At 41.9% G+C, this 138291-nt stretch overlaps 2 protein-coding genes across 4 annotated transcripts; one reads left to right on the top strand and one right to left on the bottom strand.

Annotated features, from left to right (window-relative positions):
- Nucleotides 1–21129: 21129 nt before the first annotated feature.
- Nucleotides 21130–53313, bottom strand: CCNK (cyclin K). 2 transcript variants are annotated; one of them, XM_063439747.1, is made up of 11 exons: nt 53213–53313; nt 52262–52502; nt 48273–48354; nt 45357–45506; nt 41200–41305; nt 41057–41114; nt 35672–35841; nt 26511–26746; nt 24685–24718; nt 22482–22550; nt 21130–22376 (listed from the first exon to the last, which is right to left on the bottom strand). In XM_063439747.1, the coding sequence occupies exons 2-11, from the start codon at nt 52456–52458 to the stop codon at nt 21784–21786; spliced, it is 1695 nt and encodes a 564-aa protein (XP_063295817.1). In that variant the 5' UTR covers nt 52459–52502; nt 53213–53313; the 3' UTR covers nt 21130–21783. The 2 variants fall into 2 exon arrangements, with proteins under 2 accessions (XP_063295817.1, XP_063295818.1); XM_063439748.1 differs by having other exon boundaries at nt 45375–45506.
- A 259-nt stretch (nt 53314–53572) lies between these two features.
- SETD3 (SET domain containing 3, actin N3(tau)-histidine methyltransferase) lies at nt 53573–108182 on the top strand. 2 transcript variants are annotated; one of them, XM_063439411.1, is made up of 14 exons: nt 53573–53667; nt 68192–68324; nt 68584–68698; nt 71496–71588; nt 73759–73907; nt 75410–75482; nt 76225–76481; nt 93519–93577; nt 94086–94200; nt 96994–97068; nt 100030–100196; nt 103840–103925; nt 104564–104724; nt 106923–108182. In XM_063439411.1, exons 3-14 carry the CDS (start codon nt 68596–68598, stop codon nt 107382–107384), a joined length of 1800 nt encoding a protein of 599 aa, XP_063295481.1. In that variant the 5' UTR covers nt 53573–53667; nt 68192–68324; nt 68584–68595; the 3' UTR covers nt 107385–108182. The 2 variants fall into 2 exon arrangements, with proteins under 2 accessions (XP_063295481.1, XP_063295482.1); XM_063439412.1 differs by lacking the exon at nt 68192–68324.
- Nucleotides 108183–138291: the final 30109 nt, after the last annotated feature.

Genomic DNA, 138291 nt, shown 5'->3' with positions numbered 1-138291 from the left:
CAGATGTTGTGGACTACATATCCCATAAAGCTGTTATCGACATAATCCTGGCATACCATTAGGGCAGACATAGTCCGCAACATCTGGACTGCCGAAGGTTGCCCACACCTGGGCTAGAGTGACAGAATACCTTTAAGCCAATAGAAAGGCCAAGGTATCGGACTGCTGTAGAAATCGTTTCTTATAACTTTTGAATCTGTATTGATATGAAGTCCAATTTAAACAAATTTTAACCTGAGACCTCTAGCATGCTTGGAATTATAGTGCAATAGCAGCAAAATGTGACTTGTAGTTTCACCCTGTTCTAAAATTTACCTCAGAGTAGGGAATCATTTGACGTAGAAAAAGAAAGAAAAGAGAAAAAAAAACATTAAAGCAGTTTAATTTGTTAATTAGTGATATGTCATGAGTTGACCGTTGACTTGCAATATTTAGACCACAATAACCAAATTAGGGAAACTCGTTCATCGCTCATTTTGCAGTTTGGCTTTTTGTTCCAGCTTACTTTTCAAGTTTTTGAATAACATAACCATCAAAGTGGCTTTGATTTAAGCAATAATTGGGTTTATTCACTAAAATAAGATTTGCACAGAATTAACTAGAGGATTTAAAATTTTAGGCCAAAAATTGCAAAAATTCTCCAGCCCACTTAATTTTGTCAACCATTTGCTTTCCCCTTGTCAATTCTTACCAAACTCGGGTTACGTAAATAAAAATATATAACCGGATTGTTGTGCTTCTTGAATGTTTTGAGTTTTTGGACAGAATATTATACACTGGATTATATTATAATTTGAAGACTTCTTGTAAGCAATTGTCTCCTTCAGGACAGATACAAAATGGCTGATTTAGGCGTTGATTTAATATTTTTGGATACGCTTTTCAAATAATTTAATATTTTTGGACAAACTTTTAATTTATATTTCCCAAAAATATTGGAATATAAAATCTATATAGAAAGAAAATATAAATGTTTTCAAATACTTTCCAAAATAATTTTTAAACGGTGTATCCAAAAATCTTAAAATCTGGACCTTAATTTGCTTTTTATGCAAGAACTTGCATACTCAGATTCCTGGACTAGTAGTTTGTACATAGGTAACAGACCTCTTTCGGTATAGTATATCACATTTAGCCAGTATAAAAAAAAAAACATGTGAGAAGACTCAGTGTGAGAAGCATAAGAAGCATGGAAACTTACTAATAGCAAACTAGTGCTAATACAATTCACGCCTGTGCGTTGTAAAATATATGTTTTGCTATAAATATATATTTCCACAGAACCTGGCGGAACATTGATGAATTAAAATTAATAGATTTTACAATTTTCTCTTTGCACTTCCTCATTGTTGGCACACAGATCAGGAAGTGCAGTAATACAATGAAGGAAGTTAAAAGTGCACCTGAGAATGTCTTCCCCCAGCTTGCTGAAAAATATTAATTAAATTAAACTTATTAGGGTAATTTACTTAGCTCAAAATTGCACTTGAATTCGTGACTGGACATGTTTCAATTTGTTTATTCATTAAAGGACCACTATAGTGCCAGGAAAACATACTCGTTTTCCTGGCATTATAGTGCACGGAGGGTGCCCCCACCCTCAGGGTCCCCCTCCCGCCGGGCTGGATGGAGAGGAAGGGGTTAAACACTTACCTTTCTCCAGCGCCAGGCTCCCTCGGTGCTGGAGACTCTACTCCTCCTTTCCCCGTCATCGGCTGAATGCGCATGCGCGGCAAGAGCCACGCGCATTTAGCCAGTCCATAGGAAAGCATTCTCAATGCTTTCCTTTGGGTGCTGGCGTCTTCTCACAGTGAGAAGCGCGGAAGCGCCTCTAGCAGCTGTCAATGAGACAGTCACTAGAGGCTGGATTAACCCTAAAGTAAACATAGTATGTTTACAGCAGAAAGGGTTAATCCTAGATGGACCTGGCACCCAGACCACTTCATTAAGCTGAAGTGGTCTGGATGCCTATAGTGGTCCTTGAAAGGTAACATGGAAAAAAAATCCTGAGACTTTTTCCAACTGCACTAAATTAGATGTCTGCAGGAAAAAAACATGGGAAAACATGAAATTCCTTATAAAATATAGAATTCAGCTAAACTAAACAAGTTTTTCCTCACCTTTTTGCACCTTTTTTCAACTTATTAAAAAAGTTGAGTTTTGTAATTGGTGAATAATACAGTATGTTACATTCTTCCCGATTTTGTATAAAAATGTTTACACACACAGGTTTGTATTTCAAAATCCTCCTTTCCTGTATAGGTATCTTGGCAATAGTTCCCAACTAACACATGTCTTCTGAAATGGCTGTCTGTTATCCAGAAGCCAAGTTTTTCATTGATTGTACAGATGGAGAATGGATATATATTTTGTAATAATGTTGTAATAGAATATGCAGAACCTGAGAAACTATTTTTTTTTTCCTTTCACCCATTATGTTCAAGGATAAAAGAAAATTTGTATATATTTATTTCAATATGAGGGATGACTTAGACGGGCATTAATTTACCCATGAAAACTTCTTTTTATTTTTAAAAAGGACTTTGTAGTTGCTGACACACATCATTAGCAGATAGTTACATATCAAAGATTTCCTTGTGAAAAGCACACACTGTATAAAGAGGCACAATCTGTGGCATTGGTTAGTTAGAGACAAAGATCAGCCTGTTTCTATGGAATTCACTTTGTTGCCAACTCTGATATCTGATCTTGTGAAACGGTGAGACTGGAAAAGAACACAGTATGCGATGCCCACAACTTCCTCTGTTATAAAAGCTATTGTTTACTTGTATAAAATTTAAATAAATATACTCTTCTACAATAAATGACTACTGTTTTATTACAAAAAAACAAATAACTATCGTTATCGTCATCGATCTCTGTACGTCTTAAAGACAAAACTATTTCACCGCGATGTGTCGCTTTCTACAGTCAACAAGGAGATTTGGTTTTGGAGTTTTTAAATTTTGGTTTAACGCCAACATTACTGGCATAGTGTAGCGCTGGCATTTCATTTAGTTAGAATTAACTGTCGTATCTATTTCTTTGCCCTAACAAAACGATTCAATTGCTGTTTTTATGCTGTATACTTTTTCTTCTGTTTTGTACGGTTTAAGTAGTAGGAATTTTTTTACAGTTTTGGTGTTTTCTTTCTAAAAAGTTTTGAGTGTTAAAACAAGCACAAAAACAACTTGGGTTAATGAATTGATTTTAGTTACAAATCGTGCTCCTACAGTCTCACTGCTCAGTTCTTTGCCATTTACTTATTAGTTTAATTGATTTGCTTATACAGCCCTAGCCACGTCTCCCATGGCTGAGACTCACACAGCTACCCTACCAACATCCTAAAGAACTTATAATATTTAAACTTATGTTACTTCACAGTGTGTTTAACTTAGAATTTCATGTTTCCTGCTCTGTTTATTGCCTTTTAAAGCTGCAACAGCCTCTTGTGCGTGATTAAAGTTAAATTAATAGAGCAGGAGAGAAGAAATTCTAAAGCGGATACGGTGTGCTATAAGATCTGATTGAAAATGTAACAGTTTTTTTTTTTCATGGAGGCTTTGTGAGTCATTCAGGGCAGGTGTGACTAGGGCTGGATAAAAGAAAACTCTGTTAATTTAAAGGGAAGAGAGTTAAGCAGTGAGCATGATCTATACACTAAAACCACTTCACCAAGTTAAAATAGTTTAAAGAGAAACTCTAAATACTAAAACGAAAACATGATTGAAAAGTGATGTCAAGTCATGCATTCAGTCTTCTTCACCAATCAGAGAATTGTTGGGATTTCAAATTTTTAAGCTTAAATTGCTGAGTTTGAGAATTTATTTCCAGTTTGGTAAATTTGACCTAAATTTGTAAGTAGTCAAACATTTTTAGAATGGTTTTACTTCTTACCTGGATCTGACAGGCACACCTCTCTGCCTCCACTACTTAATATAGAGAGTTGGAAGCGTCTAAGTGGGAGCTTCAGTTGGCTCTCCTGCGGTAAGGTCTGAAGTACCAGGCTAACTCATTGGCTGAAAGTTGGCTAATCACTGTCAGCCAATGAGCTGATTCCTGCACCTTCGGCTTAGCTCAGATAAAAAGCTTTCCAGCTCTCCATATGAAGTAGTGGAGCGAACCCAGGTAAGACGTCAAAACTTTTTCACACAAGGGGGGCCATGTGCACTAGAGCAAGTGTTCCTTTAAACCAATTTAGTACAGTTTGACAACTTGCCTGTGTGCCTGCACCACATCTGGTCTCATTATAAATATGCTTGGCTGAAACAGGACCATCCTCATTCAGGACCATCCCCCGGCTGATGCTCCCATAAAATTACTACATTCCTGCATGACAGAGGGTGTAGTTAGTTTAAAATAAATGTGGAACCTATTGAATACGTAAAAACCAGCAGAAAAAATAGTCACAAATCAAAAGTTTAGATAAAGGGTCCTAATAGAAGTCATATATGTTAGAAAACAGAGCACAATAGATGTGGAGTCTAATAATACCTAAATATTCCAACCAAACATGCAGATTCAAACCAGTTCGTAATGTGGACAAGAAACCATTACAGCACCAGAGAAGTCAGACAAAAAAATCCAAACGCAACACACCTGGACGGTCACAGTGTGAAATTTGTCGCCAAACATTAGTATTTTGATTGCGGGTCCTAATTACTTGAACGAATGGTGGAGAATAGATTTGGAGCGAACAGCAATTTGGCTGAATTTGGGCTGACTGGGTGAAATTCTGATTTTAGAACTGCAGTAGAACCTTGGGGAAACCAACTCGTGTAAGCTTGAACATGAGTTTTCATTTGTGATTTTGGCTGGCTGGCACCAGAAAAAAAGGGGTTTGGAATTTAATTATATTTGAGTGGGGGCAAATAAGCAGCTTAGTCTGCCCAACCATGTCGACTGGATAGACTGTTCAATTGAGTAGTACCCAAAAAATGCTAATTTGTTAGGGAACAACCATTCAATTTTGCTATTATTCACAGATCAAGATCAACAATCAAAAATGACTACTGGTGTGGAAAAAGGAGCAGCAATAAAGCAACTATAATTATACGCAAGATTTGTCTAGTCTAGACACTTTGACTTCAGCTATTGGAGGAGACAGACCACCAGTGACACTGTGTTTAGCTTCACTGTGTTTAGCTTTTGGCGAAAGTTGTTACTTTACACAATCATCCAAATACTTTACCTAATCTATTGTGATAAGAAAAATAAACTCACTGTCATCAATGACACGTACTATTCCCAACCTGTAATTGAGGGATGGTAGAGGAAGGGGTATTGTTCTGCAACCCAACATGCCTCTTCCTTGGGCATGAGGACTGCTGACCTCTCTGTCGCTGCTGCCTCCACTATCCCTATTATTAGTAGTATTCAAACGCCGTGTAGCATATACATCCAGTTCAACATTCAGGAGGCAATTGGTGTTTTTTTTTGTCTTCTTTTCTCCCTATTTTTTTAATGCTGCAACTACTTCTGCAACTTATGGCACTGCAGCTCTTTCTACCACATGTAGTTCAAGCATTAGTTGCTTCTTGGGAGCACCAAGAAGGTACAAGGGGAGCACAATGTAGTGGTTGTGATGCCAGGAGGACCTTGCCACCATCTATTGTATGTAATCCAACCCTATGACAGGCAGCTTACCTAGTGTCCACTGGGAACCGGTCACAACCACTTCACTCTTTAGCTTAAAATGATCCATTGATGAGCTTGTCAAGCACTGAAGCGTTTGGCTTAGGATAAATAACAGAAGCTCCATGCAGGAGTGGTTCTTTGTGGAAGGTTTTCACCAATTTGTATTTAAACACTGCTATTTTCATGTGTGTTATGGCTTGAGATTGCCATATGTTCCATTAGGAAGATGTCAGGACTTCAGGACTGTCAGGACTGCAGAGTGCCTGGAACTTTTTTTCCAGGTGACAAGTCAAACGCTTATTAAACTGTTTGATTCCTTATATTAAGTGGTACCAGGGCACTCCTGTAGAAGTTATGGTGCTTTGTGTTCTTTTGACGCATATACTCGAACACCTAGCACATACATCCAAATTCAGTGACATGCATGCATTCTGTAACCCAGATTTCCAGTTGTACCTCTTGAAGACCAAGCCAGAGGATATGGAGGTTGTGCCTTGATAGGGCATGGTGGAAGGAGGCACATTAAGACTAGTTTAGTTTACGGTGTGGACAGAGAGAAAACTCCCTTCTAAAATGTTACCAGTTTAAATGAGATGCAAAGCTATTGGCACTAGTGACCCATTTTTAACCAGGAAGTCATGCCCCCCCCCCCCGTCCTCCTTAAAACAGAACAAGAAACCAAATACCTAAACAGGTGACAGGGAGGTCAATGTAATGATGCCTTAGGGTGTTCTTAGACACGCCATTCTGCACACCCTAGCCCTTGAATGATTTCCCTCTCTAGTGTTAGGAAGGTTGTACAGTATAAAGTATGAAACCTGAAAATGTAAGTTTTTTCTGAAATGATCATATGATACAATACTACCACCCAGTGGACATTAGTGAGAATACATGTGGCATATAAGGTATAAGCATATTCTAACTTCGAAAAATAAAGATTTGATTTTGTGGATTCAGACTTCTTCAAAGGTATTTGCACCAGAAAATAAAATATTCTGGTAAGCTATTTTACCTGTTTGACCTGTATGACCAGAAACCTTTCTATCATAGTAAAATATAACAATATCCATATAGGAGGAGAAATTGTGTTCCTTTCAGAGACAACCTGATATAGATCCAAAGATAAAACCTTCAGCACAATTCCTTTGTTCAAGAACTGCAAATCCAATAAAGGAGCAAGATTGATTTTGAGAAGTTTTTAAACTACAGAAAAAGGAGTAATAGAGGAAGTCAATTTCAAAGAGCTATTTCAGGGGGTTTACTCCAGACTGTTCAAAGTAATCAAGACCAATATAGACCTCAAAGGAGTCAACGGCAGTATACAAAACAAAGTTTTGTATGGAAGCTGTAACATCCATTACCCATATTCTACAGCAAGACCATTTCTTGGCTGCATTGGGCCTTAAAAAAAAAGCGTACTTGCATGCACAGATGGCCGTAACCTCAAGAACATTCCTCAGATCTGCAATCAGGAAAAGTATTCAACATTTTCAGTTGAAAGCTCTACTTTTTGGATTGGCGACAGCTCCCGAATTTTTACAAAAATCCTTACTCAGCATTAATAAAACAATAGTGCCATGTTTTTTTTGTTATGGAAAAAAATTCAACAAACACATCATATTCTTCATAGCCATGGGATAATGGTAAACTGGAAAGATCAACACCAGTCAGAAAAATTTTAATTTCTATGATTAATTATAGGTTCAAGAAAGTTAAAACTAGTTCTACCAGAACCTAAACTCATGAAGATAAGAAGATTGGTGAAGAAGAATTCAAACTTACAAGAACAGCCCAAGCACCTTGGGTATCCTATTCTAGCAGTGAAGTGGGCAAGGGCAAGAATAAGGCCACTTCAGTGGGACAAAGAGCAGGACGATCTGGATTTGTTTATGACCATCTCAGAAACTTCATTGGGACACCTAGATTAGTGGATGTATTCAGATTTATTGACTGCAGGTCTCTTTCAAACAAAAGAGAATGGTGAGAATTACAACAAACCCATCCAACACAGGTTAGGGCACATGTCTAGAATCACTTATGAGAAAGAGAAGTAGATTAAAGAAGAAATTAATCACTCTATAAACTTTCAAGGAACTTTCAGCAGTCTTCGAGGTACTTCTAGCCTTCAGAGACCTTTTTCAGTTCAAAGAATTTCAAATTCAGTCGGATCACCCTAGTGACATACATGAACATATATGGAGGAACAAGCTTAAAAATCACTTGCAGAACTATACAAACACATAATGTCCTGGGCAGAAATACACTTATCTGCAATGTAGGCAATTCACATGAGATGTATTTAAAACACAATAGTCTACAACCTAAGCAGCAGCTGGTGGAGTCAAGCAGAGTGGTCTCTCTTAAGTCTTTACATAGTCGATCCGATTGTGTAAACATTTGGTCCATGCATAGACTTATGGCCATAAGAAAGAACAGGAAAGTTTGCAATTTTGCCTCGCTGTTCAGGACAGATTTTCAAGACTTTTTTGAGAAGGGAATCTCACAGAACATATGTGTTTCCCTCTATAGTGGTAATACTAAAAGTACTACAGAACTATGACAGTTCTGAACATAGTGGTAATTCCATATTGACCCAACCAAAGTTAGTTTTCAGAACTTCTGACTATAACGAAAGGAAGATTTTGGAAACTTCCTTTTAAAAGAACAGATTCTTGAAAACAAGGATATATTACCAGAAAACTATATTCAAATGTTCAATTTAACATTCTGTCTACTGCAATAGTGAAATCTAAAGGCCTTTAAGATGAACTCGCCAGAACCTCAGAAATTCCTGTTACCCAACTGGGATATTTTACTAGTTTTGAATGGATTATGTGGTGAGCCTTTTGAACCTCTTACAGATATTTATATCAAAAAGGTTCTCTTTGAAAACTGCTTTTCTTATAGCCAGAACATCAGCCAAAATAGTTGACAAAATTAGGGCTCTATTTCCAATCACCTAAATATCCACTCTTTATCCCAGGATAAAGTTAGTATGCAACTAAATGTTTTTTTCCTGCCTAGGGTAAAGAATATCAATCAAACTAAAGATTTGCCATATTTTTGTCAGAAGAAGAAAAGAGCTTTGAGTTTTTACCTAGACTATACTGCTACTACTCAGAAAATCTGAATGCGTCTTTGTTAATTTTAAGAGAACCTCTAAGAGTAAATCAGCTTCTATAGGATAATGGATTTACACAAACCAAAGTGAAGGCATACACTGCCAAAAGTGAAATTTCTCCAAAGAAGAGTACAGCCCATTCCAGTCGAGCATGGGACATTCTTAATGTATTATTTACTTATAATAGGTTACTTGCCTATTAGTAGGAGGAACAGCCCACTGGTACTGCTGCTAATCCTAAGGAAAAAAATAATTTACGGTAAGTAAACGTTTTTTTTTTTATTTTAGGACAGTACCCAATACAGTCACAAAGGTTTCTGTACAAGAATACTGATTGTGTAATCTTCTATGGAAATAAAATTGAGATGGGTTTCACACAATGATAAAAATATTAAATATTATTAGACATGGTGCATTACAAACGGTTTCAATAAAAGCACAAACCTGCCTTTGTTGAAACATTTAGTAATGTGTGTGTGTGTGTATATAGTCACACAATATTTTGTGTATTTTGAATTAACTTTAGTGTTTTTTTTCTTTCTTTCATGAATTATATTTATTTAATGTCTTTATCTATGTATCATATTCGTGCAGGACAAAGAGTACCACTAGTACAAAGAGTAAAGTATCAAGCAGTGTATATCAAGATGGAAAATAACACGTTTGATGTGGTCTAGCAGTGAGTTGACCTTAACAGGAAGCAATGAATTGCACCCTGCATCCAACAAACACTCAGCGAGGGGGGATCTAGAACCAGGAAGAGAAGAATGAGGGAAGAGTGAGCCAAAGAGATGAATGTTGAAAAGGCAAAGGGAAAAGAGGGTACAAATGGACCTATGGGTTGGCCTGTTTTCTTGCTCCAAGTGGAGAAAATCTGAGTTCCATTTATGTCATATCTTCTAAAATTTGAACCGGTGTCTGCCCACCATGTGGAGCATTTCTTTGTACTTTTTTTTTTTTGTGTGTTAAGCAATTAATTACAATTTGCTGAGATAGTGGAGTAGAAAACCTCCACAGCTTAGCTATGGCCATCTTGAAGGCTTCTAGAATATGCAGAATTAACTTCTGAATCAGTCCCTGCACTGTAGGCGGTAGGTAGCATGTCTAGAAGGACCACCTTTGGTAGGTGGGGGAGGGCTTTCTTCAGGAATTTGGTAAATAAAATGCTAATGGCTTTCCAAAACCTTTCCAGGCCAGGACATAACAAAAAAATATGAAGCGGGTATCCCGAGGGTAGCTGACACCTCCAACATAGAAAAGATGAGTTTAGAAACATGTGAGATTATCTTTGGAGAGAGGCACCACCTACACTTTGAAAAAGCCCGTAAATGCAATGGTGTGCTACTTTATTACTTGCTTTTATATATTGTTTCTAATAAAATCTGTTATTTATATTATCCTTAGACCTTCCTGCTTTTATCCTAACGCTTGGTCATTGAATTGCACCCTGCATCCAATAAAAACTCGGCGAGGGGGAGCTAGAACCAGAAAGAGAAGGATGAAGGTAGAGTGAGCAGTGAGGAAAGAGACACAAGGGAGAAGAAAGAGATGGATCTATGGGTTGGCCTGTTTCTTTGAGGTCCAATTATGCTATATCTTCTGAAATTTGGACTGGTGTCCTCTTACCTTGTGGACCATTTCTTTATACTCTCTTGTTGTGTTTAGGAGGTATGCTGTCCCTGAGGTGCTATTTTTCCAGGTGGCCAGCAGCTTCAGACCTTCGTCTGGTGTGTGCTCCACCCGGATAGCGCTGTTCCTCCAGATAAGGAGTTTGATAGCGTAGCCCCAATGGATGTTATGCAATGTTATGTCTCCAGGGCCGGATTAACATAGGGGCTGATGGAGCTGCAGCTCCAGGCCAATGCCCATGGAATAGGCCCATTGAGTAAAAATATGTTCTCTCTGTAATGGCACAAGGACCCAACGAAGGGCAGGCTAATTGAGCTGTTGTCCGTTCTCACCTCTCTTGCTACTTGTTTTTCTCTCCTTAAGTTTACAGGGCAATCCAGATGTGGACCCCTTGCTCACGGAGCCTAGATGGATATTGGCTATACCTCACTGATGATACCTGACAAGGTTGAAATGATTGTCTGGGGTTGCCATATCTCTCGTGCAGAGGGAACTTGCTGACATTTCGGATTTGGACTGCCCGTACGGGTGGGACCAGTCTGATATGCTTCAGATATGTTCTCTCTGTAATGGCACAAGTTGAGCTAAAACCAGCTTGAGATTTGAGATGGGACCGAAGGGCAGGTTAATTGAGCTGTTGTCCTTTCTCACCTCTCTTGCTACTTGTTTTTCTTTGCAATATTTAATTAATGTAAACAGGTACAAATAAATTGCAATTCAATAGTGACAGAGGAATAATGCAAGCATTAAATGTGCTTAGAGGTGTAAATATTATATACCCTCAATAGACCAGTAAGATCACAAATAGATTTAAAGGATCACAACCATGTATTCCTCACCCTATAGTGTTAAAACCACCATCTAGCCCCTGGCCCCTCATGCCTCCCTAAATAGAGCAACATCTTACTCGTATTAAAGCCTGAAGCTGTAGCTCTGCATGCGGTTTGCCTCAGAATGAGCAAGCTGTCTGCGGACTTCATCACAAGTGCTTGAATGAGAAAATAGTGCAGTGCACTCAGACTACAAAAATACAAAAAACAAAGAAGGCTACTAAAATGCCTAACTAAGTATAAATATGGGGATTTGGTTCCACCATATGGCCATATGTTGTTAAGCCCACCACTACTTTCAAAGTACCCCATTATGGCATTTTAGTAGCCTTCTTTGTTTTTTGTTTTTTTGTAGTCTGAGTGCGCTGCACTATTTTCTCATTCATGAAATTTTGGTCACAGCGGCAGCACCTTTCATGCAAAATTCAGGTCTCGGGAGTGCCCCCTATCCTTTCTCTGTTTATACTATATTTGGAGTCCAGACCAGATTCCTTAGGGGTTAAGCACCCCGCCCAGGCCCCCCCCCAGCTTCAGAGTCTCCTTTAGAGGTGGCCACAGGTGTGTATATTAAGGAGGAGTTTATCAGTAGTCAAGTCACTTTTATTATTTTTTCCAGTGAACACAGTCATCTGCATTAGTGAGTATACTCATTTTCAGCACTAACACATTAATTATTTAGTTTTAACACTGCTTTTAATTGCTTTCATCACTTTTGTTTGTATACTCACTATGCTCTTACTAGTATTTAACACTATTTTATTTATGACACTATTACTATTTATTTGTCTCCCACATTGTAGTGTAGGACCCACTGATAATGGGGTACTTTGAAAGTAGTGGTGGGCTTAACAACATATGGCCATATGGTGGAACCAAATCCCCATATTTATACTTAGTTAGGCATTTTAGGAGCCTTCTTTGTTTTTTGTATTTTTGTAGTCTGAGTGCGCTGCACTATTTTCTCATTCATGAAATTTTGGTCACAGCGGCAGCACCTTTCATGCAAAATTCAGGTCCCGGGAGTGCCCCCTATCCTTTCTCTATTCATCACAAGTGCTGGCCTGATTCAATCACAGTGCTTCCCCATAGGATTGGCTGAGACTGACAAGGAGGCAGATCCAGGGCAGAGCCATCACAATTCAAACGCAGCCCTGGCCAATCAGAATCTCCTCATAGAGATGAATTGAATCAATGAATCTCCATGAGGAAAGTTCAGTGTCTGCATGCAGAGGGAGGAGATACTGAATGTTTGGATGCATTTTAGGCAGCCATGACCCAGGTAGGATATCTAACAGCCATCTGAGGAGTGGTCAGTGAAGTTATCACTAGGCTGTAATGTAAACACTGAATTTTATCTGAAAAGCAAAGAGCAGCAAAGAGCCTGAAAGTAATGATTCTACTCACCAGAACAAATTCAATCAGCTGTAGTTGTTCTGGTGACTATAGTGTCCCTTTAATGAATATTAAAGAAAACCAAATCACACTGTGATAAAATATACGCACAATTAAAGGACCACTCTAGTGCCAGGAAAGCATACTCGTTGTCCTGGCACTAGAGTGCCCTGAGGGTGCCCCCACCCTCAGGACCCCCTCCCGCCCGGCTCTGGAATGGGGAAAGGGGTAAAAACTTACCTTTTTCCAGCGCTGGGCGGGGAGCTCTCCTCCTCCTCTCCGCCTCCGTTCCTCCCCGTCGGCTGAATGCGCACGCGCGGCAAGAGCTGCGCGCGCATTCAGCCGGTCACATAGGAAAGCATTCATAATGCTTTCCTATGGACGCTTGCGTGCTCTCACTGTGATTTTCACAGTGAGAATCACGCAAGCGCCTCTAGCGGCTGTCAGTGAGACAGCCACTAGAGAATTAGGGGGAAGGCTTAACTAATTGATAAACATAGCAGTTTCTCTGAAACTGCTATGTTTATAAAACAATTAGTTAACCCTAGCTGGACCTGGCACCCAGACCACTTCATTAAGCTGAAGTGGTCTGGGTGCCTAGAGTGGTCCTTTAAAAATTCAAATAAAACTACAAAAGTAAACTGCATATATATTTGACCTATAAAGACACTTTGGCCTCTTCAGAAAAATCATTGTATCAAATGGAACATTTGTACTGCATTTGAACAATGCAGGTACATGTTAAATATACTCATACTAGTTTTTCAATACTCCCTTCCTAAAGGCCTTAAATCCGACTTTTTTTTTTCATTGTATCTTTATACGTTTTTCAAAGAGTTGACCTATTGTGATACAAACAATTTGAGTGACCATGATACAGCGCGTAAGGTATACAATGAACATTGAGGTTTATGTATAGAGATTCACAACATGTATAGTGGTGTGACACATATTATGCAACGTCTTCGGTGTCTTACTGTTCATGGTTCGAGCTTCCAGTGGTCGTTACCTGTCCATATGGCTTAACCTATTGAGGTTTTAGCCTAACATTGCTCATTTTAATCAACTCGTTACTTTTAATGAAGGTTCATTAAAAACATTAAAACATAAAACAATGCAAAGAAGAGGGAAAATAAATTATATCATTGGAATGTTAATTAGCATAGATTGCACTGTGCAGAAGGTCTCATCACAATCTTGTATGCTCAGGCCCGAGCTACCCTACTTTCCCCACTATCATTTGTATAGGTGGTGAGTATGTCCTACCCGCCTGACTTGCCCTGAGAGGGGTTTATGCCACTCACGGAAATCATGAATCCTCAACCCCCTCCCCAAAAGCTTCCATAACCGATTTCCAATTTGTCCATATTTGATCAAAATGTGGGTTGTATTGGTCAGTCTGTGCACCATTTCCTTATATACCCTGGTCTTATTAAGTCTCTCCAGGACCATGGACTTGCTTGTTTTTCCAAAAGGATGCTATGTTACTTTTTGTAGCTATCAATATATGTATGATTGCTGATCTTTCTGCTTTATTTACTACTTTTGGTAATATATGCAAGATGTAAGATTCTATCTGTAGTGGTAGATCTTGTCCTGTCATAGTAGTGATCATGTCTTTAACCTGTGCCAAAAAAGGGTGAAGTATCTTACAGTACCAAAACATGTATCTCCAGCATCTTCGTGTCATGTTAGCATATATATGTGAGAGTCTCTTGAGAGTCTCATCCACACCTTGTAAGCTGCCTCTAAATGGTCCATACCTCTGGTGGCATCTTTTGTGTGTACTAATGCCCATCTCAATTGATTGGTGGAAAATTAATTTTGGAGTTCCGACTCCCATTTGATCATGTACGAGAACTCAATGTTTTTTTTGGCATCTTTCAGGCCTTTGTAGCAAGCTGACAGGGTTTTTGCACTGTTTTCCACCTATACACATACGCCCAAAGCTGCCCTCCAAAGCCAGCTGCGACTTTGGCCCTATAAGCCCGCACACCATATGTTTGATCCTCAGGTACGTGAAAAGCTCTCTATTGTATAGCGTGTATATCTGTTGTAGTCTAGGGAATGGTGTAAAAAAAAAAAAAGACCAGAGTCCTCTAACAATTGATCATTTCTCTGAATACCCACAGTAAATCAAATGTTGATTGACAAATCTTCAGTGTGATATTGTAAACATTTTAAGGGTGCATACCATAGTGGGTCTTTTAGAGCCAGACACATCCCTGCCTATTTCTGCCATATCTGTAGTGAAAATTAAGTGGTTGACAGTGGCTTTATATGTGGGGGTTGGAGGTGTGGCAGGAGCAATAGCAGGTTAAGTATAGAGTGTGGGGTCACTAATGAGTTTTCCAATGTGTACCCCAAAGGATATTCTGTTTTACAGTGAAGTTCGCCTATTCGTGCTAGGATAGTGGCCAGGTAGTATTTGTTGACGTCTGGGACTCCCAGGCCGCATTCATGAAGTCTGAATTGTAGTGTTGCGGCTGCTTTGCGTGGGTGTCTACATTTCCATACATGTGCATATATAACTCTTTGAAAACTCGCAACTATAGTTTGAGGAATTTCTACCGGGAAGGTGCAGAAAAGGAACAGCATTAGGGGGAGTATCACCACTTTAATTGAGCTGACCCGGCCGAGTCATGAAATAATTTTTTATTTTGAGGATTGTGTCATCTGTCATAGTTTAGTTATTAGTTTTGCATGGTTAAATTGGATTAATTTTTGTTTAGTGATTGCAAGGTGTATTCCCAGGTACGCTAGAGTTTTGTAACTCCAGTTGAAAGGGAACTGTTCAAACAGGGAGTGTTTGGCAGATTTTTACAGATTGATCGGGAGTGCTTGTGTTTTGCTGATACTATTTTTGTAATATGACACCGAGCCATATGTATTTAATAGGCATGTGCATGGGGAAAATTTTCAGTTCGGTTCGGCATTCCGAAATTCGGGATTTTCGCATTTCGGGACTTCGGCAATTCGGCACGTCAAGACTTCGACACTTCGGAAATTCGGCAACTTCGGCACTTCTGCACCTCGGGACTTCTCTTGCAGCCGCTTGGTAGATAACTCCCTAATTCCCATGGTATTAGGGAGTTAACTACCAAAAGGCTGAAAGACCTAAATTGGTAAACTTGATAAACTTAGTATTAGTAAATTTTGCCCCTACTTGCTATACCGCGAGTAGGGGCATGTCTATTAAACAGTGAGCAGCCTGTGACTGCGCACTGTTTAAAAAAAAAAAAAAAGTGCCCCACCCCTGAGCGGCGGGTGGGAGCCCTAAAGTAAAATGATGGGGGGGGGACCTATTGTCCTCCCCCTGGCCCCCACCCATGAGCGGCGGGTGGGGGCCCTAAATTTGAATAAGGGGGGGAACCTTGAGTCCCCCCCCCCGGCTCCCACCCCTCAGCGGCGGGTGGGGGCCCTAAATACTAATAAGGGGGGGGGGAAATAAGGTCCTCCCCCATGGACCCCACCCCTGAGCAGCGGCAGTAACCAATCAGAGTTATGAGTCAAATTACACAGCGTGGGAAAATTCCAAAGAACTTTCCCACGCTGTGTAAAATGACACAGAGCACTCTGATTGGTGGATTTCAAACCAACCAATCAGAGTGCTGTGACAGGTAAATGTAGAGACTTACCTGTCAGTCTCTTCATTTACCTGTCAGAGCACTCTGATGGGATGGCTTAAACCCACCAATCAGAGTGCTCTGAGCCTAATTGCAGGGCGGGGCAAGGCTTTATAAGCCTTCCCCCGCCCTGCAGAGCTCACTCTGCGCAGAGCCCTCCATGGGTGAAGGATTATTTTTTTTTGCGCTCGTTTTTTTTTTTTTTATTGTGTCGGTTATGTTTTTTTTATTTGGCCTTTTTTGGGGCTGAAAAAAGATTTTAGAAGAAAGAAAATATCGAATGGTAAGTTTTTTGTTTTTTACAGGTACATAGTTAAAGGTCCCCCCTTATTATTTTTAGGGTGAGGGGGGTAGGTAGGGGGATAATTTTTATTGGGGGGGAGAGGTGACTAGGGGTTTGGCGACCCCTAGTCACCTGGGGGGGACATTGTTTTTAGGGCCTCCACCCGCCGCTCAGGGGTGGGGGCCAGGGGGGAGGACCTTAGGTCCCCCCCCTTATTAGTATTTAGGGCCCCCACCCGCCGCTCAGGGTGGGGGCCAGGGGCGAGGACATTAGGTCCTCCCCCTTATTTTACTGTATGGCCCCCACCCACCGCTCAGGGGTGGGGGCCAGGGGGAAGGACATTAGGTTCCCCCCCTTATTAGTATTTTGGGTCCCCACCCACCGCTCAGGGGTGGAGGCCAGGGGGGAGGACGACATTAGGTCCCCCCCTTATTTTACTGTAGGGCCCCCACCCACCGCTCAGGGGTGGGGGCCAGGGGGGAGGACATTAGGTCCCCCCCTTATTATAATTTAGGGCCCCCACCCACCGCTCAGGGGTGGAGGCCAGGGGGGAGGACATTAGGTCCCCCCCATTATTTTACTTTAGGGCCCCCACCTGCCACTCAGGGCCACTCCACCTGCCTTTAGTTTGACCTTATTTTTTTAGTTTGACCTTATTCTGATTTAGGGCCCCCACCCACCGCTCAGGGGTGGGGGCCCGGGAGGAGGACAATAGGTCCCCTCCCATTATTTTACATTAGGGCCCCCACCTGCCGCTCAGGGGTGGGGGCCGGGGGGGTGGCAATAGGTCCCCCCTTTAGTTTGACCTTATTTTTTTTACAGTGAGCAGCCAGAGGCTGCTCACTGTTTAATAGACATGCCCCTACTCGCGGTATATCGTGTAGGGGCATAATTTACTAATACTAAGTAATCTTTACTTAGTATTAGTAAATTTGGCTGAAAGACCAATTTAGGTCTTTCAGCCTTTTAGTAGATAGCTCCCTAATACCGTGGGAATTAGGGAGTTATCTACTTATTCATTCCTGTCATTACACTGACTGGCCAAGTAACTTACATTTTATATGAATGTATGTTACTTGATTGTTGTAAGTGTTGCAAATGCTTACAGCTGAATCCTGGCTATGTTTGTATACTTTTTATTTAAAATTGTTGAAAATGTAACATTCTTCTTCTTTCACTGGGTAAGTATATTAGTACTTAGGCAATACTGTGCTTTGGAACTTCGGCACTTTGACACTTCGGATATTCGGTAATTTCGGAACTTCGGGACCTTGGCAATTCGGACATTCGGAAGTCCCCGAATGTCTGAAATTCGTCCGAATTCATATTCGGACCGAAACGAATTGCACATGTCTAGTATTTAACAGATGCATCAGGGAGTCTTTTGGGTGAGTTAGTATAAGTAGGAAATCATCCGCAAATAGTGCTATTTTTTCTTCTAGTAGTGGTGTGTATCTTGTTGTGGAGTTAGATGTGGTTAACCAATGGTTCTAGTGCAAGGAAAAATAATAGGAGTGATCAGGGACACCCCTGGCGTGTGCCATTGGTCAGGAAAAATTGTTTAAACAGAAAGTCCGTATTGAGAATTTAAACTGAAGGTGTTGTGTATAGGGCCAGAGTTGCTTTTAGAAAGTTTGTTGGAAAACTGAATATTTTAAGAACTGATGTCATATACCCCCAATGTATGCAGTCGAAGGCCTTTTCGGAGTCTATCGCCAACAAAAGCCCCGAACTTCTTTCCCGTTTCATCAGCTAAAGGAGATCCAGAAACCGTGTGGTATTAGCTCCCGCCTGTCTGCCCGGGACAAAACCAGCTTGTTATCGAAACACCAAGGAAGTCAGCCTCGGTCTTATACGATTAGCTATGACTTGGGCAAATAATTTAGTGTCTGCATTTAGCAGGAAGATTGGTCGAAAATTGTCACATTTATTGGGCGGTTTGGGTAGTGTTCTATTTGCTTCAAGCATAATGTTGTTGAATAGGTCTTCTGATGTAATGGTCATTATTGCTCTACGGATTTCTTCTTGGGTAAAGGGAGCATCTAAATATTTCGCCACTGGGTGGGTGATCTGCGGGTGACGTGCCTGACTTTTAGAAATGTTTGTATGTCAGTTTGTGCCGGCTGGGCCACCTTGTTGTTCCTCTTCAGGTTGTAGAGGTGGTCATAATAATCAGCAAATTTGTCTAGCATGCTAGATGGTGTGTCAGCTTTAGCCCTCTGAATTAGTAATGGATGTGATTTTGATCTGGGTGTATTTTTGTTTCAGTTTTGAGGCCAACAGCTTACCCACTTTATTACCCTGTTGATAGTGTAACTGTTTTTAAGTTTTAGCATACATTTCTCAGTGGTGCAGAATTGCATACAAGTACATTCGTTACGCACCCCTCCTATTTGTTTAAATCCCACCTTTTCTTAGGTGCAGAATTTGCTTCTGCAACAAAGTTGAACTCCCCTCTTTTTGTCCAGCAAAAACATCTTTGCTAGTATTGAGAAATGCCCAATCAAATGTATTACATATTATGACCACGTAGATAAAAGTTCAACGACTATTCCCCTATATATTTTAGAAGCTATAAACGTAGGTGGAGCAAGAAAACAAAAACAAAAAACCTTTACTACCTTTACTTCCGCAGCATGCATAGCCTTCCGGGCTTCTATCATCAGTCCTGATGGTTTCAGCCAATCCCCATGTGGGGAAGGTTGCCATGCTACACTCAGAACCAACCATAGACTAGGCCACTATAGTATTATGAATAACAGGTATGCATTCCTAATGTCATATTGTTTCTTTAACAGAGGAGTCCTTTGATATTTTAATTTTCAGCGAGGCTGTAGGAAGTTTGTGTAATGAACAGTCAAAGAAGGTTTGATTATCTCTGCAGGAAAAAAAATCTAGATATATTTTGACTTCCTACATAGCAAAGAATTGAGATTGCATTAGTATATTTTATGCACATAAACAACTTCATTAAACTTAAGTAGTTTTGATACTTAACTGACCCTTTAATGTGCAGTCTGCATACAGTTCTGCTTGAGACAATTATTTCAGTGTTCGTTATTGGGCTGAGGCTCCACAGAGCAAAATCCACTCCAAATGTTTGATTATGATGAACGTAATGCCAAAATTCTCATAATTAACTTATGAAAGTTAAAATTCATCTACCAGCTTTGATCTAGTCATTGCATAAGTGGTACAGCTAGAAGTATGCCAATTACAGAAATGAGCTGGGGCCTACTACAGGAATGGTCCTTGTTGCTAGTGAAGGAACCCTAAACTCATGCATTAAAATGCTCAAAATGGAGGGTGCGATAAGAGAAGGCCACTATACACAAGTTTGTCCATGCTCTCCTGAAGCCAATGTTAATAATCTTCACTTTCACAATACAAGAAATTGTTTTGGGGAGTAAAGAACCTTTAATAGACGCACAAAAGGTGTATTGTGTGTGGGGAAATTCACTTTACTCTCGTCTCTCGAAACAACTTCATCTCAATGTTGCAGTCTTAGGGTTAAGTATTACCTCAAAGGGTTACTCCAAGCATCTTGGTTATGTTGTCTGCAGTGCCCTGTCCCCATTTCACAACTGTTTTCAACTCTAAACTGGTCCTTCAGTAGTCAGTAATGTGTCTCCAGCCTCTACACAGCTGCAGAAGCCAATGCTACTGGCCATTCATTGGCTGAGAGACAGAAAATGTAATACAATGCTGTGCATAGGAATATGCACAGAAGTGACATTAGTCAGCCTGGAAATCTTATTTTTTAGGCCAGTGATGGCAAACTTTTTTGAGCCCAAGTGCCCACACCGCAATACACAGCAACTTTATTTTCCTTAAAGTGCCAACATGGCGGGTGCGTGTGTGGGGGGGTGCTATGTGTGTGTATGAGGGGTGCTGTGCGGGGGGGGGGGTAAGGGTACTGCGTGTCATTTTCCCCCCTCCCTCCTTCTTACCTTTTATGAAGGGGGGGGGGGGGGGGGGGGGGGGGACAGCACAGCCATCCCAGCCATCCCTGGTGGTCCGGTGGTGGTAAGCACTGCAGGGGGAGTGATCTGTGAGTCAGCTCCCCTGTCGTCCCGCGCATTGCTGTGTGGAGCGTTGCCATGGTAACGCTTGGCAACGCTCCACACAGCATCGCGCGGGAGGACAGGGAAGCTGCATCACAGATCCCTCCCGACCTGGAAGCAGAGTAGGCGCCTGCCGTTTCGGGCAGGCAGGCGCCTACTCTGCATTGATGGTGAACCTATTGCCGCGTGCCCACAGAGAGGGCCCGGCGTGCCATAGGTTCGCCATCACTGTTTTAGGCTGTTTAATCACGTCCAAATGATGCCGCCAGAGGTAGAGTTCCACCTCCAGCAGCTAAGTGAGTTAAACTTTGTATATGCAGCACAGCATAGCAAAACTCTGGACATACAGCCTTCATGGACCAGGACTACCTCAAAGAACTGAAGTGGTTATGGTGCTCAATTTAAGACCCAAGGTGCTCTCAGGGCACTTGTCCGCCACTATACTGAGCAGAAAAAGCAGACATTGAGACAATTTGGGCGCCAGTAATTACCTGAGAGTACAGTACATTCAATAAAATTGCAGTTAAATATATTAAGCAATCACTCGTCTGTTTGTAAAGGTTTTATTCTGATTTTGCAACCTTCCACGTCAACCAGTGTCACATTAAGACAATTTACATTTTAGAAAAACATTATATACAGGCGGTAATAAAACTGCAATTAGAAGAGAAAAAAAATGGGCCAGTACATTTTTTTTTTTTTTTAAATATGACTGGCCATGAAAATTGTCAACATTACAGAGCAAGTTAGATAGGTCTCTTATGGCCAATATGGCCTTTTGCCTGTTCTCCATAGAAAGCAGAAATCAATTGGGATTTCGTTGTAAGCCAAGCTAACCTGGGAGGGAAAGGATAGCAAATGCCAGTACATTTTGCACATATTGTTATAACAGAATTTGCATCAATATCCAGCTTGATCCCCAGCCACCAAATGTTCTGGAACCATTTCTTCCCACCCAGGTCCAAATGCCATCCTGTGTCCCCAACAAGCTTTTTTTTTTAAACTTTCATTCCCACTGAACTGAAACATGTTCTGATCTTCTACACATACAACTTGCACCACTTTCAAAAGTATAGAACTTTGGAATCTACATATTTTAAAGACCATGAACTCTGACCCTTTGCAACATTATTTTAAACCGTGTTTATCATCTCCTTTTCAGTTTAAATTCTTGTTCATCAGATTGATCCAGTAAACCATGCTATCTCATCCAGGCAGCACGACCTAATCCAGCGACTGGTGGCATGCCAGGAGGTGGGATTGGTGGGGGAACTGGAGGCTGCCCACCTGGTGGCACTGCTGGAGGAGGGTAAGTGCTTGGTGGTATTCCAATACCTGGAGGAGGGTGACTTGGGGGCAATCGTGGAGGTGGGAAATTAGGATTGTAAGTAGGAGGCGGGGGATATACAGGTGCAGGTGGTGGGATGTTTGGTGGGGGGAATGTTGAAGGCGGTGGGGGAACTGAGGGTGGGGGATTTGGTGGATAAACATGAGGATGATAAGGAATATGAGCTGGGGGACCATAGGCTGGTGGCAAGTTCCCATAGGATGGCCCTTCAGTCTTCATCATGGACTGTAAACTCTGAAACCCTTCTCCAGACATGTATGAATTGGTAGTAGACATCCCAGTTATATAACTGGAAGGAGGTGGAGGCCGATGCGGTAACGGAGGAGGCTGATGGACAGGAGCAGGATGTGCAGGAGGAGGAATCTGGATCTTTGTCAAATCAGTAGACTCTGAAACACTTGTCTCCCCATCACTAGCAGCAATTGCTGGAACCAGAGGCTTTCTCTCTGAAAAGAAAATTGCATCAAAAAATTGCTTGGAATTAATCTTAGCAGTCAGCAATTAACTAATGATATATGCCAATTATAATTATTTATTTTAAACTCACTCACCTGGTGGGGGTGGGACTGGGGGTAGAGGTGGATGAGACGGGTCCATCTTTGGCAGTTTGGATGGTTGTTCTGAAGATTGAAATATACAGAATTAAGTTTACTTTTCCTCAAAACATAACTCATACAGCAGTATACAAGAGGGGCCTTCACATAAACTTGTCATATAAATCACCAGAACAACTACAGCTTAATGTAGTTGTTTTGGAGGCTATAGCCTGTCCCTTGCAGGCATTTTCATGTATACAGTTGTCTATTTAAATAAAAGGCAGTGTTTACACTGCTTACGCGGGACTTTATGGGGAATGTTCAGTGCCTCCATACATAGATGCATTGATTCAAATGACACTAAAGGCACTAAAGGCACCAATTCAATGCATCTCTAGGAGGAGATGCTGATTGGTGCACCATCTTGCAGCACATGCGCAATAACCTCCCAATGCTTTCCTGAGAGAAAGCATTGGATGAAAGAGTCAATTCTGATGAGCCATGGGGGTAGAGGTACGTTTGACCCCATTTAAGGGGTGCGAGAAGGGGCTAGTAACCTATAGGGTGAGAAATACTGGTTTGTATTCCTGACCCAATCGTGTTCCTTTAACCACTTCATGGCCAATCCCACTTTAGCATTCATGGAGAGCAAGGGCAGAAAAACGGTTATGCTATTTAACCAACGTCCTTCCCCCGAAAATAAATCTTATACAAATCCCCACCTCCCCTTCCCCCGAAAAATGTACTAGGGCTTATTTTTTTTTTTGGGGGGGGGGGGGGGTGGGGAAACCTGTTGCAAGTATGTGCTACAAAGCAGGTCTACATTCGGGGGAATTTCCCCCGAACATAGATTCACGGAATTCCATGCCCTAGTGCAGGGGTAGGCAACCTTCGGCTCTACAGATGTTGTGGACTACATCTCCCTTGATGCTTTGCCAGCAATATGGCTGTAAAAGCATTATGGGAGATGTAGTCCAAAACATCTGTAGAGCCGAAGGTTGCCTACCCCTGCCCTAGTGAATTGGTCTACGTTCGGGGAAACTTTCCCGAACATAGATTAGCTTACTCGCAAATAGAATCCCAGGAATCTGTGTTAGGGGAATTTTCACCGAACATAGAGTAGTGAACTAACGACTAGGGCTTATATTATGACCATCCCCTGAAACAATAATCTAGGGCTTATTTTCGGGGAAACAGGGTACAACTGTCCTATCTTGATTTGTACAAAGTACTACTATAGACATTCAGACCACTTCATTGAGATTAAGTTGTCTGTGTGTAGTGTTCCAATAGTTTTAGTTCTGCAATGTAATGTAGAGATGGCAATGTTTTCATTGCCGCACTATACACATCTCTAGTTGTGGTCTTCCGTGGTGTTTTGCTCTGTGTGCACTTCTCATCTCCAATGCTTCTTATACAGAAGGTTGGATGAGAAGATACCAGCATGCTTGCTGATGAAGCAGACAGGAAAGTGGGTGGCTGCAACAATGGTATCAGCACCACAAACAAGGTAAGAAATATTGGTTGTATTTTTGGGGAAATAAGTCAGTCAATCTTTGACCCAATACATACTGCAGTGCCTGATCTCACAATGTGAGGTTGTAGTAGTTATATATCCTTTACAAATCTGTACTATAAAGTGCCAGAAAAATAGAAATGCCAGCACAGTAAAGAAGGAGACGATATTTAAAAGAAGATAAACTACCACAACCCCTCTGACATTTACCTAAATCCAGTGCCAATGGCACTTGGCGCTGGTTTGGGTTCTGCCTCTGCTCCTCCCCAGCCAACATCAGGCAGCAAAGGAGACCTAATGTGCATGTGTGGCAATTGCAGTGTTTGCATTGGGGATTTCCCCCATAGGAAAGAATGTATAATGCTTGCCTATGGGGTTTTGGGTGACCATGGATGTCAGGAAGACGTCCAGCGTCAGTTAGGCAACCAAAAGTCCTTCTAGACAGCCACTAGAGATGGAGTTATTATCAAAGGTAATAATCAGTTTATTAAAAACTGTAATTACCTTTTCAGGGTTAAGGGCTCATGCACCCATACCCACTTCAATGAGCTGAAGTGGTCTGGGTGCCTATATAGTGTCCCTTTAACTGTAATTTCTGCCATCAACACTTACACCCCAAAGAACTACTAGGGGCATCTATCTACTAAATAGTTTTAAAAACTGCAATGTAGTGTTTAACCTATTTTAACAAAATGTACTTACCAATTGTCTTCACCTCTTCTTTTGGAGAAGAAGGCTGAAATACAAAAACAGATATGATGTAGTGACACTTGTATGGCAAGTAACACAAAAAAGTCAGATTATGTGGACAGGCTAGCCATGCGATTAAAATGGTTTCCCAAATTAATTTTCTAAAGCAGCCAATCTCTCCCATAATAAGCAAAACCCTTGGTTAATTTAATGTGTGCATGTGCTTTATCAGGAAGAATGTGGAAAAGTCATGCTTTCATGTGTACATTATAGTTACAATGTAAGAAACATGTAACTGCCTGTATGGTTTGGATGCAGATACAGAGAAGCAGATCCACCCCCAAATGCTGCACAATTGCTTTTTTTTTGCCATAAGTCTGATGCTTTGCAGAGAGAGTGATGTCCCTGCTGCCGCTTATAGCAGCACATGAACGAGAAAAAACAAAAAAACACAGGATCACCCTCAAAAGAAGTGTGGAGACCATCAGTGCATTACTTGGAGTAAATACTGGTGCTCTAAATGTAACATCAGCATCCTCTCCGATTGGTCACCGCAACTCCCAGTTAGAATGGACACAATTCAGACCTTGAACAGTAATGCTAATGCTTGCACTTCCAAGAATAATCAGCACAGGTATCACTGTAAGCCTCCTTAATGGTGACCCAAACCGGGTTATGCAAAGTGTGAAAGTGAACACCAAGTATAAAGTTTACAATTTGGCCTAAGATTTTTAATTACCAACAATTAATGCATTAGTGATTAACTCTGTTTGTGACATTGTTAATAAACTGTCAAGCACGGCTAGTGTTTGCTTAGGGCAGGAAACCATCGGCACTCCAGATGTTGTGAACTACATCTCCCATAATGCTCTAAAAGCCATAATGAAAGCATCAGGGGAAATATAGCTCACAACATCTGGAGTGCTAAGGTTGCCTACCCCCCCGCTTACAGCAACTGTTGCAGGAGGACAATCACAAATCTCTAAATAGTAGCAGAATGAATACAGAACAGAGGCTAAAACAGCAGATTTGGAAACATTCTCCAAATCCACTATATAGTCATAGCTTTGCGGTATTCTGTTTTACTTTTGTCAGTCAGATTTCAAATGTTAGAAATGGTTTGGGCCTAGAGTTAGAGCTAAGCTATGTCTCATATGTGGACTTGTAAGGTTTTCACAAAAAAAAAAAAAAACACTTTGCACATGGGGGCTAAATAAATAATTGCAGCAGTTTACAGCAGCATGATTTGATCAATGTAAGAGTGATCACCGTTAAACTTTAATGTTTTCCAATGTCTCAAATTGAATAAAGCTCAAACTTAGTTACTCTTTCAGTCTGCATTGTGCAAGAGATCACAAGCTCAGCCTGTTACATTGAGTCTAAACACAGACTATAAGCAACTCAAGTGCTGAATGTCACTTTTCACTTTGCCTCGACAGCCTAAACATGGAAGGCTCTAACATGAGTGGCCAGCTAATTGTAAAAGCTGATTGTTTACAATACATATGTTCATACTAAAAGAGGAGACAAGTTTGTGTGTGTTAGCAAACAAAAAATAGATATGCGTGCTCTGAAAATTAAAATATACCCTGACACAATAGAGTAATTTTCAAAACATATTAAAGGCTTTTCTTGCCAAGTGAAAAAGCTCCAGCAAGCTCACCTTTCACCATGCTATACCAAATATCACTGCAAACATTTATTAGTCAGAACAAAAAAAAGCCAGAGCCTAGAAGTACTAACTATGCAGTGTTGAAAACATGCAGTGACAGACACTGGTTAAGTAGAACAGACTCAGAATTACTTTAATAAAACCAAATGGAACAATCAAAACCCACCAGGGGTCTTTTGGCTGGTTTGGGAGGGCTTGATTGAGGTGAAGGCTTCTTGGGTTGCGGCGTTGCAGTCTGTGTCACATCTTTCTGTTGAGTTGCCGGAGAGTCTGTATTTTGTGATAGCTGAGGCTGCACAGAGGCAATCTGTGCCTGGACCTGTGGAGAGGTCTGCTGGGCTCCATGGTGTGGCATTTGCTGTTTGCCTTGTGAGTACAGGTCAAGAATTTGGTGACATATGTCTACAAAAAAAAAAAAAAAAAAAGTGAGCGTGCTTATTCACCTGAACTCAAATTTGTTTCATTTAAACAGCTTTAAAATTAAATTAATTCTGAATACACAGACTTCATGTCCAATTAAATGTATGTGCTATACTAATATCACAATGACACCCTTTGATTGCGCCACCATGTAAGAAGTTTTTAATGTCACACTGAAAAAAAAAAAATCAAAACTCTAAGTTTGTTTGAACAAGGCCCTTTTGACAGTGTCACCACAAGTAATGCAAGTATGAGAATACGGTATATTAATGCCTCACCGCTACACCTGACCTGGCAGAATGCTACTTGGATTAAACACCCAACCCATGGCACGTCTGAAATCGTAAACAAAAAAAACAAACAAAAAAAAAAACTGAATCATGCTGTATGAGGAACACAAATTGCATCACAGACCAACTGCAAGAGCTCTTAGAGTCTTCATAGACAAAAATGCGTCAAGTGAACTTTGCTTATACCTTTACCACACATATTGGATAGACACAAAGAACGCCATGCTTAGACTTGCTCCAACATATTATCTAGTCTTTTCTACTTAAAAGACTGAGGTTCAAGACCATTCTTCTGACCAGGATCAGGAGACAAGTGGCCCCTTAGGGACATAGCGATTTTAGACCTTTTTATTTGGGTAACTTTATATGTTAATTTCCACCGGTTTGTAAAATGCAAATATAGAGTTTTATTTAATCACACAAAAGAAATGACAAATTTAGTGTTCGATTTTTTTTTTTGTCTGTGCACAAGACAAAAACAGAGGTTCACGATGCCACAACAGCGTAAGCAAACAGTGATAACAATGTGCAGCATATACATGGCATGAGAAAATGGCAGTTTTTTTTTTTTTGTGTATGTTAATACACAGGCTAGTCGTGTTTGCCTAATTAGATGTCACAGGAGTTAAAAAATAGATGCAGGCATAAGACAAGTAACGAAGACCTCGCTTGGTATGTGTTAGGATGGAAACAAGATTAATAGGCAAAATTTAAATTATTGAGGCATATACATAGCATGTTCATTTCGTTTAGTTATATTAGCTGAGTGAGTGAGCTCAATATAAACAGTGAATAACATACAGGCTTTTGCAGGCTAGTCTCGCTTATCTGTCAGGGTGCTCTTACTGAATCTGATGCTGTGCAATCTATACTGTCAGTGACAGGATATGATAATCCCTGCTCCAGGCTAGGTATTTTCATGACAGGCAGTAAGGTATGCATGTAGGTGGCTATAAAGACTAGTGGTAGCCTACGACAAGACATCATATCTGCCTGTAGGGAATCAACTGAGAAGCAATATGTGCATTTTGTTTCCTGACAGCAGGCTTGAGAAAAGGAGATGAAAGCAACTGTTCACAGAAAGCAAGGTATAACTCTTTAAATTAGGGAGCAAAGTCATCGATTATAATTACGATATTTAACAGTGTTAGTCCTCGTTGTGAGTTTGTGTTAATTCAGGAATTCCTTCCCCTTTGGCTGCCCTGGTCTGTCCGGTGGCAGCAGGGCCGGCGCGTCCATAAGGCGGCACAGTGCTCCCCTCCTGCCTGGTCACCTCCTGGATCCCCGGAGCGGCGCTGCAGTGGATTAGGAGGCGGCGAGGGAGCTCTGATCTCTCTGACCGGCTCCCTCGCGCGCCTTTTGCTGATGCCGCGGGAGCCGGAATGGGAGCCGAAATATGATGTCATATTCCGGCTCCCGCGGCATCAGAAAACAGCCTGCGAGGGAGCCGGTCAGAGAGATCAGAGCTCCCTCGCCGCCTCCTAATCCACTTCAGCCGCACGCCTCCCAGCAGCCCCACTGGACCACCAATGAAAGACCCACGCCAGCACTCCAGGTAGGGAGGCTGGGTGGGAAATGTAAATTTAATTTAGATAATTAATTACTGTGTGTGCATGTGAGTGTGAGTCTGTCAGTGTGTGTGTGTGTGTCTGTCAGTGTGAGTTAGTGTGTGTGTGTGTGTCTGTCAGTGTGAGTTAGTGTGTGTGTGTGTGTCTGTCAGTGTGAGTTAGTGTGTGTGTGTGTGTCTGTGAGTATGTATTTTTCTGTATGCCTGTCTGTATGTATCTGTATGACGGTATGCATGTATGTGTCTGTATGCCTGTCTATATGACGTCATGTCTCTGTATGCATGCAGGTATCTGTATGTGTGTATGTCTTTGTATGCATGTATGTATGTATGTGCCTGCATTCCTGTATGTCTCTGTATGTTTCTTTATGCCTGTATGTATGTGCCTGAATGTCTTTGTATGTATGTTTCTGTATGCCTGTCTGTATGTATGTGTCTGTATGACGGTATGTCTCTGTATGTGTGTATGTCTTTGTATGCCTGTATGTATGTATGTATGTATGTATGTATGTGTCTGTATGACTGTATGCATGTATGTCTTTATATGCCTGCATGTCTCTGTATGCATGTATATCTCTGCTTGTATGTCTCTGACTGTATGTGTCTGTATGATTATTTCTGTCTTTGTATGACAGTGTACCTGTATGACTGACTGTGTGACTGAAAAATTATGCCTGTGTGCCTGTGGCTTGGGAGGAAAGACACACAGGTGAAGATGCATTTTTTTTTTTTTTAAATGAGGGTTGGGGGCGCCAAAATGCATCTTCGCCTGTGTAACTAAAAATCCTAGCACCGGCCCTGGGTGGCAGGAGCGTGGAGTTGCTTGTTAATCGGCAGGGTCAGGCAATTTGGGGAGGCAGGGGGTCAGTTCTTAAATCGGTTCAGGTATCATGAGGTAATGTGAGTCCCTGCTTGGAGGGGTCGACAGTATGCCACCACCGGAGGCTGTATGTCCCATGCCTCCTGCCCCGTATTCCAGTGAGTGCTCTTTAGCCTATGCCTTCAGGGGTGTTCCCTAGATTTTGTATGCCGTTTAGGGACTCACCCACCCAGACCGCCAGGTCTGAGTATTGCAGGTACAACCTTGGTCGCTTGCTGGGGTGTGGATAGGCTGTTTCTCCCGACGCACTTGCCGGTGTAGTGCGGGTCCCTCCCGTGTGGGAGCGCAAGCTCTTCCCGGCTCTCGCAGTGGGACGCTCTGTAGTTGCGTGCCTAGGTGTAGCTTGCCTTCTCTTGCGCCGAGTGGCAATTGTTTTCGGGCGCCGCCATGTGTGTGCCCCTGCCCGCCGGAGAGAGCATCTTCTTCGACGCCATGTTTGTTTGGCGCGTGGTGCTTTGCTGGGTGAGTAGTCTGGACGGGAGCGGCTTGATGGTGCCAAGGGTGGGTCTGAGATCCGAGCATTGGAAGTGCTTAGTCGGTCCTCAAGCTTTTTCCAGAAAGCAGCAAAAGTAGCGTTTAGCCACGCCAGGATGTCGGTCTCTCGCGTGGGGCCCGGTGTCCCGCTTGTAGTTCCCGCCATATTGGTTTCATCTTGGGTCGGTTGTGGCTGCTGCTTCAGCCTCTGGGGTGGACCGCCTGGGACTGGGATGACCCCCACCGGTCCGGGGGGGGGGGGGGGGGGGGAGTGGGGGGTGTGTGTAAGGGCCCAATTTCTTGCTTATAGCTGTTGGAGGCGCTAGGGGAGCAGCAGTCTCCCCCGTGCCTACCATGCTGGCAGGCCTTGAGGTGTACCTCGCTGGTTCCTTCGAGTTGTGCCACATATTTAGTATCGGCGGGTAGCCCTCGGTTTCGCCCTGCCGTTAGGTGCTCTTGTGAGGGATTTAGGGTAAGTTGTAGACTTATAACCAGGGGAATTAGTCCAGAGGAGCAGGAGCAGCTTTTTTCTGGTTCCTCTTGGCTCTGCGGTCAGGCCCCGCCCCCCTTAGTATTCGCTTCTTACATGCTACTTGTGAGAATTTGATCCATTCATAGGTATGCTTGTAGTTTCATATGTTTGTAGACACTTTAGGTGTCACATTTCACCGTATCAAGTTCCTTGTTTGGATATTGTGCCAGTAATACTTTTTTTGGTTTGGTTCAAAAAGTTGTAACCCCACATATAGGATATACTTGAATATTCTATTTATATATAATAAAAAAATAAACGTTTGAAATTAGGCACTCTAGACACTTCATCTCAATTAATGTTATAGTGTCTGGAATCCCTCAATACCACAACTACAGTCAATATTGCACTATTTTTTTGAACAATTAAAAAAAATCATAAGGTATTCCAGCAGCCCGGAGCCTCTATGCTCTAGCGGAGCATTAGGTGAACACAACGTATTGCACCTGATCATAGCTGTATGTATGTATTGGTATGGCTAAGGAGTATAAAATTCTACCTCTGCCATAACTCCAAGTTTGGATGTTCTACAGGTGGCTAGTGACTCATTCGCTCCTAATTACTTTGCTAACTGTGCAAAAAACGTATGGGGCCAGAAAATTCCAGGCAACGTAAGCCGCTTTAAATTAGATTAAGTGATTATAGCATCTAGAGCAGGCTTCCCCAAACTCTGTAGACAAAAGAAAAAAAATACTAATCCACTGGCTCACATACCCAAAAAATGGGTGTTGTGCCGGGAAAAAGTAGTACAACCCTTTGAAAGTTTGTGCTAAACAGTTAAAAGAAAAATATTTATTAATTGAGCTAAAACCACTTAGTCTCCTACTAAATAGAACCTAGAGTAGGATCGGCTCAATAGCCAATAGTACAGCTGCAGGTAACGGTCAGATCCAAAAGAGACAGGGGTACTAAAGGGAAGGTATACTCCTAATATGTGCCTCTCTTAAGCACTAAGAAAAGGAGGGAAGTAAATACAATCCCTATATGTCACATATCCAGGTTACCTAATCTCTCTATCAGTACACCATACTAACAACTAATAGCTGTCTACATAGGATCCCTATTTACCTCAGCATAGCCAAATGCTAATGCCTACCGTTACTGCTAGGTCTAATGAGGGACTAAAAACAATTCCATAGTGCTACCACCCACAACCCCAGTGCATGGTCAAAAAAGAAATCAAAATAAAATAAAAGCAAAAGAAAAGCCCGACGCGCGTTTCAGCGTATCTAGACGCCGTCGTCAGGGGCAAAATGCAGAGACACCACAGACATACATCCCTCCCCTTAAATAGCTAGTACATACTTAGGTAAACTGATATCAGCTGATTCCCATATCGAGGACGCCGCTCGGCACTGGTCCGGACGGAGCCCCGCCCAGCTGTCAAAATTATACTGGGTGTGGCAACCTTACTCAAAATGTAAGCGTCTTTCTGGATAAGATTCTATCTCCGATGGTACAAGAGCTACCCTCACATGTCAGGGACACTAAACAGCTACTCGGGTTCTTAACCGAGACCGAGCTCCCTAATCATGCTAAATTGTGTAGCCTGGATGTGGAGGCACTGTATAGCTCAATTCCCCATGAGCTAGGAATTGAACATTGTAGATTATTTCTCTCATTGAATCCCAAATTACCTGAGAGGTATATTGGTTTTATATCAGACCTATTGAGATTTGTCTTGACCCATAACATATTCCTCTTTAATGGGAAACTTTACCAACAAATGAGGGGAACAGCCATGGGGACACCATGTGCACCATCGTATGCAAATCTACACTTGGGCTGGTGGGAGAGAATTATCAGGGAGGACCCCAATCTCAAACAGTATATGGACTGTCCTTTACTGGAAAAGGTACATTGATGACATCCTTATTGTCTGGATGGGTACCTTAGAACAATTTGGGGAGTTTGTTATAGCCCTCAATGATAATACTCTAAACCTGTGGTTTACAAGTGAGATAGGGGGCTCTAAGCTATGCTTCCTCGATGTGTCTCTAGAAATCGGGATGTCAAATAAGATACACACTACCCTCTTTCGCAAAAAGACAGCTACAAACAGTCTTTTAGACTGGTCTAGTCATCATCCTACTCCACTAAAAGCTGGAATTCCGATTGGCCAGTATTTAAGGTTACGGCGCAACTGTTCATCCCTAGATGACTTTAAATCTAAAGCAAGAACTTTGAGATTGTCATTTAGGGAAAAAGGGTATCCCAATAGGGTACTTAAAAGAGCACACGCGAGAGCCCTGTCAACAGAGCGCCAAACCCTCATTGATGATAACAGGGTCACACAATAAGGTGTATAGGAACATTTGACGCAGGTTGGGCAAAGATGATGGGAATCTTTAAGAAATATTGGTCCATCATATCTTCGGATAAACATCCTAAAGATGTAGTGCCCACATACCCATCTATAACAGCTCGTAGGGGGCGAAAGATTTGCTTGTCCCTAGTCACTTTTTCCCGCCACCTACACCAGGACCCTTTAGGAATTACCTACCTATTGGCACATATCGATGTGGCCACTGCAGTGCTTGCCCCTATATCAATAAGAACTCCAGAATATTCACTAATAGCACTAACTCAGAGACATTCAATCTCCGTACATTCATTAATTGCCGAACCACTGGGGTGATTTATCTACTCACATGTTCTTGCGGCCTGATGTACGTGGGTAAGACCTTTCGACTATTCAAACTTAGAATTAGGGAGCACGTTATTCAGTAAGAAGACGCTTAGAAACTCCCATATCGAGACACTTACATCTCTTTCATAACCATTCCTCAGAGGGAATACGCTTCACAGGGATTGAACATATCCCTCAGCCCCCACGGAAAGGCGGTTGGGACATTAAACTTCGCCAGAGGGAGGCATACTGGATCTTTAAACTCCAAACCTTATCACCGAACGGTCTTAATGAGGGATTTTCATATACCCCTTTTATTTAATCAACGATCCATATTTAGTAATTAACGTGGGTTTTTAAATGCTAAATTATGAATTATTATTTTTGTAGCTTTAACTCTAATCTTTTTTCTTTTGTTAGTGTTTATTATTTAGGGATCATTTAACCACATGGCACATTCCCTTACATGTATATCTAAATCCCTGTTTAACTATGTAAGCTATGTACTATGCAGCTGATTACCCGTATTATGTGCCGCTTTATTGGCCGCTGTACCTTACTCCCATTTCCCTGAAGGACTTTATAATATCTTTATATAAGATCGTGGATCCACTATGGCGATATGTACAAATACTGAATAAGTGAGAGATTTATTTATTTATTTTCTCTCTCAGTTTTGATTATTAACACACATATTAATGAAGTTATCCTCTCAGTTGATTTCGTATCAATGGGACTGTATTACTAGCCACTTTGCCCATTGAGTGACGTCCCAGTATTCTGCTAGACATTGTTAGACGGATAGGAGTAGTCCCCGCCCATCTCATGACGATTTATCGACGTAATGAGTGACGTGCAATGGAGGAGGAGCTATAGCGGTTGTATCCCGCCCCTCTCCCTCCCTGCTTGTGGGATTTAATTCCCCTGACCACTAATGCACACATTAATGCAATTTATCCTCTAGTCGATATTACACTGTTGGGACGAGGATGCCCCGCTCATTGAGCGATGCCCTGGCAGTACTCCAGGTATCGCCAGATGATGAGGAGTAATCCCTGCCCAAATAGTGATGATTTATCAACGTACCAAGAGGGGCGTATATAATGAAGGAGGAGTTATAGCGGCTATGTTCCGCCCCTCTCCTTCTCCACTCATGTGACCCAGTAATGACATATCGACCACGTGGGTCACAAAGCAACGGATTGGTCAGTATAATTTTGACAGCTGGGCGGGGCTCCGTCCGGACCAGTGCCGAGCGGCGTCCTCGATATGGGAATCAGCTGATATCAGTTTACCTAAGTATGTACTAGCTATTTAAGGGGAGGGATGTATGTCTGTGGTGTCTCTGCATTTTGCCCCCGACGACGGCGTCTAGATACGCTGAAACGCGCGTCGGGCTTTTCTTTTGCTTTTATTTTATTTTGATTTCTTTTTTGACCATGCACTGGGGTTGTGGGTGGTAGCACTATGGAATTGTTTTTAGTCCCTCATTAGACCTAGCAGTAACGGTAGGCATTAGCATTTGGCTATGCTGAGGTAAATAGGGATCCTATGTAGACAGCTATTAGTTGTTAGTATGGTGTACTGATAGAGAGATTAGGTAACCTGGATATGTGACATATAGGGATTGTATTTACTTCCCTCCTTTTCTTAGTGCTTAAGAGAGGCACATATTAGGAGTATACCTTCCCTTTAGTACCCCTGTCTCTTTTGGATCTGACAGTTACCTGCAGCTGTACTATTGGCTATTGAGCCGATCCTACTCTAGGTTCTATTTAGTAGGAGACTAAGTGGTTTTAGCTCAATTAATAAATATTTTTCTTTAACTGTTTAGCACAAACTTTCAAAGGGTTGTACTACTTTTTCCCGGCACAACACCCATTTTTTGGGTATGTGAGCCAGTGGATTAGTATTTTTTTTCTTTTGTCTACTTAACTAATTAGGGTTACCCCCTGCATATTTGTACAACCTGGTGACTTTCCATCCCTGATTTCAGGTAACCTAAATCAACCTATAGACAGTTCCCCAAACTCTGGCCCTCCAGATATTGCTGAACTACAACTCCCATGATTCTAAGCCTTTCATTCATAGAATCATGGGAGTTGTAGTTCAGCAACATCTGGGGGTGGGGGGCAGAGTTTGGGGAAGCCTGATCTAGAGTGTCCTTTTAGGAAATCCTGTACTTAATTGTATAAAAACTGATTCAGGTACAGTATTCCACATTTTAATTCTTACTGTAAATAACCATTTTCCCAAACGGGTGCGCTCATGTCCTTTGTACTATGTAATCTTCCCTCCGAGACATTTACTAAAGTAAACAAGTTCTCTAGCCGGTCTACACAAGTAAAATCTTCTATTCCCCTTATTAACTTTTGATACTTTAGTACATAAATTGCCCCATCATGCAGCAAGTAAATTAGGGTTTCAGAAATAATGGCAATATAACAGGCACAGGAGCTCATGAGTACTCTAGGCTCACCATTGTCATTATAAGGCTTTCTCCTTACTTCAAGTGAAGTGGAATATGCAATTTACCTTCAAGTACATCAACAGGAACATCCTGGACAAACTGTTCCCACCACCTTCTGTACATAGGCTTTGAGGTCCACTCCTGAATTTCAAACTTGCACAAGCGTCCAGCCAAGTACATGACAGCCACAGCTATAATCTCAGGCTCCCACTGCAGAGACAGGGTGGTGCACAAGCTACCAGGGGGGTGAGAGGCTTAGTCAGAACAAGGCTCATTAAATTACAAACATTTATTACATTTTTATAGTATCAGCATTGGATGAATTGACACACAAATACATGCTTGTACACTGTCATTTCTCAACTATGGAAGATATAATAGAAGTGGTGGGAATAATAAAAAAAAAAATATAGCAAAGCTTACTGCACTTTCAGATAAAAGTTAAAACCAAACATCTGTAATCTCATGATCGGTTCACTTGAGCGGAAACCAAACACGCCCTTAATATCATTTACCATATAGATAACATTTTTATAATGCAATGATGATTAACCAAAAGTTAAAATTACTTACCTCCAGTAAAGTGCCACTATTCCACTGTTCTGTGAGTGTTAAACTATAACACCCACCCCTGTTCACACCTTAATAACACGCACACTGTAAAGGGACGAACCATGCTTGGGGATACCCGAGTTAGGGCAATCATCCACGACACCAACATTCTGGCTTCACTGCCCGCTTGACGGTCTCTGTACTTCACAAGCCAGCACTTTATAAGCCGTAGCCTGTTATGTCAAGATGCAGGAGGACTGCATAATGGTCTATGCTCGGGGTCAACAACCTATGGCACTCGAGGGGCTTTTACGCGGCACTTAAGACTGCCAGAGCCAAACAGACTCTGGCCTATCAGGAGTCCCAGTGGAACTTCACATGTCTGCTAGTGCAAAGAGGTAGTGAGGAACCATGTTCAATTTACGCATTGCAGCACTTAGAAGAAGTGATCTCAGATCACTACCTTCCAGCACTTGTAAATGGGAATCCACACTGGAGTAGAGCAGCCAGCTGCACCTATCACAGCTCCTGACCATGACCTGTACCTGTCCAGCCCAGTTCCCACTGGACTCCAGGGAAGCCACTCACACTGCTAGATATACCATATCTAGTTTTTTTTTTTATTGTGAAGCAAACAAACATGACAAAATAACAGAAAAAGTAAATGTGCATAACTATTCAACCCCCTAAAGTCAATACTTTGTAGAGCCACCAATTGCGGCAATTACAGCTCCAAGTCGCTTTGGATAAGTCTACCACATTTTACCACTGGGATTTTTGCCCATTCCTCCTTGCAAAACTGCTCCAGCTCCTTCAAGTTGGATGGTTTGCGCTTGTGAACAGCAACCTTTGAGTCTGACCACAGATTTTCTATTGGATTGAGGTCTGGGCTTTGCCTAGGCCATTCCAACACATTTACAGGTTTCCCCTTAAACCACTCAAGTGTTCCTTTAGCAGTGTGTTTGGGGTCATTGTCCTACTGTAAGGTGACCCTCCCTTCTAGCCTCAGATCACACACACAGAGTGGTACAGGTTTTGCTCAAAAAAATCCCTGCATTTAGCACCATCCATCTTTCCCTCAACAGTGACCAGTTTCCCAGTCCCGGCTGCTGAAAAACATCCCCACAGCATGATGCTGCCACCACCAAGTTTCACTGAGGGGATGGTGTTCTTTGGGTGATGTGATGGGTTTGCGCCAGACATGGCATTTTCTTTGATGACCGAAAAGTTCCATTTTAGTCTCATCAGACCAGAGCACCTTCTTCCATACATTTTGGGAGTCTCCCACATGCCTTTTCGCAAACTCAAAACGTGCCATTTTGTTTTTTCCTGAAAGTAATGGTTTTCTTCTGGCCACTCTGCCATAAAGCCCAACTCTATGGAGCGTACGGCTTATTGTCGTCCTATGTACAGATACTCCAGTCTCTGCTGTGGAACTCTGCAGCTCCTCCAGGGTTACCCTAGGTCTCTGTGATGCCTCTCTGATTAATGCCCTCCTTGCCCAGTCCGTGAGGGATATTAAGTGGGAATATTCAAGAATTCCTTGAGAAGAACATGTCATCAGCAAAAATCAGCACAGGTCATGTCAAACTAACTTGATTGCGTTCTACAAAGAAGTAAGTAGAAGTATAGATCAGGGTGTTGCAGTGGATGTGATCTATTTGGATTTTGCCAAGGAATTTAATACAGTTCCACACAATAGATTAGTGTTCAAACTCAAGGAAATCTGTCTAGATGAAAATGCTTGTTCTTGGGTAGAACATTGGCTTAAAAACAGAGTACAAAGAGTTGTCATTAATGGTAAATTGTAAGCTGGACAGAGGTGGCAAGTGGTGTCCCTCAGGGGTATGTTCTGGGACCCCTTCTATTTAACATTTTTATAAATAATCTTGAAGACCGCATTGAAAGTCATGTTTCAGTGTTTGCAGAGGACACAAAACTCTAAAGTAATACAATGTGAGCAAGATATTACTTTGCTGCAGAGGGATTTAGATAGAGTGGGGGACTGGGCACTCAAATGGCAGGTGAAATTTAATGTTAAAAAATGCAAATTTATGCACTTCGGCGTAAAGAAGCACAAGCAACGTATACCCGTAATGGAAGCGAATTAGGGATAACAACACACGAAAAGGACTTGGGAATTGTTATAGACAACAAACTATGCAACAATGTGCAATGTCAATCAGAAGTGGCCAAGGCCAGTAAGGTATGGTCATGCATGAAAAAGGGCATTCATTCTCAGGACGAGAATATCATTTTGCCTCTTTATAAATCTCTGGTAAGACCACATATTGAATATGCTTTGCAATTTTGGACACCTGTTCTAAAGAAGGATATTATGGCACTAGAAAAAGGTGCAGAGGCGGGCTACAAAATTAATAAAAGGAATGGAACATATCAGCTATGAAGAAAGGTTAACAAATTTAAACCTATTTAGTTTAGAAGAACGTCGCCTGAGAGGGGATATGATAACATTATACAAATTTATTCGGGGCCAATACAAACCATTGTGTGGAAATCTATTCAAAAACTGGACTTTACATAGGACACAAGGTCATGCGTTTAGACTGGAAGAAAGAAGATTTCGTCTAAGGCAAAGGAAAGGTTTTTTTTTTTTACTGTAAGAACAATCAGGATGTGGAATTCTCTGCCTGAAGAAGTGGTTTTATCAGAGTCCATACAGATGTTCAAACAGCTACTAAATGCCTACTTGCAAAAACAGAATATTCAAGGATATAATCTTTCAATGTAGGGTAATAACTGCTTGATCCAAGGATAAATCTGACTGCCATTCTGGCGTCAAGAAGGAATTTTTTTCCTAGCTTGTTGCAAAATTGTGCTTCAAACTGGGTTTTTTGCCTTCTTTTGGATCAACAGCAAAAAACAAATGTGACAAAGGCTGAGCTTGATGGACGCAAGTCTCTTTTCAGCTGAGTAACTAAGTGAATTTTAGTGGACTGCCATCTCAGGTTTGCTGTTGTGCCATGTTCTTTCCATTTGGTTATGATAGATTTGATGGTGATCCTGGGGATCAAAGATTTGGATATTTGTTTTTTTTCATAACCTAACCCTGACTTTTACTTTTCAACAACATTGCCCCTTACTTGTTTGGAGAGTTCCTTGGTCTTCATGGCAGTATTTGCTTAGTGGTGCGTCTTGCTTAGGTGTGGCAGGCTCTGGAGCCTTTCAAAAAAGGTGTGTATATGTAATGACAGATCATGTGACACTTCGATTGCACACAGCTGGACATCATTTCACTAATTGTGTGACTTCTGAAGGTAATTGGTTGCACCAGAGCTTTTCATGGGCTTCATAACAAAGGGGGTGAATACATACGCACATGCCAGTTTTCAGTTTTCCATTTCTAAAAAAAATAGTTTTATGTATATATTTTTCCTCATTTCACCTCACCAACTTAGACTATTGTGTTCTGATCCATTACATAAAATTCAGATTAGTAAAACATTAAACTTAAGGCTGTAATGTCACAAAATAGGTAAAAAGTCAAGAGGGGTGTATACTTTTAAAAAATACTGTACACAGAGCTGCAGAAGAAGCCTCCCCCTCATACAGTCAACACACAGTCCCCACAAATACATTACTGACAATCCACATACTCGCACATATAAAAAAAAAAAGTCTGGCACGCTAAGGGACTTAAAGGTCTGGTTTTGGCATAGTCCTACTAGAAGGTTGCATACCCCGGCCCATGCTGTAGAACTCATTAACAGGTGTGGCAGGAAACTTTTCACTCAGGCAAAGTGTATCGGTGAAATGGAATACAGATTTTAGATAGATTGTGCATAACATGAGATGTACACTTTTACAGTCTGCATTTACACAACTATATGAGATGTATATTTCAAAGGATTAATTTGCTTTTTTTTTTCTTTTCTACTTCAGTAGATCAAACAGCTTTAGCACAGCCCAAGAGTTCCCTTGTGTTGATGTAAAAATAGCTACAGAAAGCTAAAATGTAAGTATCTAATTGTGCAGAGAAATGTATACAACACATACATGGGCCTAAAAGTTAAAGGGATTATGTGCACATAATGAATCAACATTTATGGCAGGTGCCATAAGTGAACATCGTGTGTATGCATATCAAAGGCTATATACTACCAGAGTGTATTACAGCTTTTCTATTCACTTGCCTATACAAACAGTGTAATGATGCAGGAGCACTATAGGATTAAGGGACACCAACTCCTAGCCAGGCCAGTCAACACTGTGCAGCAGTGACCCAGGAAGCACCTCTAGCAGCAGTCTGAGGAGTGGCCACTAGAAGGGTTCCTAGGCTGTAAACACTGCCTTTTCTATGAAACAACAGTATTCACAGCAAAAAGCCTAAAGCCTGCAGGGATGGACTATATTAAGCTGAAGTTGGTCTGGTGACTATAGTGACCCTTTAAGTTGGAATGAAAAACAATTGTCTATTTAGCTTGTCACACTTTAATGTGCTTAATATTTTATAGTTTATCAAGAAATATAAACACATTAAGCTATACTCATACTGATCACATACTTCCTGGAATGTTGGCAAATGTTAGGAATTGTAGAAATAGTGCAAAAGCTATACTTATGCAGCATAGTTTTGGAGGGGGGAGTACTTTATTGCAGTATCTGGATTATATAGGCTCATCAGAAGAAATTGGCATGTGTGAATAACTGGTTTTAATGAACTTCAGTTTGGGAATAATATAACAGGATAATGTTGACAATACAGGGATGAAAGAAAAGGCTTGACAATTAAGAGAGAAATTACAGTTGTACGAACCCATGGAAACACTATGCATGCATTTGGCGCTAATGTTAGTCCTTCTGGCGTTAAGCGCATTCTATTCCTAGAATTATTTCTCCAGGGTCCAGCACACAGCCTTATTTTATATTAAACTCACCTGTCATTAACAAAAGTCCACGCCATTTGCACCAACTTCTGTATTTTGTTCTTGTCACCTGGAAAAGATTAACAAAGTTAAGATTGCCAGGTGGTGTACAATACAACAAATGTGTATATTTACAGTCCAGTTGGTGCACCCACCTTTCAGCTGCTTAGCGTATCTCAGGAGGAACTGGTAGGGGTGCTCCACCTGCAAGTCAAATTTGATTGTCTGAAGAAGAATCCTCTCTAGGACCATGACTTCTTCCTGGAGGACATAAGGATCAAATAATATATTGGGGTTATAATAGGGCTTATAAGACAAGACCATGCCTCTTTTGCTTAAAATTATTTTTTTGTGATGTAGCAGATGTCCCCCAAAGTAACCATGCATGTGTTTTTTTTTTGCAGCCTTTCCTCATTCTTTGGGAAGTCTTGAGAAGCCTGTGTTGGAGCTGTGTGCAGACAGCTTTCCAATGCTTCTCAATGAGGTGTAGTACAGTTTATTAAGAAGGGGGAAGGCAAGTGTGCACTAGACTAGTGGGACAGACGCTTCTGTTATATTTGTGCAGAAGGAGAGCGAAATAAATCCTCCCTGGCTGTCTGACAACGGAGAAGGTGTTTTTAACAAAAGTTCTAGAAAAGGGGTGATTTCTACTGAAACTTTGATAAACTGCCACAAATATCACAGACTCCAGACACACAAAGCACTGTGTGTCTAGAGTTCTTTTAAAGAGGAACTGCCTTTTCTTATTCTTTTGGTTCTCGTTTCCATAGGCCCCTTGTATCTCCATTTAGATTTTTCTTCCTTATGCTGTATCAGTGCACCTCCATTTTGTCATCCTCTGTTCAGGATAGCTGCAGTTTGCCCTTACATGGGATGCTTTTAACCAATGGATTGTGGTAAGTTACTTTGGCAATTGAAATAGAACTTTGCTTACTCCAAACATAACAGCACCACGTTGCTGCCGGAGGTGGAGCTACGTCTGCAACAAAGGGATTGAACTCCGTATGGGCAGCGTTTCATAGAAAAATGCTTTACATACAGACACCAAGCACTATGACCACTTCAAATCACTGATCAGAGGGACAAAAATGGGTTAATTTTAAAAAAGAGAAACCTGCAAAGTGACAATGCGCTTAAAAGGAATTGTTAACAATTTGCTCATTTCTCTCCCAATTCGGCTTTATGACAATGCCGAGGAAGTTGCTACTAGGTATTGTGGCAGCAAAGGGACATGCAGTTTACCTCTGTGCAAGCTGCTTGTACAACTATTACTGCAGTGTTTAGGAAAGTTTGTTCCCTGGGCTTTGAGGGGTTCTGTAGTTAGAATAGAAAGTCTAGTTGTTTATAAAAGGTTTACAGAGCGCCTAATACACATTTCGTCGGTATGCATAATTTGCATTGTAGGACTGCAATTAATTTATTTTAATGCAATGTTAATTCAAATCTTCTCCTCAAACATCTGGAATGCCAGAGATGGTTTCCTGTCATTTCAGCTGCTGACACCATCATACAGACTGGCACTTCCATGTACTGGTAACAGATCCTGGTTGCTATGGCAACAGCCAGTGCTCCTCCTTCCCCCTGCGTCTGTGCGCTCTACAAGTTTTTTAACATTATCTTTTAAACTAACTTTGATAATCAGGTGCCAGAGTTGGTTCAAAAGCCTTAAACTCTCAGGAATTCAGAAACTGCTGGACTCCTGACAGTGTGTATCTTAACTAGGCATAACATGCATATAATGGTAAGTGGGAGGCACACTTTCCTCTGAACTAAAAGGTGCTCCCAGTAATGCACAAACTGTGCCTTATTACCCTGTTCACTGCGAGGAATAGCAGCACAGGCAACCTCGCCATTCGTGAAAACATGATCTGCCTGTTGAAATAACAGGGAGAGCATGTAAAATATATATATTCAAAATAATAAAAGGAACACCAAGCACCATAATCACTACAAAAACACACCAGAACAATGTTTCAATTTGTCATTATTGACACAAACATTTAGCCTACAAGTGCAATGATAGGGTGTTAGTGCTAGTTGTATCACAACTCTACAGCCTTTTCTGTTTGACCCTTTAATTGCGGTAAAAAGGGTTACTCGAAGCGCCATAAGCATCAAAGCCTACCGGGGACCAAAGTGGGCAAACCGTTCAATACTGAGGAACCGGGCCCGGACACTCCTGGAATCATAATCACTATGACGGGCTATAGTGCTTATGAAAGATTGAAGTAATGCTTTTTGTCAACGACAATTATTATTATTATTGCCATTTATATAGCGCCAACAGATTCCGTAGCGCTTTACAATATTTTGAGAGGGGTGATGTAACAATAAATAAGACAATTACAAGAAAACTTACAGGAACAATAGGTTGAAGAGGACCCTGCTCAAATGAGCTTACAGTCTATAGGAGGTGGGGTATTAGAAACATTAGGACAGGAAATATCAAGTAGGAGTGAAGCAGAGCTGGAGGAGAGAGCAAAGCACTATCCCATAGGAGAGCAAGAGACAGGTATGTAAGGGAGAGATTACTCTGGGAGGCCGTACGCTTTCCTGAAGAGATGGGATTGATGATTGAAGACTAGGGGAGAGTCTGAAGGCAGTAGGCAAGTTATTCCAAAGGGGAGGAGCCGCCCGTGAGAGGTCCTGCAAGCGCGAGTTGGCTGTACGGGTGCGAGCAGCGGTCAGGAGGTGGTCGCGGGCAGAGCGGAGGGTACGAGGAGGGGCATACCTCTGGATCAGTGAAGAGATATAAGAGGGGCTGGAATTGTTCAGTGCTTTAAATGTATGGGTTAGCACTTTGAATTTACTCCTATAGGATACAGGGAGCCAATGTAAGGACTGGCAGAGGGGCGAGGTGTGAGAGGACCGACTGGATAGGAAAATCAGTCTAGCTGCAGCATTCATTACAGACTGTAGCAGGGCAGTACGGCTTTTGGGGAGACCAATCAGGAGAGGGTTACAGTAATCCATGCGGGAAATTACTAGAGCATGGACAAGCTCCTTGGTAGCATCAACAGCATAGATAGGGCTGTGGAAATTCATAGTGGCCAAAAGCACTGTGCTCAAAGTCTATCTTTGCAAAGCATATGCAAGTGCATGTGTGTATGGAATAATGTGGAAGTGAAAATACTCATTACGACATGGAGAGGTTGGGTACAAACGTAATGAGGAAAAAGAAAAGGATTAAAAAAAAAAAAAAAAAAAACCCCCAACACATTTTACTTATCTAGAGATCATAATGCCAATTATTACTGTGTTATTTCATCACTTCCCTTTCTTCCTACTGCTTCCTCTAAAGGCTGCTAGGACATATTACTTTCAAAAGGCAAAGATTAAAGAATGAAAAATATTTTATGCGGATGAAGCCAAGACTACAGTTGCCTGTAAGATGACCGATCCCCTGTGGTTTGGTATGGCTGATCTCAGTGTAAACAGAATTATACCCTAGTCTGCACTATATTCTTGGCTCACAACATTAGAACCAAAGCTACTGGCTAGACATGAATTTTGCCACCACAATAACACTAGTTTTTCATATTGCTACTCCCTCCCTATGTTAGTCAATAATACTCTTCAAAATTTTCTTGGGAGTAGGCCAAAGTAACATAAAGAGTCTGTTCAAAGTGATAGTGTAGTGCTAGGAATACAAATCTGTATTCCTAGTTCTATAGCCCCCTTGCATATCCCTCCCTCCCCCCCAGCAGTCAGGGTTAAAATAGCCTTTCCGCACTTACCTCATCCAAGTGGCGATGTCACTCGGCTCTGGGGCGGCACTAATGCTGCATAGCTTTCCTATGGGGTTTTGCTTCACATCCTCATTTCACAGAAATTACAATTGCAGGGTTAAGGGGACAGGGACATTGTACCCAGACCACTTCAATGAGCCAAAGTGGTCTGAGTGCCTATAGTGTTCCTGTATATACCATGGGAGCCAAGTACCAAGGGATGGCCCACACATCCTAATACCACCATAATCAAATTACCCTCTCCATCTGGCACTGTATTGGCAGCAGTAGTGTGAGCACGCAAATGTGGTATAATACAGGCGACAGAATATGACTGAGCTAACATGCACATGTCACTTGCGAAGGCAAAGGGCACCCAGTTTCCATTATACTTTTGCAAATAAACAAAATAAATTTAAAAAGAAGATTACAAATTATGAGCCTTGGTAAGAAGTAGAATATCTGGGACAGACGTATAACTAACTTCTGTTAGGTAGTGCTGAGACACAAAGTCTACTCGGGAATCAAAACATGCACTTTGAATAGCCGAAAATATTTCTTTTTGAATAAATTATAGATCATACCATGATTTCAACTGTTACCTTTGGATCATCTCCAAATTGACCAAACTGTACATCATTCAATAAGCTTCGGGCAGTCTTTATAATATCTTTGCATTTCTTGGGAGTTTCTTCCACTTTACCAGCCAAGAAAAGGCAACAAGCACCTGTAACCTAAAAACACTGACATTTTAGAACAGCATTCAACTTTTTTCTTTCTTGCTAAAATAGACTGCTACTTTTAATCGACTTGTAACCAGCTGACCTTGGGCAGCTCTCATATATTCTAACAAGGGTCAACTATTTGCAGGGTTGTAAACATGCCCTTTGAGTTGGAGGATTATTGATAGGAAGAATACTGAAAATGAATCCGAAAAAAGAAAAAATACCTACCTTGTTAAAAAGCATGTTCATTCACCAGATTAGCTCATTTGTGTGGTAAAGTGCAAAGATCCTCAGACTAACGCTGAATTCTTTGTTAGCTGAACAGCTGCAGACAGTCTAGGCTTTACGTGCTGATAGGGCCTTTTTTTAATGACTACTTAAATCTTATGATGCAACCAGGGAAGGCACTACTACTACTACTACTACAACAACAACAAGCTATATTTCGTATGGCACTGTGTAACACTTTTTTTTTTTAAATGCTTTATTTTTGTTGTGCATGAAAAATAACAGTCAAGCTATAGTCACCACCGCAATGATAATACAGGCAATAAAACATTTGTATCAGGCAAATCGTATATTACATCATAATACAGGTATACTGTCGTGGCATGATCTAGGTGCACTATTTTTAACATTAACATCGATGTATACTAAACGAAAAGTACTTTTTAATAACCTCTGCTAAAGTTACAATGGCATAAATCTGAGACATTGGTCTACTTTTAACATTTCTCTTAATCTCGCTGGGGTCTTGTACTGCAAGTCATTTTTCTGTTATATTGTGCAGTGAGCGTACATCACAAATAACACTAGCATGCTTATCCCATGCTATCGTACAATACCAACGCTCAGTCTTGGCCTATTGGACGTGTGGACCTAAATGACTGTTAGACATAAAGTAAGTTTGAATCTTTTCGCATAGATTGCAGCATCATAGTAGGACAGCGACATTTATCCAAGTATTAATAATGAGCGTTACATGAGCTGCGAGTAAGATTGCTTAAATCTGAGCTTGTTCCCTGTAGAAGAGGGCTTAAGAAGGGTAGAGAAGAAAGGAGAGGAATACAGTTTTGAAAGGAGGCTCGGGGTGGGGGGGACAAAGACGACGAAAAGGCCGGGCGCGCAGAGGAACGAGAGGGAGGGGGACCCGGAGGGAGAACATGTTCTCTAGGGGCCCAGAGGGCTGCTGTCCCATTGCTCCCACAGATTTGAAATGCCTTAGTATTTCCCCTCACCTTGGCCGTTAGGTCATCCATCAAATGAATCTTTGATTTTAGCTATCACGCTCGCTATATGGGGCAGTTTTAGCCATGTGTATGCTATAGCCCGTCTTGCAGCTAATGTAATTTTGTGTATGAATGTTTGTTCCCTTCAGCTCTAACCATTGATGGACCTATTCAGTAGATATACCCATGGGTCTAGGTCCGGCATTCTGGAGAACAATATGTTTTCAACAGCCCTCCAGAATCATATGGATATATTTCCCCTTGGCTCCACATCCCCTCCAGCAGACATCAGTGGTAGATTTGCACATCCTATATAATTTTACTGGGGTAGTGTACCAGCAGAACATAGTCTTAAATGAGTGTTCCTGCAGGGTGATGCATACGGAGGACGTGTTGCTTGCTTCCCATATCTCTTGCCACTCCATCCAATACCTCCCCCAGGTCTTGTTCGCATTGTTCAATGTAAGTCATGCCAATTCCACTGTCTCCAAACACAGGTGGCCATAAAGCAGTGTTATAAGACCCGTAGGTTTGTTGTCTGAAATGCATATTCTTTCAAAGAACGTCATTGTTCTCATAGCTGCCTCTTTTATACGGGGTTGCTTAGCAAAATCCCTAACCTGGAGGTACCTAAAGAAATCTGCTGAGTAAGGTGTCGTCCTTGTTTGAGCTCTTTGAAGGTTATAAGTTCAATCCCCTGGTATAAGTGGTGTATCCTCTGAAGCCCAGCCCTTTCTAAATTCCCGAAATCCCTGGCTGCCATTCCGGGGCTGAATGCTCTGTTCCGTAGGTATGGCATGAAGGGGGAGGGGAACAACAAAGCCATATTTTAGCCCATATGAATCCCATATTCTAAAAGAGTTAAAAATTGTCAGGCAGGTGGCGCGTACCATAGGTCTATCTTCTTTTGGGACCCAAATTGTGAATTGGGGTTAATCTGCGCCCATCAGTAGCGATTCTATTTCTACCAATTTTCTTTCGTCCGGGGGAGAGTGCCACATAGCAATTTGTGTCAACTGTGCCGCTTACGTAATAGAAGAACAAGTTAGGGAGTTACTGTGTAACCCTTTAACTTTAAGTGCGCCAGACCAAGTATGCAACAGTAACATAGCGATATTAGTAGCTGTGAAATATTATATAGAAAGTTCAAGTTTTAAGTCATTCATAACCTCTAAATTATAAGAACAAGGAGAAAAAAAAAAAAAAAAAGTTCTCACAATGCCCAGCTTGCTAAGAATTCTAACACGCTTTAGTAAGAGATACAAAAAACAAAATATAGATCACATTTTAACCAAAACTAGCAATACACACCATAAAATGACCTAATAATAGGGTAAGCTGCAGAGTCAAAAGCAACTACAGTAAACTACTTTGTCCTTGGCTGGCACCATAACCTCTACAGTGAGCTGCATTGGTTATGGTGCATCAAGTTTTCCATTAATATTTACCTTAGCAGTGCAGTCAATTTTTTTGTACAAGTATATGTGCATATTATATTCATAATGAAAAAGTACAAAGAATAATTTAAACTTGAAATTATACTTACATATCTAGCAAATTGTTTGAAAGAATGAAACATGTAGAATCGATGAAAATATATGATCCCTGTAGCAAGAGTGTCATAATGTCTGTTAAATCGGTTAAAGAATATAGTTGTTATTTTCATATGGGTGAACATAGTGGCCTATATGCCGACTGCGCAGCATTGTAATTTAAATTTACATAAAATAGATTAGCGATGGCCAATTGTTGCCACATGAACTCTGAAGGACTATGCATCCCAAGATTCTCAGGAAGCATAATGGTTGACAGATATTTAGAAAGAAACAGATGCAGCCAATCCTGAAAGAGCACTTAAAAATAAAAAGGCAAAGTACACAAAATAGTGCAAAGCAAAAACCTCCACACAAAAACTCAAATAGTGCACACAAACATGAGTGTCGGTGGGACATTATGTATTGTATTTTAATTGGAACCCTCACTCACTACCTATAAGTAGAGAGGGACACTGTGTCCCCCCCACTCCTGTTTAATAAGTAGCACTTACCCCCACTCAATCAATGTGGGAATGGGGTGGGCAATGATCTCCCCTCCCCCCAAATAGTTCATGTAAAGTCACCCACCCAATGCCAACAGATTGGGGCACAAGGAACTAGTTATTTTACATCCATTGTAGAGAATGAGCTACAATTAACGTGATAAGGTTTTTTTGGTTTAAAATTTGCCCACTGTCTACTAGTGGTGCAAGGGTGCAAATAGTTTGGATTTTTAAAACCGGGCCCATATTTGAAGCATTCAGGTACCAATTTCAGGACAAATACATACATACAGTAAATGTTTGAATTTTGCATTCTGAAAGGCCCCGTACAGCATGGTTTCACCAAATTCACAGATACACTTTTGTACCAAAACAAACCCTAAAGTTCTTTAAGAGCTCTTCAAACTGTACAAAAGATATGAGCAATGAGTAATCTATGACACCGTAACAGCAATGGACCATTCTGCAGTCACTGCAGAGATAGCTTCATGCTACACTTTCTGCTTCACAGCATTGGGAGGATATGGTAAAAAACTTTCTTTGCAAAAAAAAAACAAAAAAAAAACAAACAAACCACACCCCATGAACAATAAATACCCTAGATGTGACCGTACTGGCTTAACCCCTTAAGGACCAAACTTCTGGAATAAAAGGGAATTATGACATGTCACACATGTCATGTGTCCTTAAGGGGTTAAAGCAGTGATGGCGAACCTTTTTGAGCCCGAGTGCCCAAACCGCAATACATGTCAACTTTTTTTTCCTTAAAGTGCCAACACGGCAATTGCGTGTGTGTATGGGGGGGGGGCGTGTGTGTGTGTGTGTGTATGGGGGGGGGCGTGTGTGTGTGTGTGTGTATGGGGGGGGGCGTGTGTGTGTGTGTGTGTGTGTATGGGGGGGGCGTGTGTGTGTGTGTGTGTGTGTGTGTATGGGGGGGGCGTGTGTGTGTGTGTGTGTATGGGGGGGGCGTGTGTGTGTGTGTGTGTATGGGGGGGGCGTGTGTGTGTGTGTGTGTATGGGGGGGGGCGTGTGTGTGTGTGTGTGTATGGGGGGGGCGTGTGTGTGTGTGTGTGTATGGGGGGGGCGTGTGTGTGTGTGTGTGTATGGGGGGGGCGTGTGTGTGTGTGTGTGTATGGGGGGGCGTGTGTGTGTGTGTATGGGGGGGGCGTGTGTGTGTATGGGGGGGCGTGTGTGTGTGTATGGGGGGGCGTGTGTGTATGGGGGGGGGCGTGTGTGTATGGGGGGGGGCGTGTGTGTATGGGGGGGGGCGTGTGTGTATGGGGGGGCGTGTGTGTATGGGGGGGGGCGTGTGTGTGTGTGTATGGGGGGGGCGTGTGTGTGTGTGTGGGGGGGGCGTGTGTGTGGGGGGGGGTGTGTGGGGGGGGCGTGTGTGTGGGGGGGGCGTGTGTGTGGGGGGGGCGTGTGTGTGGGGGGGGGCGTGTGTGTGGGGGGGGGGCGTGTGTGTGGGGGGGGGCGTGTGTGTGGGGGGGGGCGTGTGTGTGTGGGGGGGGCGTGTGTGTGTGGGGGGGGCGTGTGTGGGGGGGGCGTGTGTGGGGGGGCGTGTGTGTGGGGGGGGCGTGTGTGTGTGGGGGGGGCGTGTGTGTGTGGGGGGGGCGTGTGTGGGGGGGGGCGTGTGTGTGTGGGGGGGGGCGTGTGTGCGTGGGGGGGGGGCGTGTGTGCGTGTGGGGGGGGCGTGTGCGTGTGGGGGGGGCGTGTGCGTGTGGGGGGGGCGTGTGTGTGTGGGGGGGGCGTGTGTGTGTGGGGGGGGGCGTGTGTGTGTGGGGGGGGCGTGTGTGTGTGGGGGGGGGCGTGTGTGGGGGGGGGCGTGTGTGCGTGTGGGGGGGGCGTGTGTGCGTGTGGGGGGGGCGTGTGTGCGTGTGGGGGGGGCGTGTGTGCGTGTGGGGGGGGGCGTGTGTGGGGGGGGGCGTGTGTGGGGGGGGCGTGTGTGAGTGTGTGGGGGGGTGCGTGTGTGGGGGGGTGCGTGTGTGCGTGTGTGGGGGGGTGCGTGTGTGCGTGTGTGGGGGGGTGCGTGTGTGCGTGTGTGGGGGGGTGCGTGTGTGGGGGGTGCGTGTGTGGGGGGTACTGCTGGGGTGGTAGGGGTACTGCTGGGGTGGTAGGGGTACTGCTGGGGTGGTAGGGGTACTGCTGGGGTGGTAGGGGTACTGCTGGGGTGGTAGGGGTACTGCTGGGGTGGTAGGGGTACTGCTGGGGTGGTAGGGGTACTGCTGGGGTGGTAGGGGTACTGCTGGGGTGGTAGGGGTACTGTTCTGGGGTGGTAGGGGTACTGTTCTGGGGGTGGTAGGGGTACTGTTCTGGGGGTGGTAGGGGTACTGTTCTGGGGGTGGTAGGGGTACTGTTCTGGGGGTGGTAGGGGTACTGTTCTGGGGGTGGTAGGGGTACTGTTCTGGGGGTGGTAGGGGTACTGTTCTGGGGGTGGTAGGGGTACTGTTCTGGGGGTGGTAGGGGTACTGTTCTGGGGGTGGTAGGGGTACTGTTCTGGGGGTGGTAGGGGTACTGTTCTGGGGGGGTAGGGTGCTGGGGTGGTGCTGTGGGGGTAGGGTGCTGCTGGGAGATAGGGGTGGTGCTGGGGGGGTAAGGGTACTTCTGGGAGGGGGTAGGGGTGCTGTGTGTCAGTATCCCCCCCCCTCCTTCCCTTTAATGAAGTGGGGGGGGAGGGACACAGCCATCCCTGGTGGTCCGGTGGTGGCAGGCAGTGCTTCCGTGTCGGGAGGCAGGGGAGGGATCTGTGAAGCAGCTCCCCTGTCCTCCCGCGCGATGCTGTGTGGAGCGTTGCCATGGTAACGCTCAGCAACGCTCCACACAGCATCGCGCGGGAGGACAGGGGAGCTGCTGCAAAGATCCCTCCCCTGCCTCCCGACCCGGAAGCAGAGTAGGCGCCTGCCATTTCGGGCAGGCAGGTGCCTACTCTGCAGTGATGGCGGACCTGTGGCCGCGTGCCCACAGAGAGGGCACGGCGTGCCACAGGTTCGCCATCACTGGGTTAAAGGATTACTCCAAGAACCATTACCACTTTACTGATTTGAAGTGGTCATGGTGCCTGGAGTTTTTATGTGCAGTGTTTTACTATGAAACCCTGCACATATGGAGATTAACCACTATGCAATTGGAGGTGCCAACGCACTTGGGTGTCTAATATTTAATCTTGTGCAAATTTGGCATCTAACATCAGACAGCAAGTCTTCCCACTTTTCGAAAGCATTTTTGGATGGAGTAACCTTTTAGGCACCACAACCACTATAGTCCACCAAACTGTCAGCATTCCAATGACAACATCCTCCTGCCCTGTCAAAATGTTTTTACACAATCTGAGGGTTCCCTATTCCAGTCCCTTGCTCGGCATATCAGTAATCCAGATGTTACACTTCTGCACCAACAACATCAACATCAGCAATAAGCAGACTAAGCGGCTGATCTGTGAGCAGCATGGGGACCCTCTGTTTGTATCAAACTTCTCAAAATAATCTGGAAAAGGATACAGGCCAAGTCGAGTTCCAACATCAAATATGAACCTAGCACCTTCTCTGCGGTATCTTGCTTCAGTAGCAGGGTCAAGCCCTTCCACCTGTGACGGGGTATGAGCCAGGTCTTTCTTGTCCCAATACCAGCAAGGCTTTGAGTCATCTGGACCACCAGACTGCCCAGATGGGCTTGAATTTTCTTTATTCTCCTTCATAGAAGCAGTATTTCTTCCGGTTTTATTTCACTTGCAAATAAACTCTGATTTGGGAAGACAGAACACAAAACATTATTGATCAAGTTTTATCAGACAGCATTATCGGTTATCAACCACTTTTTTTTTATAGAGTTACACATACAATGAGACCATCCCTCAGTATTGTACAGGAACCTTTAAGACTATGCTGTGAGATTTCTGCATACTTGTGCAGGGACCTCCAAAACAACTCATTGGAAAGGTAGCCCGGAGACCACTCCATGGCATTGAGCAGGGACCCCCCCAGAATACTCTATGGCAAAAGTAGGCAACCTTTAGCACTCCAGATGTTGTGGACTACATCTCACTGTAACAGCATTATGGGAGATAAAGTCCAAACCATCTAGAGTGGTGAAGGGTGCCCACCACTGCTCTATGGCGTTACACAGGTCTCTCTGGGCCTGTGTTCAGGGATGACCCCCCTGCCCCTCTCTGGGCCTGTGTTCGGGGGGGGGGGAGGCTTATCCCTCTCTGGGACAGTGTTCAGGGGGGGGGGGGGGGGGTCGGGGCTTGTCCCTCTCTGGGCCTGTGTTCAGGGGTGTGTGTTCAGGGGGGCTGTCCCTGTCTCTGGCCCCTGCGCCTTTACAATAGAGCCTGCCATTACCATGCTTAAACTTGTCCAATGAAAACCAATACAAGTGGGAACTAAATCCGTTGCTAAAAGGTTACAGCGCAGTCTGGAGCTCTCCGCCTCACCATGGAGCCCTGGCCTTACCGAATACACCCAGAGGGGCCACGGGAATCCCAGCCTCTTCCTCCAGGAGCTGGAATCACTCTACACTGCACGAGCCGCCATCTTGGGGGAAATAGCACAGCGATTACGTCATCCGCAAACCACGCCTCCTCCCTGCAACCTCTTAAAAGGAAAAAGAAGCTGTAACAGCCAATGGGGAAGCAGGAGATCTTAAAAAGAGGCGGGGCTACTAGGAGCTGAGACGCAACCGAACTTGACGGCGCCTTGCCTCGAAGGCCAGGCCAGGATTTGAGTGACAAGTGGAGTAACCAATGGCCTGAGAGAGCTGGCCTTCTGTCGTTCAATCATTGAGGTAGCTCCTCTGAGAGGCGGGGTCGCTGGGAGTAAGCAGTTTGAGTTGTGTGGGCTCTGCTATTCCTTTCCACGGGCGCAGTCGGTAACGGTTAGAGGTGCCAGGAGGAGGAGGGAGCCGGGAGGTAAGTGCCCTCCCCTCCCCACCCCCTCAATATACCGCCTGGCACTGACTGGGCCCAGGAGCTTGCAATCTATCTGTCCCTGATATACATGGCTCTTGGAACTTGCAGTCTGTCTGTCCATGGCATCCAGCGACCCTGGAGCTATCAATCTGTCTGTCCCTACCCTCCAGGGTGCCCAGGATCTAGTCATCAATCTGTCCCTGGCATCAGCAGGCCCTAGGAGCATGTCATCTATGTGTCCAAACCATGCAGGGGCCCCAGGAGCTTGCAATCTATCTGTCCCTGGCCAGGAAGGGTCCCCAGGTGCTTGCAATCTATCTGTCCCTGGCCAGGAAGGGGCCCCAGGAGCTTGCAATCTATCTGTCATTGAATTCCAGGAGCTTGCAATCTATATGTCATTGAATTCTAGGAGCTTGCAATCTATCTGTCCCTGGCTAGGAAGGGGCCCCAGGAGCTTGCAATCTATCTGTCATTGAATTCCAGGAGCTTGCAATCTATTTGTCCATGCCATCCAGTGCCCTCAAGAGCTTGCAATCTATCTGTTCCTGGCAATGAGGAGTCAAGGAGCTTGCACTCTATATGTCCCAGGCATTCAGGGGCTCAGGAGCTTGCAATCTATCAGTTCCTGGCATTCAGGAGCCCAGATGCTTGCAATCTGTGTCCCTGGTATTCAGGGACCCAGCTGTCCCTGGCATTCAATGAACCCATGAGCTTGCTTCTTATCTGTCACTGCCATCCACGCCCATAGAATCTAGCAATTTGTCACTAACATCCAAGGCCCTTAGGAACTTGCAATCTATCCCCTGTCCTGGCATTCAGGGGCTCAGAAGCTTGCAATGTATATGTCCCTAACACCCAGGGGCCCAGGAGCTTGCAATGTCCCTAACATCCAGGGTCCTCAGAGGCTTGCAGTCTATCTGTCCCTGGCATTCAAAGACCTAAGAGCTTCCAGTCCCTCTGGCCCTGCCATCTAGGGCGCTAACAAGCTTGCAATCTATCTGTCCCTGGCATTCAGAGGCCTCAGGAGCTTGCATCCTGCCTGTCACTGTAAGCCATGCACCACAGAATCTAGGAATTTGTCACTAACATCCAAGGCGCTCAGGAGCTTGCAGTCTATTTGTCACATTCAGGGGCCCCATTAGCTTGCAGTCTATCTGTCTCTGATATCCAGGGCTCCAAGGAGAATGCCTTCTATCTGACATCTTTAGTCCTCCTGGTGCTTCCAATGTTTGTTGCTTCTATTGGCTCTAGGAGCTTACAGTCTGTTTCTCACAGACATACAGGGCCCAGGAACTTGCACTCTGTCACGGAAGTTCAGGGCCTCCTGTAGTTTTCTAAGCTGGTCACATCCATTGCAATCTATTTATTTGCAAACATTTAGTGTTTTAGTATATCTAGATAGAAGTTTATAATTGTGTGGGTCACAGAGGCTTGAATTGAATCACTCCTTAAGATCTCTGGGTCCTTAAATGTTTGTAAGCTGTTTGTCACAGACATCTAGGTTCCCATACAGCTTGTTCTATGTCACTGACTTATAGGGGCCCTAGGAGATTGAAATTTGTCACTGACATTCAGTGTCATTGGAAGCCTGAGATCTGTCACTAACTTTCAGGGGTTCCAGAAACTTGTAAACAATGTGTCACAGGTATGCAGTCCCCACAGAAATTTGGCAGTGGTTTATACGTGAGTTTCATGCCACGTATGCCATGTTGATTATAACCTCTTACTGTTAAAAAGTAACACTATGCAGGTTTCTCATTCACTGTGCCATTTTATGAGTATGGAGATCCATTACCACTAATGGATAGTGAGTCTGGTGGCCTTTGGCCAGGCTTAAGCAACACCTGGCACTTAAGCTTACGTGGACATTTGTTGTAACGTGACATACGGACTACCTTCACTTTTATAATTCATTATGCACACAATGCTTTAAATATAGATTCCAAATACAAACTAAATAACCTGTTATTTTTTAATTTTCTTTACTGCCAATATTGATTATATTTATTCGGAAGTGGCTGTTTTCGCAGCCAAGCCTGGTCCATTTAAAAAAAATATATATTTTTTTCCTCTGTGCAATTGTTTAGCATATACATTTAACCTCTGGTCTATCGGCTAAGTAGTTCTGCAGTTAGCAGGAGTTTCATTCATGAAAAATACAAGTGAATCGACTGTGCAAGATAATCAAACCTCATTGTTCCAGAAAACCTTATTTTATTTTATGCAGTTTGAAATCCCAAGTAGTGAGGGTATGTATGCTTCCCTGGCTATTGTTCGTGTCATATCGGTACTGCCTTCCATCGTTCTTAAATTAGTTGTCCGTTATAATCCCTCCAGCACTTGCATTACAGCTTGCATCTTGCTATTCTCACAAAGTTCTGTAACTTCCTCTCCAGTGTTTTATTGGGGATAAGGCCAAAAGGTAGATTGCTAGCTGTTGAACTACAAATTCGTTGATGCTTTGTTCTGGTTGTATAAATGCTTGGGTTCAACATTTGGCCACCTCTGTTTTGGATATATGACTGAACTCGGTGGTGGTATGCACTGGCCTAGTGAAGACACTGGTTATAGTCCAAGCTGAGCTAGTCTTTTCCCAGCACTCTCACCACAGTCTTGGTTTTATGAAATTATAATTGTCAAGTCATTGTCAATATGGCTCAACAGAGCAGAGAGTGAGATGTATGGTTTGACGCTAAATATGTCTGTGACCTTTAGCAACTTTTTTTGAGGATAGATATTTTTTAATTTTTTTGTGAGATTATTATTGTCTACCTTCTTGACAGATGTTCATTGTTGAAACCGTCATATGTAAATGGTTTTGTTCTGAAATGATGGGCTGTTAGGTTTAGCTACACAGTTTTTAATTGATTGCAACATTTTGGACAAAGCAGACACATTGGGAATGTCAAGGACCTGTTTGCCTTCCATTTTGTCATTCTATTGCTTATTGGGGTTTAGGTCTGTCTTTATGATAATAATAGATGATAAAAGTCAAGATGCCTGCTGGCGTCTTCCGCAATTTCTTCCACTCCAGTGCTTCTCATAGAGAAGTATTGGTGGACAAGACACACATGAGTGCCGAAACACTGCACTCCTATAATCAAATGCTACTGTAAGCAGAGTTTAACTCTGTTCTGGAGGAAGAAGCACCTCTAATGACTGACAGGAGGAGAGCCACTAGATGTGTATTTAATCATTCAATGTAAACATTGCTGCGCCTACATGATGGTAATGTTATACATTGTATAGTTGAATATGACAGGACCTCTGAGAGAAGTGACATGGGACAAGTTCTTAAGGGGTTAAAGCAGCCCTGTCACCCCCACCCGCCCCAATCTAAAATGAGTATTTCACAACGATAACATTTTTATGGCATTTTTTTTTTTTCTTGACAAAAGGTGAATTACCTTTTGTCTAGCAGTCATCACCAGTGACTGCTGAGGTGAAAAGGCCCTGTCAATAGAGCATCCCCCGATCTTGCTGGATTCTCCATGGACCTCAGTGTTGTACTCTCGCTCATGCGTGAGTGCACAACGGTGATGTTAGCTCTTGGCTGCTGAAGAGGACTGGTAGGATAAAGATTGCGGTAGCCGGCAGGGACAGGTTAAGGTAAGTATAACTAAACTTTTCCTGCACCCCTCACCCACTGTATTGCCGGTGGTGCAGTCACCATCTGGGTCTTTGCAAATTATGTAAATATCCCAGACTGTGATAGGGCCACTTTAAGAACAAACTAGCCAAATGAAAGACAATATGCATCACAGCTTTTTATGTAATGGAGCTATTTTGTACAAAAATGTGCACTTTTATTAATTCTCTGGAAGTTTAGGTCTTTTGAACTACATTCACACAGTTATTCACAAAAGTGTGAATTGTTGTGAATTTCACATTTTAAGCTAAAACCGCTAAGGTGAAACTTTTTATTACTTAAATATATAATATTTTTCCACTTAAATTTGAATTCTAGACCATTCATACTTTAGGGAATAACCGTGTTACTAAGCTGGTAATTGACTAGAAAACTTTAACATGTTTTTTTGAGACTAAAATCTTCAATTCCTTTATCAGTTTTTTGATTACGTGATCATAGAATAAACACCTTTTTGTCTATATCCAGTGGATATTTATAAAGATGAACAAGAGCGCCAGTGTTTTTATTTGTCATGGTCAAGGCCGCCTGGCTGTTCCCAGGCACGAATGTTTACTGTCATGATGGGCTTTTTTGGTTTGTTTGTGCTTATCTGTGCATGTGTAAATGTACTTAAAGCTTTCATATACAGTGCCAGGCATTCTCACTGCTCCTTTCTAAAGAAGAGTTGGGGCCTTTCGGACATTCTACACATCCGCTCACAGCATTGCATGTTTCTCATTGTGATGGCTAAATGTGACGACTTTCAGATATAAAGAAAGGAAAAATGGAAAACTCCATTAAACTTACTTGGAATCCAGTGCCAAAGTAGACTCTTCTAATTTGCTCGCTTTTGAAATTATCAATCCTGATTATCTCTGGTCCTTTAACCCCTTAAGGACCAAACTTCTGGAATAAAAGGGAATCATGACATGTCACACATGTCATGTGTCCTTAAGGGGTTAAAATGCTTTTCATAGAGAATAATTGAAGACACAAGCTGCATGCACAGCAATTGCCACAATCCGCCAGCCCTGTGCGATGTGTTTGTGTGTATATATGTATATAACAAATTTTATCATCTTTAAACATTCAAGTTTTGGTTTTATTATTAATTTATTTTGTTAGGTTAGAAGGGCAGATTCATGGACGCTAGAAAATAATGTGCGTACAGGTACTGGTGATGTAAATCTAGTCCTGGTTAATATGTAGTGGTTTTGGTGATTAGTGTTCATTTAAAGTGAATTTGTTGCTATATTATGTTGATTTATGAACTCGCTTGCATTTGAGTTTTTTTTATCTGTTAGGAAGACTATGTAGTGCACTTTTGATTCACATTTGTGTTTTTTATAATGTTGTCAAAGTGATGAACAGTTTTTTTTTTTTTTTTATGAGGAGGTGGTTACGTGTATTGCGCAAGATCCCTTCTGCAATCCTCACCACATGCCAAGCAGGGCGCCGTGCAATGTCTTGAAAAGCTGCGTTTTGTTAAAACGTGTCATCTGGCTGTTTCTTCAAAACTGCAGTGTTTTACATCGCAGGGTTACAAGGACAGGAGCACTGCACTTTACTGCACAGTAACATAAAATGCATGTACATTTCAATTAAAAAGATAAATAGACCTCTGCCATGCCACTAAAAAACACTCCGAAAAGAGTAATTCACTAAACTTTTAGAGAGTTAAAATTAAGGCTGATATTGAAACATTCGACAGTTCAGCTATAGTCACAACTATATATATATATTTTTTTAATAATTCTTTATTTTGGTTGTGCATGGAAAGTTACATCAGTTTGGTAGCCTTTACAGAATATCAGGAGAAGAGATTAGTTTTTAAATTTCACGAAAAGCAATCTGCACATTTTTTTTTTTTAAATAATAAGCTTAGACACCGTGAAAGATCAGGTGAAGCACAGTGCTGCTTTGCAAGCATGCAAATCAGACAAAATCATAACACATTAAAACAACACCAACAAGTAAGGACTATGAGTAGTACCACTGGGTGCCAGCCGCAGTATTGTGTGTCTGGTGAAACTAACTTCTAGACAGTATTGCCTTAAGAGCAGGATAATATAAAGAGCCGAATAAACTGAGGCACGAACAACTCAACTATTTTAGCCCCAGTTTTTACATTCGGATTTAAGTCGCTAAAATCTAGAGTTTAGCGAAGTAAACACTTTAAGGGACATGCTAAAATGAGTGATCCCTAGGCCCGGTTTTCATACCTTTGCTATAGTACATCAATTATTTTATGGGGGTATCATTTCTCAGTAGAGCTAATCTAAGTGAAAAGGAAACAAAATTATAGATTGTAGAATAGCATAGAATTTCACCTTGAGTAGTCGAAGAAATAGATTCAAAATGTAAACCTTTTTGACAGTTGAATAAGTTTATTAAATCAATAAAAAATCAACCAATCTTTGTGGGTATTGGTGTTGTGGCTATCAATCTGTTAGCAATTTGGATAATTGGACTGGGTGCCGTGATCTCCCACTGCTTTCCCAACTACAGCATGGCTCTTTTTCAAAGCAGGAGGGGGAAGGACTTGATCAGGAGTAGGCAACCTTTTAGCAGCACTGTGCCGAAATGAGATTGTGATGTCTTGTAGCGTGTCTCCCTTTTTTTTTTTTCTCAAATTGAGGTGTGTATGTTGCTGTATGCTGCTTGTGTTCCATATACAGCAGTTGCTTTGTATCATTGTATTTGTGCGTATATGAGCGATTATATTGTATATGTTCATGAGGAATTTGTGGTATCTTGTATGATACCTATAAATGTGGGCTGTGTTTGGGGGCTGCTTGTGGAATTGTGTGGATGGATATTTCACATTGTGTGTGTGTATGTGTGGGGATGTTTGGGGTATTGCATGTGAGAGGCTGCTTGTGGAGTTGTGTGCATGTATGTGGATTGTTAGTGGTGTTGCGTTTGCGCGTATTGTGGGTGTGTGTTTGTATGTGGGCTGTTCGTATTATTTGTATGAGGGGAGGGTTATTCTGCATTTCTGTGTATATCTAGCAGTGTGTGTGGCTTCCCTGGGATCTAGTGGGGTCCAGGCTGGCCAGGTACAGGTTAAAGGGACACTCCAGGCACACAGACCACTTCTGCCCATTCGAGTGGTCTGGGTGCCAACTCCCACTACCCTTAACCCTGCAACTGTAATTATTGCAGTTTTTTTACAAACTGCAATAATTACCTTGCAGGGTTAACTCCACCTCTAGTGGCTGTCTCCTACTGTCACTTACTGTCACCTACTGTCACTTACTGGATTATAGCACAGAAAACCTGTTCTAGAGCGTCGCTGGACGTCCTCACGCTGTGTGAGGACCTCCAGCGCCGCTCAATTCCGCATTGAAAAGCATTTTCAATGCTTTCCTATGGAGAGCTCTAATGCGCATGCGCAGCATTGCTGCGCATGCACATTAGGTCTCCCCGGCCGGTGGGAGCAGCGGCGGAGGAAGAAGCAGCGATGTGGGACATGTCGCTGCCTCTGGTAAGTCACTGAAGGGGTTTTCACCCCTTCAGCAACCGGGGATTGGGAGGTGGGAGGGAGAGGGGACCTGCAGTGCCAGGAAAACTGATTGTTTTCCTGGCACTGGAGAGTGCATTTAAGGACAGGAGCTGCAACAGCAGATGCGGGCTGCTCTACTACAGTGTGGATTCCTATTCACAAGTTACATAGTTACATAGCGGAAAAGAGACTTGCGTCCATCAAGCTCGCCTTCCTCACGTTTGTTTTTTGCTGTTGATCCAAAAGAAGGCAAAAAAAACCAGTTTGAAGCAAAATTTTGCAACAAGCTAGGAAAAAAAATCCTTCTTGACCCCAGAATGACAGTCAAATGTATCCTTGGATCAAGCAGTTATTACCCTACATTGAAAGATTATATCCTTGAATATTATGTTTTTGCAAGTATGCATCTGTTTGAACATCTGTATGGACTCTGATAAAACCACTTCTTCAGGCAGAGAAATACACATCCTGATTGTTCTTACAGTAATAAAACATTTCCTTTGCCTTAGACGAAATCTTCTTTCTTCCAGTCTAAACGCATGGCCTCGTGTCCTATGTAAAGTCCAGTTTTTGAATAGATTTCCACACAATGGTTTGTATTGGCCCCGAATATATTTGTATACTGTTATCATATCCCCTCTCAGGCGACGTTTTTCTAAACTAAATAGGTTTATATTTGTTAACCTTTCTTCATAGCTGATATGTTCCATTCCTTTTATTAATTTTGTAGCCCGCCTCTGCACTTTTTCTAGGTCCATAATATCCTTCTTTAGAACAGGTGCCCAAAATTGCACAGCATATTCAATATGTGGTCTTACCAGTGATTTATAAAGAGGCAAAATGATATTCTCGTCCCGAGAATGAATGCCCTTTTTCATGCATGACAATACCTTACTGGCCTTGGCCACTGCTGATTGACATTGCACATTGTTGCATAGTTTGTTGTCTACAACTATTCCCAAGTCCTTTTCGTGTGTTGTTATCCCTAATTCGCTTCCATTAAGGGTAAATGTTGCTTGTGTATTCTTTACGCCGCAGTGCATAACTTTGCATTTTTCAACATTAAATTTCATCTGCCATTTGAGTGCCCAGTCCCCCAGTCTATCTAAATCCCTCTGAAGCAAAGTGATATCTTGCTCACATTGTATTCTGCTGGAATGAAGTGATCTGAGATCACTCTCTGTGCTGCAACGCATAAATTAAGGGTTGTCCTTCACCACCTTTTTGTATTGGCAGATATTGGAAGTTTCACTGGGACTCCTGATGGGACAGAGAGGCCTGTTTGGTTCTAGCAGCCTTAAGTGCCGTGCATGGCACACGTGTCATAAGTTGCCTACCCCCGGACTAGATGCTCACACGACTAAATTGCAGTATTGGAAAAATTCTCCAACTCGATTGTGTTTTCAGTGTGTGTGTGTTTTTTTTTTTATTTTTTTTTTATTTAAAATTCATTCTTCCTTATCATTCACCCTTTAGTGAAGATACCATGCATATCTCAATAAATCTTGGTGCTCTGTTTTTTTTTTTTTTTTTAAATAGTGCTCCTTTTGAAAACACTGGAAGCAGCAGGATTGAGTGAGAAATCTCAAAACTATTTCTGGCATAAAATTTGCAGTTAGATGGTGAATTCCCAACAATTGGTGAATAACCCAGTCAGCATTGTTCTGTATTTGTTTGTGTATGTCTTTGTTCCTTCTGTGTGAGCTTTGAATGGGAATGTGCTGTGTAATGATTGCGACCATTATTAACTTCGTCTATAACTTCTTTGAATATTTGGTTTCCCATGTGAGAGTCACGCAGTCAAGTTACTCTATGACTTGAGAGAGTGAATGATTTAATAAATTGAAACTGCTTCAGGCAAATAAATTGTAGCTAATGCATCATCTCCTCCTCTGTTGTTGGATTCTAACTCCCAAAACACTGTATGTATAGGTAGTTGCTGCTTGGGATCTGTTTAATGGTCAGGGACTCAGGGTGATTCCCTACAGTGAGTAGTCAAACTGTTTAAAGGGACACTATAGTCACCCAGACCACTTCAGCTCAATTAAGTGGTCTGGGTGCAAAGTCCCTCAGGTTTTAACCCTTCAGATACAAACATAGCAGTTTCAGAGAAACTGCTATGTTTACATTTGGGGTGAAGCCAGCCTCTAGTGTCTGTCTTCTGGACAGCCACTAGAGGCGCATCTGCGACGCTGGAAGCATATTATGCCTCCATCGCGCAGAGCGTCCATAGGAAAGCATTGAAAAATTGACAGCTTAAATGCGTGTGCGGCACTTGCCACGCATGTGCATTCGGCTCTGCTGACGTCGGCGGGGGGAGGAGAGGTCACCAGCGCCTAGGGAGCCCAGCGCTGGGATAAGGTAAGCTGCTGAAGGGGTTTTAACCCCTTCAGCGCCACAGGAGGGGGACCTCAGGGCACTATAGTGTCAGGAAAACCGATATGTTTTCCTGACACTATAGTGATCCTTTAAGAATGATTTGCCGCTGCTTTCTCTGCTCATTGAAGATCCTGAACTGCGCGAAGCTGCAAACGCATTAGCTAAGCGTGTGGTCACCGGACACTCTTGGAAGATGAGGAAAACGCCCAGCGATTTAGATGGATTGACTACTTATGAAGTGGGGTCTTTCTTTCCCCTGGCATTTTTTAATGTTTTCTCTTTTTAGACTTTTACTACACTTTCCCCCCCCAAAGACTAATATACAATTGTTAAAGCAACACTGTAGTCACCAGAACCACTACAGCTTAATGTAATGGCGCTGGTGTATATAGCCTGTCCCTGCAGACTTTTCAATGTAAATGCTGCCTGTTCAGAGAAAAGGCAGTTTTTACATTGCTGCCTGGTAACACCTCTACTGGCTGTCTCTCAGATGGCTACTAAAGTGTCTCCTATCTCAGTGCTGCACAAGGTGCAGCCCCTACATCCCACGTCTTTACGCTCTTTTGCACCGAGGTGCTGAATGTTCCCCATAGAGATGCTTTTAATTGATTTAATGCATCTCTTTAAGGAGATGCTGATTGGTAATTGATAATCTCAGCTACGGAGGCGGGCCAGCTGCAGCGAGACGGGCACAGCGCTGGAAAAAAGATGAGTAAAAACATATTTCCCATGCGATCGGAGTGGACTGATGACCAAAACATACACATTGACTGACACACACACTGACAGAGACACAGTCTGACAGAGAGAGAAAAACACACTTTCTCACACACTCACAAAGTATTATTTATTATTGATACACTCAAACATACACACACAAACACGAACATTCATACATACACACAGACAAATACACAAACCGTTATACACAGTTTTTTTTATTTTAAATACATTTTTTTAGCCACCCTCCTGTTTCCTACCTTTTGGGCTCAGCAGTGTGGCTTCCCTGAGGTCCACTGGGACTGGGCAGAAGCAGGTGACCTCATATTAGTGGGGCTGGTTGCAGCTGATAAGAACTGGCTGCCACTGTCCAGACTCCCTCAGTTCTCCTTCTCTTTGTGCGCTGAGAGGAAGTGATGGGAACTGCAATAACTTCCTCCCGTTGCTGAGGTCACGCAGGGGAAAGGGCGGGCAAGCGGCTGTGCGGCAGGGGGGCAGGAGGCGGGCAGTAGACGGGTCAGCTATGCGGCATGGGGGCGGGGAGCAGAGCCGTCTTTAACTGGTGTCCTGCTAGGTTAGCTTGCTGTTCCTCTGCACCGGGAGGAAGTAATTACAGTACCCTTAACTTCCTCCTAGCACAAAGAGAGCTGCACGGGGATTGTGACAGGAAGAGGAGGGAATGGGCTGACCAATCACCTGGCGCCTGGGATTTGGCAAAGCCCTTCTCTACACATCTTGCATCTGTCAACATTTATTTTGTCTGTCAATTATTTGCAGTTATATATGCACACTTAATAACTGTAAAGCTTTGTGGAATATGTTGGTGCTAAAATGATACCGGAAGAAGTGTTTTTATTAAAGTCTGTAAACATGTTTAAACAGCAACTGGATGCGTACATGCAAAACAGAATATTCAAGGAAATAATTTTTAAATTGTAGGGTAATAGCTTTTTCATTCAATTCTGGTGTCAAGAAGGATTTTTTTTTTCCTAGTGCGTTGCAAAATTGGAAGTGGGGGGGCGGGGCCTGACAGCCAAGATGGCCGGACGTGCATCCTGAAATCTCCAGCACCAGCAGACACGAATTCACCAATCCTGTCCAAACCACAGGTGCTAGCAACTCAAGGTGCTTGGAACAAGATGCAGTACCTCGCAGGGATCAAAGCGATACCAGACCGGCACCGATTCGCACTGGTAGAGCCTGAACCAGCCATGCGGCCTAAAACGGAGCAGAGCCTGCAGCATGGGGGAGGCGGCCGACCACCCGGCAAGGGACCCGCTTCCATTAGAGACACGCGCACAGCCCTGCTAACCCCCCTGAAACACGCAGCGGCGTGGATACACCCTATGACCCACCACCAATTAAGCAGACACCCGCCAGCGGCTCCCAGGGTGGCCACCCGACGGTGGCTACACCAAGCGCCCAAACGACAGAAGAAATCAATACATCTCCCGGGCGCCTGCTCCCGCTCGAACGTACACCAGAGGGGGACCACCCTTCTTGCCAGACCCATTTCTCGCCCAGTGACATCTGCAACCTGCAAAGCGGCGCCATACCGCATGGGCGAACATACTGACCCCCGCTCCCGAGAGAACAAGGCTGCTAAACAGGCCTCCCACACAAGCTACTCACAAGCTCCAAGAGTCGAAGTCCAGCCAGGCTCGCATATTCCCCTTCACAGCACAGCTGCACACCGGAGAATCGTCTCACCGACCAACGCACACCTAGAAGACACAGGGACGCCAGGCTCCCACACATTGGAGAGACCGAGCCAAATGCACCGACCAACGCAGGGGGCGCACACTCAGCCCCAACACGGCATCGGCTGACCCAACTGGGACTTGGACTCAATACCAGGCATAGTACTCGCTGTACCCAGCCTCATATGCCCCAAATGAACCCACAAGACCCTCTGTTACAACGTTTGTTTTTTTCTTTTGTTGCTCCAATTACTGCTCATTTTTATGTTACCAGAGGCCTGACTACCACTCAAACGCAGCCATGTGTAACCCTGTTGACATCTCCCCTAGCACTCACTAAGCTACTGCTGCCTTGTATTAAGCTATGTCTTAGCCACAGTTATATTACCTACTTTATAGCACCATAGCTGCATAGTTAACCAAACCTGTTTGTTGCAAGCTCAATACTAGTGCTATTAATTTTAACGCAACAGCTTATAATCAACATGCGCGCAACTTATTATAACTTTTAGTTTAAAATTATAACTCTTATTTTGACATACTGCTTAGACATGTGAGCTTAGCCATTTACAAATATACAGTAACCTAAGGCAACGCAGTCAGAAATCGTTTATGTCCATTCTACTCATATTAAGCTTGTATGTGCACAGTTTTATCCACTGCCTAATTACCGCAAATCTTTGTTTGACTCCGCATACTCAAGCTGTTGTGGCATGACATGCTATATGTGTTTTCTCCATGCACAAAATAAAAAATTTTGAACAAAATTGGAAGTGCTTCATATTGGGTTTGTGCCTTCTTTCTGGATCAACAGCGAAAACAGATGTGAGGCTGAACTTGATGGACACGTGTCTCTTTTCAACCTGTGTAACTGTGTGACAGATCTCCCAACAATCCTGACTGGGTGGGTGCCCTGAGGGTGCATCACCTGTGATGTAACCTGTGCCTCTAGCGGTGCCCATAATGAGTGGGGTATACCTGAAAAAGTAGCAGACTCGGCCACTGAGAGGCTGCCTTGCCACCCCCAGCCTTTAGGACCATACAGGGAATGCTGCTAAGCCTGGTGTCTTAGATGTTGGACACCAGGGAACTAAAGTGGGACTGCCAGACAGGACACTGAATTTGGAACAGTCACTCTGGAAACGGGACTGTTAGGAGGCCTTTATATATTAAAAGTTGTTTGTTTTTTACTCATATGCTAAGTATTGCTCATATTTTAACACGCATTTAAAGCAACAAAAGAGAGAGACTTGTTCTCTACATTTTCCAGCCATGTGCTGTGATATTTCAAATAATCCCCTTCATCTGTTGCCATGGAATCAGTGACAAAATAATTATCTTTTTGTAGGATGAAGTGACACAGGCTTGTTGTATTTTTGAGGCTTAAGTCTACATGTTCAGTGTGATGTGTTTTTTTTATTTTAGAATAGAGATTACGAGCCGTTTTGCTCAAGAGGGTTATGTCAAAGGAAAATTAGTGTTTATTTCCTATGCTGCGGAAAAGCCAGCTCTGAATTCCTCTGTCATAACATCTCTCCTTTTATTAAATGATTTATACCCCTGTTAGAACTTCTGTGCATGCTCGGATATTGATATTAAAATACTGAGCTTTAGAAAGGAATGGGTGAATCCCATTTACTGCTAAAGCCCATACTGAACCATGCGGTACATACACGGTCTAATTGTCATGTGAAAACAATCAACGTGACTGTTCACTCAAAAAATGTGACTAGCGACTCTAGGGTGCTTCAGGGTTTCAGTACATTAAGAATTACCATGATCTGTTAAAACTACAACCAAGCAATTTTTTTTTTCTTTCTTTTTTATCCTCTTAATATAGCTATTAGAACTACACAATCTATAACTGAGTTGGAGTTATTTTTCCTCAAATTAATATTTTGGCATTAATTTTGCCGTTTGTTCTTTCAGTTGACTGAACCACTAAAACTCTAGATCACGACAAAGAAGATCCCAGTTGTAATAGAGCAAAAAAATGGTGATGAAAAGTTATATTTCCTTAAATGACCGTCCTAACCTTTATTGCTATGCCATCAGAGGTCCCATTCAATCTGTTTATTATAATTGTAATTATATTGTTACATCTGAAAAGCATGGCATATTTTTGTTACGTGGAAATATGGCTTCCTCATGTCATACAACTCCTCTGTGATTTTTACCAGTTTGTTAAAACATTGAAAATACTTCTTGCACCACATTAAAGGGACACTATAGTCACCAAAACAACGTTGGCGTAATTAAGCAGTTTTGGTGTACAGGTCATGTCCCTGCAGTCTCACTGTTCAATTATCTGCCATTTAGGAGTTAAATCACTTTGTTTATGAACCCTAGTCACACCTCCCTGTATGTGACTTGCACCGCCTTCCTAAACACTTCCTGTAAAGTCATCTAATATTTATCCTTCCTTTATTGCAAGTTCTGTTTAATTTAGATTTTCTTATCCTCCTGCTATGTTAATAGCTTGCTAGACCCTGCAAGAGCATCCAGTATGTCAAATAAAGTTCGATTTACAAAGAAAGAGAAACAATTGTCTTAAGGTAAATTGAAAGTAAAACCATTTTTTTCATGCAGGCTGTGTCAATCAGAGCCAGGGGAGGTGTGACAAGGGCTGCATCAAGAGAAACAAAGTGATTTAACTCCTAAATGGCAGTGAATTGAGCAGTGAAACCTGAGAAGCATGAAGCATTAAGCCAAAGTTGTTTAGGTGACTATAGTGTTTCTTTAACTACTCGTCACTTAATTCTTTGCCATGCATTTATTCACGAGATGTGCACAGAGCTGTGGGAGGGCTAGGATTGGCTTAATTGTCCAGACAGTTCTTGATCTAATGACCAATGACAATTGGAGTTAATAAATGCTATAAAGAGCTGTGTCCCTTTAATTCCCTGTGCCTGGTAAAGTGGTAGTAACATACTCCACCCTCCGTGTGCACAAGGCTAATTGACGTGTATTTTTTTTTTTAGTTGAACTCCAAGATGGGTAAGAAGAGTAGAGTGAAGACTCAGAAGTCTGGGAGTGGAGCCACAGCGGCCGTTTCCCCAAAAGAAATGATGAATTTGATTGGTGAACTGTTACAGAGTAAGTATTCAGTAAGACTTAGTCAGACACCGCAAGCTGAGAGCTATGTATCCACTTTCTCTGATCATTCTGCCGTTTCACACTTAAACAGTCATCCCCTGCTACAATTGGAATATGAACGTACACGTGAGAAGATGGTTTCGGCTGTTTTGTCCGCTCTGACACAAACTCACATTAGGTACTTATTAATGGAACATCCATATACAACAGAACAGCCATGCCTTGATAGAGCATCTTGAAGCCAATTAGCAGTAGCAGTAAAACATTAGTCCGCATACAAGTATGCACAGACATACACGTACATACTAAAGGACTTTATTGAATTCGCTGGGGGTACAGGTAAAGGCGAGTTCTACTTACCTGAGCCTGTCCCTCACAGGTGTGCCAATCATCCTCCGGTGGATCCTCTTCAACTCCTGTCGACTACAGGAGCTGAATCTTTAGTGCTTTACTCTCACGCATGTGCAAGAGTACAGCATTGAGGTCCTGCGGAATCCTCCGTAGACTGGGCCAATTCCCTGCAGTCATCACTGGTGACGGCTCTCTGGATTGACACTGCATCTCCACCCAGAGTCTAGGAAAGTCAGGCGGAGGAAATATACAGAGACAAAGTAGTCCCTACAATTGTCTCAGTATTTCAGTGAAATTCCAACACAGTCGGAATTAGTATTTCATAAAGATTCTATGTTTGTAAAATACTCAATTTTCATGGATTATGACAGTGCCGCTATAAGTTGCTCATTATAGCTAATAAACACCATTCCGCTTTGCTATTTTTATGTTTCTATTTGATACATATAATAGTGCAACCAGAGAAACCCCCAATTGTAAGGATTACACTGCATCTGACTGTTTAAGAAACATGGATTATAAACCATGGAATTTGATGCAGCGCCATCTACTGCTTAAAATCTAGATCTGTCCATTGAGACTAAGCTTTGCATATCATATGAAACTCGTACAGGATGCCCTGGGAGTTGGATTGTATAGGTTTATTTATTTTATTGTATTTCATTGTTGCTTATATTTTTCACAATAACTTAAAGGTTTACTGCAACCACTGCACATACAGAGATATTTGAACTTTTGTGCCCGGGGCTAGTCCAACCCCTGGCACACCTGACTTAGACAGCCTGGAGCTCTGTTCTGGGCTGCTTAATGTCAATTCTGTGCCAAAATGATGTCTGTTGTCAGCACGCACTGCGTTGACAACAGACCCTTGCAGACAACACTGGGAGCGCACCTGCAAGGGAAAGCTTCATTGTTTCCCCCTCCCCACCTCCCTTAATTTGGTAAAATCAGCCCTTGGTACTCAATCCACCTACACCTCAGCCTCGTATTATAGGTGCTGTCATAGAACGGCACATTAGAAAAGGGAAATAAAAGAAGAGACCAAGAGTGGTGAAGTAGTACAGTAGAATAAGAGGGAGGAAAGAGAATAATAAGTAAAAGTACAGACGAGAGAGCGAAGGAAAGATGTATTTCCCCCACTGCAGATGAGTAGCCACGCCCGTAGGCTTCCCCCACCAAAGTTTATTCGTTTGGGTCATACTCTATTCTTTCAATATTTTAAACAAAACACCTAATGTTACAACATGAGCAAGTCATTTAAGCTATAAAATTCAAGCCATATATTTAGTAAAAGTGAAATTAAGTATTCTGATTGTCCCATGCATTTCCATTGATTACATGACTTGTAATCGGTGTGTGTTACTTTGTAATACATACACATGAGTATAAGAAATATTTTTGGTCTCTTACCCTTGTTCCATGGGAGTATCCATCTCTAAAAAAAAAAAAACCACTCCAGTAACCATAACCACTGCATCACTCTGTAGTTGTTATGGTACCATGAGTTCTCTGCTGCCCCCTCAATGTATGTAATCAAACTGTTTATTTGACTTCTTACCTAGGGCCTGACTAGCGCTGCTCCACACTTCTCTGCCACAAAGAGAAGTGGAAAATCCTACCCAGGAGCTATCCTTTTTCTATTGAGCTATGCTCTGCAGCGCAGGGCTTACTGATTGGCTGCAAGCAATCAACTGCTGCTCACAGCCAATTATCTAAGCACTTTTCTGCTGTGTTTAGATTAAATGAAGAGAATTTCCAGCACAAACGATGTGTGAAGCGATGCTTGTCAGGTCGAAGGTTAAAGGGGCACTATATTCACCAGAACAACTACACCTTAATGTAGTTGTTCTGGTGAATATAATAGATCCCTTCAGGCATTTTCATGTAAAGACAGTGTTTACATTGCCCCTAGGGACACCTCCAAGTGGCCACTCTGTAGGTGGCCACTGGAGGAGCTTCCTGGCTCAGGGCTGCACAGTAAGCAACCCTGCCGTTCAGCGTCCCCAGGCTGAATTTTCCTCATAGACCTTTCAATGCAACTCTATGAGGAGGTCCTGATTGGACAAAATTGCATTTGGCCCCGCCTCCGTACCGATTTTAGCCAATCCAATGCTTTCCCCATGGGATTTCGATGATGATTATATCCACAATGACGTGCTTTAGTGTTTATGGTACTTGGAGTTTTCCTTTAAGTTATCTTTGTCTGGAACTATGCGGGTGATCAAGCTGTAAAATTTACACTTGGACTGTTTCAGACCAGTTGTGCATCTGATAAGTAGGGGCTTCACTAAAACAAACCATGAGGGGCAGTAAAGTGAGTTATTCATTCTAATATATGCATACACATTTTATGCTTCGATGTCAGAAATTTGACATTGTGAAAGAAACTAATGCTTGTTTGTTTATTGTTTTTTGTTTTTTTTAACTTATTTTTTTATTACTTCAGAGTGCAGCAACCCTAACTCCATACCTGGGAAAGAGTGGGAAGAGTATGTACAAATCCGAAGCCTTGTGGACAGAATCCGCAAAAAGCAGAAAGGTCTGTTGTCTCCAGCTTTGCAATGTGCATTTATTCCAAAAGTTATTTCCAAATCACAGAACCCCTTTAGTTTCACTTTCGGATATACTCTTCTACTTTGTATCATTATTTGTAACAATTACAGTTCCGAGTATGTAAACACATAAAGACACATTTTAACTAAACCAAAAAAAAGTCATATTTTAAGTGTTATTTTTTTTGTCCGTCTCCCCCCCGGGGGGATATGATAGAAACATTTAAATACATAAAGGAAATTAACACATTAAAGGAGGAGACTATATTTAAAAGAAGAAAAACTACCACAACAAGAGGACATAGTCTTAAATTAGAGGGACAAAGGTTTAAAAATAATATCCGGAAGTATTACTTTACTGAGAGGGTAGTGGATGCATGGAATAGCCTTCCAGCTGAAGTGGTAAAGGAGTTTAAGCATGCGTGGGATAGGCATAAGGCTATCCTAACTATACGATAATGCCAGGGACTAATGAAAGTATTTAGAAAATTGGGCAGACTAGATGGGCCGAATGGTTCTTATCTGCCGTCACATTCTGTGTTTCACCCTGATATTTAGTGTGTCCCCCACAAAAAGGGATACTCCAACCACCATGGTTGCATTTAGACGTGATCATGATGATAGTAGTCTGTATATGCAGTGTTCCTGCTTGAAACGCTGCATGTACTGAGAGGATTGCACTTTTGTGCCAGGGGCTGGTTGCACCCTTGTCACACATGACTGGGGTAGCCTTCAACTCTGTTTAGATATGCCTAATGCCAATCCTGTGCAAAAATTACATCTGGCATCAGCATGCACTACACGCTGGTGACCGATGTAATGAGCTTCTGTCTCGCACGCAGCATGCCTGCACTTTCACACATGCATTCTAAGCCGTGTAGTGATCCAATCAAATGCTTTTCGGACCAAGACCCAGTGATGCAGATGTAGATGAGGAGAATATCAGGAAGCACTTGGTCTCAGCGCTGGATTTAAAGGGACACTATAGTCACTAAAACAACTTTAGCTTAATTAAGAAGTTTTGGTGTATAGATCATGCCCCTACAGTCTCACTGCTCAATTCGCTGCCATTTAGAAGATACATTACTTTGTTTATGCAGCACTAGTCACACCTTCCTGCATGTGACTTGCACAGCCTTCCTAAACACTTCCTGTAAACTTAGAGCTAATGATTACGCTTCTTTTAATGCAGATTCTGTTTCATTTAGAATTAATTTTGTCCTGCTCTGTTAATAGTTTGCTAGAGCCTGCAATAGCCTCCTGCATGTGAATAAAGTTCAGTTTAAGAGCAGGAGATAAAACCTTTTTAAAGTAAGTTAACATCTAACATATTTATTTATGCAGTCGGTGTCCCTCACAGCCAGGGAAGGTGTGGCTAGGGCTGCATAAACAGAAACAAGTGATTTTGGCAGAGCATTAAGTAGTGAAACTTCAGATGCATGATATATACACCGACATTGCTTAATTAAGCTAAAGTTGTTTTGGTGACTATAGTGTCTCTTTAAGGTATGTTATATCCTCTAATGTGGCAATAAGCCATGTTTGTCATGATGGGAACAATATTATCCTTTAATTGAATGTGGTTAGTTGGCTATGGCTTTTTAATGTTTTGTCCTGTAGTATTGCAGCAGTATATATGGGAATTTGTTTCTTTCTGAACAGGAAACCTAATGAAGAGTGAATATGGAAAAACAATTAGATTCCCCTTCATATCATGGTCCCTAATATAAAACCAGGCTTTTCTTTGTACATCGGTGTTTTCCAATCATGTGTGCGGGACAGATGGGTATACCTTCACTTTAAAAGCTAGTAACATCGCACAGGTTGCTATTGTGGGAAGCTTTTGTCCACTCCAGGTATCCATCTGGTGATAAGGGTGCCAGTATGCTAAATAGGAGGAACAACTTGGGTGGTGGGCACTTGGGTGGCGGTGTGCTGCATGCAGTGTAATGTATATCACAAGAAGAATGCCGTAATAGCCTGACCCAGCAGGGGGCTGCAAGGTGGGCAGTTCTTGGCCCTGCCAGTATGCAAGCACTGGATTAAATGTGTTTGGAGGTGTGAATCTCTGCTAGTATTGTGATCTCTGCTAGAATTATACTGTTGCTAATCCGAAGGAAGAAATTATTAAAAATGTTTTAAAATTTAATTTTTTAGGTTTATCTGTTATATTTGATGGGAAAAGGGAAGATTATTTTTCTGAACTATTAGAATGGGCCTCTGAGAATGGTGCATCGACCGATGGCTTTGAATTAGCAGAGTTTCCAGATGAAGGCTTCGGTTTGAAAGCTACCCGAGAAATAAAGGTATATAAAGACTTCTAATGTAAAGTTTGTGGTTTTGGAGACTGTATTCTGTTAAGTCGTAAAAACACGTTATTTACTTATCCCAGCGCCGATGCTCCACACCCCTCCGACATCCCGCGATGAGCGGGCACTAATGCGCATGTGTGGCAAGTGCCGTGCGCACATTAGACCTCCCCATAGAAAAGTATTGAATCAGTGCTTTCCTATGGGGAAAAATCTGACGCTGGATGTCCTCATGCAGAGCCTGACACAGCTCACGGTCTGGGCCCCTGGGGCCCCCCCCCCGAAACCGCCCACAGGTATGCAGTGTGTTTGTGTATGGTGAATTCAGAGAGTGTGTTTGTAGCGTGTGTATATTGAATGCAGTGTGTTTGTGTAGGCATGTAGTGTGTATAGAATGAATGCACAGTGTGTTTGTGTTGTTGAGGTAGTGTGTATAGTGAATGCAGTGTATGTGTAGTGGAGATATATATATATATATATGTATAGTGAATGCAGTGTGTGTTTGTGCATAGTGAATGCAGTGTGTGTTTGTGCATAGTGAATGCAGTGTGTGTTTGTGCATAGTGAATGCACAGTGTGTGTGTTTGTGTAGTGGAGATAATGTGTATACTGAATACAGTGGATTTTTTTGTGCATAGTGGATGTAGTGTGTGTGTGTGTATAGTGAATGCAGTGTGCGTTTGCATAGTGTTTGAGTAGTGGATGTAGTGTGTGTGTGTATAGTGACTTTGTAGTGGATGTAGTGTGTGTATAGTGACTGCATAGTGTGTGTGTTTGTGTAGATATGTAGTGTATGTAAAATAGGAGCTGCAGTTAGTGGGGGAGGGGGAGGAGAGAACTTATTTTTTTTATTATTTTTTTTAACACACCTGTTAAACATTTTATTCCCCCTCCCTGCTTCTTACCTGTGGCCAGGGAGGGGGGAGATCACATTCCCTGGTGGTCCAGTGGCCAGGCGCTGTTAACTGCAGTGGGGGCATGCAGCACACTCCAGCTTCCCTTCCCAGCAGCTCCTCTGTCTGTAACTTTCGCGAGAGCGGCCTGCGTGCTGTGCGGAGCATTGCCGTGGTAACCTGTGACAACGTTATGACGGCCCCGGCGCTCACAAATGCTAAACACACAAGAGCTGCTGGGAAGGGAAGCTGGAGTGTGCTGCGGGCCCCCACTGCAGTGAACAGGAGTCGGGTGCCTGCAGGAAAATCGCTATATATAGGTGCACATAGGAAATGTGGGGCCTGAAACTCCGCAAGCAGTCCGGGCCCACAGGACCGCCTGGCCCATGATAACCGTCATGGTTGTCATGCCCTGATGGCGGCCCTGACCATAACTCCAGTTGGGTTATGGGTAGCTAGGGATCTCATTCAATAATAAACTGCTCAAAAATGGTTTACACTGGACAGCACCTGGGGATCCCAGCTAATTCAGTGAGATGAAATGTTTATAGTGCTTAGAATGTAGTGGCATAAACTTAACATGTTTTTTTTTTTTGCTTTTTACAGGCAGAAGAGTTGTTTCTTTGGGTTCCTAGAAAGTTGTTAATGACTGTGGAATCGGCTAAGAACTCAGTGCTGGGTGAGTGCCTTTGGCTATACTAAAGGAGCATTTGCTAATTGGGTGCGCAACCTTTTGTTTGGCTGGCAATTTTTTTTTTCTAATAAAAAGGCTAAAGGGAGGCTACTAGTAAAATATAGCCATACATAATGGAGTACGGTAATACGGTACTATAACACATTAATGGAGCCCTCCTGTGAAAATGTAGTTTTTTTATTTTGTTTAACACTTTAGTAGATTAACCCCCAAATTAAACATGCATGTTTTGTTTTGTTTTTTGGGAGGGGGGGGAGTGTTGTGCATGTGAAGAAACAGCTTGCAAACTGCAGTTTGTAAACCCTCCCCTCTTTCTTAGACACACATACTTTTCATCTGTGCTGGGGAATACACCTGTTAGTGGTTTCTTATTGAGAATTCTCTATGTTGAAGCTTTGAGTACAGTTTCTTCCACTTCTGTTAGCCTGGTGGAGCGAACAGAAGTGGAAGAAAACCTCCCTGACTGTCTCTATCCTTGTTTCTTTCCCTAATTCTAAAATTGCAGATTTCTATTGAAATCGTCTTTTATAATCTGTCACAAATATGACAGATTCCAGACATGAAATGTTCTTCAGTGTGCTGAAGTGCTTTAAGTGTCTGGAGTGTTCCTTTAATTGGTTCTTATATAGAATAAAATCTAATCTGTCCATATATAGGCAATTTCACCAGGAAAATGTGTAGCGGTAACTTCAACTTTGCATAATATTCATTTTGCATGTACTTTTAGGCTCCCTTCACTCACAAGACCGGATTTTACAAGCCATGGGCAATATCACTCTGGCATTCCACCTGCTGTGTGAAAGAGCAGATCCCAACTCCTTCTGGCTTCCATACATCAAAACTCTCCCCAGCGAGTACGACACCCCGTTGTATTTTGAGGAGGATGAAATCCAGTATCTCCAGTCCACACAAGCCATACTTGATGTCTTCAGCCAATATAAGAATACGGCTCGGCAGTATGCCTATTTCTATAAAGTTATTCAAGTAAGATGGGGTGATTTGTCAGACACATTATTCTGCTTGTGTTGTGTTCAAATTCTATAAAGTATGACAGTAGCTAGAATGCTAAGTGCAGAGTTTGTTATCCGTAGAAGTAGACATTGAATATGATTTCATGATGGAACTTCCAAATGCCATTTCCTTAGTTTTGTCAACATGCTAACCAGATCTATCTATCTATCCTACTTGGACACAGAACGTGAGAAATCAATTAATTGTCCCAGCTTAGCATGAAAATGAGCACAGATCTTGGGGAAATGTCCCGCTCTTTCTCGCTCATTAGCAAGTGGCGAGAGGAAGGGAGAGCACGCCAGTGCACCAGCACCGATAATCTATTTTATGATACATAACTGGAACACACAAAATGAATGGATACCATATGTTGCAGAGCCATAGACCAGTCCACGGCTTTCTCCACCCAGTCCAGTGGTAAATTTAAATTAAAGCAGACAAACGAAGAGAATGGGATGGAAAACCACTCACACATAGTAAGCGGAGTCCATACTCATTCATAGATATATACCTCCTAATGTAAACGTAACACGTACGTTTACATTAGGAAGTATATATCTGTGAATGAGTATGGACTCCACTTACTTGGTGTGAGTGGTTTTCCATCCCATTCTCTTCGTTTGTCTGCTCAAATTTACCTTGGGGTTAAGCCCCCTATACCTCCTGTAACCTCCATAGAGGCTTTTTGGAGTTGGCTAGTCCAACACCTCATACCCTCTATATCTTTATCTTTATCAATTTTAAATTAAAGTTTTTAAATAAAATGTCGTCAGTGGCCACCCCTGCCCAGGCTAAATGTGATGCAGTAGGCACACAGGCTGGAGGGGCCAGACAGGCAGGAACAGTAGGTGACCCAAGCTAGGCCAGAAGATGCACTATAGGGGATGAGGGAGAGGGATACGTTGTATCTGGCCTAGCGCTCCTTCAGCCTGCATCTGTTTCTCCAGCGTAAATCTCAGGGTGGCATCTTGTTTCCCTTCGCCACCCCCTCTGTCCCCAGGCCTCTGGGATCCCCCAGTGGACTGTACAGTTTTGACCTTGTATGTCGACCACTTACTTTCATAGTTATGGTCCCAAGTATCTCAGAGAAAGTAGCCGAACCGTTTTGTTGTGTTTTTTTTTCTTCAAGATTTATGATCTCGGCCATAAAGAGAATAGAGTGGAATGGGATAAATGTTAAGTAAACTACTTCTTTAACCTTTGTAGGGACAGGGCAGGGGGCCATCTAAATGTTGACTAGGACACTTTTAGGAATATATATTTCTATTCATAATGCTAAAGTGTTCCTTTAACTTATGCAAGGAACATCAAGGTTGTCATGGTGTTTTGAATTTACCTTTAAAAAAAATATCCATTGAGGCTTATTCTCTTATCAGTATGAACTGTTAAAGGGACATGTAACGGAGTTCCTGTACCCAGAGAGGTATCTTCGTTGTAGACTCTCCCAGGCCCCTTAGTGAAGCAGTGATTATAGCTCCTGCATACCCTAACATAATTTGAAATTTGATGTAGGGTACAAAAGCTGGTTTATTTAGCCAGAAGTATACACATTTATACACAGACCCCCAGCATTGGGTCTCTATTCAGAAACACCCAAGTCTGCCCAGACGTCTCTGTGTTTGGGTGATAATTGAATTGATACTTATTAAACTAATTATCTCCCGGAAACAGAGAGTGCAACACAGAAATACCCCCCAAAGCATCCATTAATCATTAAGGTATCCCCACATGTTTTATGTGAAAATAGCACTTGTAACCATGAAGAATTGTCCAAATGTCACACAGTCAAAGTTTCACCTGACCGCTACAACAACCTTGTCCGAAAAGCATTCCACGCAGTCAGGGTCAATCCTCTGTAATTTACCGGGCAGGATATCTCCTCAGAAAATAGGAGCTCCCTGGTGGTTCCAGGGAGCGATTGTTAAAGCCTTGGGATAGAAGCTTCCCTCCAAAAAGTGCCTTTCTGGGTCTCGAGGAAAGGGGAGAAAGGGAGGATACCAAATGACTGGGAAAACCAGGGGCAAGCTGCTGGGCTTCCAGAGTGAGTTTAGGTTGGTCCGCTGATAGTGCCTGGACACTCCAGCTCTCAGGGAATGTCTTGAGGATTAGAGAACAGGGCAGAGAGGGTAGGAGCTTAGTGGATCGAGTTCATCACAGAACACTAGTGTTCAGAATACAAACATGTACTTCTAACACTATAGTCTCAATATCCCTGCTTAGTTCCCTCCTTCACACCTATGAGCGTTGGAAAGGTACATTTTACGTACCTTCCAGCCCTCCCAATGCTGGTCTCCGTCCTGCTGCTCTGCCTCCTTGGCTGACCTCATCAAGATTTATTTCACATAGGGAACCATTGACCAATTAAATGCTCTCTAGGAGAGTTATTTAATCATGTGACCAAGTTTCACTCAGTTGTAGTAGCGGAAGCACTTCTAGAGGCTGACTGCAAGACCGCCACTTGAGGTTTGTTTAACCCTGCAATATAAACATCGTATTTCTACAGAACTGCACTGTTTTCCATTGCAGGGTTAAAACTACGGGGCCAGTGCACCCAGACCACTGTACTGCGATAAAATGGCCTGGGTGCCTTTTAGTAGTCCTTTAAGGGATCATGGCTGAATAAAGCCTGTTTATTCTCCAAATGAATGCATTCTTTTTTTTTTTTTTTTATTCTTTTATCGTGCATATATTAGACATATAACATCTACGCCAACAATGCCACAATAGCTTATGCCAGAGTTTACATATTCATAGAAAGACAGTTGTATGGCATGAATTGACAGTGCACATTTTTTTAAATTTAAGAAGATTGGACAGTAGTGTAGTGTAAGTTATAGCGTGCTTGGCTATAGGAGCTCGTCCACTGATTAGGTTAGGCAGTGTCCTAGACATTTGTTAGTCATGTGATGTTTAAAATTAAAACAAGCGTATGAGATAGGAGTAAGAGTGCCATGAGAGGTAATATTGTTAGATATGTCATATCCACAATTGTATGAACAATACAGAGTGGAAACTGCACAGAGGTATAGCAGTCAGCATGAGTAGGGTAAAGGGTACATGTGCATTTCTATACGCAGGCAACCACGAGTACCAACATATGTTAGGTGGTCTAAGTAGTAGCTAACCGCATTTTTATAAGTAAGTAGATTAGTGTCACAAGCTCTGGAGTCAAGAAGAAGTGAAATAACTATATATTAAAGTAACATGTTAAAGAAACAAGAGATTTAACCACATGTTGTCAGTTCCCTTATTAAACAGAAGAGAAGTCATTCAGTCGCTTTAGAAGGGCATCAACCCCATCTGAGTTAGTAAATATTTGCTGTGTAAGGATGCATAAACAACATGCTATGCTTCAAGCTGATGACATTAAAACACCCCAATGCCCCACCAACTGATGTTAAGTCCCAATATCCCTGGCTGTGGATTGAGGCAGGTATCTGCATGCTCAGTGTGGCCCTTGGTGGTGTGCTCAGTCTCTGGTGTTCCGTGTCCACACCTTGAGGGTTGAGGGCTTGTCTGCCGGGTCTGGTGAGTTGGTGTTGTGTCGCTTGTGCCTGCGTGCTGCCCCTCCACCTTCTTTGTTGTGTGCAGGGACCATGGAGATTAGGTCTAGCATGTACCGATGTGGTGTGGTCCTGTGTCCCCGTCGGTCAGGCTTTCATGGGCAGGTGCGTGGGGTCTGCCCTAGATTTGTGGAGATTGCATTCCTCGGGGGGCGGAAGGTGACAGGCTCCCTGATGCGAGCCAGCAGGGTTGTAGATGCGGCCTGTGGCTTGAGCTGTGGTTTAGCAGCCTACCTGGGTCTTGGGAGCTCCTCTACGGGCGGAACTGCAGGGTGTGGGCCGGGATCACCCCCACCGGCCCAGAGGGGGGGGGGGGGAACAGGGCCCTGTCCGCCACTCTGAGGGAGTCCTTCTGGATACCGTCAGGCAGGATAGCGGGGCAGCGTCCGTCCACCCCACTCACCGCCTGAGTAGGCCTCATCCCGTGGGGACGACGTGTATCTCTCCGAAGGACTGAAACAGGTACTGCAAGCCTCTCCTTGGGTCCAGTGCTTCCTCGTGTGCCGGCCCACCACATTTGGTCATCCAGTAGGACCGAGTATTCAATTTTTCTGGCTTAAAAGGCATAAAGTTGTCGGAGCCATTGGGCCATGCGACCAGCCAGCATTGCGGTCAGGCCCCCCCCCAATGAATGCATTCTATGTTTATTTGAAATGTGTATAATATGATGTAGACAATGTATAGATGTGCTTCAGAGTAATCCCACTTTATTACTTTAGTTTCCTTTTGGTTTTTTTAAATTACAAAACTAAATGTTTTGACCTCCCGGTTGCGTGCGCCTTGTAACAAAACAATTTTAACTGACGAAAACCTGTTTGGCTAAAGGAGTTAGACCGTCCTGCTCCCAAGGCTGTGCTCGTGTAAACATTTCCAGCTGGGCCTGTTCTGTGTCTCTGTGGCTTGCCCTTAAATGGCTGTAATCTGCTGGGACCGGACTAAGCAAAACCTCTGCTGTTTGGGAACTGCACGGACAGCACTGATTTTATGTTTCCCAGCTGCCGTTCCAAGCAAGGAGGCTGCAGCCCAACATGATGAGGAAAAGCAGGTGTGAGATACAGCTCTAAAAGGAATTGCACACAGCGACTCTTAAACTCACCCCAAGACAATTTAAGCACGGCAGTGGTAATTAATCAATGGCGATCAAATAATGAAACCTTAAGTCCATTAGGGCTAACTTTGGAATTACAGATGATACATTACTCACAATGCTCAACAAGCCTTTGCATACAAAGTGATCAGGTTAACTATTATTATTATTATTATAATTATTGGCATCTCAGTATAGCCACTGCTGCATCAGGGGTTAACCATTTCTGGCCTAGTTATTCTCATACCATAAAATATTACACTTTTTTGTTATCAATGATGTATGTAAATAATGATTTGTTAAATTAGGTAAATTGGTTTCGAAATTGACTGATTAGGAAATATAACTGTGTTCTACCTGACTGCTTCCTGGATGTGTTGTTCTACACAATCATTAATTAACCTCATGCTACAGCCCAGGAAAACGTATCTATATATCGCTCTTAAAGATTTACCTCGTGATGGGGTTATTGGGAACAAGCAGGCAGCCACAGATTGGTCCAAACTACTGTTTCCCTATGTACGCAAGTGGGTCGTGTGCTCACCAGGTGACCTATGCCCTGTCCAAGTTTGACAACACTACTTTAGACTACCAGGAGAATTCTTATTTTTTGTCTTATGATATTTCGATCGATATGTGATTGATCAACATTTTTTATGTTGATCATTTTTCATTTCTTCTTATAAAAACAAAACAAAAAATACTATACATATTGTATGTGATTTTGCATGTCTGTAGCTCACTTCCTATTTCTTCACTGAAGTGTGTCCTAGCTTTGTTTGACGCCTTATTCACTAAACCGTGAACAGTACTTTACTGAAAAACACTTAAGGCAAATAGTTGAGTTGGAAAAGTTCTGGTCTAGTTGAGATTATAATCCAATGCTTAGTGAATAAACCCCTTGTTTCATGAGCCGTTCAGTGATGGGGACAACTGACACTCTCAAACTACTAGTCGGTGCTGCATAGCCTGGCTTACCTTCAGGTGGCTAACAGAAACTCCTTGCAGGAAGTTCCAGCTCTGGGAGAGGTGGAAAACAGTGCCCATAGTCCTGTGACTACTTATCCCTGGCAAGGTGCGAGGGCACAACTGGGGCAATAACCACTCCAGTCCTGCTTGGTAATGTGCATCCCACTCCTGTAGTAGATGATCCCACCCGACATTCATTGCTGAGCACTCTCAGCCAATGAATGACCCTCTGTACATATAAATAAGCACAGTAGCCAGCCAAGAAATATTGCTGGAGTTACATTTCTGGCAGCATCATTAAATATATCTCTTCCTCTCCAAGCATCATGACCACTTACACACACTGAAGTGGTCATGGTGCTTAGAGTAACCCTTTAAATAATTTCCCAGACACAGCTGTCAAGCTCACAGCGATGTGTTTTCTATATGTTTTGGAGCCTCTGTGTTTGTGGTTGGGTATTGTGTATTGTTGCATTAGTCCAGGTGCAGAAGTGTGCACAGAGTTATATAGCACTATAGGTCAAGTACAACAAAAATGGGTTTCAGAATGCACCGTTATGTCAACTGTGACTCTGGGCAGTAAAACACTGCAACATCTTTAGATATCTAGGACAGGGATTATTATTATTGCCATTTATATGGTGCCAACAGATTCCATAGCGCTTTACAATATTATAAGAGGTGGAATAGGCAACCATCGACACTCCAGATGATGTGGACTACATCTCCCACAATGCCCTTACAGCCACGATGCAGGCATCATCTTGAGTGCCAAAGTGGTCTGGTTGCTTTGACCCCGTAGTTTTAACACTGCAATGTAAAAAAAAACAATCAGCTTTGTAGAAACTGCAATGTTTACATTACAGGGTTAAACACTCTTCTTCCTGACAACAACCGAGTGAAACTCAGTCATGTGACTCACTGTATGCGTACCACGTCCCTAATCCTCTTTTATGAGCATAATTGAATTGGACCGTCGCTGAGAGAGTGCAAAAAAAGAAATTTTTAAAACTAATTGTATTGCAGTTGGGGACGGGGGCTCTAATCAAAAAAAGGACTAGGGCACTATACCGTTATGGTACTTTGAGGACCACTGTACTTGTAAGATTGTTCCCTTCTCCACCTGTGTTTCTGTGCCCGATCTATAAAGAAAAAAGGTCTTCGGGCCTCTTTAAATTGTCCAACTCTTACAAGTTGTAGAAGTTATCAGGAACTTTACTGAAACTTGTTAAATGGCTGCCAAGCCCTGAAAACAGATAACTGATGTCGGTAACAGTGTGTACCATTTGCATGGTATTCAATCATGTCACCTCCTCATACTTCTTCCAAATGATAGTCCTGTCTTTAAACATCCACTCGATCCACGTGTGCAGCCAGGGGAATAAACAACACTTCATAGGCTGTTTCATTTATCATTTTACTCTACTAGAGCCAGATCTAAACATTGATGGAGTGCTTGTAATGATACGCTTCTCACCGTGTCTCTGCTTATCAAGGTGTTCATTGAGTGGACAATCTCCAAACACTAAGATGGGTAGTATTTTTCTTCGTGTTCTTTCCAAGCCCCCAAACAGTCCGCTTCAGGTGCTACTTTGACCCATTGTTTTATTATCTGCACGATTAACCAGAATTCATCCATTATTCACTCAGTAAGAAGCAACTAAGGGGCTTTTTTTGGTACTTTTTTATTTTTCTTTTCAATTGACTTTTTTTTATTTTTTTGTATGTTTATCATTGTGTGAAGAACATGCAGACCCCATGTACCTAAGGTAACAAACAATATTAAGTAAGATAAATCACATGAGTATTGAAAGGGATAAAGTAACTGGAAACTTATTATTATAGTTCCTAACTTTTAAATAGATTTGTTTCGAGTCTCCTTTCTAACACAGAAACAAGAGCTGTAGGCAGACATCTCAGGATGTCTGCAATATTCCGGTGTATAGGCTTATTTTCTATAGACCTTTAATGATTAAGCTCTGAACTAAAAACACACTGGGTACCTTTACAGTCCTGGCCACTAACCAAACTAATAGGCATGTTACCAATGCCAGAAATCCAACAGGTATTAAGCCACTCCTGTTTTTTCCAACCACTAGTAGAATTTCGTAATGTGAGTATCCTCCACTATCTCCTGGTGGTGCATCCCATGAAGAGGTTTGTCGTTGGTGAATAGTGTCTGAGTGCTGGATTCCAGGTGAATTCCTCCATTCATAGTTAGCCGTGTCCTGCTGTTGATATGCATGGTGTCCAGCTTTTCTCTTGGCCTGGTTATTTATCCAGCTCGCTACCTGGTGACTGGGTATGTATTGATGTTGTGGATCTTGTTCTTGTCATTGAGCTGGGACTTCAGGACCGGTTTAACTCTCTTAAGGTTGCAGTCTAATGTTGCAGTCCTCCTTGCCTCTTACTCATGGTTGTCCTTGAGTTTGTTGTATTCCAAAAGAACATGTAAATGATCTCTACAACTCATATTTGTTATTTTGACCATCTTCCCTCCCTTTGCTATCATCTGCCCAGGCTCCTCTAGTCCGAAGAACAATTCAATATCCTTGCTGTATAGCTTAGTCAGGTGGATCAGTGAATCGATTTTTTTTTTCTAATTCTTTGCATACCGCTTGATATCCTCTATGCAGAGGAAGTGGATGGTAGTAGCTCCACTCTTGATTCCATATCCACTATTCATGATGATATTGCTGAGGTGGTTGAGGCCTATGCAGAAATCCATTGGGAATAGAGCATTACTTTGGTATATGCCACATTTGATGTTCAGTTGTATAACTTTCCTGGAAATGTTTTCTCCACTTGCCCACAGAGTTTTTGATGAAGGCTCTTATTGTCTTGTATAAACCAAGCATTCTAGTATCCATGTGTGTGGAATTGTCATAGGCTCTCTTGTGCACAGATTGGTCTGTCTGGTCTTGGAATCCTTGTGACTGCTTGGCTTACCAGCAGCTGGTGTTTCAATACTGGAGAAAGAAAATCAGGTGGGGATTGGACTTACATGTCATATGCCCATCGATCTTTCAGGCTATGATGCTTGACAGGACCTTCCATGTTGTTGAGAGACAGGTAATTGTTTAGTAGTTGAATGGTGGTGTTCCCTTTTGAGGGTCCTTTACGACCAGTATTGTTCTGACTTATGTTCGATGTTCGTAAGACAGGGTGGAAGCCTTTTACTAGTAGCTGGTTAATTTGTGCTGCAAGGCGTTTTTTTTTTTTTTTTTTCCCTTTTCTTTTTTTTATCCAGTACATGTGGATCATGCCTGGTTGTGTGCTTAACAACTCTTCATGTGGGCTACTCATAGTTGGATATCCCTTAGTGTGATGTTGACTGGTTCTTTATATGGAAGCATTCAGTGATCTCTTTTCTGATCTAGTAGCCACCAGGTCTTGATACTATGTGATGCTTTGCTCTCCCAAAGATTCTTCCAGTACAGCTGAGTCTCTGTTCTGGGTGGTTCCAGGGTGTATTCGTTGTTAAATTACAGTTGTGTGTACACCTTGGATGGTTCTTTGGTAAACAGGACATTTGTTCTATTAGTCTCTGCTTATCTGATGACAGTGCTGTGAACCTTTTCCTAGCTGTTTCCAGAACCTCTTCTATTAGCATACCCATGTATCTCCTCTGTAGCCAGGATCCATCTTTGATCTTTCTTCCTCTGTGAAAGCAGATCCAGTTTACTAACTTCCTTGCGTATTGACTTTATCTTGGCTTCCAGTCTGTTTCCATGGTGAGCAGTGTTGTTTATCTTTCAGCCTGACCATGTAGTCAAGCTATTGGAGGACCACAATTGCTGTGGTATATTATATACGAGTGTGTTGACCTCTGTGCTGGTGGTGTTTGTTGGGATTGTAGATAATACCTCATTAGTCACTTCTGACATAAGATCTTGGGGTCAGTTTTCCAGTGATCTATGGTTGTCTTGCCTGGTGGTCAAAGACTGGTAGCTTTTCATTGATAATCTCTCTTGTATGCCATGCCATCTGATTATATTTTGGCATATAAGAAAGTTGGTGGTTCTGTTAGGCCATCTTCAGGCAACGCTTCGCAGGTATAGGTGTGGATATGAGTTTCTTCCACCTCATTTCTTATTTATTTGCAAAGTCCATGTAATTCCAATTGTGAAATTAGTTTCCTCCTAAAAATGTTCAAATGTTGTGTAACTAGCTGTTTTGGTGTCATTGATGGTCGCTTATTCATTCATTGTTCCCACATACGTTTCAAGTAGCTTCTTTTACCTGCTGTTGCAGTAGTAGTCAAACAGGTCTTGGTTCTTACTTTGTGTCCAGGAATAGTTGGTGGGACATCGAAGATCTCTGCCCAGGAGAATGCAGTTCTAGGAACAGCTAAGGTATTGTGCAGGACACATGGGCTTCCAGGCCTCTGGTAGAGAACCCAAAAATGAGAAATGCCACCCAGTGTGAGTCAATGTATGATATATTTTGTGTGATCTTTTTTGGGGCTTAAAGTTCAACAAGTTTTGACGAAAAAAGCAGTTTTGGATGTTTTTTTAGATAATGGTATTTTTTTCAGCATTATGTGTTGCAGACAAAGGTTCTAACATTTCTAAGGTTGCATTATTCCATAGTAATAAACTATTGAAGTATTGACAAGCTGCAACATTAAGTTGCTGAGCAAAGCAACATTGTGTGCTCAGGGGTTATTAAATATCTGTCAATTAGAAGTACCAAGACTGTGTATTAATGTCACAATAACATATCACAAATTCACACAATGTGGATTCTTCAACAGTATTTAATACTTGCTGCAGTGTCACGTTGCTATGTGAATCTATTGACATGTGCTCTTATATTAAAGCGTTTTTGTCAGGATATATATATATATATATATATATATATATATATATATATATATAATTTTTTTTTATTAGATATAATACTAATTAAATAAAAACCTTTTCCCCCCCCCAATGCTATAGTGCCACCTGTTTAGAGTTTAAAAAAAAAAAAAAAAAAAAGGTTATTCCTTGACTTTACTCCTCTCTGGCTCTCTGTAGTCTCTACTTTCCTATGGGCTTCTGCATCACGTGACCAAGTTTTACAAAACCTTGTAAACATTGCCATTTCTAAAAAAACAAAACTGCAATGTAAAAAATTGCAGAGTTGAACCTCAGGGACCAGTGCACTTCATTGGGATTATTTTGTTAATCAATAAAGTACAAAACTATCATTTTAGCTCATGTTGCATTTAACAGCATATATATATGTCATTATTATTATCGGTATTTATATAGTTCCAACATATTCCACAGAGCGCACTTCTCTCTCTAAAGATAAAGATATATCAGTTCTTATAGGACGCTGCTATTGAGAGTATTTGTGGATTTTGTAACCAAAATGAAATTTAATTTCAAGTATGTTAGCAGGATAGGTATTGTAGATAATGTTGTATTTATTTTAACACTGATTAAATGATTAATAATGGTTAGTCTTAATGATTTCTTGTTCTGAGTTTTGATCGAAAACTTTTGATCTACGTATGCCTTGACCATTTGCAACCAATCAATTCCTGTTTGCTGGTAAACCCCGTCCATTTGCATGTAGTTTCTCTCTTTCCCTGTCTGTCCCCACCTACTTCCATAACTTTAATGTTATTGTAAAAACAAAATGGCTGCCTACAAGATTCACCATATTTGTATCTATTTAGACTGTCTATCACCGAAAGCACTGACAGAAGTCAATATATTGTACCATATGTATATGTATCTAAGAGAGGGCATTTTCCCTTTAACCCCTTAAGGACACATGACATGTGTGACATGTCATTATTCCCTTTTATTCCAGAAGTTTGGTCCTTAAGGGGTTAAGCGGGTGAACAGCAAATTGTCCTTCGCACTGCCTGCAGGAAAACTGCAGTGCAGCCCACCTCCATTTAGGTAGGGAGATACTTGCATCACAGCTTTCTGTCTAAGATCCTTTGCCCTTCTAGTGCAGCTCCTTGAATCGTGTCTCTTCCTGTTTACAACATGTAAACACATCCATTTAATATACCGATTAAGGAGAAGCGGGGGAGCCAGTCTCTTTGTGCAGCAGACTACCAATGTTTACCAAATTACTTTCCAATGTTGTAGAGGTGCTCTCATTTAATAAAAAATGGATTTATCGTCTCATAAACCTTTCAGCTGCGGTTCCCCAACCCAGTCTTGAGATGTTACTTAAGTGCATCTGGCGACAGCACAAGTAATAAAACAACAAACTATATAAAATCCCCATTAACCCTCTGCCTGCCGGTACGTTTTGCAGAGCACTGCTTCGCCCATCTGGCAGGGGAAAGGTTAACACAATTTACTGTTGATATCTGGGTTAGCAGAATTACATAATATGAACTCCGCATTAATCTTGGTAGCATGTTTGCCTTTTTTATTTTGTTTTTAAAGGTTTTTATATTTTTAGAACCTAAAATATGTAGAGACAATTAATATATGACAGCTTGTCAAGGTAAATGGGTGGGATTGGGGAGGGGAATAATATAATAAAAATCCTCCACATCTCTGTTAGATTTGGTACATACTGTGTATGGTAACCTAATTTTTGTTTTTGTTTGGTTTTATTGTTTTGTGTGTCTGTCTCTGACCTATTTGTATATCCGTTCATATTACCAGTGGATGAACTATTTTGTCATACCTGTTAAATTATCTTAATTGGCATTTTAAAACGCATGTTGGCCTCTGCTAAATTTACACCCATATGGGATAGAAACATGGGCATTACATGTCTATATAAAGACAAAAACTGAAATGGTTCCGTGCAAAAGCAAACAAACAAGCAAGCCCTTGTAGATTATTTTACTTGTTTTTGGACTGGACTGTTTCATTATTTATTATTTTATTAGACATTGTTTGCTTATATTTCTCCCACCCTGTGCAAGTTCTCTATCCCTATTTGTGGGTTCCCGGACCCCAATAGGTGAACTTTGTTAGTGTGAGGAGTTTGACTGCTGGTAGCCGAGGTTGCCTTTGGCCAATTATTAGTTTGTTAAATTCCTTATAAAATACATTTATTTATTCATTTATAAAATATTTTACCAGGAAAGATACATTGAGATTCCTCTCGTTTTCAAGTATGTCCTGGGTCCACAAATCATTGCATTGTTACAGTTAGTGTACAATAAAATACAAAAACAATATTAATATACAATATATACAACATTTAACATAGAACAGGTAGGAAATATAAAATCAGCCATGCTTAATAAATGCTTAGATTCCAACAATAAAAATGTTAGTGCTCTGTTTATTACCCCTCAGTGCTGTACAATGGGTGATTCGAGCAGACGTTTATCAATACTACCAAGCCCAAGTTCTCCACTACCTACAATTTTTAATACTCCGTTCAGGGTGTAAAATTTCAAGTCCGAAGCTACTAGCCAGGCCTTAAAACTTACTCTATGGACTGAAGAGTCCATGGCACAAGGAATTTCTGCACTCCAGAACTACATTTTCACTTGCCAGAAGCTTAGAGGCAAGTGAACATTTCGAGCCATATTAGGTTTATTTATCCCTGTATTTAGCAAATGTGTATTTGTAAGTGGCGAAAAAGAGAAAATTAAATGTAGAAATGAACACATTTTTATCCCGGCTCCCTGTTAATCATGATTATAAACCCTGTCCTTTACAACTGATAGTCGGCATAGAGGGAGCATATGGAGTAGAGGAGAAATTAACCCCTTAAGGACACATGACATGTGTGACATGTCATGATTCCCTTTTATTCCAGAAGTTTGGTCTTTAAGGGGTTAAACTGTGTTTATATTTTTCTTCCTCCTGATTAGCAATGTTTCCCCCTGTCTTTGCCTTGTCCAACTTGGATTATGATATTATTGGCTAAATATTTAATATAAAAAAAATTAAAAAAAAAATGAAAAAGATTAACACAAGTTCTAGGTGCTTTTCAATGTTTTATACAACAGTGTAAATGCCAATATTGTGCATTTCTATCCCGAAGTCCCTCTTTTCTAGGAGCCCCATATATTTCTTTCTGATTGAATATAACCCTCTGGTTGTATTGCTTCGACATGCTATGCATATGTCTGGCACTTAACTGGTTAACCAAGATGGGATTTTAATTGAAAAGATGATCTTCACCCAGGAGTATCATTACATCCCCTATAAGGCACCCATGCTGACCTCCTGTATATAAAGATGCATATGTAATCAGAGCGGTTTTGATTATTTTATTTCTTGCCATTTATTATTTATAAAAGTGTCTTTACTCCCCCAGCAGTAAGCAATGATCACTGTTATTTTGAGTACAGTGTAGCCCTTAGCATGTTATGCCACTAGAGGGCACTAGACTCCAACAAATAATATTTTTATTTTTATTTTTTTTCCATTTCTTCTTCCTTTGCTTCTATTGCTTTCCAAACACAGTGTGTGTGTGAGCAAGATAATAATGTAATGTATATAACTGCGTTGTGTTGGTTAACTTTGGCACCCCAGAATGTTGTGGACTAAATTTCCCGAGATGCTCACGCAGCATTAGACCGCTTTGAAAATGTAGTCATGCCAAATTTTAGTTTCAAAACCTTCCAGATATTTAAGTTAATTGCAGATGTTTTAAATGGTATCTAAATGCATGATCTGTAATGCTCCTTGTTGCTCCTTGACAGATTTATCGGTCATGATTATGGCACGGAGGATGGTTTTAGTGCTAAACTTGAAAAGTCTGGAATTGTATTTATTTATTTTTTATGGTTTTTGAGAGTGATTTATGGCTCATTTTTCTTTTTACTGCCTGTGTTTTAAAGCAGCATTAGCTACCTACCTAAGATGACCAATTTCAACTTTTAAAGGAGGGGGTACATTTAGCAGTACTTAATTTTACAGGGCTAATTTAGTCAATTTAAATACATTCAATTAATTTTCAAGACCTTTTTTAAAATAAAGTACCCGGTAAGCTCTGGCACATTTAGGCTCCTTTTGGGGGATTTATGAGACTCGAGGGGTTCGTGGAGTAATGCAGTCCTGGTAGATCAGCAAGGGTTACGTTCTCTGTAGAGATTGCTTTAACCTTACCTTCATTGTCCGACAATTGCCTATAAAACCTGAGTATGATCTGTTGAGTAAAAGTACATGGTGCATATACTTATACGTAAGTTGTTCTAAATGCTGATTATAAGCTCCCAATTAATAGACAAGTCTGTTAAGATGATGCTGTATCTTTTGAGCCCACCTAGCCTCTGTTCAATCTTTTATTTCTTGGTTTAGCTTTCTCTCTCTCGATCTCTGTCTCTCTTTTGCCTAGTCTTGCTTACCTTGTCTTTTTCACTTTAGCACTCTTTCTTATTTTTTTTAATCATTGTTCCTTGATCCCTAATAATAAATACAGATTATAGTACCTATGTTTAAATAAACCCACTGGTTAAATAAAGCCAACTCAATCCTTTTATTATTTGAACGCTGAGTGAAACTGCTACCAACGAGGGGGGCGGGGGTGATCGGTCTCTCTGTCTCTTGGCTCTAGTGAACCCATACTAAAAACAGCATCCAATGTTGTATATCATTGAAAACAAAATGTATATCCTGCCACATATGTCAGTCCTGTGCTGATCCTTTAATTATCAAGCATAAGGCATGAATTCAGAACATCGTGATAGTGTTACAACAACTGGGGGTCTACTCCTGGAGAAACGTATCCTCCAGTCCTATCTGTGAATCTCCATCCTTTTCTGTTTTCACAGCATGGGAAGGAAATGGTTATGGGAAGGGGGGGTGGGGGGGCTGAGGGTCTCCCACCCAATTGGCAGCATGGCCGTGTATAATTTTCCTCAGATTGTGCACTGAGCTTGAGCTTTTGTTTTCTAATTGATTTAGAGTTTGAGCCACTTTTACCTCATCCCCTACTGTCCTGCAGACAGTGCCAGGGAGTACATTACGAGAGCGATGATGAATTGCTTGCTCTCTACATGCTAATGCACCCGAGTGAAGCTCCGTGCTGCACAGGGCTTCATTAACTGCGGTGGGAGCTTCCCAGCACATCCACCAGATCTATTTATTTCTTTATTTATTGTGTAAAGCGTGACAGGATTGCTAGATTACATTGTGCAAAAATACATGAATGAAAAGACATTGTTTAAAGTTCCCAAATAGCCTTTATCAAATCGACGTTAAAACAAACCAAGTTATTGTTGCCCTTTTCGTACTCCAGCTGGAGTGGACTGCATCACCAGTGATCCTCAGTGAAAAGATGGTCCACAAGAACTAGAGCAGTGAAGAATAGCAGTCCTTGCCGACATGTCCAGCCAAAAGGGTTAAAGAATAGCGGTCCGGTTTAATAAAGCTACATTAAGATATCTCAGATGCCTTCTGGAAAGGCATTTACGCAGGCATGTCATGCAAATTTATTTTCCCTATAATCCTCTTCTGGGGGGGCGAGGGGGGATAAATTGCATCAGTGGCAATGTCATGCTCGCATTTTGAGCCTTTGCATCATTTATCCCCCAGTTTGTCATTAATAGTCACTCCTCTCAAAATGTCTTGCAGAGATCTGTGGAAATCAAGGTATCCCGCACTGTCAAACCTGTTTTGCATTAAACGCACTTTGTGTCTTTTCACAAGATATTTCTGACATCATGGTGTAGTTTTATTAATTTTAATGTGTGTGTGTATATGTATAAGATGTAAGAGCCATTTTGCTAAATACGTAAAATAAAAGGAAGATCATCCTTGTGTGCTGAATTCAAAAATACTTTTGCCAATCTTATACGTAACAGTTCCTCTTTTAGTGCTACTCTCAAAAAATATATGATTTGATCATCTTTTAAAGCTCACAACTCTCCAACCTATCAACTAATTACTAACAAAATAGTTATTTTTTTTTTTATTTTTTTTACATTCGGACAAATTATCTGTAAAGTTGAAGACCCAGAAAGCATATGCCAAATTAGAACGGCTAACGCAGCACCTGCAAAATGCCAGGGGCAATCTTAATGATCCCAACCAATCGTTTACTAAAGCATGGTGGGGGGAAAAAAAAGAGAAAAATTTACAGTCCGTGAAAAGTGTACAAGGAAACCATTTTGTTTAGAAAAAGCAAGGTTGGCTTCCTAATTAATTCCAGACGTGTATAAATGATGGCTGCTCCTTTGTCCACCTTATATTGTTAACTTTGCGCTGTCTGTGGGTTCCAGTCTTAGAATATGAAGACGCAGATTAATGGCAGCTGCTGGCCACCACAAATTAAGTTGACAGTGATGTATGAGAACATAATAGCACGATGATCCCAGCGTAACGTTTTCTGGGCGCCTCCTGCTTTATTTGGCCCTCGTTAGGAGCTGTTGCGAAGCTAAATTATGAAATTTGTGCTGACTGCTTTTTGATGTTCCCTCTCTCGCTCACTTTCTCTTCTGTTTCCTTTCCAAAACCTCAGACCCATCCAAATGCCAGCAAGCTGCCGTTGAAGGATGCCTTTACTTTTGATGACTACAGGTTGGTCTTTTTTTTTATGGTAGCTTGGAAAAGCATGTGACGCTCTAGAGAAATTGGACACCACCATGGTGGTTATTAGCCTGTGTTTAATATCTCCAACTAGTGATGACTAGTCGACCTCTATAAGAGAGAGTGAAGGGCTACATTTTTCCAAGATCTTTAGCTGGCTGAGCACCTTGAGAAATGTATTCCCCAACCACTAGAGTGCCAAAGGTTAGCTATGGCCAATGCATTTTTGTACTTTAGAACATGTCTGATTTTATTTTGATCAAATATGAATAAAGGTTGCCTTGAAGCGTTAAGGAGTGTGATGTTTATAACTAGGAATTCGCAAACCTCTTTTGACCAAATGTATAAAAATTGGCTGGTGGCAAGTTTTTAGTTCTAAAGAATGTTTTCCATATAAACCATGTAACAATTTAGCGGACTGGCATTTAACCAGTTACGACCATGTTCGTTTTCGTTCTGGTCACTTTTTCTTTATTCATATTTTGCCTCCTGGTTGCAGATGGGCAGTTTCTTCAGTCATGACGAGACAGAATCAGATTCCAACTGAGGATGGAACTCATGTAACCCTTGCTTTAATCCCACTCTGGGATATGTGCAATCACACCAATGGTTTGGTAAGTGTATTGTTTTTATAACTCGGAGGGTATGCTGTTTGTGTGTGTGTGTGTGTGCGTGTGCGTGTGCGTGCATGTGTACTCTCTGTTCTGTACACACCTCCATTCCTCACTGCTAACTATTCTACCCAGAGGGAGGTCCAGTAATCCACTGTCCTATTTAAGATTAATTCAAATGCATTTTATAAATAACATCCCATGTTTGTATTGTACTAGCCCCATCTCTAGCTAATGTAAAGGTAAGATGACATCATCTCACAATATTCATGGCTAAATCTCATAATGATGTGGGTGCAGTCTCATTCACAGAAATCTGAGAAGAGCCTTGGGCTGGGTTCATATAATATAATTGCCCCTAAAGCCTAGTTTAGATCAGAATATAATGTAATCCATATATTTGCTGGCTAATTTGTTACCACTATGCAGAGGTTATGTTTTGTAATTTGTCTGAAGGCGAGACGGTCATCCACATGTTTACTGATAGCTGTTCCAATTTTACAATCAGTATGTAGGGATCAGCGGTATTGCCATGTAAATAGTACCCCTCAGGTAGTCTGTACCCATAGGGTTAACTTTCAAAGATCTCGGCTGAAGACTGACTATGCATTGTGGGAGCTGTGGTCCACATTCCTGCTGATGGATAGAACTGGAAGACTGCAAATTTTCGCAACCTTTATATTTAAGTCAAAGTCGGGAAAGTCTAAAAGCCCACACTGACCACTGCTTACCCTGTTTTGAGTCTTAAAAGGTATTTTAACCCTGCGGCATTCAGAGGGTTAACGCGCAGGGAGCGGTCTTTCAGTTGCAAAGGAACGCTTGCTACAGAGTGACTTCTTTGTGTTAATTACAAGTCGCAAGGCTGGCCTTCACATACACCACATGCCGTCCCCAGGGCCTCCGTTTGAAGAAGTGAAAAAAAATCTATTTTTATCCTCTTAATCTTTTCAATATAAAGTATAATATGTATATATTTAGCTACTCACAGCCAGCAGGGAAGAGAATGAAGCCGCCCACCTGATCACACCACATGGTCACCTGATGGGCTTTTAAATTGGCATTTCACACCATTCAGTGTGTACCGGCCCGCTCTGCATAAAGGAGCTTGAAAAGCAGAGATATGTGGACATTTGTTATTTATGTATATATATGTATTTACATATCTGCCATGTACATGCTATAATTATGAACTTGCATTATGCAGCTCTGTTACCCGAGGGAGCATAATGAAAACACCATCAATATATATGTATATTCATAGATCTCCAACATATTGCTGAACACTGGAAAATTCTATAACTCTTATTTAGACTTAAACTTTCCAATTGCATTTAGCAGTTTTGTGCATGAGCCCCTAGGTGAGCGGGACCCCTCTCAGAGCAGCTTACATTCTATGCAAGGGATAAGTTAGGGTCAACGGAAGTCCACGAATAGTAGGCGGGCCATGATGACCCACCTCACAAGAGCTTGCATTCTAATATCATTTAGAATATCATTTTTGACAGTTTTTTGTTTGTTTGTTTATCTTGGGAGGGTGTGTTAAAATATATTGCATTGCCTTTTAATTCTTAAATTTGGACAGTGGAATATTTTTTTTATATAAAATCCAATCGGCACTTTGACACAAATAGCATCTGCTTATTTACGTGTCTGTCAAACATGTCCGGGTTGAACAAACAAGAATCCGTACCTGGAATGTTTTTTATTTAACTCTTAGCAGATGTGCAATGTGGCAAATGTGTAATATGTATGTACAATATGTTAAAATAATCGCGTGCCTTTCATGTGGCTACCTGCTGTCCTCCCTTTGTTTACTTTCTAAAGGTGTTAATATAGAGCCATTTATGGTCAGACTGTTTAGATCCGACTCTGTTTAATGGCCAACAATAAAAGCTCCATTTAAAATATATATTATATATATGTTATTGTTTTGCGTGGAAACTTTGCATCTATAAAAAATAAATACATTTTTAACAAAATAAAATGTAATACTGTTATCTAAAACCTTTTTAAAGGGACACAGCTTGTAGTGTTTATGAATCAAAGAGTCTCTGGGTTCCATCACTGTCTGTTACAAGGATGCTGAGCAGCAAAAAAGGAATAACTGGGATCTGTGGCTAATTCCAAATATTTTGGACGTTTAAATTTTCTCATTGGACGCCATTGGCTGAGGAGGTGGACTTTGGGTATAGTGAAGTCTACCAGAAATAGTCTAGTTGTCAAACCACTTAAATGGAGACACTGCAGTCATCACTTCCCAGCACCCAAACCGATACACTGAGTTGTCCACCAACCTATCACCTTAATGTGCAAATATAAACTTTTTTTTTGGCAAGCAAAAGCAAAACACCACTAATGTTAAGATTAACTACTTGGCAAAACACGTTTCTGATTATTTTCTTGTTTACAGCATAACCCGTTCGTTCCCCCGTGTATTTTATATTATTGTTTTGTATTATTTTTTTTTTTGGTCACCTTTCGACACCTCTGTTCTGTCCAGCATTGTACTATTCACTTTTCAGATAAACGTGTTGTGCATCCAACGACAACAGGAAAGCAGGTGTTGAATAGGATACAGTTTAGCTGCTCAGAGTTTGAGATCCTTGTTATCCCCGATAGGTTTTATAAAATATTCATTCCTAAACCTGTCGCGTCAGGTGGAGCAGAGCCGTTCGTTGAATGATTTTCATTAATGTTTCATGCCATCTAAAGAGACAAACTTGCTTCAGGTAAAATACTTTCTAATGAGTTGAAATCTTTATTCATTATCTTTTTCCCCACTCTCTTCTCGGTTAGATAACTACTGGTTACAATTTAGAAGATGACCGATGTGAGTGTGTAGCATTGCAGGACTTTAAGGCTGAGGAGCAGGTAAGCGAAAGTCTTTGAGCAGCGTTTGCAAGTCCAAACACATACTGAGAATGTATTGCTCAAGGGCACATGGTATTTCTGTATGGGATATGTATAATTAATTATTTTCTAATAGAACTTACAGGACAATTGTACACAGCATAAAAAAAAAAAAATCGGTAACAAACGCAGACTCTGCACCAAATACTCTTTGAGTTTATGAAAGGCATGCAAAAATGCTCACCATTTATTATATTCATTTTCTTCCACCCACACAAGTTAGGATCCACCTGTGCTGCTTAAAACCGACTAAATCTGCCATTGCCTCATAAAGCGGACCCTTCATATATAGGTTAACATAAACGTAGTTTCCAGTTGCGTTGCATAGATAGAACTGTGTCGATTAAAAAAAATAACAATAAAGTTTGTCATTTGCGATGCGTCAGTGTGCTGAGCTTCTCTGGGCTAGAAAGTTAAATATGGCCATAGTGAGGATGAATTCGAGTGGTTGCTCACACAGCCACCTGCGTTGTAATGATGGACATCATACATTGTGCAATGCCATTAGCATCTCTATCTCACATTTCTATTGAGGTGATCTTCTGATAACTATGTTCTGCACATACTACCAAAGCAGACTGACCTCAATATGTTTTGCTAATTACCATTTTCCTTTAAATTCTCATCCATTCTCTACAATTGGAGGGGACAGGGTATTTAATGCAACCTTCCTGTGTTTCCCATGATTCCTCTGGGACCATCTAAAATAAACTCCTTCTCATTGATCCTTTCCTCCCAAAATTCACAAAACACAGGAACAGGCAGAATTATGGGTAAAGTAGGTACATTTGAGGAGAGTGTATTTTGTTTTGAGAACATAAATGGTTTAAGCATTCAGTACCGATTACCTGTTTCAGTCAGCAGAGGTATGGTGACTTTCTGAGCACCTCTTAGTAGCGAAAAATAGAAGAACGGTCCAGGCACTCCAGGACACAAAAAGGCAACTGTATTGAGTGGCCGTGTGTTCAATAAATTTGTCTTTTCGTATCCTGGAGTGCCTGGACCGTTCTTCTATTTTTCTCTACTAAGTATTTGGGCCTTGGCCCTGGCACTGGGACTGGCCTTTATAAAAAAAACTATCTATTGGAGGCTATTGGTAATAAACTTACAAAGCCAAAATAATTCAAACGCAGACTTTTGACCATATCTGCAGTAATCCACTGTATTATATGCACAACAGTTATTTCAGTTGACTTGGCTTGCTACACTAATTCCCTTATTGGGAATCTTTAATGCATACTTAGGACATATGTTGCTGGGTCTTAGTGTTCCTCGATTTGTGTTCCTGGGGAGTTCTATTTATTCATTTCTATTGCAGACTTTTTTTATTTTTTTTTCTCCCAACAGACCTGCGGGATTTATGATAGAGCAACTTCATTATTTTTAATATTGTGCGATTAGTTTTTATTATATTTCAATATCATGCTCCTTTGTCCAAATAATTAAGGATATTCTATATGGTAAAGACACACATTTGAAAATGTTGGCTCCGTAAGGCACCATAATGTATTTTAAAATAATGCAATAGATGTGATTGACTGTCTGTTTTAATTTTATTATGTTTACATACAAATCGGGTCAATGGTATAGGCATTGCAGCACTAATTATATACAGTCCCTCCTTTTCAAGGGACAAAAGTAATTGGGAAAATGACCTAAGAAGTTGTTTTATGGCCAGGTGTGGCCATTAACAGTGAAGAGGTTGATTCCAAATAATTGTCAAAGAGCTGTTAATGTAAGTAAAGCAGCACATCATTTGGCTTAAAAAACAATAAAATTAACCCAGAGCTGGGCCACTTGTGTTTATTGATGATCTGACTGCCGACAGAAGCAGCTGCATGGGTTCTGCAGTGTGCAGGGCTATACTGCCTGCTCAGATGCAACCAAATGCTGCAAAAATGATAGGACGTGCTTTACGGTGCAGATGGGCAGTGGGCCAAAATATGCTGTGAAAGCAACCGAAGAAGTGGAAACATTTTTCAATGGCTGAGTCAGTCACCTGACCTCAACCCAACTGAACATGCCTTTCACTTGCTGAAGACAAAACTGAAGGCAGACAGACCTGTTAACACACAGCAGCTCAAGACAACTATAGTACTATAGTAAAGCCTGTTAAGGCATTATTAGGGAGAAACCCAGCATTCGGTGATGTCTATGGGTTCCAGATGTCAGGAAGCTATTCACTGCAAAGGATTTTTAACCAACTATTAATAATGATCATTTTATTTATGATCGTTTTGTCCAATTACTTTTCAAACTCCCTGAAAATGGAAGAACTATATATATATCTTTTGCTTTATCTCAAATCCATTGGGTTGGCATATAGCAGGGCTGTCCAACCCGTGGCTCCCCAGATGTTGATGAACTACAACTCCCATGATTCCCTGGCTATCTGTTTCATTGAAAGGATCATGCCTCCCCCCCAGCAACATCTGTCGGGGGAGGTTGGACAGGCCTGGCATAGAGAACCAAAATATTCAACATTGTGCCATTGTCTGTTTACTTATGAAAGTAACTGTATGCCCATTTTGCAGTGTAATGAAATTTAAGAATGCTTGTTTGTTGTTGGGCATTGAATAGATTTCTTTAGTCCCCCATGTGCTACGTGTTTACAGCTGATGTGTTTTTCATCCACGACATGACCTTCATTCCCCCTGACAGGCTCCCAGGGCAAACCATCTACGGAATAAAAAGCCAGACCGGTAATACTTAGAGCAGCTCAATCATTTTTATAGGGTGGGAGGCTGCTGCTTGTTATTCTGCTATCATTATTAGATAAACATTCTGCAGCGACTTTTATTTTCTTTCCAAAGGACACAAAAAAAGGCCTTTCTTTGGTGGAAGACTTTAGCCCCTTTTGATACTGTTGTTTATTGAATGTCAGTTTTGGAACGCATCTCTGATCCCTCTTCCCCTCCACAGATTTACATCTTTTACGGCACCCGGTCAAATGCTGAATTTGTGATCCACAATGGCTTCTTCTTCGAAAACAATTCACACGACCGAGTGAAAATAAAGCTGGGCGTCAGTAAAAGCGACCGGTTGTATGCAATGAAGGCTGAAGTCCTAGCCAGAGCCGGCATACCAACGTAAGTGGCATGTACACAGCCATTTTTGTAATTTGGCCAAGAGTCAGATATTTTTTTTTTTTATGGACATTTAACATGTGAATTAATAATCTATGTGAAGAGACCAGCTTTCTTAAAGTAAAAGTGTCACTTGTAAGGTAGGTAACACCCAGGGTGATGTGTTAACCTGCACGGTGGCATATTCACTGGAAGAGGGGGCAACAAGAACACATGCCTGAAGCTCTTCCTCTTCAGGGCCAACATCTTTCATTTTTACTTCATCTCTAGGAGATGAGGCTGACAGAAGCTGTGTTATTGGTATACTATGAATTCATGGGCAATGAGACTTTTTTAACCCCTTAAGGACCAAACTTCTGGAATAAAAGGGAATCATGACATGTCACACATGTCATGTGTCCTTAAGGGGTTAAACTTTCCTGCTGTATGAAACTAACGTAGTAGATTGGGGTTAAATCTTTAGTTTATGGGAGAGGTTAATTTTTAATAGGACAGCTGCCTGGTGGCATGCCCCTTTTTACCAGTCCGGTATCGGGGAAAACATGAGAAAAAAACAACGAGCCCAGCAATGAACTGTGCATCCACAAAGACAGTCGACCTGACTATATGTAAACAGCTTACAGCTTACAGCTAGCAGCTATGGTACAGTGCTGTCAGTTCAGAGTATTTCCAGACATCGTATGTGATAATTGAGGCGGTATATGGCATAAGAGACTCTTCCTGCTTGGGGAACAGTCAGCCTACAGCTGCAACAGTGCATTGAAGGAGGTAATTTCCTCCTGTAGTTTCCCTTAAACATGCAGTGCTGCACCCCAAAATGTACCTTGCTTTCCATGGAAAGACAGTGATTGGCAGAGAAACTGTAGACACTTTGAAGTTGCAGTAGATATGCCTGGAGGAGCATGGGGGTTGTTTTTAAGCATGTGACTTGCACACATACCAACAGTTTAACTCCTTAAGGACCAAACTTCTGGAATAAAAGGGAATCATGACATGTCACACATGCCATGTGTCCTTAAGGGGTTAAAGGGATCTGGAAGAGGTGAATTGCATAACAATTTGTATATGTATTGTCTGTGATTAAACGGACACTACGCGCACCAGTCATACTCTGTGTACCAACATAACTTAACTTAAAGGGACACTATAGTCACCAGCTTAATGTAGTTGCTCTGATGAGTATAATCATTGCCTTCAATCATTTTAATGCAAACACTGCCTTTTCATAGAAAAGGCAGTGTTTACATTGCCCCCTAGGGCATGGCTTGACAAATTTGCTTTGAATCTAGGAACCAGCTAATAAACAAGTTAGGAGCCAGATTTTAAAATACAATTCTTAAAGAGACGGTATAGTCACCAGGACCACTACAGCTTAATGTAGTGGTTCTGGTGTCTATAGTCTGTCCCTGCAAGCGTTTCATTGTAAACACTGATTTTTCAGAGAAACTGCGGTGTTTACATTGCTTCCTAGTGACCCCTCCTGTGTCAGTGTTGCACAGTTGGCAGCACCTACATTCAGCGTCTCTGGCTGCAGCGTTTTGCAGCCAATCGTATGGCCAAACTATGAATTGGCACACACACTCCGCCATAGAGGCAGGGCCAGTCGAGGGGAGACCAACACGGTGTGGGAAAAAAAAAGATGAGTTAAAAACACAATTCCCTTGCGAACGGAAGGGGGGGTCTGGTCACCTAACACACACATCTTGACAGATCGACACACACATACCATGACAGACACTCACACTGACAAACTCATGCTCACACACATACCATAACAGACAGACACACCCACATACCATGACAGACACACACACACACTCACACACCAAGACAATCAGAAACACACACACACTCTCACTGTGCCAGACCCCACAAACTCATTACTTGATGTAATGCCTTTAGGGGTCCAGTGGGCGAACCGCCTGGGTCATTATCGAGACGGGCGGCAAGCTGGGGGATTATGCTTGGTGGTCGTGGAGGCGGCATGCTGACTGCGTGAATAGAAGGTGGGCGTGCGGGAAGCAGAGCAGAGACATCACAGCTCCTTCGCCGCCCGCCTTCTATTTGCGTAGCCAGCATGCCGCCTCCACGACCACCAAGCATGCCGCCCGCCTCCATAATCCACCAGCCGCCGCCGAAGGTAAGGTGCTCGTATAAACCAGGCGACCTGGCGGCTGGGATTTTTCGAGCTCTTCCCTGGGGACACCCCCAAGTGGCCACTCCTCAGATGGCCACCTGAGGTGCTTTCTGGGGCAGTGCTGCACAGTAGGCAGCACTGCCATTCAGCGTCTCCACGCTCTGCATGAGGACGCTCCATTTTCTTCAGAGATGCGTTGATTCAATGCATCTCTATGAGGGGGTGCTGATTGGCTAAAAAGGTGTTTTAAGCAAAATCGGCAATTCTGATGTCACCAAGGAGGCGGATTGGGGCGGGCCCAGCGTAGCCCTAGAAATAAGGTGAGTTTTCACCTTTTTTAAGGGGGTGCAAGCCACCTAAACTAGGTATTAAACACTATAGGGTCAGGAATACTTGTTTGTGTTCCTGACCCTGTAGTGTTCCATTAAGTGCATTTCCCAAATGTTTGTCTTATATTCGTGATGTTTTTCTTTACATTCAAATCTTATTCGTTTTGCTAAAAGAGAACATTTTTTTAGCATAACAATACACAATACAAAAAACTTTTTTTTTGTATTCAGAGTAAGTACCGAGCCAATAAGAGATCCGTCTGAGTGTTCTGTAGTGATTATGGTGCCAGAAGTGAACTGGTCCACCACCCCCTGCTCCCTACCTCCTCTCAGCTGCCAAGACAGCCAGAATCTTCAATTTAGGTTCTTCCATTAGTTCTACTAAGCTGATTGCTCTTGGCCAATGTCCTACTGAATCACTGTCTTAGCTCAGACAGAGAGCTTCCGTCCATGCATTGCTGACTGCAGGTAATACGGCAAACCATTCTAAGCACGCTGTAGTGGAATGGTGCTTGGCATGTTCCTTTAAATTAAACGGCAGTCAGAACATTGTCGATAACACTGGCTGATGATGGGAGCTATAATTGCACATCTACCTGTCCATAACCCATGCTTTATATCCATGTAAAACTCTTCCTTTTCTATTTCTGCCCTAGTCATCCATCACACTCGGGAATGTACACAGAACACGCAGCGACATTCGGTACTCCGATATTGCAGTACAGCAACAGAGTGTGAGGGACAGCACAATACAATCTAGGCTCTGATGTTCTCATTCACATATTTTCATTTACTGAGAAATCTATGACACTTCTAGACTTTGGGATTGTTATAAAAATGTTACAGATTTTTATAATTTAACAAATGTTCTGCATTAAAAAAAAATAATATAACTATATAATTGATTTTCTCACCCCTCCTGGGTGATATATTTATTCCTCATTCTCGGGTCCTGAGGTAGTCTGAGGGTTCTGCGCAGTATCTTACCTGTTCCTAGAACTGCACTCTTCTGGACCGAGAACTGTTGTGAATCATTCTTTAGGTGTTGGCTCATTTGAATGTGAATACTCTCTCTTCACATCTTTTCCTGTACCTAAAATATGTCACAACGCTGCAGAATAGGTTGATGCTTTATAAATGCCTGCCCGTTCCATCATCCTATTTTGTTGTCTGTTTTCAGCTCCAGTGTATTTGCTCTTCACATCACAGAACCTCCAATTTCTGCCCAAATGCTGGCTTTCCTTCGGGTTTTCTGCATGAGTGAGGGTAAGGACTATAACAAAAAAAAAACTGGACTTTGCCCACTTTAGTCAGAAGCATTATTTACAATAAAATTTGTTCCAAGGCCTGAAACCTGAGTGCATTTTTGAGAAGCCGTGTATTTGCAGATATTGCTATGCTTGCACACTAGCTCTTACTTGCCCATTTATTTGCTTGAATGAGCTATGCTTCCGATCAGAGGATTTAGAGATGGCTTCCTTCGTAGAGCAAGAGTAAACCAGGATATGCACAAAATAGGAATTTACTTATTGTATGCATTGCAACAGAATACACACAAATGGTATATTACATGTAATCTTTAAATAACAAAAAGTCAGTGGAAACTGTTGTATCAAGTTTGCTAAATGGTTTTCTTAAACGGTTATTTTTAGTGGTAGATTTTGCTTGGTATATAGAAGTTAGAAGAACCACTCGTCACATTTATAGAATGTGTTCTACAGGTACTTCTATACTGTACGGATCCTGCCAAAATACACTCCTATGGACCCAGAGATTCAAATCAGGAGTTTGCAGATATAATCTGCATTATTCTGCACAAATGGAAATATCTGCGGTAACTGTAAGTTGTTTTCTTGGTATTTGAAGTCTGTCTTCTAATGATTTTCACTTGGGTCTTTTTACAGATGAACTGAAAGACCATCTGATAGGAGAACGCGCCATTGATAAAATCTTTACCCTTGGGAATTCCGAGTTTCCAGTGAGCTGGGACAATGAGATTAAACTATGGACATTCCTCGAAGCCAGAGCTTTGCTTCTATTAAAGACCTATAAAACCACCATAGAGGTGAGTCTTCTTCTACCCCAAGCCTTCATTTCATACTTGATAAAAATCTGTTGTGCTGCTGTTTTGTCTTCTTTATAATAAAGATTACACTCTCTCAATCTGTATCTTACTCACTCTCTATCCTTTTCCCTTTCCTGATTTTCTCTTCAGTTGTGTGTCTCTTGCATTGTGTGTGTTCCTTTCTGTCCTTCCCCTTCTTACCCTCATTCTATGTATCTGTGTGTGTGTATTTATGTATATATATATATATATATATATATATATATATATATATATTTTTTTTTTTTTTTTGCTCACCCTTTTTTGCTCGCCTGTATTTCTTTTTATATCTCTCCCTCTGTGTTAAATAATGGTTGACCGGGAGACTTTACTCCAACAATTGTTGGTTACATGTCCACAACCGGGAGACTTTACTCCAACAATTGTTGGTTACATGTCCACGACCGGGAGACTTTACTCCAACAATTGTTGGTTACGCGTCCACAACCGGGAGACTTTACTCCAACAATTGTTGGTTACGCGTCCACAACCGGGAGACTTTACTCCAACAATTGTTGGTTACATGTCCACGACCGGGAGACTTTACTCCAACAATTGTTGGTTACGCGTCCACAACCGGGAGACTTTACTCCAACAATTGTTGGTTACGCATCCACAACCGGGAGACTTTACTCCAAAAATTGTTGGTTACATGTCCACAACCTCCAACTATTGTTGCTTTACTACTATTACAAGTGTGATCTGAAAAGTGTAGTCCACCAGCAGGGGTGAAAAGCAGTTCACAGGGCACATGTACCTCAGAATTACAAAAGGTGGGGCATCCTGTAAAAAAAATGAAAAAAAAAATGAATTTTCTGAATTCTAAAATTGAAGCAGCGAGAAGGGACTACCTTTTGGATTCCATGTTGGTGGCTCTTAAAACTTTGCTCAAAAATTGGTCTTTTTACTGTAACCCCATTTTTTTTTTAACCTAATATGTGGGTGGTAACTCTGCATCCAGTGAGAAGTGCAACAAGGTTAGCCGAGAGATGCATTGTGATTGATTGGTATTAAACCCTACATAAAATAATTAAGTTTACACAATTTAAGCGTAGACATAATACTTTACATATTTAGTAGCGATTTGGAGGAAACCATTTTAATACATCCTTAATCAAGATGGTCTCCAAACAAAGTAACTGCTGCAGGTTATTGTAGTGGTTATGGTGGAAGTATTTTGACAAAAAAATAGTTTTCCAGCACCCTAAGCCTGGCTGTTTTGCCTCAGACAGCATAATAAGTAAATTTGGCCTCCTAATTTATAAAGAAGTCTTTTCACGCTTCTTCACTAATGAGTGAATTGTCAGGAATTAAAATGGTATTTCATGTCTTGACCAAGATAGTCTAACTGAAAATAATTTGTTTCATTTAAAGGAACACTATAGTCACCTAAATTACTTTAGCTAAATAAAGCAGTTTTAGTGTATAGATCATCCCCCTGCAATTTTACTGCTCAATTCACTGTCATTTAGGAGTTAAATCATTTTGTTTCTGTTTATGCAGCCCTAGGCACACCTCCCCTGGCTATGATTGACAGAGCCTGCATGAAAAAAAAACTGGTTTCACTTTCAAACAGATGTAATTTACCTTCAATAATTGTATCTCAATCTCTAAATTTAACTGTAATCACATACAGGAGGCTCTTGCAGGGTCTAGCTGGCTATTAACATAGCAGGGGATAAGAAAATCTTAATTAAACAGAACTTGCAATAAAGAAAGCCTAAATAGGGCTCTCTTTACAGGAAGTGTTTATGGAAGGCTGTGCAAGTCACATGCAGGGAGGTGTGACTAGGGTTCATAAACAAATGGATTTAACTCCTAAATGGCAGAGGATTGGGGCTGCAGGGGCATGTTCTATACACCAAAACTGCTTCATTAAGCTAAAGTTGTTTAGGTGACTATCGTGTCCCTTTAAGCAATTTTTTGCCTAAAATGTAAAGTTCACTTGGAGTGCCTGACAATTCGCATTGTGATAAATTACGATACGTCGCTTTCATGGTACACGGAAGATTATCAGCAGTGGGACTCATTTGAATCCTGCTTTCCTAATAATTTGGACAAATGAGGTTATGCTGTTTAGCGTTTCCCATTAATATAATGTTAATTATAAAATTGGCCAAGTGTTGCAACTTTTATAATCTCCTAATTATTATTTCCAGGACGATAAACATATTTTGGAGCAAGAAGACCTGTCCTTTCATGCAGCAATGGCTGTTAAGCTATGCCTCGTGGAAAAGGAGATATTGGAAAAGGCCGTAAAAAGTGCATCTAATAATCGGAGGTTGTACAGTAAGAATTTGGAGGATAACGTTCCACTTCCAAAATATGAGGAGAGCAACATTGCTTTTCTAGAAAACAATGTGGTGGATTCTAAACTTCCCGTGGTGCTGAGAAATCTAGAGGACGGTGGTGCGGGAGATCAAGAAGAGGAGCTAAAAATATATGACGTCTTCACTGTCTCTTCAGTCAATGAGAACGGCTATATGAACAGAAAGCACTCTCTGTCTAATGGGACCAAGTCTGAAATTGAGAATGTCCCTGGAGAAAAAGACAGCAGTGTAACAGAGAACACCAAAGACCTTCTGTCTGAAAACACTGAAGAGGCAAAAGTGCAATTGTAGCTATCTGGACTTTACAAAGAGAATAAAACTGGCAGAAGTTTATGATATGTTCTAGCGTTGGCGTATTTCTCTGTTAACATTTCTGCGGAAAGAAATTATTGCTGCTTTTTTTTTTTTTTTTTTTCTTCTTTTTTTTTTTTATTATTAATTTAAAAAGTGTAGCATTTGTCGTTATAGAGTATTGGCTGACATAGTGGAAATTTGAAATTTAAAATATCCCCATCTCCAGTTTCTGTTTTCTATTTATTTAGGTATTTTATTTGTTTCTAATCTAAGATTTTCGATTTTTTTTTTTTTATTATTATTTTTTTTTTTTTTTTTTATATATATTCCTCACGTATGTTTGTGAAGGTGATGGACTATACAGTTCAAATGTGATTTACAAAACAAACCTACATCTTTTCTTTTTTTTTAATAGTAGTGTTTTATTTCTTTAGACGTTTTAAAAATTTTATTTGAAAGAAAAAATAGTATTGCTTATTAGAAACGGAGACAGAGGTTGTTGGTTTAATTTAATATATATGTTTATGTACATATATAAATATTTTAAAGCAGTCTCTCTAGACACAATCAGTTAATTGGCATTCGGAGGCATACGGGTCCACACAATAGCTTTAGCCAGTTCAGTATTGGAGGGCTTAGTAATGTTTTGCAAAGATCCTTCCGAGATGTAAAGGCGGTCAGATATTCTCAGAAAGGTTGCTTCTCAATTCTTCAGGTTTACACAATGGCAAGATCTTTTCAAAGCTACACCTTTTTTTTTTTTCCTGAAATCATAATTAAAAGAAACATGAATTATGTCTGTTGTCTTCTTGTTCCTTATTCTTTTTCCTTTTCTTATTTTGGCCAAATGTATTGTGCATACTAGTCACACCAGCGGTGAAGTGTAAGTAGGGGTTCACTGAAGGTCCAGTTGTATCTGGGCACCTGAGTGCCAGGCTACTCAAAGCTGTGCACTTAAAGTCCCCTTTCGCTTTTAAACTTTTATTATTTTTGTTTTAAATCTCCTATTGGGCACTTGTCACTTATTCTCCCCACCACCATGCAAATAAAAATAAATGCATAAAATAAGCTTAAAACGTACCTTGAATCCAATGTTGGGCCAAATTTTCCGAGATTCTTTTCACGCCTTCTCAATCATCATGCGGTGTTCCTGGTTCCCGATCAGCGATCCAATTAAATGCTTCTCATAGAGAAGCTTTGTTGGACCTTGGGTGCATGTGCAGCAAGTCCTGCAACACACCAAGCGGTTTCTTCTGATAGAGAACCCATTGAATCCAATCAGGCACAGTGGATGCTACACCACAGATGTGAGCTCTGTGTGCATTCAAGATGCTTCCGAAGCCAGAGCCCCATTAGCCAGCATCTTCTGCATAACCATATAGGAATGGAACTGAAGGGGAGAAGGATGGGGGAGAAATTTAGGCCTATAAAACAGAACGTAGAGAGGCATGTAAGGGTAGAAGGACTGCCAATTTCACAGAGTGAAAACACGCTTCTCCTTCCATGGAAACTGATTACATTTGTTTCTAGAGCACAATGTGTGCTGTCAACATACTATTTTTTTCACAGAACAGATTCCTGGGCTAAGTCATGTGTGCCGCAGGTGTAACTACACCCCAGCATGCAATTTTTTAAAATGGCAGAACGCCCACTATTCAGTGTTAAAATATTCTCAGTTGGTTAGACACTGAGGGTACCCGAGTACCACTTTCTCTGCCATCTACTGCAGGGTATGGTTAATCTCGAATGTAACTTTGTGTTGGCCATACCAACGCATACCATCAATGGGTGGCCTCTGTTGAGTTGATAGGCTGAACTCAACAGAGGCTCTTAGCCTATGTCTGCTGCTGTCTGAGCAGAGAGAGAGAGAGAGTCCAGACTGTGAGACCCACGTACTGTGTTAAACCAGTCATAAGCAGTTTAATACTGAACAGTGGCATGATGATCAAGATATTAAGTGGCTATGGTGTTCTTTTTGCTTTGTCAACACAACATTCTCATAGTTGTCAACAGTCCTGTTTATTTTCTAGTTAAGTCACACTTTATGCACTTGTGACCTGTGGCAAAAAAACAGGTGCTGGTTGAAGGGTTAATCCATTACCGGTTCCCAAAGCGCGCTTTGAGGGAAGCAGGTTCCTGTCCGTCAACCAGAGGTTCTTAGATTGTTCCCCCAACACTGGTTGTGGGCCCCTATTTTTTAATTCAGGCCTGCAATTAGCCTTGAGTTTGGTTCTGTTTAAGAAAACATAACTGCTCGGCTAATTTCAGCATTCTATAATAATGAGGTATCAGAGTCACTGACACTCCCCTGAGCTACCCCCAACCCTTTCTATTTCTGCTTCATGCTTCAAAGAGTTGGCAAATATGCATTCTGTGTAATGTGAAAATCTATTTTAAAAAAAATAACACAAGGCTGAAATTTTTTTTATCCCATTGCGATGCAAGACAAAATTATTACAAGGCATTCAGTTACAAGCTCAGAATCTACACTTAGATGGTATTTCACTAAACTCCGAATCAGAGCAAATTTAAATCCTTTTGACAAATTTTAGGCCAAAATCTCCATCTTGGCTACAGTCACAGTTTGGCTCTTTTCTCTATAGTGCACCCTTCCATCTTACCTCCCCCCTTCCTACGGCGCATTAGTATTTCTCCTATAGGAAAGCATGTATATTGCTTTCCTATGGGGTTTTACATGACGCTGGATGTCCTCATGTCCTCATCCACTAGAAAACTGTAATAAATACTTTTTCAAGGTTAAGGGACCTGGGACTATGCACCCAAACCACTTCAATGAGCTGAAGTGGTTTTGGCGCCTATAGTGTCCCTCAGGGCCTGATCAACATAGGGGCTGATGGAGTTGCAGGCCCAGGCCCATGGAATAGGCCCATTCAGTAAAAAAAATATATATATATTTATATATATATATATATTTATTTTTTTACACACTACTCTTAGTGTTGCACCTGGCCGGTATTTTACCTGCTGCCTGGTCAGTGCCTGTATTGCAGTATTACCGGCAATACAAATGCTGGTAATTTTCTCAGTATAAACAGATTACTCTGCAATATCAGCACCATCCAGTATGGGTCGCTGTGTGTGTCGATAGAGGCAGGGATAGGAAGTTACAGTATTTTCCCGCCTCTCTCTACTCCCTGATCTGCGGGGGAGCAGCTACACAGCATAATGAGCCCAGACAGCAGCCCCCCAGCCTTCAGACAGCTCAGGTAAGTGAGGGATTGGGGGAAAGGCAGCAGGGAGACATAGGGACACTGGGAGGCATGGGAACACTGAGACACTAGGGACACAGTATCCCATGTCTCTGTGTCCCTGTTTCACCCAGCCAGTGTCCTCTAGTCTCTGTGTCCCCATGTCACTAGGGGGGGACACTGGGGAGACTGAGACGCTTGGGGACACAGAGAGAAATTAAATCAATGCTTTCCTATGGGGAAAAAATTGTGAGGACGTCCAACATCAGATAACGGACCAAAAGTCAGTTACGATTCCGGAAGCGCCCCCAGTGACTGTCTGGTAGACAGCCACTGAGGGCAGTCTTAGAGCTGCAATGTAAGCATGAAGTGGTCTGGGTACCTACAGTGTCCCTTTAAGGGACAATATATTACTTTGCGGACACCATTCTTTTGTTCCACCGTATGTTTTTGCTACGTATGTGATTTTCTGTTTAAACTTTTTATATATATATATATATATATATTTTTTTTTTTCCTTTTCAGATTGGATTTCTATGTCAAATCCCGATTATTTTTATGTTTTTCTAATTTTTATTTTTCTAGATAATCAGGCGAGGAAGGTTTTGTTTTATAACTTCCTTAGTGGTCTATCATTCAAGACTATATAATATATTTAGACTTATTGTTTCCGTTATGCATTGTGATTATTGTTGTCATTACTTTTTTTTTGAGTGGTGATCTATAATGAATCTCTTAATGAGGTCGGGATGTTTTCAGCTGATGAAAATAAAGGAATACTCTTGTTTTATAATCTTATTCTTTAAGAGAAAATGTCAGGTTTACTTTTGCTGCTTACAGTTCCTTAAAGTGGCACTATAGAGCAACATGTAAAGGGAAACTATATAGTGCCAGGAAAATAAACTAATTTCCTGGCACGATAGCTTCCCTCTCTGTCAAAGCCCCCTTCCACCCACCCCCCATGCTGCAGAAGGGGTTAAAAACCTTTGTCTGTCACTTAGCCGAGGACCAGCGCCAATGTCCCTCGGTGCTGGGTCAGGTCTGCCTTCACTCCTCCACTTCCAACGTGAGCCAGCGGGGGAGAACTAATACCCATGCGCGGCAATGGCCGAGCTTGCATTAGGATTTCCCTATAGGAAAGCATAAATGCTTTCTTATGAGGATTCCGGTGACGCTGGAAGTGCTCATGCATAGCACAAGGATGTCCAGCATCATTTATCCGACCAAACGTCACCTAACCACCCGGAAGTCCCTCTAGTGGCTGTCTTGTAGACCGCCATTAGAGAAGGAGTTAACCCTGGCAGGTAATTATTGCAGTTTAGAAAAAAACTGCAATAATTAACAGCTCAGGGTTAAGGGTGCTGGGACACTGCACCCAGAACGCGTCAATGACCTGAAGTGGTCTGGTGCCAATAGTTACTGCCTTGTATACAAGTTCTCATTCCGGCATCCCCATTGTATTCTTGCAACCTACTGCTGTATGTGTTTGGGTAGTGGGGTTACATTAGAGCACCTGTTGTTGAGTATCGGGTAGAGTGCTGGCTGCTTAGCACCAATGTAAGTCTGTGGGAGAGACAGATAGATATTGTGACACAATGGGCAGCCGGGGACCCACTCACCCAGCCCGGTATAAATCTTAACGAGCTGCTTTTTTCAGCAACTGCCTTGTAATGTATAGTTAAAGAAAAGGAATAAATGAATAAGCGCCAGGACGTGCCACCTCCTTCAACTTGCCTCCTATGGCCCATGCTTATTCAGCCTATTTGTTATGTCTCTGACTGGACAGGTATGCACCGTTGGCGTCTCAGTAGCCACTATATTAGAGCATTAACGGACTTGGCTTCTATCGCTCACAGAGCACGTGTGTATCTAGCAATTACCACAAAAGACATTAAACTGTTAATTCTCTGGCTGGCAAAATAGAACGATCTTTGTTTTTTTAATTTTTTTTCAATATAAGGTATGGCTGTAACGTTGAAAATAATTGTGTCATTATATGTTAATTTGCTTTATGGATATTTTACCGGAATCCGATTCACATTACTCTATAGCTTTTGCGACATGTTACAGAGATTATGTTTCTCCATAGACTTATTATTCTGCACTGGTGTAAAATTAACACAGGTTTATTCACTAGATGATCTTCCAACCCATTTACAGTTAGAATCCTCTTCCAGATTAAAATGGTCTATTAGGAAATGGCGTCTGCCAGCAGCTTTAGCTTTTTAAGTAGATATGACGACAGGCTGCGCTAGCTTGGTCCCTTGGAGCCAGCTGAATGATAAATGTTGTTTTCAAAAACCACAAATTGACCATTTCAGGTGTAAAGTGTTTAACAGACTTTTCAATACCGCCACCCCGATAGCCATGCAGACAAGCGTAGGTTTGTACACGGATGCGCACAATTATATTTTCTCTCGGGTGCGACAACTGCATTGAAAAGCTTTATAACTGTCACGTTTGCTTACGGTGAGCGTCTGTAAAAGTTGCCATTCACAATGGTCTAGAAGTGGCCTTATTTCTCGAGACATGTATACTTATAGGGCCTCACGGATAGGATTAGTAAGGATGATTCTTCAATAAATTCGCACTACTCTTAGGCAACCATAATGTGTATAGTATTCATCAGCCCAAATGTACGAACAAAAATTCTGACTTTGGCCAGTGTGCTTACACTTTAATATCAATTTCATGGCATTTTTGGGGTGTTAGGACGGACTTAAGGAAATTATTTAGATCAAAGTTTTATCTAAGTATAATTGCTATTAAGAAATAATGATAGGGGAAACATACGTCAGCATTGTACCTATTTAGGAGAGACAATACCTATTTTGGGCCTAAATCCCTCTCAACTAATGTCCCACTTTAATAGAGCCCTACATTTTCGATCTGTCTTGAGTGAGTCTTTACAGCAATAAGTCCCACTGTAATGTACCTTTAACCTCTTAAGGACTAAACTTCTGGAATAAAACGGAATCATGACATGTCACACATGTCATGTGTCCTTAAGGGGTTAAACTACAACAAATGTGTTTAAAATAAGTCTGTGTCTATGGGCTTTTTCTAAATTCCATTTACTTTGAGTTGTGAAGTCACCTAAAATATCCATGACCATACCACCGGCAACACCACCTAAAATGGAGGTTTCCTTCTTTGGGCATTTGAAATGGAATCATTCGAAAATATTGACTTAAATACAGTAGATAATAATAAGGGGGTGGGGGCCTTTTCCTTCAAGGTTTTCTGCCTATCACGCTTGACCATGCTTTTTAACATCACAATATAGAAGATGGAGACCACAACATTTAATTTAACCCCTTAAGGACACATGACATGTCTGACACGTCATGATTCCCTTTTATTCCAGAAGTTTGGTCCTTAAGGGGTTAAATGAAGTTTGTTTTTGTAATCATTCACGAACTTAACGTACCAAACAAACAGAAAATGCTAATAACTCTAAAGAGGAAGTGTTGAGTCTCTATGGACCCAGTGCTGTAGAAACTGAGCTCAAAAGGGGAAGTGCCACATGAATTATCCCTGTAGTAAATATCCAAAACACTCTTTTATATGAAGCTCTGATCGAGATTGTGCTGTTAATTTAGAAAAAAGGCAAATATATTATAAGTATACAATTACAATTTAAATTTTTCCTTATTCATTGGGGGGGGGAGGGGAGGATTCCAAAGGGTAGACCTCAGATGAACTACCACTCCCATGATGCTTTACCAGTATTAAGACTGGCAAAGAATTGTGGGAGGTGGGATTCTACAAAAGCTGAAGATCACTTTTTGTCCAATCCTGGAAACAAAGCCTCAAAAAGATCTAGAGTCAACCAGGCTTCCTGTCTACAGCTCCAAAGAAGACCTCAATCCTAGGTGGGGATTATGCTACTTACATTTTAAACATTGAGCAAATGTGAGTATAAGACCTTTTATAAATGTTAAGTTAGTTTTATACAGAAAACATTATTGCTCCTTGTTTTTTTCTTTTGGGTTACAACACTACTGAGATTTCTACTGGATGTATCCTCACCAATATCCCACCAGTGGGGGATCAACACCACTGAATGCAAACAACACCAGAGCTTGTATTAGCTCTATGAAATGTGAGTAAGACCATAAAGATCTGCATATTACACAATATTCTGTTGTGGCATATTACACTATTGTAGTTTCTTTTCTGTTCTTCTCTCTATGTGGATACGGATCCAACGCCATCTTTGATTTCCTTATCCCTACGAGAAAATAATTCTCAAGGCGTCTCTACCGTTGCACCAGCTGCACCTCAAAGTTTGGAAAAAAATTTTTTATAGCTATTTTATAATTTATTATTATTTTAATCTTGGGCGTTTTATTGCTTTGTATTAGTGCCTGTTATATGTATAGATATGTGAATTTGTCACTCACCTTTACCTGCCCGTCTTGGCAACTGGACTATCAGCGGCAATGTCACAGACAGGGGACTTTGCGAATTCGGCAAAAGGTGACAGTGCCGATTTTAATAATGCACAAATGTACTCTTCCCCATTACCAATCTCAATTCATCGAACCAGAATAGCAATTTTGGGCTGAAAGCACCAGGGGTAGGTTTTGTCAAACCATTTATAACCACCTGAAAAATAAATGGGATAGGGACCATGAGCTCTTGCACAATAACTACAACTATGACCTGTAATAATTATGGTGTTTAAAAAAAATTAAAATGCCCCTTTAAAAAAAAAAAAAAATGGAAACACGTCAATGAAGCAGAATTATAAACTTTCAACCAGACTGAGAATTTGTACTCAGCCAACACTGACCTGTGGATTATCCCCAATCAAAAAAATGTTTTTTGGAAAGAAAGAAAGTTATTTTTACTTCTAAAAAAAAACTGCTACTTAAAAAAATGTCGACACTGTAATGGTTCTGGTGCCAGGAGTGCCCTGGTAACCGTTGTTGTAAGTATTCAAACTGGTTTTGAAAAGTTTGACATTTTACTTAGGGGCAACATTCCCTACATCTTCTACTAACTCAGGAATCTCTAGTTCCTAAGCAGGGCTTAGCTCATTGACTGAGAGCGTCAAATGATCTCTGACAATCGCTTATTTAAAATGGTTTGGGGGCAAGTAATTTATATATACTATGGAACATGCTAACAGGAGAAAATTAAAAATGTTAGTGTGTTCCATTAGAAGGATATTCCAGACCCTTAAGACTCTTCAGCCAGCTGAAGTGCTTTGTGTGTGAAGATTGTGTCCTCTTTTTTCATTTTACAAAAAGTGCAGGTGTTAATAGAAATAAATAAACCTTTTATAAATTAACCTGGTTACACACCCCTGCCTGTCAATCAGAAAAACATCATCTCCTTTGCAAAGACTTGAGTCTCATTGAGTTGCATAGTGAAGTTTGTGATTGGACAGTTACAGAAAGTCTGGGTGCGGTTAGAAGGGGAGGGGTTACAAAAGCAGCAGACAAGAAATCTACAAGCTGTAATTAGATATACCAGTAATGGAAAAAATGCATAATTAAATGCATGTGTGTTTTGATTAGAGGTCTATCTACTAAACAGCAATTGAAAATATATATATATATATATTTTAATATTATTTGGGCAGTGGAGTGTTCCTGTTCTGTAGAATCCTGTTATACCTACTGATACATTTGCTCAACACAGCATAAAAAAGGGTGTGAATTCATAAAATAAATAAAGGACTAACTGCAGGGTAAAAAAAACAACGTGAGTGCACTATCCTTCTGTACACCAGAAGCAAACCTAGGTGCGTTAATGAAACACTTAACAAATGGCTGTATAGATGAGCATGGCAGGGGGTTTTGAAGTGGCTGTTAAACTTTATTCATCAACGTGAGATGTCTGCTAATAACCACTAATGTCCAATGTGTTATGTCCATTGTACATCTACATTGTACAAGCTAAAAAATGAATCCTGGTGTTTTTTTTTTTATGGCTCAGTCTTGTGTAATTGTGATAATTACTCCATGGAAAAATGTTGGAGAATTCAGCACTATTACATAATAAAAATATGATTGTAGCTCTTTCCAGTTCTATGGAGCTGATGGAATTTTAATGGCTTTGGTGCACGTTGTAATTTGTGCATATTTAAGTAATGGTCTGCAGTGATATATACCCCAAATGACAGGCGAAATAAGCTAGATGGCTAAGGAAATTATCACCTTAAGGGATTTAAATGATTTAAAACCACAGGATATGCAAGATCAAGCTGAGAACCTTCAGCCCTAGGAAGCAGATTTAGCCTAAAAATACACTGGGTGTAACTAGCTCATTATATGCTGGTCAGTCATGCCCGACGTGTTAAATTATTGGAAAATAAGTTGTATAGACTGGGCATAGGAAGGATCTTATAGGAGAAATTGTCACATGTATCCTTATGGGCTGCTCCCCAATAGTGATGTCACGAACATAAAATTTTCGGTTTGCAAACGGCGAACGCAAACTTCCACAAACGTTCTCTAACCGGCGAACCGGGCAAACCGCCATAGACTTCAATGGGCAGGCACATTTTAAAACCCACAGGGACTCTTTCTGGCCACAATAGTGATGGAAAAGTTGTTTCAAGGGGACTAACACCTGGACTGTGGCATGCCGGAGGGGGATCCATGGCAAAACTCCCATGGAAAATTATACAGTTGATGCAGAGTCTGGTTTTAATCCATAAAGGGCATAAATCACATAACATTCCTAAATCACAATGGATATGGATTGACACCTGACATATGACATATTGATACCTTGACATATGGATTGACACCTGTCCTCAGATACCCTGATACACACTGACACAGAGCAGAATAGGGACTGTTCCCCCTACATAGGGTCACTTGGCAGATATGGATTGACACCTGTCCTCAGGGACCCTGATACACACTGGGGGGGGGGGAACCTACTCTCCTCCCCCCTGGACCCCACCCCTGCGCGGTGGGTGGGGGCCATAAAAATAATGAGGGGCGGACTTACTGACCTTCCCCCCCCCCCGGCCCCCACCCCTGCGCGGTGGGTGGAGAACAAAAAAATAATGAGGGGGGTGACCTACTGTCCTCCCCCCCGGCCCCCACCCCTACACGGTGGGTGGGGGCCATAAATCACAATGGGGGGATCTACTGTCCTCCCCCCCAGCCCCCACCCCTGAGCGGTGGGTGGGGGCCATGAAAATAATGAGGGGGAACCTACTGTCCTCCCCCCGGTCCCCACCCCTGCGCGGTGGGTGGGGGCCATAAAAATAATGAGGGGGGGGACCTACTGTCCTCCCCCCCTGGCTCCCACCCCTGCGCGGTGGGTGGGGGCCATAAAAATTAGGAGGGGGGAACCTACTGTCCTCCCCCCTGGCCCCCACCCCTAAGCGGTGGGTGGGGGCCCTAAAAAAAACAATAAGGGGGGGACCTACTGTCCCCCCCAGCCCCCACCCTTGAGTGGTGGCCCTAAATAAAAATCCCCCCCCCAATTAAAGGTGACTAGGGGTCCCCAAGCCCCTAGTCACCCACCCCCCACCCCATAAGAAGTTACCCCCTACCTACCCCCCCTCACCCTAAAAAATAGTGAGGGGGTAATAAAATAATTAACCTGTAAAGACAAATTCAACTTACCATTTGACGTCTTCTTTTTTCTAAAATCTTCTTTTTTCAGCCCTAAAAAAGGGCAAATAAAAAGCCATGAGAACCGACGCAATTAAAAAAAAAAAAAGTACGCCAAAAAAAAAAATCCATCTTCACCCATGGAGAGCTCCGTGCAGACTGAGCTCTGCAGGGCGGGGAAGGCTTATAAAGCCTTGCCACGCCCTGCAATTAGGCTAAGAACACTCTGATTGGCTGGTTTAAGTTAATCAGAGTGCTCTTTGTCATTTTACCCAGCGTGGGAAAATTCTAAAGAACTTTCCCACGCTGTGTAAAATGACACAGAGCACTCTGATTGGTTAGATTCCAAGCCCACCAATCAGAGTGCTCTTTGTCATTTTACACCAGCCAATCAGAGTGTTCTTAGCCTAATTGCAGGGCGTGGCAAGGCTTTATAAGCCTTGCCCCGCCCTGTAGAGCTCAGTCTGCAGAGACCTCCATGGGTGAAGATGGATTTTTTTATTTTTTTTTATTGCGTCGGTTCTTATGGCTTTTTTATTTGCCCTTTTTTGGGGCTGAAAAAAGAAGATTTTAGAAAAAAGAAGACGTCAAATGGTAAGTTGAATTTTTCTTTACAGGTTAGTTATTTTATTCCCCCCTCACTATTTTTTAGGGTGAGGGGGGTAGGTAGGGGCTAACTTCTTTTGGGGTGGGGTGGTGGGTGACTAGGGGCTTGGGGACCCCTAGTCACCTTTAATTGGGGGGGGGATTTTTATTTAGGGCCACCACTCAAGGGTGGGGGCTGGGGGGGACAGTAGGTCCCCCCCTTATTGTTTTTTTAGGGCCCCCACCCACCGCTCAGGGGTGGGAGCCAGGGGGGAGGACAGTAGGTCCCCCCCTCATTATTTTTATGGCCTCCACCCACCGTGCAGGGGTGGGGGCCGGGGGGAGGACAGTAGGTCCCCCCCCCCTCATTATTTTCATGGCCCCCACCCACCGCGCAGGGGTGGGGGCCAGGGGGAGGACAGTAGGTCCCCCCTGCTCATTATTTTTATGGCCCCCACCCACCATACAGGGGTCGGGGCGGGGGGAGGACAGTAGGCCCCCCCCCATTGTGATTTATGGCCCCCACCCACCGCTTAGGGGTGGGGGCCGGGGGGAGGAGAGTAGGTCCCCCCCTCATTATTTTTATGGCCGCGCAGGGGTGGGGGCTGGGGGGGAGGACAGTAGATCCCCCCTCATTATTTTTATGGCCCCTACCCACCGCGCAGGGGTGGGGGCCAGGGGGAGGACAGTAGGTCCCCCCTCATTATTTGTATGGCCCCCACCCACCGCGCAGGGGAGGGGGCCGGGGGGGAGGACAGTAGGTCCCCCCCTCATTATTTTCATGGCCCCCACCCACCGCGCAGGGGTGGGGGCGGGGGGAGGACAGTAGGTCCCCCCATTGTGATTTATGGCCCCCACCCACCGCGCAGGGGTGGGGGCCAGGGGGGGAGGACAGTAGGTCCCCCCACTTATTATTTTTATGGCCCCCACCCACCGCGCAGGGGTGGGGGCCAGGGGGGGAGGACAATAGGTCCCCCCTCATTATTTTTATGGCCTTCTGTAAGTAGTTTTTGGGTGATTTTACTGAATTGTTTCTTATATCACGCATAAATAATTAATTATGCAAATTAGTAAGCCCAGTATTTTTTTCCAAGAAAGGTTGCAACCCTAACTCTTCTTCACATACTCTTGATTAATCATGGAAACTTAAGAGGGATGTATAGGAACCAAACATGTGTGGACAGGCTGACAATGAAATTAGTTAAGGTAATGCTGACTTTAGTCTCTCTAACACTGTGGCATCCCCTTTCTTCTTCACTCACTACATACAACTTTTCTCTGTCCCAGACTATATACCAGGAGCTTCTGCCTGCTAGTAAGAAGGTAAGGAGACAAGTGGACATGTGAGTGCTAGGGAATAGTCCTTAGAAAGCGTGGAGTGAGCATTTATGCCAAGCACAGGGGTCTGTCTGTGTAGTATGCCCTTAGCTGGCCAGCCTGCATGATTGGCAGGCAGCCTAACATGCATTCATGATAGGCTGGCCTTCCAATTCTTTGGGCAGACATGCGCCCTTTTGGGCATGTTCGCCCCTTTCGATTACGTGATTTGCGTCAGTGGCACACCCTTTTAGCCCACCTGTAACGGATCGACGGGCACCCCGACTGGGTACCTCCGTTGAAGGATGCTCCTAGCGCTTCCTGAGGACTCCAAGCACTGCAGCAGACACCACAACCACCGAACCGGAGAAGCATACGAATGCTCTCAAGCAAATGAATGCTGTAAACAGCTGAACAGGAAAAGCATTCAATCAGCTTACACTCCTGGCAATCAGCATACAATCCAATTCCCCCAATAACGAGACAACACTTTGTTTTTAGGTCAAAGCAGAACTAACTGTACTGGCACATACAGCCTCTTTTATTCCCAATCCACAAACATAGTACTGCCCACAGGGTTTTACAGAACAACCAATCAATACGTACAATACACACAGACACTCCCACACAAAATCCTCCCCTCTGCCTGTGATATGATTGCTGAACACAATGGGAAATATAATTAACACAGAGAGAGAAATACAGTTTTATAAAACATATCACAGGGACCCCAAAACATGCAATAACCCCATATAAATATATATCCTCAGAACCGGGGGATCTGGGTGAACCACATATCCAAAATTCACCCAGATTCGTTCAGTAGTTTGGAAGATACAGTTTAATACAGATTGCGCAGAACATATACAGATTATATAAAAAATAATTACTGTATAATGTGTCCCCTGTTGTATAGTTTAAAACTACTGCACAATGTCTTTGTGCACCAAATACCGGCGAGATGGCACCGTGTAGAAAAGTCACAACAGTGTCTGTGAGTTAAAATGGCCGCCATCCATTGTTCTCACCATGTGCTTCATCCATTGTTCTCCCCATGTGCCTCTGATACATGAAATGGTGGCCACCCAGTAACTCCACAGTATGTCCCCAGATGGTTCTTAAAGGGCCAGTAGCAGCATATTACAATACAACATGCCCAAATCCTGTATTTAAAGGGTCAAATCTCCCAGGGGCCATAGTCAGCAGGCAGGAGGCGGGCAAACAGGCTTCTCCAATGCCCAGTGGCGAGGTTGGTTCCGCCACATTCATTGACTTCCTGCTTCACTTGACACTCCTGTTAGGGGTATGGATTTACTTGAAAGATGAAAGCGATAGATTAGCATTGGGTATCTGTTTTCTTATAGTTGCATCCTATGAGTTTTCCTCCAGCATCATCGCCATCAGATACATGACGCCTGGGAGGTATGACTGTTTTAATATTTTTGGTCGATAAGATTCTATAATTAGGCCTATCGTAATTGTCAGCCCCAGGCCCACTGGGCTCTTAATCTGGCCCTGCTTGTGATTATGGTAGTAAGAGGGCTTTTATGAAATCAATTCCGGGGATCTACATGGTACCCCTGTTTTGATATTATATAAAAGTCATTACCATGTAAAGATAGGTCACTAACACATTAAACAGCAACTAGCTTTAGAAACCTGCATTCTCAAAGGTAACAGGTAAATCTCCCCTATTGTGTTTCTCCTTAAAAAATGGGCCACTATTTGCTAGCTGATTCATACTGATAATCAATTTCCATTTCACGCCATAGAACCTTAAATTAATCAGTTTCAGATTCTAAGTTTTTCTTCAATATAGAAGTTTGTATCATCCAGCTCTTTGCGTTACAATATTAAGAGGATCTATGTCTATGTATTAATTTTAAAAAAGCTCCAAATATCAAACAGGAGTGCGGTGGTGGGTGTGCTGCAAGATTTGTTCGTACTTTTGTTTTTAATCTGGCTTTGTGAATTACAGACTCCCGGCTGTGATAAAGTGAAGCCTTTGATAATAGCAGATTGTTCATTACAAAACATATCTCTGTGTCTAAAGTCACAAATTGACTCCGACGTTGAAGCCTTATTGAAAATTCTCAGTAATTTCAAATAATGACCAGTTCTTACAGCAGAACAAACACTTGTAAAAGGTCATTTTTCTAAGCAGGGAAATTGTTCTCTCTATTTCTTTTACTTTTTTTTTTCTTTTTTTCAATAGTTCTGTCATCCTTCATTTTAATTAATATCAAAAGTACGCTCTGCTGGCAATGGCTTCGATAGCGGCAGCGATGGGAGACTGGACTTCCTGTAATATTTTTAATGATAAAATGCAAATCATATTTTGGAAACAGTATAATATGGGTTTTCATTTATAATGTGAAATTGTAAAGATCACCTGTGGAACATTACACGCCCTCCATACAAATGTTGACTGACTAGACCATAATGATTACTTACGCCAAAAATGCTGCGCAGGTCTGCGTCATACACCAAGGAGTTAAATTTCTTAATCCTTGTTTGATTTGCCTAAATACTTCAGGAATTACAATGAAACTATTAATTTTTAGCTGATTAGAAAGCCTATGTTTTTAACATTAGGGATTCTCGCCCTCTGAAATGTGTACCCTACAGGGCATTTCAATATGATTAAATTTAAGAAGGTTATTAGTATGAAATAGTTGTTGCTGGAGATAGGATTTTAGGATAAACAGCAGATATTTGGTAGATTTTAAACAACACTGAGAGAAAACTGTAATCAATATATTTTTAATCTCATATACCATCATTCTCTTGTTTGCTCATTAGATGTCCATTTTGTTGTTATTAACTTTGGTTATAAAGAGATCCCCTTTGAAACAGCATATTTATAGTTTATTTACTAAGTAAAAAAATTGCACTGGTGAAGTTTTTGTTTAAATAATGTGAGATTCGTCAAAAGTGCAAAGTCAGATAGAATTCACATAAATTTCTGTCATCTGAAATGAACATGCCAAAATCTGAATTATCAGCAAACAGAACTCTTTGAATTGAGACTGACTGACCCAAAGCACAGTACATTTTGGGCTTCATGACTCAAAAGTCCCTTTCTTTTCCCAAACTATCCCTGAAATAAATAAATACAGCCAATAGCTGTACAAGTACCCAGCAGGCATAGAGTCAATATATGCAAATAAGTAAACAGGAAGCGAGGGAATCTAAAGACCCCAAATAACTAGGGAGACTTGTTGTATTATTTTCCATATTCATTTACCCGGTGATTGAAATTAAGTAGTAAGCCACAGTTGGTTGTGATATAGCGATTAAACGAATTATGCAAAAAACAAGATTGATTTTGTAATAGTAAGAAAAAAAAGATTATAAAAATGTGATTCAATGTCAAATTAATCCATTGGCAGATTTTGGCAATCATCCAACACGACTGATCCCCAGAAGTCACCCTCATTCTAATGTAAGCTTGTATATCATCCGTACCCTTCACACACATATCTACACAGTTGTGTTTTATCTTTTAAAACATTCCAAAGGCATAAATGAAGTCATTGACCACTTTGTCTGCACATGGCCTTTGAGATCGCCTGGTACAAGGTAAACCGTAGTTCACTAGACACCATCTTTTATATACTGGAGCACTAATATGAAAACGTTCTATTATTCTAGTCCATTTAAAAATAATTAGAATTCTTGCAAAATAGTTTTTATAGCATTATTATTTTTGTATTTATAGTTCCATTATATTCTACAGAGCTGCAGAACGGTTATATAAGTGAATTCAATGAATTTCTCTCAAGTGTAAATCCAGTTTTTTTTTGTTTGTTTTTTAAATAAAGTGAACATTTGTATATTACACAGTCGTAAATGGATTAGGTTTAGGCATACCCTCAACATCAGAGAAAGGGAACTGACCAGGACCTGACCATTAAGTGGGTGAGTTGACCCGAAGAATAGACATGTCAGCTTGGCATGTATACATCAAACAGGCCGACCTGTAAAGTCACTAGTGCCCTGGTGGTAGTAATAATGCACTCTCTGGTGTCCTGCTTATGAACCAGGGATGGCGGGACAGGACATGGCATAGGCACTACTCTGCTGAAATCAGGACAGTTGGGAGACTTGGGTTTAGAGATTTCCTTAAGGTCGGGATATTAGGTGAAAGTTTCATGGGTTAATGGAGTGCTTGAAATGTGTAGTTGTAGAAAACACCCAGAGAGGTAGGTGTCTACATGTGAAGAAAACAGATGAAGAGATACTAAGACAGAATATATTTGCTGATTTGTAGATATGTAGATTGGGGCTCATGACTGCTGACTCCTTCGATCACCAAATCCAGTTACCCATCCATTCCCAATAAGTAACGCAACACCATGTTAAGTGGGTAAGGGCAACGGCCACAGTTTTATATAAACCAGCACAACCAAATACTGTCAAGCTGCTGGTTTTACCCAGCAGACAGGTACACTTTAAACTTCTTCCAGAGCCTCTTCAGCCTGTCCTTCGTCATCAACCGAATTCAGGCTGCGACTCCCTAAGCCGGTCCGGGCATTATTCATTTACCAAACTTGCTGGTGCAGGAAACCCGCAGCTGTGACAAAATTAAAAACAAAGAAAACAACACAAAACAACAATTCCAGAACAGAACCATTGCGGAGGGTGGGTGGGGAAAGACACTGCCAGGCTCCCTCAGCATTGTTCACCAGCAGTCTGGTAATTTTTCCCAGAATGCTATGCCAACCCCTCAGGGCAGTAGTAATGCTCCCCCCTCCCTATTCGCTCTGGGGGTTGGCCTGTTCTGGAGAGGACTGTGGGCGCATGCTAGGGTTTTTAATTTTATAATGAAAGATACAGGAAGAGAGGAAATTATACATCATAAAGGGGATTTTGTGTAACTGTCCTTTTTCACCCTTTGTTAATGTACAAATTACTTGTGTATTTGTATATGTTTAATTCTAATATGTACAAACATTCACATCCTATCTTACTGCCTTGCTTAATGGATCACCCCACAAGTGCAAGATAATGCATCTTGGACGTAAAAACCCAAGGGCAGAGTACAGAATATTTGATAGAGTCCTAACCTCAACATCTGAGGAAAGGGATTTAGGGGTGATTATTTCTGATGACTTAAAGGTAGGCAGACAATGTAATAGAGCAGCAGGAAATGCTAGCAGAATTCTTGGTTGTATAGGGAGAGGTTTTAGCAGTAGAAAGAGGGAAGTGCTCATGCCATTGTACAGAACACTGGTGAGACCTCACTTGGATTATTGTACGCAGTACTGGAGACCGTATCTTCAGAAGGATATTGATACCTTAGAGAGTGTTCAGAGAAGGGCTACTAAACTGGTTCATGGATTGCAGGATAAAACTTACCAGGAAAGGTTAAAGGATCTTAACATGTATAGCTTGGAGGAAAGACGAGACAGGGGGGATATGATAGAAACATTTAAATACATAAAGGGAATGAACACAGTAAAGGAGGAGACCATATTTAAAAGAAGAAAAACGACCACAACAAGAGGACATAGTCTTAAATTAGAGGGGCAACGGTTTAAAAATAATATTAGGAAGTATTACTTTACTGAGAGGGTAGTGGATGCATGGAATAGCCTTCCAGCTGAAGTGGTAGACACAGTCAAGTAGTTTAAGTATGCGTGGGATAGGCATAAGGCTATCCTAACTATAAGATAAGGCCAGGGACTAATGAGAGTATTTAGAAAATTGGGCAGACTAGATGGGCCGAATGGTTCTTATCTGCCGTCACATTCTATGTTTCTATATTTCTATCCATAAAGCACTTTAACATTCCAAAGGCACTTTATAAAACTGCAGATTTCTATGAGATCATTGATTTTGTCATTAGGAGTATATCTAAAAACATCTTGCACAAGTTGCAGATCTCTTGTCTGAAGACTTTTACACACGTCCCAATGCAGCTCAATGAGAAGTCTTTGTACGGCAGGTGCTCTGAGCAATTGCCTGTCTGTTGAGTCAAGCTCCATTGAGCTAAACAACCAGGAACTAACAGACCGGTTGTCTGATTGTCCAATTTCTACTGAAATCTGCACTTTTTGTAAAATATTAAAAAAGGGGGACACACTTCACACGAAGAGGACTGGAGTGTTAAAATCACAATGAAATAGATGTAACATCAAATCATTTTTATTTTAATTTTTTTTTAATGTATTGTCTTTATGTTTTAAATGTGCAAAATTATTTTTAAACATAACAATTTTTTCCTAAATAGAGAAATATAGTGAATTAATAACTGATGCTTTTTTTATTTTGAAATAGTCTGGATAAAAAAAACATGAAATCAATGCTGCATTGTGATTGGATCATTTGTGCTTTCAGCACAGAATATAGCAGATTAATAATCTGATAACTTTCATATCGGTCTACAATTTAAGGGAAACACTCTCGGGACTATAACCACTTAGTTTTATTGAAGTTATAGTGCATGGAGTCCCCGAGTGCTGTCCCCCCATTCAGTGTAAAACTTTCAATGGGTTAAACTTTCAAATTGTTCAACATTGAATGATGGTCCTTGGAAGATGGCGGTCTTGTCCCCACTGATATATAGCTAAGGCTGAGATTACATTCTGTCTTACTATACCATCTGCCATACCATCTCATACCAAATGGATGGTTGTGATTGGTTGAGAACACTCAGCTGAGGCTCACAGCCAATAACTGGCTCCCATCACTGCTTGTCCAAATGCAAAAAAATCAACAGAGCAGCGGAAAGAAGACTCCGGGGCCATAACCACTTCAGTGAGATTAAAAAAGGTTATAGTGCTTAGAGTGTACCTTTAAAGGGATTCCGTAGGTTGAAGATGCCCCTTGTTTAAATTTATTATATTAATAATCATTAAACTATACAATAAAAGTTTAAAAAATATATATATATACTTGGCTTTGAATTTTCTGTGGCTGATAAAAATCCCCAGGCAGGCTTAGTATAGTTTACTCTGCCCATACTAAGAAGCAGATGACCACCTGACAACTATTTATAGACGTATCTGTTTTTTTTTTATGGGAGATCTGCAAATCGCATAAACTGCCCAGGGGTAACAATACTTGGAGGGGTAGGGGTCTTTGAGCGAGTCTGTCTGCAAAGGTATGGGGAGAGGTGACCTCCTTGCACTGTAATCTATGTGAAAAGAATTGGTATTGATCATGCTTGAAGTCACATACAATATCACAATCCACTTCTGTAGCAATACTTGATTATTAATACACTCTCCTCCCTACTATGACAAAGAAATAAACAGTTAACACATGCGATTTTTCCAGGAAACCACTTAATATAACCATATAAATGTGGTATCTGATATTGTTACATTTATAAATACCTCTTGACCCAAAGCTAAAAGTCTACCCACCAACTAGTTGTCAAAAAGGAAACCAGCATTTTAAAAGGAAATATATGGTGTAAGTAAACTGACCAATAGCCATTTAGTAACAAACTAAAAAAACAAAAAAACTACACAACACATTTTATTTATTTACTGGGCCTTAGCAATCTTTTGATCTGCTGATTCAGTGGTCCGGCAAGACCGACTGTTTTCTAAAACGTTATTGTTCAGTTTTGCCTACAGAGTAACCTGGGGCTAGGAAAATATTTTAACTACTGACAAATGGTCTTATAGGGTTAAAAACAAGGACTTTTTTGCTAATTTGCTAATCAAATAATTAATCCAACTTTTTTTTCTGGATGAGATTGATAGGCTAACCCTCTCCAAGCACTCTCAGCCAATCATTGTCATGCCTTAACTTGGATTACACATGGACTTTTATTCAAAACTTTTTAACATCAGATATTCTGACTCGGGACGCCGAGCATCTGAATAAGGTCTGGACTCTTTTTTTGGCTTTTATTTTAATAGTCCGTGCAGGACATTTTTCTACATAAACGATTGCTTTATTTTATTTTTATTTTTATAAGTGGTTGCTCTCTATGTTTGGACAGGAAATTTTTTATGCATCAGTGATTATTTTTTTACATTGAATTTTCACAATAAATTGTGTTTTATTTTACTCTAAGTGCGCTAGTAAGGTCATTTTTTTTGATCTATTACTTTAGTAGGGGTTATAGATTTATGTTTCTGTACTGTATTTTATAGATAGGTCGTTAGGTACCCTATTCAGCTAACCCCTTGCACATTTATTTAATCAGCGCTCCACTTATTATATTTTTCTAAATATCTAAAGTAGACAGAGTTGAACCAAGGCTCACTTTTCAGAATTATATATTGAAGTACCTAAAATATTTATTTTCACATCTCATTCCTCTCCCTTTTTGAAGTTTATGCATTTTGAGCAAGTCCTCAGGATTTACATCCTATGTCGTAATCTCTGCCCAGACCATGAAATAGCTCAGTCAGTCAAAGAAACAGATAGAAAAAAAAAACAAGAACCAATTAAAAACAAGTAATGTGAGGCACAGTGAAACCGAGCACCTCCTCTTTCTTTGCTGCTCCATGTCAAGGACAGGTCTGAGTTTCTGCTGTCTTCACTGTCGCTCTATATTGTATTATTGTGTCAGTTAGCTGTATTGTGACTGATGTTTATTTTATTCTTTGATGGTTGTGTTAGTGTGGGATCTGTTTGTATGCCCTGTTTTACTTTCTCTCTGGTAGGCTCTGTCTGCACACTGGGCCTTGTTTGTCTCTTCCCTCTAAGGCGCTGCCTGCCTCGTTACTGATTTTCCCTTTTAACTGACAGGCTGTGGCTGCCCCACACACTTTCACTTCTGTTCAATTGCGCCATGTACCCTGCAGACTCCAGTGTATTTATCGGGTTGTGTTCTTTGTTTACCCCCTTCCCGGTAGGCTAGGACGTGGTATTGCTGCACTTCGCTCATTCGGCAATGGCCAATGCTCGGCTCTTCAGAGCTCATTGGTGGTTTGCTGCAGCAATCTTGGATCTCACAAGATCCACGGCAGCCATATTGGTGCACCCGCAAGGTTGCGAGTGCCACAATTAGAAGGCTGTCTGCAGCACCACGCCTACTGCAGGTTCTACAATTTTATTCATCTTTCCAATCAATTGGCAAGGGGGGCAAATTTAAGGTGAGTGTATTGACCCTGGGTTGTTTTAATTGAGTAGTAGCTGCTGCCATGCCCTTCTGTTCTTTGGAGAGAATCCCCCCACCTTTTTACTTACCTGTATTTGTTCTGCTGAGGGGAGCCAGCTATTGAGGTCTCCTATACTGGATGAGCCCCAGTTGTTTGACCACCTTTGTTATACAGCTTGTACTTACAGTGCCTGATTTTATAGCGCCAAACTGTCTTTTCACTTTGGTCCATGCATCCTGCACATGGTCCCATGCCAACCACTGTCCTTAGTGCCTAATAGATATTACTGTGGTCTGTATGCCTAGGTACTATTGCTCTTGTAGTACTTTGTACATTTGGTTAACCCTCAGTGGCCTGTGATTGTGATTGAATATGGAGGACTCCCAAAGCCCTCCAGTAGATTTCCAGGCCATGATCAATGCAGCAGTGGCTGAGTTGGTAGAAAAGGCTCTTTCCAAAGTGTTCCTGGAGAGCTCTGAACCCACTAACGTTGCCTCTGCCCCAATAGCATAACGACAATAGGGAGTGTTCATATCCACTAAATGCCACTGGAAGGGCAAAAATCCCCTCAAATGTGGCAAGCTGCACTTGGTGCAACCTGCTCTGCTCCTGACAATGACTTACACCATTCCCTCTCGATACATGATGAGTGGCTATCAGACGCCTCTGGATCAGACAATGATGCTTGGGGTTCCACCTCAAGGTCGAACTCTGCGTGTGTGAAAGTAACCTTCCTGGGTGAGCCTCATGTGCTGGATGGTGGGGAGGCACCTTCCCAGGAGGGTACGTAAGTCATTGTAGTTGCTATGGGCCAACGTATGTTCGACCTGCGCAACATACACCACCCCTGCTCTGGGGATTGGACATGGCCTGACTGCCTCTCCAAATTTATACACATGTGGCTAAGGAAGCCGTTGAAGAAGAAGGTCCGCAAATGTTTGTGGTCTGAATGTCTGCTGCCTTCATTGTTGAAAAAATATGCCCTGGCATCAGAATTTGACCAGCTGATGCTGGCTTTCATGACCTTCATGACCTGTGGGGGCTGAACCGCATGTGAAGGAGTTGAAAGAAGTTTCAAAGGTGTGCAGGAGAAACTCCTGGAAGCTGTTGGGCCCCCTTGCACACATAATGTGATTGGCAGATGATACCTATTCTCAAGCCAAGTAATTTGATGTGGGCATGGTGTGCGATTGGGAGCACGACATCAGAGAGGCCATAAGTGGTGCTTGTGTTTCCTGGGAAACACAAATGTAGCTCTTTCTTTAGAGAGACACAAAGCAGCACTCTTCTGCATTGACGGAAAACTGGCAGACTTAGGGGCTAAAAAAACTCGCCCTGCTGGCACAGGGCAAGCTCTTTGGGGGAGCCTTAACAAAAGAGCTGAATAAATCTGTGAACGTTTTAACATCCCTGATAAAGATTTTTTTTCCATGAAAACATTTTTCAGGGGAATCCTTGGACACATGGGCGTTGCAGACCATACAGGGATACATGACTGAGGACATCCCTGTCCAATGGCAGCTACCCTGACCTATACTTTTTGCATTGGCCGACACCCATCTTATTTATAAGGAGCTTTGGGAGGCTTCTTCAGCAATATGTTATTGGTCCAGAGTAAAACGTGAGATTGTCGACCGCCGATCGACCTTTGGGACCTTAATGCTCGCGTAATTTACCGTCACTACAAGATGGGACAGTGACTGGTTTACAACCTGGACTTAAAGGATGCCTGCCTCTCCATCCCTGTTCATGTCAGCAGCTGTCCATTCCTTTGGTTCTTATGGTGGGGGAGGCTTTGGAAGTTCACTTGCCTCCCCTTCAGACTCAACTCTGTCTCTTGGTGCTTCACAAAGATCCTGAAGCCGGTGGCTGCCCTTCTTCAGGCCTACTAGGTCTGCTGCATAATTTATCTGGACAACATCCTGATCTTCTGTTCAAACAGGACGAGACTAAGGGACCACACCCAATATACTAGTAAGATTGTCCATCGCGACTCCATCCCGCTCGACATAACCTCACTGATTGAGGAGTTGTTGTCTTTCTCAACACAGGTGATCTTCGCGGGTCCACTACAATACCAGTCTATGCGGTAACTGAAGACCAAGTTTCTCCTGAAGAATCCTACCGTTACTAAGAAGGTACAGAAAGAACTGTAGTGCTGGCTGGACAGCATGCAGACCTGGAACAGCCAGGAAATTGCCCATACTTTGTACTGGAGTCGGATGTCAGCCTTTTGGGTTAGGGCACGACCCATGGAGGTGTGGATGGCTCATGTGCCTGGACGTTCACCACAGGCTCCTGGAGGAGTGTGGAGGCAAGCCTCCTCCACACTGACTATGGGCCATGAAAAGGATGGTTAAAAAGACTTGGTTCATGGGATTTATTTGTGCTGTTCGGGAACCGATATGACTCACGAACTGCGGACCATCTCTGTGCTTGTTAACCCTCGTTAACCTCTCTTGACACTTAAATCATTGTGTGTTCTGATTGTACTGCTGCGTGGCCGCCGTTCGAATGCACTAACGCATGGGAACTGTGTTGGTGGCCATCTTGTTCGCGAGAATGCAGGCAGCGGTGTTTGGGCATCGATCGCATGGAACTGAAAGCGGACACTGAAACTCCCGAACACCGCTAAACTTTGACGAATGCCTGCTTCTTCCCCACACATGTCAGGAGAGCGCCATTCGGTAGGCTTGTTCAAATGGTTTACACGAACAAACACTACCAACAAGCCAGAGTGTGCATTCAGTATTTCTTTCGTATGGAACTCCTGAAGTTGATCGGCAAAAGCACAAAACGCCCTGGAACTGTTTTGGACATGTTTTGGACTTCCACTTGGTGGCGTTTCGTTTCATGGGATCTGTGCGCTTTTCGGATATGTTGGGTGCTCAGATCCAGGCTATCTGGGGATGTATAGACTGTTGGGGTTCCTATGTGGGAAATATGTATTTTTGTGTGGTTTTCATATTTTGTCATTTTCTGCTGAGTCATGATGGCATTGCATTTTGAGGACATTTTGTGGGTATGTTTATGGGAATGTCATGGGCATGTTTGCTGTGTCTATGTACTGTATAAAAGCAGGCCATTGAGCCTGGATTAAACAGATTGTTTTACCTCTTCATTAAGTCTAGGCTTATGTTTGGGGGATTGGGAGCTATATTCACTACTATAATCACTAAAGTGCTTGGGTCTTTGGAGATTCTTCACGGATATACTCAGCTGGAGAATAGGGGATCCGTTACAGCTCAAAAGCTCTCTATGCACATCAATTGCTTGGAGCTGCTGGCTGGATCAATTGCCATCCACAGTCTGGCGAAGGGGAGATCCAACTGTTGCATTCCGCTCGATATGGACAATGTATCTGCAGCGTGCTACATCAATCACCTAGGGCAGTGGTAGGCAACCTTTAGCACTCCAGATGTTTTGGACTACACCTTCCATGATGCTTTTCCAGTATTATGGCTGTAAGAGCATTATAGGAGATGTAGTCAACAACATCTGGAGTGACAAAGTTTGCCTATCCCTGACCTAGGGGGCCCTTGTTCCTACGTTCTGTTGGATTTCACAAATCACCAATCTCCAGACTTTTTCAGCTAGCTACCAGATCCGTAGAGCAACACATTAAGAGTATTTCTTCAGACATGGCTGGTCCACGCAGCCAACGCTTTTTCCCCCTCATGATGATCGCGAGAGTCCTTCATCATGTCCGGTCGCAACAGGTGACCATATCCCTGGCTGCTCCTCTGTGGCAGAACCAGCCTTGGTTCCCGACCTTCTGGAATTGTCTTGCGAGGACCCACGCCTTCTACCGTTGTACCTGATGTTCCTCATGGACCCGAAGGGGAACCCTCACCCGTTACTCCTTAATTGGCTTTTGCTGGTGGCTTGGACTCTTTCTGGGGTTCCTGGCAGGTCAGTGAACTATGACAGGCTGCTGGAGGTCTCTGACGGTGTTACACTTGGAATTCAGGGATGGATTGGTGGGTGAAACTGGGTCTTGATCCATGTACAGCCCCTGTATTGTCAGTTCTTAACTTTCTCTTCTCATTCAGTGCGCAATCCGTTCGGTGGTCGGCAGCTTTTTCCGCTTTTTATGGCGGGTCTCCAGAGGATACTTTTCAGACTTTTCATTTCCGTCCCTTTTCTAATGCTGCGTTTTCTCTTCTCTCACAGCGTTAAAAATGCAAAATGTGAAGCCTCCTGTCATGTTATAAAATTGAAGACTATGTTAGCTTTAGTGTACTAATAATATTTATTTTAGTAATGCCAGCAGGTGAGTATTTTCCCTCCTCTTTTTTCTTTTTTTTGCTGTTTGTTGTCATGAGGGATATTTTGTTGTTGGGTGTATTTATTGTGACTTCCTAATTTGGTTTTAGTATTTTAGTATGGTCTTAGTAATGATTTTGTGTGTTTTGGTTATCCATGTGGTATTGCTTAGATTCTGCTATGGTGTATGTATACTTGAGATTCATTGTTTGCTGCGTTGTTTTATTATTCCATCATTTTATTTCCATACGACTAAGCCTTATACACATTTTCTCTTCAGTTTGACTCGCTTCTGGGGACGTTTTTCCTGTGCTGATTTGGTTGGAATAATCGTTCTATGGGATGCTGATTCTAGAAGTTCATGTTTTTCTGTTTGTTCAATGTTTTTTCTCTTGTGCCTGTAATGTCACATAAAGAAAGAAGAGGTGCTTGGGTTCAGTGTGCCTTAATATAGACATCACTTTTTTCTGATTAGTTCTTGTTTTTTCTATGTTTCTTTGCTGCTATGGAGTTAAAGGGAAACTATAGTACTACGAATACAAGCTTCGATTTTGCAAACAAAACAGTTTTAACATTGAGATGGAGACATTATTATGAGATGCATTACATTAAAAGAAAATACCAAAAACATATGGCCAAGACCAGAAGTATCATGCAGTGACAATGTTCATGGGTCAAACTGAAACACAATGAAAACTATGGTAACTCAAGGTGATTTCCAAATCTAGAAATATATTTCTAGAGGGGACTTACATGCAGGGCCGGTGCAAGGATTTTTGCCGCCCTAGGCAAAAGAAAAATTTGCCACAGGGAGTGTAGTGTGTAGGGGATGTGTTATGTGTTATTGTAGAGGATCTAATGTGTGTGCTTATGGAATGTAGTGTATAGGCATACCAGTTTGTGTAGGTGATGCAGTGTGTTTGTGTGTAGTGGAAGCAGTGTGTGTTTGTGGTTGTGTGTAAGGGATCCATTGTGTGAATCTGTGTTTGTATGCATAAGGGATGCAAGGTGTGTGTCTGTAAGTGTGTGCATTGAGTGTGTGTGTGTAAGAAATGCATTGTTTCTGTGTGTATGTAAGAGAAGCAGTGTGTGTGTGTGTGTTTGCATGTGTGTGTAAGGGATGCATTGTGTGTTTCTGTGTATATATAGGGATGCATTGTGTGTGTGTGTGTGTGTGTGTGTAGTGTGAAAGAGCTCTCCATTCTGTCCCTTAGAGCTCTCCCCTGCCCCTTAGTGGTCTCCCCTCTTCTCACACCCTCCCTGTGTTTTTCTCACCTCCCCTTCTCCTCATCTCCACTTCTCCTCACCCCCTCTCCTGTGTTCCTCTCACCTCCCCCCGTGTCTTCTCACCTCCCCCCGTGTTCTCCTCACCGCCCCTTCTCCTCACCCCCTCTCCCTGTGTTCTTCTCACTCCCCCCTCCCTGTGTTCTTCTCACCTCAACCCCCCCTGTGTTCTTCTCACTTCCCCCTCCCTGTGTTCTTCTCGCCTCCCCCTCTCCTCACCCCCCTCCCTGTGTTCTTCTTACTCCCCCCTCCCTGTGTTCTTCTTACTTCCCCCTCCCCTCTTCTTCTTACTCCGCCCCTCCCCTCTTCTTCTTACTCTGCCCCTCCCCTCTTCTTCTTACCCCCCTCCCCTCTTCTTCTTACTCCCCCCTCCCCTCTTCTTCTTACTCCTCCCCTCCACTTGTCTTCTTCTTACTCCCCTTCCCCCTTTCTTCTTACTCCCCCTCCCCCTTTCTTCTTACTCCCCCATCCCCTCTTCTTCTTACTCCCCCCTCCCCTCTTCTTCTTACTCCCCCCTCCCCTCTTCTTCTTACTCCCCCCTCCCCTCTTCTTCTTACTCCCCCCTCCCCTCTTCTTCTTACTCCCCCCTCCACTTGTCTTCTTCTTACTCCCCCCTCCACTTGTCTTCTTCTTACTCCCCCCTTTCTTCTTACTCCCCCCACCCCTCTTCTTCTTACTCCCCCCACCACTCTTCATACTCCCCCTCCCCCCTTCTTAGCCCCCTCCACTTGTCTTCTTCTTACTCCCTCCTCCCTTGTATTGTTCTTACTTCCCCCTCCCTTGTTTTCTTCTTACTTCCCCCTCCCTTGTTTCCTTCTTACTCCCCCACCTTCCCTCTTCTTCTTACCCGCTCCCCTTGTTCTTCTTACCCCCCCATTCTTTTTTATCTCCCTCCCCTCCCCTCCCCAGTTATTCAACCCCCCAGTTCTTGTACTCCCCCCCCTCCCCCAGTTCTCCTCCTAACCTTACCTCCCCTTCCTGTAGCGTGGCCGAGCTCCTCTCTGGTCCGCGGTACAGGAGTTTCTGTTTCCTGTACCCGGCTGGACTGATAGGAAGTGCACACTTAGTGTGCACTTCCTGTCAGTCCGGCCGGGTCGTGGACCAGAGAGGAGCTCGGCCACGCTACAGGAAGGGGAGGTGAGGCAGTACGGCAGCCGCCTGAGCGCTCTCTATTGAGCGCTCAGGCGGCTGCAACATTTAAAGGGCCGGCGATGGGGGCGCAGAGCGCCCCCTCCTATATGGCGCCCTAAGCGGTTGCCTAGTTCGCCTTATAGGAAGCGCCAGCCCTGCTTACAAGGTCAGTAGTAGACTTTATGTTATGAACTTTCCAGTTTTGGCTAATAGTTTAACATTTTCTTTATAAGTTTCTTAATTCTTAATTATTATTATTATTACCTTATGGGTTCATTCACGTAAAAAAATGAAGTTGAGATTAAAGAATTTAGGCTACAATGGCCAAGCTATCGGACTTCTGAAGAATTTCTCAAATAAAGTGGTCTGCAATTCAGTCAGATATGCTTTAAGTTCAGCTACTCTGGCCTTAAATTTTAAATTCACTCTGAATTCTCACTTCAGTAAATAACACTGATGGGTTTCAATTCTCTACAATTTGGTGTTTAACTTTTTTTTTGTTGCAGATAATGCATTATTGTGTTTCTGACTGAGGAGAATGTAGTGCCATCTATTTTCCTCTATCTAAAGTCGAGATCGTAATGATCTTATTACAGCTTTCAGAATTCTTTGAATGCAATGGACAGCAGGTAAATTTTCTTTTATATAAGCCAATGCCAACATTTCAAGCGGACACAATGGGGCGCTTTAATTAAATTGTTAATTTGGGAGTGGCCAGGGCGGGGCTGTTCTAGGAAATTTTAGTTGACTTACTAATATCAATATACAACGGAAATATAATTTAGAATAAGAACAGGATAGTCTTATTTACACAGACTGATTTCTAAACACATTTATTGTAGCTTAAAAACACATGACAGGTGCATTGTCGCCACATGGGCTGGAGGAGCTGACCATTACCTTTTTCCCAACCCACATCAATGAAACACGGACACTTTAGGGTATGGGTCAATATGTCCACAGCTTTTATTTATAATATATAATAATAATAATGATAATATATAAATAACATAAAAGTCATTGCCCACCCCCACATCCTCAGCCATCCATCATTATCATTTCCCACATATCAATTCGCAAGGCAATGACCCATCATATATAACATAATATAACATTGTATAACAATCCATAAGTATAACAAAACAAGATCCAACATTTTCCACACGATCCTGGCAGGGGTATACCTTGATACCCCTACACCACCTGGGTTCTGAGCTACCACCGAGCTCGAAACCACCAACATCTTACCAACAGGTAACCAGTTCATATTGAAACAGCCAACTCACTACTCTTGCTCTACGCTTCCTTAAGCAGGCCCGTTACCCCCTTAACTTTCCTTCCACTAGCCCGCCGCTGTGACCAAGCGGGTAGAATAAAACCCAACACTAAAGGGAGGGAGGGAGGGACCAATTCAGCCTGGTAAGTCAATTAGTAATGAGGTGTTATAAAATGGCCGACATTTATATCAGCCTACCCAGAATCCTGATCTGTCAATCACCAACCCCTGCTCCACCTAAGCCCGCCTCCAAGCCCTGTCAAGGTCCCCTCTGCTAAGCTGCGCTTTCTTCTTGGGGCTACATTACTGGGACTATTATTGCTGTGGAGCTCTGTTATACACTCAGACACATCAACCATAAGGAGTTCCTAAAAAAAGAGGGGCATTAGGATGGAAGAGTGGGACAGAGGGATTTGGCCCAGAATAAGGACTGTTCCTATTAAATAGGGACAGGTAGGAGGTATGCAGAACTAATACTAAATGTAAAAGCAAAAGGTATAATTTTTAAAATGTATATAATTACTCCCATGCAGTTGTTTACCATGTACATATTTTCATTTTATTTTATTTGTGTCATTTTGTGTGATATCCATGTAACTTAAAAAAAAAAGCTCGAATATAGGTTTTAAATATAGGGAGTGCAAAGGACTACCAATGCTTTTAGCACATGGCTGTGAAATGGTCTCTAGCGGGTAAGGGGTTAACGAATAAACACTTCAAATCCAATCAATCCAGCTCTAAATAAATTGATTGGCACTATGTGAGTAAACAATTATAATAACAATTACTAAAACAAAATCTTGCATTAAAAAAAATACAGATGTCTGGAAGAAATGCAAGTGATATAATTATACCTAATGTTGTCTAACACTCTGTTCTTGTTTAAAGAAAAAGAAAGACAAAAAAAAAAATAGAAAAAGAAAAACGTTAAACAGAGAATATGTCCGCTTCTAAGAATTTTGCAGGAAATTAACCTTACAGACACGTAATTAAACAAAGTAACACTTTGCAAGGGACTCATGATGCGTTCTGTTATTTCTATAATCAAAAGGACTCCTCCAGTGAAACACATGTGTTTATAAGACTAATAGATTTTCAAAATAGCCATTCACAGAATAAATATCCAGGTTTTTTTTAAACCCCAATTTGAGAATGCCCTTTAAGAGAGGTACGTCATAGCAA

Source organism: Pelobates fuscus, chromosome 13 (genome assembly GCF_036172605.1).
Source record: "Pelobates fuscus isolate aPelFus1 chromosome 13, aPelFus1.pri, whole genome shotgun sequence".
NCBI classification, from domain to species: domain Eukaryota; kingdom Metazoa; phylum Chordata; class Amphibia; order Anura; family Pelobatidae; genus Pelobates; species Pelobates fuscus.
Note: the sequence above shows the minus strand (reverse complement) of the source record. Positions and strands in the feature narration are given on the sequence as shown.

Excerpts from the sequence above, each read along its gene's own strand:
- CCNK (XM_063439747.1), bottom strand. The coding sequence starts at position 52,458 with ATGAAGGAGAATAAAGAAAATTCAAGCCCATCTGGGCAGTCTGGTGGT. Across the intron at positions 45,507-48,272 it reads TCAAACAATTTGCTAGATAT|GTTACAGGTGCTTGTTGCCT; the intron begins GTAAGTATAATT and ends CAGTGTTTTTAG. Across the intron at positions 41,115-41,199 it reads ATACGCTAAGCAGCTGAAAG|GTGACAAGAACAAAATACAG; the intron begins GTGGGTGCACCA and ends AATCTTTTCCAG.
- SETD3 (XM_063439412.1), top strand. The coding sequence starts at position 68,596 with ATGGGTAAGAAGAGTAGAGTGAAGACTCAGAAGTCTGGGAGTGGAGCC. Across the intron at positions 73,908-75,409 it reads AAGCTACCCGAGAAATAAAG|GCAGAAGAGTTGTTTCTTTG; the intron begins GTATATAAAGAC and ends TGCTTTTTACAG. Across the intron at positions 97,069-100,029 it reads ACTTTAAGGCTGAGGAGCAG|ATTTACATCTTTTACGGCAC; the intron begins GTAAGCGAAAGT and ends TCCCCTCCACAG.